This window comes from Pholcus phalangioides, unplaced genomic scaffold (assembly GCF_987345545.1).
Source record: "Pholcus phalangioides strain wild (caught in Gottingen) unplaced genomic scaffold, Ppha-v1.0 ptg000018l_1, whole genome shotgun sequence".
NCBI classification, from domain to species: Eukaryota; Metazoa; Arthropoda; class Arachnida; order Araneae; family Pholcidae; genus Pholcus; species Pholcus phalangioides.
Window position 1 is genome coordinate 21,223,330 of NW_028301611.1, and position 144,179 is coordinate 21,367,508.

Below are 144,179 nucleotides of genomic sequence, written 5' to 3' on the forward strand. Positions count from 1 at the left end.
AGCAGTCGTTTCGAGTGATTGCAAAGTCACTTTTCCGATCCCGAGCAGTAGTTTGTAATTATTTGAAATTAAAGGGACTGTATGGTATCAAAAACACTAAAAGTCATTTTTACACTTAGTACACGTATTTTCTTCCGATTTACTTTGTTCACATAATACATTTTATTCTATTTATATTTGTCAATCTTTTTTTATTTTCACACATTTCAACACAATAATGCTAATTGTATTAATGACTACATGGGTAGCAACGTTACCCTCCGTAAACTTATATTCAACTCATAATTTGTCAATACTTAGGTCAGTTCATATGTTACACGTTTCTTGTTCTCTTTTGTATATTTTTCTTGCATAAGTGAATATAAATTTCTTCAAATAAAATAAAATAAAAAATAAATGCATCTTTTCTGATGTCATGCACAACAGTGGAAAGTTTTGCCTCCAATTCTTTCCATTGGCTTATCACACCCACTGGTGCCAACGGTTTTTGAAAACTCCCGCTAACCTTTCTCTCAAAAAGATCAAAGTTGGTTCTCCGAAAACAAGGAGCTGCTCATCTGTTACCAGCTTCACCCGGAGAAAAGTTACAGACAAAAGTAACGACATGATCATCAATAGAAGAAAACTCGTTCTCCTCCGAAACATGTTTTCTAGAGTGAACATGTTCATCTGCCAACCTTGATTCAACTTCCCTTTCACTTTCCCTAATCACCTTCTTTTTTTTCAGTAAATGATGACAGGTTACCTGTTCCAATTTTATACTCTCTAATACAGTTCGAGCCCCACCGTCGCTACTGTGGTGGTCGGCTGAAGTTGGTTTTCTGTGGTTTCCAACTTCGAGGCGCAAATGCGAGCCGATCTCCCCGTTAAAAAGTCTCGCCACAGAGAGCAACAGGCCTACAAACAGTACAAATATTCAGTCAGTACACATCACTCACTTCGCTTCTGAGATATAGATGACAGCACTGAAAAATCATACACAACACTAGATACGCACTCAGACTGTTAGGTACACTCACACTTAAAATTCCGGCACAACTCACTAGATAGTAAATTGCCTATGGCAATAGACCTGAGTTGTGCTCGGTTTGGAAAAAGAGAAAAAGAAACTCTCTAATACCAGGGCCGCAACTAGATGCTTGGTCAGCCGGGGCAAGCTTGCGCCCCCTCTAGTCCGGCGTTCGGGGCACCAGATCCGCCTGCATCCCCCTAGTTGCGGCCCTGTCTAATACTAATACTAATACAAATGTCACAACAGCGATAAAATCATATATCTCGAAAATTATTTTATTCAAGTTTATCGGAGGGCAAGCATCCTGAGTCTGCAGGTTCCGGTGTCCTTACTCAACATAGTCCATGTAAAATGAACTTCTACCGATATACGTACGTATACAATCTCGAAAGAGTGAAAAATGAACATTTTTGTGAAAACAAGAGGACAGCCGAACAATAAATGCATTGTATTTACAGAAACGGAGGAAATTATCGTGTCCCGTAAAACGATACGTATCGTCTTCGTATTAAATTTCGTAAGGTTGAAAAGGGTTGACTCCCCACCTTGGGCCCTGAATGCCTTTTTCTTTTCAAGTTAAAGATTACACACTTTATTTCTAAAACTTTCTAAAATACCACAAATAGCTGTTTTTTTTTTTTTTTTTTTTTTTTTTTTGTGTGTGTGTCTCATTAATTGATTCAAATTTATTTTTTCCATTCCCCCAATAACCTTTTCTAGTGAAGGAAAAATATTGAATATTTTTCAATATATTCATCTATGTGGAGATATACTATCTATACTACTCTATTCATCATGGTAGAGATATACTCGAATCGAAAAATATGTTATGGGAGGGAGAACGGTCTGGGCCAGCACCTCCTAGAGAGATAGAGATACCTCTATCTCTAAGAGGTGCTGTCTGGGCCCGCCTCTAAAACATTACGATTTTTCCCAAAAAAATAAGTAAAGTTTACTTATAGCTCAGTGGCAAAAAATAAGCAAAGTTGCCAAACACAAAAACGACGCCAATCGCGGGAAATGATGAGCCACTTCAAATTGCAGTGAATTAAAATAAAAAACATGGCAAATATGTGATGAATATTTTTATTTGTAGTCCTAATTGTCATAATATAATTTCTGAGCTGAGAACAAAGGTGACTTAAGCGAGGATGCAAGGGGTGCGGTGCACCCGGGTGGTAGCCTAAGCTTTTGTTTAGATACACAAATTATTGAAAGTTTGGAATAATGAAAATTAAAAGACACCACGCGCTGTCATTCTTTCAAGGCATATCTTGACAGCGGAAATGTTGAGAAAACTTGGGGGAACAGACAGATCCTGGGGCCGTAATACCAGAAACAAGAATGGACTCTATGCATTACTTTTCCCGAACATGGTGCAGGAAAGTCTGCATTTTGGTCAGCCATGGCCCCCACATCCCACAGTAGGATCCCCCTAGGCTGGGATCTTTGATGAGCCCCCAGGTAGGACTTTTCACGGGGCTTTTGATAATATAAAAATATAGATGATAATTGTCCCGGCCTGGAGCCCTGTCACAGCCCCACCCAGTAATTTTTCAGGAACGGTCAAATAAAGGCAAAGGAAAAAATTAATTAAATTAATATCACTTGTCCAGTGTCTGAGGCATCAGAAACCTCCACTTCCTTTATTTCCACCTTATTAGGAAGCTTGAAGTAAGTATACATATTTTGGCGTTAATAAGGTTCACTGTATGAAAAAAAAAATTAGAATAATTGAAAAATTCAATCCTAAAAGGAACGAAAATATCAGGGTTCATCAACAAGAGCTGAATGTGGAAAAAGTTATCTGGCATAATTAAGAACAGTAAAATCATTCTAGACCAAAGAAAACCCAAGGCCGTTTCTTGGAAAGCGGGACGTATGGTCAATCAGAGTTTTAGTTAAACATCGGTGTGCGGCTTCGAACGAGTAAAAAATCAGGTTTAACACTCAGAGTTCCCTTGGCTAAAGCCCTTTCAGCCTTCCACCACGGATATCTTCAGGGGGCGGCACACGAGGTTTTCGACCCGGACGGCAGGTAAGCTTGAGCCGCCCCGGTTGAGAAGATAATTTTATTCATTTATTTGATGATTTAAATGAAGAATAAAAAGACAAGTAGGCATGGATGAAAATGCGTGAAAAACCGGGACATATTTGAAAAAAAAAAGTCAGGACAACCAGAAAAAAAGGGATAACAGGAACAATCCCGGGATTAAGATGGGACGTATGGTCATACGAATGCTATGAAATCATGTTCCTAAAAATATGGAACGTATGGTCATTAGTACCGTGAACCACCCTTTCCCCAACAGGGAAAAAAAGTGATCATAAAAGAAAAGAGGCACCAGTGCTATGATGAGTAGCCATTGCAAAGGCCTTCTTAAAATACCATAGACAGCTCTGTCCGGCCTGGTTTAAAAATGATGATTAATTACAATATCACAGTGCCTTTTTATCATTTATCAATGGACAGTAAAACAGGTTTAAATAATTTTTGGAAGAACTTAAATTTATGTTTTGTTTATTTCGAAAATGTATGTATTTGTACTTTGTGGCAGTGTTTACCAAACTTTTGGGTGTAATGGACCCCCTTTAGTGAAAGTCAAGGCACCACGGACTCCCTGTAGGGAAGGTTCATTTCCATGATATCCAAAATGTATTTTATAATTTGCTTATAAAAAAATTGAAGCAATAAATTACAATTTCACAACGCTAAGTGCGTCCTTTGAAAATTATCCCACGGGCAGGGCCGTCGTAAGAGTATCATGGGACCCCGGGCCAAGTGGTTTTTCGGAGGCCCTATCTGGTAAATCCTAGAAAATTTCAACTGGATTTCATTTTTGTGAGGCCCCTCTTCTCTTGAGGCCCCTGGGCCGTGCCCGGGTGGGCCCATGCGTTAAGACGGCACTGCCCACGGGAATCCTTAGGAAAACGCTGCTATACAGTGCACATGATTTTATGTTTGGGGTGATTCAAGTATGACGTCAGCATCGATTGGGAGGGGTTCCGATTTGTTGACTTTTGATGACAAGGGGAATTTGGATGATGTTTACGTCATCAACCACCCTTTATAAACATGAAATATTCTTAATGGCATTTTACTCTGTACGCCAAAAACGAGTAAACCCTTTTGCTAGTTTGTGGGCACCTGAACTAACAATCTTCCTGTTGATAAGTCCCCTACAGAGTCACTTTAGTGATCTCTAAATGTTTCACGCATCCAAGTGATCTGGAAATGTGTTGCTGGCTGCTTAAGTGCTCTGGATCTGTGCCATGCGTCATACAAATGATCCGTGATTATGTCGCAGATCAGTTAAGTAATTTGGGAATGTGCCATGGGTAACATGAGTGATGTAGCACCGCACTGAAGGAGCACCAGTGCTCTAAAACTGTGTCACATGTCACTCAAGGGATCTCTAAATATGCCATGGGTCGCTTAAGTATTCTGGAACTGTGCCGTGGGTCACTTAAGTGATCTGTGAATATGCCTTTTAGTTTATTTTTATAAAATTACATTTGATGGGTACAGGCGGCAACATAACCTCGAGGGCCACATTTGGTCCGTGAACCAAAGGGTTTACCATATATAACTCAGAGGGTGAGTTGCAATGAATTTGTTAAAAAGAAATTGTGAGTTCTTAGCCTTCAAATAGCATTGAATTTAACAGAAATTGGTTTTAATAACATAAATTTATTTTCTTCCAAAATTTTAGTTTTGCTTACAAGGAGGGGTTGAAAAATGGCTTAAAAATTTGACGTAATTCAATGGCCCCTACACTATTCAGTAAGGTTTATTGCACGTAAGTCTATTTTAATGAGTAATATTCTTCATCTTTTTTGTCTTTTAAGCTATTATATTGTGACATTAAAATTTAAATAATTATATTTTGTACAAAATAGTTTTCATTATATAACTCAAAGCATAGAGTTAGCTGAGTAATTAGTTGAAAGTATATCGTGGAACTTTCAATGTACTACAGAGAATTATGGTTTCCTCAAATTTCTCTATAGACTCATTAATGTCAAGAATTCATTGCTTATAATTTATTATGTTTTTGTTTATATCTGATGGGAAAAAAATTTCTTCAAAAGGATCCCAATTAGGCCTATCTTCTTTTCCAAGGCTTTCCACTGGAGTATGCCATAATGTTTTGGAGACCATATCTACAGAAGGACATAAACATGGTTAAAGGAGTACAGAGAAGACCTATGCATATACCATGAAGTATTAATGCACCATCAAGCGACTGCTTTGAGACGGGGCCACCAGTATCGATTGGTAAGGGACAATTTTAGGTTGTTGTGTCACGGGGTGAACTATCTCTGCAGTCCTTAGTAACTACTAGTCCTAATGAACCACCGGTCGGAGGACTGCAGCTAAGGACCGCTTCAACTACTAGTAGTTAAGAGGTACTATGAACTACCAGTCCTTAAGGTCATGTGACGTGAAACAGTAGTTAGAGGGAGAGAAAATTTTTGGTTTCGAGAGTAACAGATCGCTAACCAATCGGGATGCCGTTTGAAGCCTACAACTACTATTAATTATTTAACAATCGTTTTTCCGCAGTGGGTGGTGGCAGCGATTTCATGTTTACAACTGATTGTAAACAAACTTTTTTTTCCGAGGGACTCGCCACACATTTTTGTCACCCGTGCTTTGCAATTTTTTTTACTCTAACATCGCCAGCTAGTTTAATTATTTTGTAAACGTATGAGACGTTGCATTTTTCATCTTGCGACTTATTTTAGAATAAGATTCGGTATTTTTCTTGTCCGAGCTCATGGATCCCACTTTTGGATATTTGAAAAAGGGAGTATCTGGGACCCCAGCTGCATATAAGCGGGTCGCATACTGATGAAATCAAAATTTGAAAAAAAGAAAATTCTTACAACAAAATGCAAAATTTTAAATTAAGGTTACCGGCACTAGTTGAGCCTATGGTCGTAGTGTGCCTTTCCGGGGCAGACTTTCCCTTTTTTTTTGGGGGGGGGGGCTTTTCTTGAAAGGGTTATTATGCAAAATAATTGTAGACTTTTGGGCCCCCTATTCGCCTCGGGGGCCCTACTTGAGGCCCCAGCTGAATACTATTTTTAATATTGAGTGCCACTTTTTTTTAAGACCAATTTGTTAAAAATGATTTTTTATTATCCATTTTTATTCCCTTTAAATTCATTGAAACAATGAATTGCAAATTATTTTCGGAGCAACTAAAATATTAAATTATTGATAATTTATAATTAAAAGAATTAACTGCCTTGCTGCGTATTGTAGTTCTATATTTTAAACTATAGGTTTCTCCTCGGTATTAAAAATTATCAGAACATTTTCTATGAATGAGCACTTACCTGTTAATGGAAGTGAATACTTCAATATTTAAAATATATATATACGTCTATATTAAAGATCTTTCATCAATTTATCTGTTTCATATTTAGCTTCCAACAAATAATTTCACCTGATAACTTTCATTTTGACAATATATTTCATTTGAGTTGATTAGAAGATGAATGATTGATTGAAATTGATTAATAGAAACATGAATTAAATAACTTGCACATATGATTTGTCATACAAAAAAAATTTTATTTCAAACATATGTTCATAGAGAGTTATCATAATCACAATTTATTGGTTGTACTTTTCTTAGAAATCGCATCTTTCAAGAATATAATTTTTTAAGATTCATAAATTTTCATCTGCATCTTCAAATGTTGATTTACCTGAAATTAAAAAGAGGAAGAAAAAAAACCACTTTTATTATGCTTATCAATATTTAAATGTACTGTATATTTTATTTCAAATTATAACACAGTCTTTAGTTGTATAAGTAGAGATAATTCGTGCACAATAGCACTTAGTCGACATTGAGTCGACTCGCCACCATTTTATCACAGTAGGATCCCAAATGTATAAACTGTGTTTTGCAAGGGAGGCCTGGCGTTCCACATAGATGCACATGTTCATGTCTAGATGTATTTACCTAGGGCTTGGCAAATCTTAAGAGCCAACATTGCAAAAAAAAATTCATACTGACACCTAAAATTTTCTATGCAGATCATAAAATATTTGGAGTTTGTCTGAATCTTCCAACATGTGAAGATCATCACTAAGTGCTAAAAAAGTTGAATATAATTTTTTTTTACTTCGGATTATTTCTTCTAAAAATATGCTTGGCTGCCAAAAAATTTGGCCCGCGCCTTTTTCAATTTTTCGAGCCATGTTTCTACCATAAAATTTTGGTCAGACAGATGAAGTGCAAAAACCTATTGGCACGCAGCTTACTATATATTTTCACTCTACTCTTTCAGCTTTGCTCTAAAACACACCCTTAGCAACCTCTTGTGGATCGGGGAACCCCTATTTAAATTAACATAGAAATTTTGCAGTGTTGTATGGTCTCACTAGTTAAAAAGTATGATATTATTTGTCGTCAAGTATATTGTTTTAATATTTCCATTCATAAAATTTGCTCATCAGTAAATATAACACGTTTTTCAAAGAATTAATATTGCTTTTCAGTTAGTAAAGCTTCTAAGTTTTTTTTTAATGTCCTCCCTCTCATTTATATAGCGAAGACAAGTTTTTCAACAGTACATGTTTTTACTTGCACTGGTCAAATTTTGAGTGGTATAGGTAGCCATTAAGAAATCGTCTATCTTAATTTCCTCAATTCAATTATTTCAAAAACAGTTGTTCTTTCAATAGTATCTGAAAAAATTATTATAAAGATAATTACTCATAGCAAGATATTTCTCGAGAGAAACCAATATGGTATGGACTTGTGGTGAGATTCGATTTGTATTTTATCTCACAGATGGCGGCACTTGTAAAGCCGACGCCATTGGATTGTCACGCGGGAAATCGCAATAGAAGCGATCTAACCATCAAGAGCTTAACATGTCGCTCCGTAGATTTTTTATTTCATCTTATGTTTCGTGTTGTAAATAAATAATTATTTTAAGAAATTAATCAATTATCCTGATCCATCATTTTATTCAAATCACGCAACCTCATAACCCAAAGTATGGTGGCCGCGGACTTCAAACAAGTTCCAGTTTCTTCACTGCAGCACGAGGCAATCTACTGGCGTTTCCCGTGAGTGAACTTTTGCTTTCCGGAACTTGACATCACTTTTCCTGGATTTTCATCATGGAAGTAAGTGCCGTTCAGGTACCACTTTTTAACCACCATGATCCAGCGCTGTGGTTTATCATGTGTGAAAGCACTTTTGCTCTCGCTGTTCCGAAACCGATAACCGAATCTGTCACAAAGTACAACTATGTTGTCGCGAATCTGCCTCCGGAAAGTGCGGCTCTTGTCCGGGACATACTCGTTAATCCGCCGGCCACGGATCCGTATGAAAGGCTGAAATCGGAACTGATTAAACAGTCGAGCGAGTCGTCGTCCACTCAACTTCGAAAGCTCTTAACATGCGGGTCATTGGGAGATCGGAAACCATCCGACATGCTCCGCGAATTGCGACGACGAGCAGAATCGCATTCTGTCTCCGACGAATTGCTGATGGAGCTTTTTCTCCAACACCTACCGGCATCAACTCAGTCCATTCTCGCTGCTGTCACTCCACTCGTTCTCGAGAAAGCTGCTCAACTCACCGACAAAATTCATGAAGTGAACCCTCAGCATGTTGACGCAGTTGAGAAACCGCAACAGCCGGATTCCGTCGCGCAACTTCGGGACGAAGTGGCTCAGTTACGCCGCGAGTTGAAAAACGTCCTGCGTTCGCGTAGCAACTCTCGCCAACATACCTCATGTGCGCGCAGTCCGCATCCACGATCGGAAAACTGCTGGTATCACAACAAATTCGGCAACAACGCCAAAAAGTGCGTGTCGCCGTGCAAGTTTCAAAAAAACGGGGCGGGCGAGGAGTAATCGCGACATGCTCCTTGCCACAGGCATCTCGTCGCCTTTTTACCATGGACAGAAATTCCAAAATTCGATTCCTGATTGACACTGGATCCGATGTTTCTATCCTTCCAGCATCACCATCACAACGACGCTGCGACGCCACTATGAAGCTCTCTGCTGCTAATGCTTCATCCATTAGTGTTTATGGTCAAAAGAGGGTGACATTAGATTTCAATCTCCGTCGTAATTTCACTTGGACTTTCCTACTGGCTAATGTTTCCACACCCATCATTGGGGCAGACTTTCTGTTCAACTTTGATCTTGTTCCGGATCTCCGACAACGATGTTTACTGGATAGGACAACAAAACTCAATGCTGGCTGTGATCTTCACATTGCAGAAGTTCACTCAATCAAACTCATCGAAGGTGACACCATCTACCACAGCCTTCTCAGCAAGTTTCCCGACATCATCAAACCACCACAACCAGGACAACCTGTGAAGCACTCTGTCGTGCATCATATCGAGACTGTTGGTCCACCTGTGCATGCCAAACCAAGACGTCTAGCTCCTGATCGATTGAAAATCGTAAAGCAAGAATTTCAGCAGATGCTTGACCTCTGCCATTTACGACCATCTAACAGCTGCTATGCATCACCTCTGCACTTGGTCCCAAAAAAGGACAGTGATGAATGGCGTCCAGTTGGTGATTACCGAGCTTTAAATGCACAGACTGTGAAAGACCGGTACAGTGTTCCAAATGTTCTGGACTTTACATCTGAATTGCATGGTAGTAAAATCTTTTCCCACATAGATCTCATTAGGGCCTATCATCAGATTCCTATACATCCAGAAGATGTCCATAAAAGTGCTATTATCACACCGTTTGGGTTATTCGAGAGCACTCGAATGCAATTTGGCCTTTGCAACGCTGCAGCCACATTCCAAAGGTTTATTGACGAGGTCACTCGAGGACTTCCATTTGTATATGCCTTTGTTGATGACATACTGGTAGCCTCGAAATCACCAGAAGAGCACATAGAACATCTAAGGTTGTTATTCGAACGTCTGCAAATATATGGCCTCAGCATCAAGCCCTCTAAATGTGTATTTGGTGTTTCATCAATTGAATTTTTGGGTTACCAAGTTTCTGGATCTGGCATCGAGCCTTTAACAGATCGTGTTGATTGCATCCTGAACTTTCCTAAGCCAAACACCATCACTCAATTACGACGTTTTCTTGGTCTCTTCAACTTTTATCGTCGTTTTGTGCCCAGAGCTGCACACATCTTAACACCTCTACACAAGTTTTTGGAGGGAATAAAAAACAAAAAGAAATCCAAAAGAGCTACTCAAACCAAGCCAGCTGATATCCTTCAGTGGACTGATCCAGCCGAGCAAGCATTCATCGATGCGAAGCAAGCTTTAGCGGGTGCAACATTACTTCACCATCCAATTCCTGGTGCCAAGCTAAGTCTTTGGGTCGACGTCAGTGATTTAGCAGTCGGTGGTTCGCTAATGCAATCAAATGGAAAAGGATGGGAACCCATTGCATTCCTGTCCATGAAACTGACAAAGAGTCAACAGAAGTTCTCCACTTACGACCGAGAACTGTTAGCAATGTACACTGCTGTCAAAAGATTCCGGCACATGCTAGACGGCCGTGAGTTCATAATTTTCACCGATCAGAAACCTCTTGTCTTCGCCTTCAAGCAAAATCCTGATAAATGCAGCCCACGTCAATGGCGACACCTTGACTTCATCTCGCAATTCAGCACTGATGTTCGTCATACTAAAGGTGCAGATAATGTGGTAGCTGACGCTCTTTCAAGAATAGAAATCAACTCTTTCCAAATCACCATTCCTGGATTTTGACCTTTTTGCAACTGCTCAACGAGAGGATCCTGAATTAAAACAGTTACAGCAAGACAACTCTAATTCACTGACTTTCAAGTCAATGCCAAGTCCATTTACCGCAACAGAACTGGTATGTGATGTGTCTACAGGCTCACCAAGACCATTTGTTCCAGCGAGCTTCCGCAAGACTATTTTTCATCATTTCCACAATCTTGCTCATGCAGGTGTAACATCATCTACTCAGCTGATATCTACAAGATACGTTTGGCCTAACATGAGAAGGAACATCAAAGATTGGGTAAAGTGTTGCAATGAGTGCCAATGCTCAAAGGTTCATAAGCATACCAAAACACCTTTAGGCACCTTTGCAACACCCGATGCAAGATTTTCTCATATTCATATCGATCTGGTTGGACCCCTGCCTCCTTCAGAAGGAAAGACATACTGCTTAACAGTAATTGATCGCTACACCAGATGGCCGGAAGTCATACCTGTAGCAGACATCACAGCAGATACAGTTTGTCGTGCCTTGTTCGATGGTTGGATTTGCCGTTATGGATGTCCATCAACCATAACAACCGATCAAGGACGGCAGTTCGAATCATCGCTCTTCAGAGAACTGATCAACCTGCTTGGCACTAGCAGGATTCGTACCACTGCTTACCATCCACAGGCCAATGGCGTGGTCGAACGGTTTCACCGTGTCTTAAAAAGCTCATTGAAGGCACATGAGAATCCAAAGTGGACCGTCACATTGCCAGCCATCTTACTTGGTCTCAGGGCAGCCGTCAAGCCGGATATCAAAGCCTCTAGTCAGGGTTCGCACATCCTTACAAACTCCTTAAAAACTCCTTACTTTTCATTTCCCTCTGGAAGGGCCCTTATAACTCCTTACTTTTTGCAGCCACACCTGAAAAAGTCTTCTTTTTTTTTTTTTTTTTCTCTGAAGGGATGATCTTTTTTAGAATAGGCGTTCCCCACGGTGATGAATAGCATTGCCTAAAAAAATAAGAGGAAGCTTCCCCCCAATATAAAGAGGAAGAAAAGATTTAAAAAAAACGCGCTCTCCCTTTATAATAGGAAATGTGAAAGCAGGGGATGGGATTGGAACATCCAATGGTTGTGCATACCTGCCAACCGTTACGATTTTGTCGTATTTAGTAAATTAATACGATTATACGCTTTTGCTTCTAAAAATGCGATTTTTTACCGAATCGCTAGTTTTGACGTGTTTTCCTGCCTATGTCGCAAACTGGTCAGCGTTGGAAATCGATGGTCCGTAGAACGACATCACTCCGCTGAACCAGTAGCCGAAAATTCCCCCATGCCCAGTGGTGAGAAAGTTTTTACTTATGTGGCGAAACGATGTCTCGAACCTCCTATATTACGCAGTATACTGAGTGCAGACCTCGCAGCTTTCCTATTTATCCTGCTATTTTCCTACTTTCGCCGCAATCGTCTTCTTTTTTACCACAGTTCTCTCCTACTGTTCCTATTTTATCCCTCCTTCCTATTTGCTTACAGCCAATATCTCACTACGAAAATTCCGAGAAACCGCAAAATGTCACTGCTTTCCGCAGTTTTTTTGACGTGTTTTATTCACATTACAACTCGCTACTGAAAAAGAAAGGAAAAAAAATTTCGAGTAAGGGACGACGACAAGCGTATCTTTTCGCCGCCGCGCCTTAAAATGCTAAAAACTGAAGTCCAGTGGGGAAAGCGAATCTGTTTCGCAGATTGGTTGCCGTAAATAAAAAGGCAAAAAAAAAAAAAGAGGTACAGGCTCTATCCACACACAAGATTCCATGAGAGAGAATGGGTTTATCTCTCCTGGGATCCCGTAACGAGCGTTCATCCCTGAAGCCAGGTTTTCCTAGGAGTAGGCTTTTTGCGCCGCGTGAACCTAACTGGATCATTTCGTGTCGGCAGAAATGAGTTACATAATGGCGTTACGCATTTGCGTTTTCCAAGCGTGGCGCATCGGCTCAGGATGGCTATATAGTATATGACCCTGGCGTCATCTACTCTATCGGCTGCATGCTCTGGTTTAAAGGGAAGAGACACAACACGAAAATGAAGGGAAGATCGCTGAAACGCGCGGCACACGACGCTTAACTCACTAGAAGCAGTCTGCCAATCACGCCCGATGTAAAGCGCTGTCGTGAGCCGTATTGCGCTCTATAGGAAAACAGTCGTACTGCTTTTCATATTGATGAATAGACGGCGTGTAGCGCTGGGTGATTCACGTTGCGCGTGGCATAGAAAACCTGCTAGTAAAACCCGGCTTTTAAAAGTGACAGCCCGAGCCACGTCTGGTTTTACAGGAGGGGAGGGGGGAGGACGAGCCGATCAGCCGCTATAGCTGAACCCACTTTTTTTAACCTTTTAACCTTAACCTTCTGAAAATAACTTTCGGGTATCTTTATTTTAGGGGTCATTCAAATATTACGTCAGCATGGATGGGGGATTTTCGATTTGCTGACTTGATGACGTGGAGGGGGGGTTGGATGATTCTTACGTCATCAACCACCCTTTATAAAAAATATGAAATATTCTTAATGGTGCCTTACTCGGTGCGCGAATAACGAGTAAAACTTTTCACTAGTTTGTGGGCACCTGAACTAACATTCTCCCTATTGAGTCCCCTACAGAGCCACTCTAGTGATCTTCAAATACTTAGCGGATCCAAATGCTCTGGAGCTGTGCCGCGCGTCATATAAGTGATCCGTGATTATGCCGCAGATCATTGCATTTTTAATTGGGTTGCTGTATTTTTGAAATGTGACATCCATATTTTTATGGGCATCTTTTTCTTAGCCACCTCGTTGGACATTTTGCCTGTTGTGGCGTTGTATTTGTATCTCTCTCTGGCAGAAGTGGCCACAACTCAAGCAAGATAAAAACAAAATTTATTGCAAACTCAATACATCACTTCCGATTTATTTAAATCATTTTAATACTATATACTCTCTCTTCTTTCTTACTACATTTCTCAATACCTAATCTTGATCATCATGCTCTGTTACTGTTCAAATTTGTGTTCTCTTGTCGCTTGTTACTCGTGCGTACAGTCACGGCATATCTCTTTCTTTTCAGCTGAAATTGCTACCCATCATACCCTTTATTCTGAAAGTTGAAGTCTTGGAAACATTGAAAAAGATATTAAATGAAAATCAATTCACATGTGGGCTTCTTTTGTTTTTCTGTGGGCTTCTTTTATTGTCTAGTGGTGCAATTTTTTTTTCGGAGGGGGCGTGGCCCCATGACACCTTAAAAACTCCTTACTTTTCATTTTGAAAATTTTATATGAGCCCTGAAGAGTTGCTGCAAATATAAATAATTTTGTAAGAAAAATCTTTGTTGGCTGTGGTTTTTATTTTGAATAATTGGAGGGGGAATGAATATCACTTTTAGAATTTTTATAATTTATGTGATGCTATTATGAGTTATATTTTTGACTAACACTTGAAGGTTTTAGAACACTTTGGTGATGACAAAAAGCATGTACGTGGATTGATTATTTTATGAATTCTTATGATGTCGGGTAACAAATCAAAACTTGTAATTTTTGAACCACTTCTACATCTATATTTTTGAGAAGAGGGAAAGTTTGTTTGCAAATTCAAAATAAATTTGCATATGTGCCCCGCCCCTTTTTTTGCTGTAAAACTTGTAAGTTATGAAGTTTGTCATGACTCCTTAAAAACTGCTTGAAACTCCTTAAAAAGTCCTTAAAAACTGCTTGAAACTCCTTAAAAAGTCCTTAAAAACTCCTTACTTTTCATTTTGAAATTTTTGTATGAACCCTGCTAGTGCAGAGTTAGTTTTTGGTACATCTTTGAGATTACCTGCAGATCTCTGCACGGATACACCCGGTCAGCTCTCATCAACATACACATATGTACAACAGCTCAGAGAGCGTATGAATAGCATCAAACCATGCAAAACATCAGCTCATGGTCAATCCAAAATTTATGTGCATCCTCAACTGCAAACTTGCTCACATGTGTTTCTTCGAATTGACAAGATCACACCACCTTTGACACAACCATATACTGGACCCCATGAAGTGATTTCTCGTAATGAAAAAAATATCACTTTAAATGTAAATGGGAGAAAGACCTGTGTTTCACTTGATAGAGTGAAACCCGCATTTATTTTTAACGATGTCTGTGTGGAACTTGATAAAAACAAGCTCGAAGAAAAGAAAAATGACACTGTGCCAGTACAACCATATGTCACTAGGTCTGGCAGAAAAGTCAAATTCAGTCCTAGGCTGATAACCGAAATTAATTTTGTTTCGAATTGTGCATCATAATATTTTTTTTTGCATCTTGTATTTCATGCATCTCATTTATATTATGCATCCGATATATATTTTGTACAGCTTATTGAATTTTCTGCATTTAATTGTACATTTTGCATCATATTTTTTTTTAAGTGTATACTTATTGCACATGATTTCCTGCATCATTGTACATCTATTATTCTGCATCTTATGATTAATTTTTTGTATCAGATTTTCATTTTGTATCTCATTTATCGTTCTCTCACCATGTTCCTTCACTGGGGGGAAACTCATGTGGTGAGATTCGATTTGTATTTTATCTCACAGATGGCGGCACTTGTAAAGCCGACGCCATTGGATTGTCACGCGGGAAATCGCAATAGAAGCGATCTAACCATCAAGAGCTTAACATGTCGCTCCGTAGATTTTTTATTTCATCTTATGTTTCGTGTTGTAAATAAATAATTATTTTAAGAAATTAATCAATTATCCTGATCCATCATTTTATTCAAATCACGCAACCTCATAACCCAAAGACTTAAACAATGCCACCTTTCCCCCTTGCTTATTTTGTTTTTGCACATATAAAATGTGTCGCTGAAATTACAATAATTTCAGAGGGAAGTATGTTTCTGTTGAGTTTTATATTGAGAAATATTCAAGTGATTGTACAGTTTACAATTTTTATGAATTTTCTCAACTTAAAATTGAATGTGTATAAATAGGTTATTTTATTCATGGTGCAATATAAATAAGACACTGAAATACAACATTTCTTAATAAACATGTGAATTTATGTAATACAGCCTCTCCAAAACGCTATTATGATTATGATCTGATACAACGTCAAAATTCTGTGGGTGGGATGGTGGTGTTAAATCGGGTTCGACTGTATTTGTTCCACTAGGGTTGTTGATACAAATGAAATCAGTGTAAATGATGATTGTTAAAATTTATGTCATTAAATCATGCATGGAAATATTTCATTTTACATGAAAATAATAATGGAAACTGTTGCTCAAAGTCAAATACAAAGAATTAAAATTACCTTTGTTTGCTCTGGGAGAATTGTTTGGTAACCTTGAAAACCTTCACATAACTTCGTAGCTACCTACAGCCAAGTTCCTGGGAAACAAAATTTTTCGGAGTTAGAGAAGTCTCACAAATGTATATACACTAATATATATATAATCTCTCAGCTGTTTACTTACAACATTGTTAAAAAATAAATGCTTGTTAAAAGTTTCACTTCCATAACATCTCAAAATGTTATATTTTGAAGTTCTTAAATATTTGACATGGAAATTTGTTTTCTGTGTTTACCCATACACACAAAATCAAAAACAATTTTTGACAAAAAATTAAATTTGAACACACACAGCAAGGCCATAACCCAAATACTGAAGTAGTAATACGTTTCGAACACTAATCTGCTTCCTCTAGTTATAATGTATATACCTCAATAAAAACTGTGCCTGAAATTCCAACTTTGTTTTTTAGTCCCATTGTACAAATTTCATTTTTCATATCAAGAAAACAATATAATGATTCCTTATTAAATATTCCTCATCTCAGAGCGAGTTACAGAGTGCAATTTTTCAGGAAGTGGCACATGATTTTTTTCTCAAAATTTAACTTCCACTAAGTATTACAATATTGTTCATTTGAACAGTTCAAAATATCAAATCTATATTTTAATCCTTTAGTGCACAAGTTTTACAAAAATTAATATTTAACATTACTGCTAATTTTTACCATGCTTTATTTCAATTTCACCATTACTCATCACAAAAAAATAATTAAATTTTTTGTCATTTAGGTGCTGTAATTTATTATCAATGAATTGTAGCTTATTAGTTACTTTGTGCATTGAAGGGAGGTTGATCTAAAACACAAATTTTCAATTTCCTTATTTATAGGCGATTATTCATAGCATAGTCATCCAAGCACAATTTTTATTGTGCCAACAATATTCAAATTATTTATTTACACACATGCTCAATTTATTTAGACATAATTTTTCATTGAAAAAAAATAATACGGCAAAAAACATAGAATGTAAAATTTCAATCTGATATTATCATAATTGCAGATTTATGTTTCATTTGCCATGTAAATATTTTCAATACAATCCAAAGTATACATGGGCTATTAGATATTTTTCAGCATTACCAAGTGGGATCCACTGCCCTATTGATTGCGTGACATTGCCCATTTATATTTTTAAACAACGCATTTACCAAGCAAAAAAATATTAAGAATATTTCTAAACACTCTTCTTATATAGTTTGATAACAATAAAATAATTCTTACCTCAGTAATGAACATGCTAGCACTTCGTCGTGGCTTCGATCGCCGATGTCAACATCTGGTTTTGCAGGATATAACGATGAATCATTTCAACTTTGATGACATCGAAGATATAATCTAAGTTATGTCTGTCATTATTATCGTAAAAAATTGTTTAATTCGAAAAAAAACAGCATATTTCATCACTAAATATCACAGCGAGAACTCGCGGCCAGAGACGAAATTTCCTCTTTTCCAAGATGGCAGCCGTGAACTACTTTTCTTGCTGCTTTAGGACTGGTGCTAGGCAGTCCTTAGCAGCGGCCTTAAGTAACTATTAAAAAAAAGTCCTTAGCTTAGAGATAGTACCGAAAAGTCGAACTACTGGCCATCTAAGGACAAATCGGGGCTTAACTACTTTTTTTTGGCTAAGGACCGCAGAGATAGTTCACCCCCAGGGTTGTTAATAAATGGAATAGCTTACCCCAGTTGTAGTAAATTCTAACAGGATTGACACGTTTTAAAAGAAATACGGTGAATATGTTGAGGTAAATCTAGAAGCTATCCATATTTAGATAAGGCAACCATAAAAATTTTTTTATGAGCAGCATATTACAATTGAGTCCCATTTTAACGAATACCGTTATAGCGAAAATCTTGTTTTAACAGTAAATTTTCTCATCCCCCCCCCCAGATAATTTTGCATAGATACCTGGAATTCCTTTATACTAAAATTTTGTTGTAAGGGATTTCTCCAGTCTCTTGGAGTTTGTTATAATGGGATTCGACTTTATATTATATATGTATCATTGGAACAGGTGCTGTATAACCCAGAGATTGGCGATTTATGGCAACTTTTTTTTTTGGCGCCAAACATGTCAGACGACCCGATCAAAAGTCACCAAGGCTGTTAGACACTGCTGACGCCAAAAAAAAATTGCCAGCATGGAAAACAATAATAAAAACCCATTCAAATATGAAAAATATCATGAAACATAAAATATAATAGTATATTTAAATAAACAACGGTCCTGCATGTTGTATAAATAAGTATATTCTAGCTATAAAAAAATTGAAACCCGGACTTTTTCCGGGTATCCAGATTCTTTTAAATAAATAACAAATATTACTAAGAAAAATAAATAAAAAGGATAAAGCCATACTGGTCGATGGAAATGTAATCCGGTTTGTGTAATCCTAACGCTCGGAACGAAAAAAACTAAATTGCTGTTCAAACGTTTGAAAAGACACGCTAAAAACAACTAGCGAAAGGTAATCAGGAATAATCCAAGACAACGATGCTACTGCACAAAGGGAAAAAACTCAATCATCTGTTAGAATCGCCTGCGCTGTAAGCGCCATCAGTAATGGATGGGTAATGGAAAATTCTAGAAAGAACGACAACCCGGCAAAATAAGTGAGAGCGCCGGCCTTGGCGATCTGGATTATATTGGGTTTGGCGGTATGGATTATACAGCACCTGTACCGTATCATCATCATCCATTTTCAATCCACTGGTGGATGAAGGTCTCTTAATTTTTCCATTTTGCTCTGTCTGATGCTTTAGCAGTCCAGTTGACTCCAGCCACTTTTCTGATCTTGTCGATCCATCTTGTGGGGGACGCCTTCTTGGGCGTTGGCATTAGTAACACCATGAGGGTACCAATCTAGAATACTTTTAGTCCATCTGTTGTCCTGTCTTCTTGCAATATGTCCAGCCTATTTCAGATGTGTAATTCTTTCCATGATATCATATACTTTTGTTTGGTTCCTTAACCAAGTGATTCATTGTCTGTGTCTCCTTCTGATGCCTAGCATACATCTTTCCATGCTCCATGTTATCTGTAGCCCTTGTATCACGAGTTGCTTGTGAGTGTCCATGTTTCAGATCCATAAGTCATTGCTAATAGCACACACTGGCGTATCTGCCAAGTCTCTTGAATTTTCCGGTAGTCTCCCGAATTTTAGCTTCATCTCTCGACCTCCCGAAAAATTCTTGAATCTCCCGAATTTTTACGAAAATTACAAAAATCTCTAATTGTCCCTAAAAATTTCCTACTTCATTCAAAAAGAATCCGCTTACGTACTGCCTTACAAGATTCTGTATATTTCACTTTTGATTTAGGGCCATTCTTAATCTGAAATTCTCTCTGATCTTTCATCAGTTTCTTTGTTTCTTATGCTATTTCCTACTTCATTCAAAAAGAATCGCCGCTTCTGAAAAAAATCCCTAAAGAGTCAAAAAGTCTGTTTTCCCCCCTTCCCCTTTCAAAATGATGACGTGCAGGATGTTTGTTCAGTATGCAATGCATTCCACATATCTCTGCCACATTTGCAGGTAAGAATATGCTACTTTGACTCACCACAAATACTCGACCTGATGATATATTGTGCAATAGCATCAGCCTCTTCGAAAGCTTTGACATCAGCGGCAAACTTTGTTTGCTCAGGCTCAGTTGCTTTTTCATCCAATGAAGCAGGATACGTGACTTCTCCCAAAATTACTGCCGTTACTTTTTGGATAGTCAGCTGTAGTTCCACATTGAATTTCCAGCTTGTCCATTTCTGCATACTTTCTAACTTTTGATGAAATGAAGCTTCTCCATTTTCTCACTTGAATTGAAAACTTAGGCTCGAAAAGTAAATAGATGCTAAACTTCATTTCAGAAGTCAAGATTCCATAACCGTAGATGTGACCATTAAACAATCAAATTCATTACAAAGGGGGTAACCGGGCACCATAACCTATTCAAATAATTAACGTACGAGGGTGCAGAGACATGAATTAAAGTTTAATGGACAAAAACAAGCCGTCCGATCTGAATGAATGTAAAACAACGAATGTAAACAAAACATGTGTTGCCACAAATAAAGCACTTAAGTATATCATGGTTAACAGTTAGCAGGTGATTTTCTAATATTCACTACTTTCTCATCCCAATCCATTTTTCTGAATACTTCTAAAACAGTGGTAAAGAGTTTTGGTGAGATAGTATCACCCTGTCTGACTCCTTTTCCTAGTTTAATCTTTGCTTTTTCTTTATCCAAACGAATTGTTGCAGTTGCTTTGTCATATTTCCTTTTTAGTGCAAAAATTTCCTTTCTCCCAACAGTTTTCATTTTGCTGATTTTAAGCTCCTATTATCTTCCAGTGCTTTATTTACAATATCACAATTAAACTTCCTGACATCTGTAATCCGCTTACGTTTAATGCCTTACAAGATTCTGTATATTTCACTTTTGATTTTAGAGCCATTTTTAATCTGAAATTCTCTCTGATCTTTCATCAGTTTCTTTGTTTCTTATGTTATTTTTTTCACCGGTTTGATTTCTTTTTCTCCAGTGACTTCTTTTGCTATTTCTTGTAGGGTAGTGGTTAAAGTTCTGTTCATCGTGGTGACATCTTGTCCATCTTCAGCTCTAACTGAAGTTTAAATTGATGTTCTTGAAACTTTGCCATATTGATGAGGTTTAAGCATTACTCTACATCTCACCAGTCGATCACTTCCTGTATCAAATTTGTTGAGAACACCGCAGTTTTGGATCATATGCTTCTTATTAGATATGATGTAGTTGATCTCACTAGTTGTTCCAGTTGGGCTTCTCCAAGTCCAATTTCTTTGGGGTTTCTTCTTAAAAAATTAATTCATGATGCATAACTGTTCGCTCTCTGCAAATTTGACAAGTCTGTTTCCTATGTCATTTCATACACCGTAACCATGACTTCCAACTGAGCTTTCACCTTTTCTTCTCAAATTCCGGCATTGAAGTCACCCATTACTATTTTCATATGATGGTTTCCTTTACTATGCATCTCATATAATTCTTCATAAGTCTTCGACTTCCTCCTCAGAATAGCTTATTGTTGGTGCATAGACTTGTATAATCTTTATCCGATATCTGCTTGATATTTGCATAACCAGCTTTGCAACTCTATCAGATGAACTATCTAACTCGACGATGTGATTTTTCCACTTTTTATGAATGAGAAATTCTACTCCACTAGTTCTATTATCTGTTCCTCTGTAGTAAAATACATGTTCACTGGCAAGTTTAATTGTCTCCTCTCATTTTCTTCTTATTTCACACATGCCTAAGAATGTCCCAATTTATTCTTTCCAGTTCTTCCAACTCATGCAAATGATTTTCTGTAGAAAGAGATTGTCTGTTATACGTAGCCAAGTTCATCTTATGGCAGCCTGTAGTCTGGTCCAATCCAGAGATTCTTGTATTATATTATTATGTATGTTTAATATATATAGTTTTTATTGTTGCATTTTTAATTGGGTCACTGTATTTTAGAAATATGACATCCATATTTATTATGGGCATCTTTTTTTCAGCCACCTCATTGGGCATTTTGCTTGTTGCAACCTTGTTATTTGTAATTATACAGGCTAATTTTAGATGCATTGTTTAATACAAATGACATAAATTATAATGTTATATTGAATCATTGACTACATGAAAAAGATTTAATACAGAACTTATAATGGACATTTTGTAATCTGTCTTCTGCAATCACCCTATTACTTAGAGAGCTGCAATAATTTAATGACAGATGAAAAGAAAATCAAAATGATTGATATTGTTAGAATTGTATTAAAAACATCTTTAATCTGCGGAGGTCACAATAACGTGCTGAAGAATTGGATTATGATTTATGAAACGTGAAAAATGGCTGACCTGTTCATTTAATGCATGCTTCTCAAATAAAATACATATTTCATGAACTAAATTATACTTAACTTTGTAATATTATTTCCTATGTGAGTTCAATGTTATAAAATGATCAGAGATATAGGAAAATTTCAAATAAAATGTAGAAAAATTAAACTTGACTTTAAAGAAACTTGCAAAAATCCTACATAATCTGCTGGTCATCTCCTTCAGAATACATGACTTTCACAATGTTCTGTAGTACAAAATATTAACATTAATACCAATCCAACTGAAGTTTTACTCATAGAAATATATTACTCATGGGTTATATTAATAGATCAAATGCTTAATAAGCTATGTAAAACATACATCCATTCAAAATCATGACACGTAGAACCTGCAGCAATTAAGGAAAAAATTTCAAATTTGTCACCCATTTTACATTGAATTAAAGAAATATGCAGTGGGGTCTGAATGTGTGGCATGTAGTTTTTTTAGGATGCATTATATTTTTATGCTGATATTTTTAAGCATTTCTGCACATTGCAAGTGTGTGTATCATGTTTGCATGTCAACTTTTACCCCCAAAATATACCCTTGGCATTTTCAGAATAAGGCTTAGAGAGATTCAAGCTCCTTTACGTCATTAAGATGGCTTGAAAATAAGCACTAATAAGAAAGAAATGTAAGATGTGGCATTATCAATAAGCCTAACGTAATATATTGTTATTGTAATACATGTTATTCATATTTATGAATGATTTTATTATTTATGAATATAGCTTATACAGCCCTGTATATGCGACTATCTTATGATCAGCAAATATTTTACGACAAGGTTAGTCAGTAGTATTTTTTTCTCTCAAAAACTTTGAGTATTTAATGTAGTCCTATATTAACATTCAAAGTGAGTGAAATGTCATGTTAAGAAAAATGAAAAAAAAAAATGATTTCATCACGTTAACTTACCTTACACTCAATAGTAGCCCTGTTCACATGTGCAAATATTGCGGGAGCATTAAGGGTTCTAGAACCCACTTGATGACTTTTTTCCTTCATAAGGAAAGAAATGGGGAGCAGTCATAGGTGAAAATTCTTGAAGTGGGTTTAAAACCCGCTTTTTGTATTTCCCATGTGAACAGGGCTAGTAAGTCTTGTCTGTTCCAATTCCTTGCTCCAACTCCTCGCATGGGGCCTTACTGTATTTTTCGTTAACTTAAATTCCTTGTATCATCTTATATTCATATATCAAGCATTAATAAAATCGAGAAACACGAAAGTAATTTTTTGAATCGAAGACCACACATTACCGCCACCATTATGGAAAATGTAGTTATCCTTGAACTTAACGAAAGGGTCACCCTACTCCTTTACTAAAGCTATCTTTGTCAACTAGCAAAGCAAAGTGTTCTTTAGTTAAGGCAAGGTGAGCAGAAAGTACAGAAATTTTCTCTTTAACTAAGGACAAACAGCGAACTTAAGGAGAAGACCTTGCTGAGGACATGGAAGTTCAAGCCCAGGTGTCTGGGCATATGATTGAAGTATTTAAAATTTTCAACAGGATAGATAGGATAAAGCATGATTTATTAATACACACTGCTTTGACAATAGGACACCAGTATAATTTAGTAAAGGCCAACTTGAGGTTGTGGTGTTACAAGGAGTTTTTCTCTAATACTAATAGGGTTGTTAATAACCCTAATCTTTTTTAACCGTAATCTTTTTTTATGGGAAGTGTTATATATTATTAATTGTTTTCGAGATATATGCTTTTATATTAGGTTGCTGTATTTTGGATATATTTGACATCCATATTTTTTATGGGTATCTTTTCAGTCACCTAATTAGGCAACTTGCAGGGTTGGTCTGATTTTGCGAAACCTGAAAAAATCCAGATGGGTATTTTAAAAAACCCCACAAGAAAATACACCTTAGAACTGCACTTACTTGAAAACATTATGCAGGGCTCCCACTTGTCCTACTTTTCCCACTTTTGGGTAAAATGTCCTACTTTTATCCTACTTTTTTGGTTTTGTCATACTTTTCCACCAAATCCTATCAATAAAATTCATGTAATTGAGGAAGGAATCATTGATATATTGCCAAATATTACAAATATGTTGTAGATTACAATTAATGATTCTGCCAAAACCAGGGTTGGGAAAAACCCAACCCACTGGATTTTTTTGGGTTTTTAGTGTTTTTTCAGGACTTTTGATATTGAAGCATAAGGAAAGAAAGTTATATATGCTGTAAATAAATATAATAGACTGGGTAATTTATGACAATTATCATGTATATAAGTATATTAATAATAATCAGAATAGAACATTAAATCAATATTAATAAAAATTTTAGCTGGTTTCATGTGTGCTTAAAGCCAGAGTAAAATGTAACCAGAGTTCAAACACTTTTAGTGGAGAAACACTGTTCCCAAATGATAAGAAGGAGCATAGCATTTATTAGAACTGTGATAAAAAAACAAAAACCCTAACAAATATTTGTAAGCAACTAAATTCTGAAACAGATCAATCCGACTGGACTGGGTAATGAATGTTTTCCCTCCTGAATACAGCATTTCACCATTACTTTCTGCTGCTTAGCTAAACAAGTTATGTGTATAAACTGTAAACTGTCCAAGTTCTAAAATTTTACTTTGAGAGAAATGTAAGTTTCGGTGGTAAAATTTAGTCAGCGAAATGCCAAGAACTGAAGGTTCTGGAAGAAAACAGTCCATTGAATGGACTAAGGTGAATAAAACTGATAACAAATGGCACATGACTTATGCAAGTTTTGCAATACCATAGTTAGTGCAAAAGGGGAAAGAATTTGTGCTCATGTGAATAAATGCAAGAAATCTGAAGCTCATTCCTTGTTTTCGTTTTCATCAAACACTGATGATAATGAACCTTCATGCAGTGAAGAGATATCTACTTCATTGAAAAGAAAGCAACCTCTTGAAGATGATGTTTCTACATGCAGAAGTTCAAATATTATTGTGGATGCGGGAACATATCAAAAACCAATGTTACAATTTATTGTTAAAATAAGTGACCGCCAGAGGTTAGTTCTTGAAAAGTATCCAAATTTTTTTATGCTTTAATAATATATCTTTTAACATAGCCGACAGTGATGCATTTAGAGAAATGGTTAATGCTTTGCATCCAGGTTATATCTCTCCTAATAGGAAGAAATGGATAGGAAGCTGGATCATTATTAGATGAGGCAGATAAAACTGTTGATATGCAGAGAAATTGAAAAATTCAACTGTCACTCTGATGCTGGATGGTTGGTCAAATGCAAATGCTGACTCCATCGCAGTGAGTATCCACACTGGTTAGAGCACCCACTTAATATATATTGTAGAATGTGGTTCACACAAGAAAACAGCAGAATTCTTTGCGGAAATAGCTGAAAAGGCTATGAATACTATATTATAATAAAAGTGTTTTTGCTGATTTTTGCGATAACGAGAACAAAATAAAAAACTTTTGTGACATAATTGTCCAAAACCAGCCACATGTCCTTGCTTTTGGCGGTTCAGCCCATTTTATGAATCTTCATCCATAATTACCAAAAATACATAGAAATATCCATTGAACATAAAGAAATTTAAAAAAGTATTGTGATGCTTTTAGATAACAAAGAATTATATAAAGAATGTGTCAACTTGCAAGTGCAGTTATCGAGTATTGATAAAGCCCTAGAGATAGCTGTACTCTTGGACAGACAGTAGAAATATGGCTAGATGTATTGGAAAGTAAAGAATTATCTTTGTATAAGGAGTGTGTTGCACATCGCTTTGAAAAAGCACTAACTCCATTTCATTTCGTTGCAAATATGACTGATCTTGCTTTGAGAAGAAAAAGATTAACTAAGGAACAAGAAGCTTCTCTCTCCTGAACAATGGATCAAAAAACTGAATACAGAATTTGCTATTGCACTATATGTGTTCCAAATAGAAGACAGATTTCTATCCAGGAACAATGTTTTTGCAAACCGTGATCAGTTGAAGTAAAAAAGTGATGGAAAATCATGCATTACAAGGCAAAAAGAAATAAGATTTTAAATGCAGACTTTTGAAAATTTTTGGATGACCTGCATTCAATTGCATCCACATCTGCATCAATTCAGCACTTGCACAGCATCAGTGTGTGGATAGCACTTCTATCAAGATGCACATTGCAGTACCAGCAAAGCAGCTGCTGAAAACCCATTTTGGCAGGATGCACCTTACCCCCCACAGCCAGAAGTTATAATAATAATAATAACGTGATCCTCACGTATTCCCAAGGGATCAGTATGGTCCCTTCCAGGGAATTAAGTTGCAAAAGTTATCTCAAAATGTTATAAACAGTGGTCAGATTGCAAACTTAGGTGAATTGCAATCTCCAGCAATACCCTATATGTTAGAAGTTCCTCAGGAATACTAATATGGGGTCGCATTTGGTTTAATAAAACTTAATTGCAAGTACATCCACATAATGACCATGGTATACTCATACATCTGTTGTTGAACAAGAACTTTTGTACTTTCAACCTCATAGCCAGAACACGGTGGACAACATATTTAACATTTCTTAAGTAAGTTGTAGTTATTTGTTCAATTACTTCGTTTTTGTGATGTTTCCATGAATTATGAAATCGTGCAATGCTATAATTAGGTTATCATTTTGCCATGACTGGCTATCGTTTCCATTCTGCGAGCAAATTTCCCACATGTTGGATGATTTTATTTAAAATGCAAAGTATTTTTCCCCTTTACCACATAAAATTGTATTTTTCAGGAATATTCATGTCAATTTTCAAGTCATTCTGACAATCGTTCTTTTTTTACAGTGTTTTGAAATCACCCAGTGTATCGTAAATCATTGCTAATTAATCTGCATTATTTATGATTCATTAAATACATTATATCTACCTAATTTTTATTAGTTTTTGCAAAATAGCTTCCTAATTAGGTGTACTGAAAGTAACTGGAGGAAAAACCTTTATCTATATATAAAATTGGTTTTGTGTGTGTGTATGTTCTCTATACAACTCTAAAATTTTTGATAGATCGTTGCCAAATTTTGCATATATACCAAATGGAACCTGACTTGAACGATAGGCTACTTTAAAATTTTGTCAGAGCAGGGTAAGTGCCCCAAATGGGCAAAAAACTGTCGGGCAACAATGGTTTTTGGGCCTCAACAATCACTTTCCGAATGTTCACTTTATCATGATTCCTTAGCAATGCAATTCAGACGTGTTTTATGCCTTTACAATGGTTTGTCACTTCTCCAATCCTGTTAGCATATGTATATGTATAATAGTTTATGCCTTTCTAATGGTTTACCACATTTTCAATACTCCCAGTAATTAGGCGTTTTGAATAGACGTCATAATCATCATCAGCATCGCTTTGAGGGTCAGGGAAAGGGTGACCCTCATAGAAATCAGTGTTAAAATTGCCAATTTTACTTTAGAAATGCGAAAATTTGATGTTTTCTATCTCATCAATAATTTAAAAAATTGTATTGAATTCTCAATTTTTGAAATATTGACTTCACTTAGGGATATACGAAGCCCAGGAGATTAAATATTAAGTAATTATCAGAACCTATATATACTTTTGAATTGGATATCCAGGCAATAACATTGATTTCAACTTTTTATTTATATCTTCTCAAGCATGAAAATTAAGTTCTCCGTATTGTCTTTTGACATTCAACTGCATAAATTGATATAGTTTAGGTTGTTTTAAAATCAATTATGGGTCCGTAAAGTACATTGAAGAAATTCCACAGCTTTAATTAAGCATTTTTGGAAGCAGAAACAGGCAGAAATAGATAATTTGAAGTTTGGGAGGGAAATCAAAATACCTAGTGCCCCTTGAAAAAGGGAAAAAAATATTTGTTTCTTTAAATCTAGATTTGTTTATTTCATGAAGTCACGCTGGAAGTCGCCATATTGGTTAACTTAGACATGGTTTGCATGTCCCTCAAAGAAAGAGAGATATCACATGATCCAAACAGCCTCATTGAAGAAAAACAGGGACAGCTCCGGGTATTATAGCTAGTATATTATATGCTTAATAATAACATTAAAAGAATTTTCAAACACACAGTAATTCATTGAGTTAAGCAAAAAATAATTAAATTGCAAAAGTTGGTTTTTGTTAAAATGTAAGAAATATTTATTGATTAATTAATATGGGAACAGTGTTAATTAATTACATTAATAAACATTTTATTTTAATTATTAGAAGTTTGAATGATTTTCAAAAATTTTATTGTTTTTAATGTTAATACTATTTAAAACAAAAAAAACCGGTTTAAACCAAAAAACCCGCAGGGGTGGGAACTCTGCGTCAATTGCGCAGCTCTGCACCAAAATTAACATTTTGCGCCATCCTGCTCCAATAGTGTAATTTCGTATTTTTCTGTGCCAAATAACGAATTTTTCTTCAGTATACCTGGAATTTCGGAAGGGACATCGAAAACTTTTTGGTCCTGCTTGCCGTAAAACGATTCTTTCTGAGAAGAGCGTGTTTTATTCCACTGTACTTGAACTATCGCCTTATTTAAACTATAGGCCCCTGCATCGGGCTTTCCATCGAGAAACCCCGATACTATCTGTGATCATGGAACTGAAGATGGTTTGCAATGGTCCTAAATTTTGCTGCTCCTAAATGGACTTTGTCACTTCCCACCCCTGAACCCGGTTTTTTGGTTTTTTTCCAACCCTGGTTCTAATATTGAACTATTAGTACACTGTCAATCGACTGCTTTTGCAATGGGATACCAGTATCGATTGGTAAGGGACAATGTGAGGTTATGGTGTCACAGGCAGTTTTTCTCTAATAGGGTTGTTAATAAATGGAATAGCTTACCCATAGAAGTTGTCAATTCTAACACAACTGACACATTTGAAAAGAAATACAATAACATGTTAGGGTAAATCAAGAAGCTATCCATACTTAGAATTAGACGACCATAAGTATTCTTTATGGGCATTGTATAATATTTAATAATGTATACATATATTGTTTGTACTTGCATTTTTAATTGGGTTGCTGTATTTTTGAAATATGACATCCATATTTGTTATGGGCATCTTTTTCTCAGCCACCTCATTGGGCATTTTGCCAGTTGTGGCGCTGTATTTGTATTGTCAGCAATACTGTAAGTTATTAAATTGAGGTTAGTTGAGTCCTTCAGTATACTTAATAACCATATTTATCCACTAATGAACATTTTCTTCTATGAAGAGATTTATAACTTGGGCGTGGGGAGGGGATTGGTCAGGTAAATTTAAATGTCAGCCATTTATTTTGAAATTGACAATATTGATTTTTGCAGCTTAGACAAGATTAGACAAGATTTTACTTTGTCACTCATGTGTTATGAGCTTCAATCATGCACAGAATTTTCCACATCATAAATAACAAAAGTTAGTTTGGATGAAAAAAAGTTCTCCATAGTATTGAAGTCATCAAGCTCATGGATAAAAATTAGGGTGTGCGGTGACCATAACATTAATGTAATTTAATTTAAATGGAAGTTTCTATTATTTTCCACTTCTAAACTGATAAATTATTATTTCAGCTATATATATATGCTCCATTACCAGAGGCTGCTCTTGCTGAAGATGTAGAAAGTTATCAAGCAGAAAGTGTATCATCTACGGATAATGTGAAATTTCAGAGGACTTGGCAATGTACCAAGTTTCTCAGACCAAAATGAGGTACGTTTGTTTGTTTGGATATATTGTGAATGGGAAATAGAAATAGTTTATTAAGAGAAGAAGAAAAAAAAAACAATATAATACAATATAGGTAAAGGCATTTTCATTCACTAATCGTTAATGATAGACACTCAAATGTAACTAATGTGCATTTCATGATTATGGGGCTGTATACAAATTTTAGTCTTTATGGTCCCCTTCTATTATTTTACATGTTGCTGTTTTCTGCATTTGATTGGACGCAGTCATTTCCCAATTGCATAGCTATCACTTATTCCATTTGCAAGTTATTTCAGGTAAAGAAAAACTTTCCAGTGTCATTGACAGGACGCACTATCTCTTATTTGCTTGTATCATATCATACAAGTTGAAAAAATTATATTCTTCAAAATTGCTTAAAATATCAAAATAAATCTGATTTAAATAGGTGATTTAAAAAAATGAGAGTTAAATCAAGCTGATTTAAATTGAGATACGTTGTTCACAGTTGATTTCCTTTGAAGAAACAGGGAAATTTTCTTCCATAAGGTTTGTTGGGCAATAATTCAAATTCTATATGGAGAAATGAGATAAAAGAATCTCTTTATTTCGTGGTCAGTATAATAGTGGTGCTATCTACTGTCAGTGCTTTAACTAGCCATTTTTGTGGTGTGTGCAAGAATTTGCATTTAGAACCCTTTCTGGCCCATTCTAGGCCCTGTGCGGGTGGAGGAAAGTTTTTTACTGTTGGCAACACTGCCCATCCATCCCATTAAAAATTTTAAACACTTTGATTATTTCCCCTTGACACCTGCGATCTTCCAATATAAACATTCAAAAAAACCCGTCTTTCTTCATAGCTCAAGCCTTGTGTGCCAGAGAGAGCATGAATAGGACTTCTCTGTGCCCCTCTGTTGGTATGGTCTTGTGCAGGATGAACTAAGCCTCGGAAGAAATACTTTAGGAGACTGCAAAGAGATCATGAAATTAAGAATTCGATACACTATTTTGATCACCACTGCATAATGTTCAGAAAACGTAAGCCACTCGTTAATGAATGAGAGTTCCCAAATCGGTGACCCCAGTTGCATTCAGGATAGTAATACTATTCAACTCTTAAGTGAAAAGTGGATTGTTCAAACCAAAATGAGCAACCATGCACTTATCAACACTAAAGGTCATGCTCCATTCATTAGCTCATGTTGCAATCATATATTCATCTTCCTATCGTTCGGATTCCCTACTACCCCCCATTAGCTTCACATCTACAAATTTGCTAACAATCCCATCAATACCATGATCAAGTGTATTGATAAAAAGTAAAAGTATGGGGCCCAAGGACACTTCCATCAAATGCTTCAGCCAAAAAATAATTCTGCTGCTTTAGAAAGAGCAAAATGGCTTTTATGACATCAACAAATAAGGGCGGAGATATGATCACGTGCTCCTACCATTCATGTATCAGTAGGTGAATAATTAAATTTGTGCACTTTGTAGATATTGTTTATTCAATGAATTACAGTTTAATGATTTTTTCATTACCGTGACAATTCTTGAATCTGGGCTCAACTTTTTTTCACTCCCTCACAGTAAATATAGAAAACTTTGGTGTATTATGCATGATCACAGGTACTCCATATCAGTCAACATTTTTTTCTTGATCTGCCATCTAATTGTTACTGGTAGAAGAGATCACAGCTAGCAGAACAAGCCAGTGAAGGCCCACAAATCAAAAAATAGTGGTTCTAAACTAGCTGTTCTGCTGGCGAGAATCAAAAATCTAATATTACTCGTCCATAATTGAAACTGATATTACCAATCACTGCCCAATTGTTTGCAAGTTACAATTAGATTCTCCTAAATTAAATAAATCTAATACAGTCGTGCAAGCAATGAAAAGGAAAGTTATTAACTACACTGCTATGACATATCTTCAAAATTACAAATTTAAAACTGATAATTTGCATAGTGGACTTGTTTTCAATCACTTTTTTTTCTACTTTACACACTATTGTTCAGAATCATTCCAGATATGTGAGTAATGCTTCTATAAGAAATTATGGGAAACCGTGGGTTACCAACAAAATTCGTTGTTTAATAAAATTAACAAAAACTGTATCTGAAGACTAAAAAATACCCTTATGACATCTCAGTTTAGTCAGCTTACAGAAATGTAACATCACTAACTAAATCAAAAATTAGAATTGCCAAGAAAAACTAATACTCAACCGAATTTACCAAGTGTCAAAGTAATGCTGAACGCTGGATATTTGTTAATAACATACTGGGTGCAAAACAAAAAACAAATATTCTCCCTGATAATCTTGAACCTCAAAACCTGGTTAATCAATTCAATTTACATTTTATAAATGTCTCATCAAATAGAGGAGTTTCGAATGATGCTCATGAACAATATATTCAAAACATCAATAACTCCATTTTTCTCTTTCCCTCAGATATTGCTGAAGTAAAAATCATAAATAATTTAAAAACTTCAGTTACATCTTCTGATTCAATTAATGCAAAAGTTTGGAAACATATTCCAGATAATGTTATACATATATTTTTCCAGGCTTATCAATGATAGTTTGGAAAATGGAAGTTTTCCGGATTCATTAAAACATGCCGTCATAACCCCAATCTACAAAGCAGGCGACAAAAATGACGAACAATTATAGACTCATTTCAGTTCTTTGTACAGCATTAAAAATTGTGGAAACAATTATGAGACACAGACTTTTTCATATTTAAATGTGCATAATTTCTTTTCAAACAACCAACATGGGTTTTTTCCAAATAGAAATGCAGAAATTGCACTTGTTGATAATATAGACAAAGAAAACAATAGCTATCTTCCTGAATATATGAAAATGTTTTGACAGCATTGACCATAACATTTTACTTAATAAACTCAACTGTATGGAATTAGAGGTAATGCACATAGCCTATTTAAATCATACTTTAAGAACAAGATCCAAAGAGTTAAAATGTGGCAAATACATTAGTACTCCAATGTCCATGAAAAAAAGAATTCCTCAAGGATCTACTTCAGGGCCATTTCTTTTTACTATTTTTATCAATGATTTCTGTATAAACTATTACAACAATTGCTGATGATACTGCATTACTTTATTCAGCAACAGATCATCAATCTTTAACGAACATCATGACTTAAAGTTCGCAATTGGTTTCCTGCAAATCTTGAAATTAATATATCGAAAACAAAATTTATGAGCTTTTCTTTGCATAATAATACAGAAATTACACTCATGTCCATAAATTAAGGATAATTTAGAATCGCACTGAAATCGAAATCTAAAGTAAAAATTTCACCTGTAGAATTATCTCACACATCTGCAAGAATGATATGCAAATTTCAGGAAGCCACCAGATGATGCGATAGTACGTCACAATGACGAAAGCGTAAGAGGGGAATATAAGGAATGGTGGCAAAAAAGTCAAATTGTTCACAAGAGTTCTGTAAGGCGCTGAGTGCCATAAGTGAATAGTTATGACACAGAGGACGCATGTGGATGATTTTTTACGTGGTAGAATTATCGGCCGTACTCAGATGGAAGTATCCGAGGAACTTGGAATTGCCCAAAGTGTCATCTCTAGGCTTTGGCAACGATTCCAAGATAACGGAAATGTCAGTAGACGTTACAGTACAGGTCGCCCCCGAGTTACAACGCCGAATGAAGACCGGTATTTGGCAGTAACTGCCAAAAGAAGCAGATGGAGCACAGCATCCGACCTGTCTCGTCAGCTATCTGCAGCCACGGGTACCACAGCTTCAAGGCAAACCGTGTACAGACATTTGGGAGATATTGGTCTATATGCTCGCAGACCTGTCAGATGTGTTCCGCTCACGGCAACTCACTGTCGGCAGCGATTAGCCTGGAGTAGAGAACATGCAAGGATGGGGTGACAAACACCAACTAACATTTTCCACGGAAAAAACCAGAATTGTGATTTTCACATGGAACAGAAAATGGGAAATTGGAAACTTAACCCTCAAGGGACAAGAATTAACCATATGTGACAGAGTGAAATACCTTGGATGTCACTTGGATTCTAAGCTCTCCTGGAAATCCCATATTCATGAACGAGCTAAACGGGCCACTAATATACTTATGCTGTGCAAAAGAATTATTGGTAAAGCCTGGGGTTTAAACCCTAAAACCACTCAGTGGATTTATACTGCCATTGCACGCCCAATGCTGAGCTATGGTTGTGTGGTATGGCACCAGGTGTTATCAAAGACCTCTTATGAAACTGTCTTGCAAAAAGTGCAAAGACTAGCTTGCATTCTTATCACGGGAGCCTTACCCAGCTCTCCCTCCATCGCCCTTGAAACTACTCTTAAGATACCACCTCTGAGATGGTACCTACAAGGAGAAGCATTTAAAACTATGTATAGGATGGAAAGAAATGGTACATGGTGCAATCGACCATATATGGGATACAAACCTTCTTTCAAGAATCATCTTGACAGCTGTCTACTGGGAAAAGCGGAGATACCCTCTCTACTAATGCCAAAAGACTCCTGTTCCAAAACAAAAAATTTTACTAAATGCTTCACTATCCACATACTCAGGAGAAATGAAGTTGCCCACATAATTGATAGCATCTCAACAGGAGTTATTGAATGTTACACCGATGGCTCTAGGATTACTGATACTGGGGCTGGAGCAATTTTCCGCATCTTTGGAGTGGATCACGACTACCATAAGATACATTTGTATCTAGGCAAAACGTCGACGGTCTTTCAAGCTGAAGTATTAGCAATAGCCATACTGGCTGAAAGTCTGATTACCAAAGGGTATCATGGAAAACAAATTGTTATCTTCTCTGACAGCCAAGCAGCACTATTGGCTCTTGACAACTTCCTCAAGTTTCAACTGTGTGTAAAATACTGCACTGACATGCTGAATAACTTGGCCGCATTGAGCAACAACATCAACCTTTACTGGGTTCCTGGTCACGTAAATTTCCAGGGAAATGAACTCGCAGACCAGATAGCCAAAGAGGCAGCGAACATGAAGCTATCTGGTCCTGAACCTTTCTATCCTGTTTCGATGTCAACCATCAAAGGAGATGTCAAACAATGGATAGAAGACAAACACATGCGGCAATGGAACTCAAGGCAGGACTGCAGACAGGCCAAGCTGGCCTTGGGAACCCATCCGAATATTGCTAAAAAACTTATCTCATTGAACAGGAAACAAATTCGACAGGTTATACAGATCATCACTGGTCATGCTAACCTAGCGAAACACCTACACAACTGTAGTTATACAGATTCACCTATTTGTCCTGCGTGTGGAGAAGAAGACGAAACTCCACTCCACTATGTGGGACGATGTCCCGCCTTCTCCATCCCGAGAAGGAACTACTTCGGTGATCATCAGGTGACTCTAAGTGAAGTTGTGAATGCTCCCAGCATTTACAACTTGGTAAATTTTCTAAATTACACTAAACACCTAAATTCATGGTGAGTTTCAATTCTGCTTTAACTTGAACTTTCATGCATTACTATTTAATAACCTCATGTTGAGTTCTCAGCCATATCCCTGAGACCTTCTCTGCTCCTTTTCTAAAAGGGCACCGCAGACAGGAGCAGCCTCAAATTCTCTGACATGGCTTTACTGGTTGCGGTTCTCCTTAATGTCCCATACAGAGACCCAATACAATGTGGTAATAGACACCATAACTCTCGTCCCCGGAGCAGTCACCAAACTCTGGGTATTTCCACAGAATAATATCTTTCTTCATTCTTACATGACCTACAACTCATGTTGAACCACTTGGTGCTAGAGCAATGGGCAAAATTTGCCTAAGCTCTTCCCCTATGGGACGCCAAATGATGATGATGATGATGAGAGAACATGCAATGTGGACATCACCACAGTGGGCTTGTGTGATGTTTTCCGATGAGTCCAGGTTTAGCTTGCAGTCTGATTCACGTCAGACTTTCATATGGAGAACGCCAGGTACCCGTTACCTCCAAGACAACATCATTGAACGACACCGTTACGGTGATGCAGCATTGCTCGTTTGGGGTGGAATTATACTGGGTTCCAGAACAGATTTGCATGATCAAACCGGAACCATGAAAGCCCAAATTTATCGGGACATCATTCTGGAACAACATGTACATTTGTTTAGGGGTGACAACGCCCGTCCTCACCGAGCAAACATCTTAAATAAATGCCTTGAATCTGAGGATATAACCTGTATGGAATGGCCAGCATTCTCACCTGACTTGAATCCGATAGAGCATGTGTGGGACATGCTTGACAGACGAGTTGCAGCCCGTCAACCACCTCCTACATGTGTACCGGAACTTCGGAGAGCATTGCTTGCTGAGTGGAGTGATCTTCCCCAAGATCAGATAGATAATTTGATACTCAGCATGCCTAGGCGTTGTACGGACTTTATTTCATCGCATGGGAGACATACAATGTATTAACCATCATACCAACCATGTAATAGTAAGTTTTTGTAAAGGAGATATTTTTTTTTACAATTGCTCTGAATGGTATCATACAGAAACCATCGTTTTTGTTCTTTATGAATAAGTAACGTTTGTTTTGTTTCTGAACCTTTATTTGGAGCTGGCATTAGTGTAATTTAAAATATCAAAGGTCTTTAACAGAAATAAGTCGAAAACTTATTTGGTTACTATAAGAAGAAAAAAGTTGCAGGCTTTGTTTTTCTGAATTTCAATGATGAATTAGTACTACATGTTTGTTTAGAGTCTGAACAATTAGTGTGGAATGTAGATCTTGATAATAATTCGGGACACTATTCATCTCTATACTTATATGGGAAACGCTCAACTATACAAAATATGTATATCATTATATGTGTGTGTAGTACGTCAAAATTCATAACATAAACGTTGAGGCCCTGAAATACTGAATGGCGTTTGTCATAGCAATCTTCATTCCATTATGTATCCTTCAATATTTAAACAAACACATGTTTGCTTGTTAGCAAACTACTGTATTACGACTACTTAATGCAGTGTAACTTCGTTTAAGATTGACACCACCAGCAACTCTTTAAAGGTTTTTTAACCGATATTGTGTGTACATTCTATTAACACAGGTCTGCAGAATCCCAAATAATTTTAATGTTCTTTTCATACTCTACAAGAACAATGCTGTGAACATTAGAAAAAAATTTAAAAGGGCGTAGGCCACGTTTCAAACTATTTTACCCTTACAGTGGCAATCCCGTGATATCTTGTCAAACTTGATGCTTTATTTTGGTCACCCCAAAATATCTCGGGTTCTTAACACACTTTATTTTAATGCGGCAGTTATAATGCGGGTCAAAAAAATTTGAAAAAAAATGCTAAATCCATTTATTTGAAATTCACTACGTCTGCTGATTTCTCAGAAAATTGCAATAAATTCTCACATAAGTGGTCACTTTGAAATGTCCATAATCGGCTCGATGCGTCTCTTCATATCTGTCAAATTAAAGTTTATGGTTTTTGTGTTGATAATACGCATGCAAAACTAGTTCAGTAACATGTTTTCACAATCTTCAAAATTGCATGGATTTGATAGTTAGAAATGATGTCCATAGATTCAAAAATTTGGAGTTCGAGTTGAAGTGAATTTGTCAAATAATTGGAACTGTGCTTTGTTAAATGAAATATTTTAACGTTGAAAGGTATAGGGATGAATCGTGACCGAAGTCAAACGTCTCATAAATGCGAAAGTCATATAACTGGGAGACATAAATGGGGATCTCACTGAGGATACTCTTGCGCACAAGTGGAATTTGCAGGCATTTACACACAACCGGGCCCCTCTTGGCCATTCTTTTTCCCCCCTTACTCCCCTTTCATTTAATTCCTAAAGTTATAAGAGGGACTGCTTTTGCATTTAATTTTTGAAATTCACGATTTCTAAAAAATTTCAATTTTTTTTTGGAATATTTCATCTCATTTTTTTTTTTTTTTGTGTATATACAAAGTACATTGGTAACAAGGCGCATGAACCCAGTTCAAGAACCCAGTCACAAAGTTGTTGCCCTGTCTCTTTTGATGCCAACAAAAAAAAAAATTCCATGTTTCTAAAGTGCTATATTCACTGTGATATTCAAATTCGAAAAAATGCAGGAAAGTTGGTAAAAAACAGTGTTAATGCAGGTAAAGCATGAAATATGAGTAAAAAAGTTTACTCATATTTAATGCTATATTTGAATAACTATACAATCATTGCAACATGAAATGACATATCTGAGTACTAAACGTTATTTGGATACTTTTCTAACTGAAAGTATGCCTATATGATCAACAGTTTACCAGTAAAATACCATACGCCCTGTTACCTATGCACCCTGTATATTAAATGTAGTACGAACTGTTATGTGTCATGTGAAACATTTTCTTGTGTTTAAGCCAACTCACACATTGCTTCGTTTGCCACTTGGACGTAGCTTGTTATCCAACGAGCAATCAGATTTTAACGATGAATACAAATCTCACCGTGTTGAAATAAAAACCAATATTATAATTTGAAAATTGATGATTTATAATTTCTTATGGGTTTGAAATTCTGGTAATGAATGATTATTTGAACTTGTTTTTTTTCCCAAATGAACAGTTTTGTCACTGTGTGCATGATTTCTCTGGAATGAATGGTTCAAATATTTTATAAAAAATTTCTCTAACTTATTTTTCTTTTAATCCAGAGTATGACTACAATATGAATGTATAATCCTTGATATGTGTATTATCATTGGCCTATGCAAAAGAGGGGGTTTTAGTTATAACCCCCTTGAACCAAGATAATAGTGTTATTTTGCTGGAAAAAACGTAACTCCCCCCCCCCCCCCAGAATAAAAAAAAATTAGAAACAGCAACAACTTGATAATGTTGTGCCGTCTTCAAGTGCAAAGTTTCCATTAAGTGAAAATAATTCAATATTTAATTGTATTGTGTTATGTTTATTTTGCTTTTTCATTATTTGCATAAATCAAAAATTAATTAAATTTTCAAACATATTTATACTTCAAACAGTATTTGAATAATATTCTTCTAATGAGAAAACGAGGGGGGGGGTAAGGGGTAGGAAATAATCATGGTCACAAAGGAGGGCCACAGGAATGAGAAATGGTTGAATTGAAGGCCATGGACAAAAAGATTGAGAACCACTGGTCTAGACAAAGTAATTTTAATTAATGCACAACTGGAAACCATTTTCCATTGAACACTAAACATGTCAGTGAATGGCGTAAAAGGAAATGGCATATTAAAAGAATGAATAGTAGAAAATGAATAATAGAAAACTTCGAAGCAAAACGAGAGAAAGGGAATTTTTTAGATGCTAGAAAATAAAATACATGGAGCAATCACAAATCAGTTAAAGATAAGGAGTGAAAACAGATGTACTCTGATTGAATATTTTGTGAAAATAAATTGAAAGAGCTTTTCTTTTTGGAAAAAAATAGCTGAAAACAGTGATTGAAGGGTTTTTTTGTTCTCTGGATGAGCTGCAATTCGCGCAGTTTGACCAAATTTTATACGTTGTCTGAAGCCTAGCCACTGAATCCTGGGGAGGGGGGCCTCAAGCTAATTCCATTTGCAGCCCAAAGAAATAGGATTGCAGGGAAGAGAAATCATGTCATGGAAAAGTAAGTTTTTATTGTGACATTGGGAAATTTCGTTTATGGTGCAGAATTGAAGAATTTCGGCATTTTTGTAGCAGAATGTAGCAAACGAGGGAAAATTGTCAAAATTGTAGCAGACGAGGGAAAATTGTCAAAATTGTAGCAGACGTCTGAAATTGTAGCAGTTTGTAGCAATTGTAGCAGATTTTCCACTTCCTGCCCTATAATAAAGATTATAATTACTTTAGTGACCCTAGTTACTTTCAATATGCTTAATTAAGAAGCTATTTTGAAAAAACTATGATAAAAACCTAGGCAAATATAATGTGTTTAGTGAAGCATAATTGATGCAGATTAATTAGCAATGATTAACGATATACAGGGTGATTATAACTAAGGTTCCGATTTCATAACACTGTAAAATAAAACCACTGATCAGAATGACATGAAAATTTGCATGAATATTCCTGAAGCAATGGAATTTTGAATAGCAAAGGGGGAAAAAATACTTAAAAATATAAAATAAATGATGGTATACTAGTCTAGCATATGGGGAAGTTGCTCGCAGAATGGAAACAATAGCCAGTAGAGGCAAAAATGCTAATGCAATTAGTATAGCACAATTTCATAATTTATGGTAACATAACAAAAATGAAGTCATTTAAAGAAACTACAACTTACACAAGAAATGTTAAACATGTTGCCCCCATATTGTGGCTGTGAGATTGAGTGCAAAAATGCTTGTTCAACAACAGACCAGAGTATGCCATGGTAATGATGTGGATGGGCTGTTCACTAAAGTTTACAATTCGACCACTACACATAACAGTTTAGGATATCGCCAAAAGTTGCAAGGGTTATAGTAGTGTTCACCTGTCAGGTTAACATGGCAGCCAGTTGTTGTGGCATCTTATTATTGCAAAATAGTTCTTCAGCAGCTGCTTCACTGGTGTTACAATGTGCATCTTGATAAAAGTTGTGATATCCATCAGGGTTGGCCAAATCAAAAAAAACTTACAAACCAGCCTTATTTGTTAGGAGCAAAGCATGTTTTCCCCCTAAGAAAAACAATCCTGAATAATTTTTTCTTCTACTTACTTTAATTCTTTACCAACCCTTGAAGGATACTGGTTCCTTGAAGGTTCATTAAAATAACCATTTTTGCTTTCTGAAATGGACGCATCCAAATTTCTACCCCTCACGTAATCCCCTTCCTTCTTTACCATTCCGTTCCTATTCATACGGGCCACAGCATTGGTGTTCATTTTTTCGTTTCAAGATACCCTGTGAAGACAAATTATAAACAGAAATCACTCTTCTTTATATAGCACTTTTCTTTTATATAAATAAGACACCTAAGTCTTTTTTCTCTATGAAAAATACGGATATATGCATACAAGTTATCTTTTCCTTGCACGAGTGTATGGGTCCAGCTGAGTACAGTTAGTTATTCATTCGTGGATGGAGGTATATCACTCTTTCTCTTCAAGATATTTTTGCCAACTTCGCCAATTTTTTTTTTCTTTTCTCGAATATTTTATTTTGTAGAAGTGAACTATTGATATCAATTTTTAATTCAAAAGGCGACATCAAAAATCAGAAACGAAAAGTTCTCCCAGATATAAATTTTGTGTATAATATCTCAGCAATTTTTTCTGCGGTCATGTCGCCGTTTTTGTTGTACCCCTGTGTCAGGAAAGTTTTCTGACAAGGATGAACCCGGTATCAAGCTCGCGACACCTCTAAACATCCTTCTGTACTTTAGGCGAGCATCTTATCGACCTGGGCTACCACGCCCCAAAAGCAGAATCTGATTTATTTTTGGTTCCGTCAGAGAAATTAAGAATAACTCTGATGTCCTTACTCTTCATTAGAAAACAAAAAGATGTAACATAGTATTTTCGAATGCTTGTTGCTGATAATCTGTTGAAACTCACAGGAGTGCAACTAGGAACAAAATCGGAACTATCTGAAAGGGGAGATAAACAATTTTTCTGCTTTCAAAGTTGCAAAAAGAGATTTTGCGCAGTATAACTCCTTCAAAATTTCCATGTATACAAAAGCGACATATCCATCCACAAATATAGGAACGTGATCATTCAACCCCCACACTCCTGTTCAAACTGTAGCCTTCCTGAATTTTCAGTAAATCTTCGTCCGTGCTTGTGATCAAAAGTAATAGTCAAATTTAGTTATAATGACCTCGGTTGTAATGGCACTTCGGCTGTAACATCAATAATTGGCAATCTGAACTGATTGCTTAGAAAATAATGCTGATGAACGTTGCTTATCACATCAATAAAAAAGCAACCCACTTTGATATAACAACAAATTTTTAGTCACTTTTGTTTTTGTTTCAATGACGTTTTTCCAAAAATTCCTACGATTAGAGCAGTGTACATTCCTTAAATGCTCATCCTTTTTATACCTGATGTTCATGTTTGAGGTTTCCACTTGCTAATTGACGTTACCACTGTATAAAACATTTCTGTATTTTTTGTAAAAATGTCCCGGTTTTTTTCCAACGCAGCTCACTAATTCATTTCTAATCTTTACTAGAATCAGAAATGAGGGTAATTTGCATAATTTATAAATTGTTATAATGAATATGACTTAATATTCATCTCACATATTTGGGAAGTCTATTTTTTGTTTCGAGAAATATATTTGCAGCAGACTTGCCGTAGTATTTATTTTTCTTGGCAGAGGTTATTCATATAAACAAAATTTGACATTTGGCAACAACCGAAGGAGTAACATCAAAATTTCATGGAATCTTCTATGTTATTATAACCGAGTTTGACTATATTTGGATCGTCCTTTGATATCATTTGTGTTTTCCCCCATCACTTATGAAATTATCAGCGAATTCGCAATTTGGGACATTTCACTGTTGAGAATTTGAGTTTATCAGCTCTTTGTAAATAGCTTTGTATGATTATCCGCTTCAAAAGCATTGTTTTCCGTCTCTCTCCATAAAATGGTTTTTTTTCACTTGAATACTCATCAAACAAAATACAACAAATTTCTTCATCCACATGACTTTCTTTGGGCATTTTCAAATCGAAAGTGATACCTCAAATCGAGAATTTACAATTTAAAAATAGAAATGGTAAATATTAAAAATTCTCAAGAGTAGGAAAAAAATAGGAATCCAAAAATAGGAAAACTTATACACGTTTGGATAGAAACAGAATGCGAGTTTTGAAGAAAAATATTTGTTAGTAAACCAACACTAACCTTTCGATGAGATCTTATCTATGGAGAAGAAGTGGTGGTAGTTTTCTGAATGCACTACCTAGAAGCAATGGAAAACTTGGTTTGGGGGCAATAGAAAAAACTATACAATGGATTTTGTTGTATGTATTCAGGTACTAATCTGGTACCAAATGTACTTTATTTGGAACTCTCATGGAAAGAGCCCACTTATAAGGTATTATCTGCTTTGTAAAAAAAATGAGAAATCACTGCATGAAAGTGAATGTGAAAATGAGTTCTTCAAACTTGTCAATTAAAGCAAACAGATCCCCTGAACAAATTACAGCCGTGCCTTTTATGTCTCATGCTAAGATACTCCCATAATCAGGCAACAATCAGAGGCGTACTTACTGTTTTGACGCCTGTGGTCTAAACAAATTCTGCTACCTTCTCCCATTCTATACTAATATTATTGACCACTTTGCCTAGAATTCACCGCCCTGGACAATATATCTGGCTTAGACTCTCGCTATCATGAAAACGCCTGTGTCTGTAAATCAGCCAATCACTCTTTAGGTCACTCACATACTGTTTTGGCGACTCACATGCTCACACAATCTCTATGTCCCCCTTTTGGTCACTCACATGATTGCATACGCTTTACGCTACAATTTTGATCACTCACTGATCAGTTCTTTTCACGAGAGTATCTACATAATTTAAAATGAAAAGAATAAAAAACTCACACGACTGCACACACTTTAGGCCAGATTTTGATCGCTCGCTGACCAGTTCTTTTCAGAGTATCTACATAATTGTAAAATAAAAGAGTAAAAAGTTTTGTGAAAATTTTTAAAGATGGAGGCTTTTACAAGTTCAGTACGGATAACATTACACAAATGACACCAAACTTTCGGAAATCTAGCAATGTACCAATAAATAAAGTGCCAGGATTTGGTTCAGATAGAGCATCTGTTATAACAGACTCAATAAATTATGTTGATGTACAACTAGTGAAACAAAATTATTTGATATTGCCTCTTTTTTTTTTTTTTTTTTTGCACATAAGCTTACTCTAGCTGTAAATCAAATTCCAGGAAAAACGCAACAATCGCAAAAACACAAGATACCATAAATTCTAAATATCTAAACAATATAATCTATTCTAAGCAATAAAATTTAATAATAATAATATCTTGATAATTTTCATTTTTTTCTCAAAATTATTTCGCCAACATCATGGACAACATTGGTAGTGTAACCTTGTATTGTTGCAAACAGTGAGCTTTATTGAAGTGGAGCTTCTGAAATTCAATTGATGGGGCGTATACACTTGTCTTCCTTCTCAGTTCTGACGACAGCTGTCAATCATCCCTGCCCTTTCACAAAAATGTCTCATACACCCATACCTGGCTGGCTCTAGACAGTTTTGCTGTTTGCATGTAGAGCAGTCTACAGCCGCAACGGTTTTTATAAAGTTAATTTACTTTCCTGGGACTTTGTGACCCATTCCCATGTTAGAAGACACATTACTACGAAATCAAAAAAAAAGTTGTCATACTTACACTTCATTTTAGCAATGATGCATATAAGAGTTTAGGCACCAAAACAGATTTTCTAGTCGCCCTGGCATCTGGGATTTGTCCAGCCCAGCTATTCGCACACTGATGCTCTTGAAGTGCCGAAACGATTTGGTTGCACAAAATAGATTACACTGTTGGCAAAGTACATCATCATCTACTTGTACATTTTAAAATATTCTTTTTCCTTTGGCCAAAGAAAATTCCATTGCTTCCTTAGTTTTCTGACGAGTAGTTCTTATTAGGAATATGGACGAGGTGCATGACTGGTTTAGTAATTCTTATTGTATAGGTTTTTAGAATCAGAACTTTAATTATAATTACCCTGTATATAGCTTATTTTTCCCAAATCACTTACTATTGCACAGTAGAATCTAGATTAACTGGTAGTAATGCTGAAAATATTTTTTTAAAAATTCAATATATTAAGCCTGGTAGTGATATCATGGTTCGTACTCTTCCAACGAAAAAAAATTCAAGGACTATTCAAGCACTTTTCAAGGTAAAACTTCAAGGACTTTTTTTACAAACGCATATTTTTCACATGAATAGGCGCATATTTAATTTTGATTAAAATGTTCAGAGATTACATTTCTACCTACTTTATTTCACATTATCCGTAATGAATAAAGGAGGCCACATACACATATATATCATACAAAACACATGACACATTGAATAACACAGTTCGTGCCTTCAATCAATAAAGAAATTCTTTCATTATTGATTCTAAAATTATTTCATTAATTCTGGAATTATTGCTTTATCAATTTTGGAATTATCTCTTTTATCAATGCTCAAGTTGTCTTTCATTAATTTTGGAATTATCTTTCATTCATTTTGGAATTATCTTTCATTCATTTTGGAATTATCTTTCATTCATTTTGGAATTATCTTTCATTAATTCTGTAATTTTTTCTTTCATTAATTCTGTAATTTTTTCTTTCATTAATTCTGTAATTTTTTCTTTCATTAATTCTGTAATTTTTTCTTTCATTAATTCTGGAACTATCTCATTAATTTTGGAATTCTCTCATTAATTTTGGAATTCTCTCATTAATTTTGTAATCATATCATCAATACTGAAATTATTTCTTTCATTTATTGTTTTAAACAACTATGGATTCCATTAGAAAATAACGGAGATGCGCCGACATTCAACACAGCACGTGATCTTCCAAGGAATGTAGGCCACTGACGTCATACCAGCACCGGTACTACAGGGTAAGACAACATCAACGTGTATTAAGGAGTTCTACTACAGGGCGCGGGGGGGGGGGGGGGGGGCAACTGCCCCGGGTGGCAATTTTTAGGTGAACACTGTTATAAATTATCGAATTCCGAATTGGTGGGAGCGGCAAGACAATACAAAAATCCTAGTTATGGCCCTGCGTCATACTTCCTCCAGTAATATAAGCTCAATGGATTTCAGCGCCGATTCACCCATTGAAGAACAGCTCACATTTAGCGGCATTTTTGTCTGGCACACTCAGCAACCAATCTTGATAGAAGGGATTTTTCAGCCACAAGTAATTAAAAGTACACACACTTGCTACTCATTTTTTGCTTTCTTTCTTTAAAGAACCTTGTACAAGCGCTTCACATTACTCCGAAATAAATATTTTCTTGACAGCATGGGGGGGGGGGGCTAGCGTGAAAGGTGAAGTTGACTGATCTAATGTATATATGCATATATGAATTGACATCATCATCATCGTGGCCCCCCCCCCAGACTTCCAAGTCAATCTCCGCCTATGACAGACAGTAATCAGAGGAAGCTTCGCTCACTTACGTACCGAAAGGCTGAAATTATTTCGGCAAAAATTTGGAAACTTTTTTTTCTAAGATATTGATTTCTCAAGTCCTCCAGAAAAAATACCTAGTACAAAAGTTTAATGACTTCCAACGACTCCAAAAACGTCTACATACGATCGCAGGATACATGCTACCATAAAGCCGGGTTTTCCTAGAAGTGGGTTGGGGGCCACAGCGTGCCAACTGAGCTGAAGAAAAAAAACAACGATCGGAAGTTCATTTTGAACAGATAGCTTTTATTCCATAAAAGTTGCAAGATCATTTACGATCATAAAAAAAATAAATAAAACGGCCGACAAATAACAACCGGCAATCTCAGGGAGAAAAAAAACAATCCCAACATACACGCAGAAAAAAACCAGCCTACAGTATAAAGCCGAGCTCCCGTGAGGGTGAGAGTACACCGCCCGCGATTTACATATTGTGTCGGGCCCAACGGTTCCACGTGCACAGAGAATAAAAAGGGAAAAACATTCCAACATAGGTTTTTGGCACCGCATAAACCGAACTGGATCATTCCACGTCGACAGAAACGTGTTACATAATCACACTACGCGTTTGTGTATTTCTACCGTGGCGCAACAGCTACTCTGTCATTCGCATACTCCGGCTTGAAGGGAAGCATCGAGCTCGATGAAGGGAAGATCGGTAAAACGAGTGGCGCACAATGCATTTGACTCCTCCAGAAGCAGTCGGCCAATCACACCCGACGTAAAACACTGCCGTGAGGCTTGTTGCGCTCTCTAGGAAAATAGTCGAACTTGTATTATTGGTAAGTGGATGGCGTGTCACGCTAGGCGATTTTAGAATACTTGCTTTAAACTTGCTTTAAATCCAATTATCCAGGGTTATTGGCTGCTAAGGCTTTTTCCCTGTGCTTATAGGACGTCACTTACGGAGTAAAAAAAAAAAAAGTGGCGAAAACTATTTCGGAAAAAACAAATTTTTCAAGGACTCTTATCGATTTTCAAGTACTTTCAAGGCCTTGAAAATGAACTTTTTTTTTTCAAGGACTTTTCAAGGTTTTCAAGGACCGTACGAACCATGGATATACAGTATTGAAATGTGCTGCTTCTTATGGCAAGACAATGAAAATTCCTGTAAGGTCATGCAACTAATAGTACTCTGGTCTTTGTCCTTTAGCGGCAGCTGGTGTCTTTTTGAATTATAAGACCACCTGTCCTTAGCATGACATTGAAGTCACTACTGTTGTTGCTTCTTTGTGAAGGGAAAAAAAAAAGAGCCTGAGAGATAATGCATCCCCACCACATATGTGTGATGCAATCTTCATTCATGAATTTGCTTAGGATAGGTGAAGTGCCAGAGGTGAAGGGCACTAGATCTAATTTCATCAATATTGGTATAATGCTATTAAATTGAAGTACTTTCCTAACACTAAGTTCTATTTCAATAGACAACAGAGATATCAAGTTCTATAAACAAGTGAACTCCATAGAAAGCCACACTTAAAAAAAATCTTTAAACAGCTTTTTTGTAAACTTTTCCTTTTTGGCACATGGATGAATAAACTAATCACCCTATTACCAAAGCAATAACTGATTTGAAGTGAGAAGCTCATGATGAGACAAAACCAAATCACATGCACTCACATTATAGGTTGAAAGAGGCACTCCTCACCCAACAGTTAAAAAAGATACATGTTTGGAGCCTTTCATAATCATTTGTTAGTTTTTTAATGCTTGAATCTCTATGAATTCCAACACTCAACAGCATTGGACACCATGAAGACATATCCCTCATCAAAGAAAAAAGTCAATGACTGTGGGCAGTAAAACATCACTTTTTCACACAAAGGACACTGGTCTATTTTTTTATGAAATTTAATTTTAGATACTTTCCAATGTAAGTTTATTGTTTGTACTAAAGATAATTATTCTGAATTACAGGGTAATTTTCCTTTTGAAGTTTTTCTCAAAAAACAAAAGTAGAAAAAGTTATGGTTACATAAATAACTTATACATTAAAGTTTATCTTCAAAGGCTACATTGTTAATAAAAATTATGTTTGCAAATGTCACATAACGTGAGTTGGATTATTTTTTACGTACCGTCTTTGTAATCAGCTTGACAAATAGAAAAAAAACAGAAATGCAGCTACTGTTGTAGTTCACAAGTAGAACATATGATGAGGCACGAACAAACTTTGAAAGCTATGAGAAAAATATACATATGAACATTCATAATCGAAAGATTTCTGAAGAATCAGTCATTTTTACAGGGAACTCTCATGACAACTTTGATTGAAAAACATAATGAGATCCATTCTAAATATTACTTTTCCATTCTATTATTAATTAATAAAACAGATTTTGAAAGATGCAACACTGCTTAAGTAATGTATTGTTTAAGAGCCAAAGTTGCTTATTCTTAAAGTGCTTGAATAACCAAAAGCTTGAAGAAATTTCTGATAAAAATACATAATCAGGAAGCTTAATCATCTATAACAATTACAAAATGATACAAAGAGACTGCATTTTATGTCTAATGCCAGCTGGCATAGTCATTTAGAACCTTTTTTTATAAGTTTTGAAAAATATTAAAAAAACATATCTTTTGTATCTGATAATTATTTCATTCTTTGTGATTTGATGCCTCATATTCTGGCTTTTTATCAGCAATTTTAAATTATTTTTTGTGAAAAATCTATAGGCTTGTATTAAATATTATAATGTAGAATTTTTTTTCACACAAGTATAACCATTTCATATTTATCATATATATTAAATATGTTTATTAAAATATATGCTGTAAAAATCAAAGTAATTCAAAAAAAATTAAATGCTGCTTTTGTAAAATACCTTTACAATTAAGCATGTTAAAAAAAAACTTCGAAATGCATATATATATATATATATATATATGATTAATAATATTATCTGGATTTATCAAATACAAAATAATTCTTTATGCAAAAATATACCAGACTGCAAAAGTTTGCCTTTGTTGCATCATAAGAAATATTTATAGATCAATTAGAAGTGAAATTAATTATTCTTTTAATTATTTGGCATTTGAACACTTTTCGAAGAATCTTAACATGAAGGTTTAATTTAAAAAATTATTTTATTCAACAATAAATGAATTTATTTTAAGTATAATTATATTGCGTACAGTAAACTTTGATGCATTCTGGTTGATCAAATCCACATATTGGTCCACTGTGTATAATCTCACATTCTTCTAGATAAGTATTTTTATCAGGGCGAAATCCCTATCACGGTAAAAAAGAATGCCCTCTGATGGGGAAATGAAATTTAATTTCCTCAAAACGTTCAGACTCTACTAAGAACATCAAAAACCTCATCAATGTGATATTATTCTGCCCTCCACAGTTGTCCATAAAAAGTTACACGATCTTTCCATCTTCAGCTCCATCAATATATTTTTTCAAACAGAACATAACTTTATTATAGGCCCTTTGCCTCCATTTGTTTCGTCATAAACAAAACATTTCATTTTACCATCTCTTAGGTTATGAATACCGAAGGTATTAACACACAGCTGCCTAAAATAGTAGATATCTTGCACTGGAATCCGAGGTAAGGATACAGTAGCCATATAGTCAATACACAGACAGAAAATATCACTGTTTTCTTGGCAAAGCTCTTTAGCTTCTACGATTGCATCATAAAATTTTTTTGCTCCTTTTCTGTACTAATAATTACAACATAATTACATAATAACTACTACGTTTTAAACAAAAAACAATAAATAACAAATAACAACAAAACAAAAACAATGTAAACGAAGAAAACCTTCTTATGAAGGTAACTCAACAGGAAAACCCTGCTGCCACCTGCTAGCGGTCTTCAGAACTAAATGTAAAAAAGGGCTCATGTCCTGGACTTGACACCTTTTTACTTTTAACATCTGTTTTTTCTCAGCATCTAGAAGCGAGACTTGACCCATTTTACCATAAAACGATGCGTTGGCGTCTCTATTACATGAATCCATGAAAACATAAAAATTGAAAAAATGTGACATGACCCCCTTTTTACATTTAGCAATTCACATATAAAAGACAGAACAAAAACCACATAGAAAGAACAAGACATGAACTCAATAATCATATTAGGCCCCAAGGGACATAACGTCATTCCATGCAGCCCTATGAATTAAATGATTATATTTTGCCGCCGTTTTCCAAGCACCACATGTTATGTTAATGAATGTTATATAATGAGATATGAATATTTCAAAAATGTATGTGCTGTAAAAATTTGAATTATCAGATTTGATATTAATTATACAAGGCAAAACTTATGAGGAATGCACAAAGCACTTGCTGAACGTTCTAGATAAATTATGAAAATATAATTTCCATGTTAATATCAACAAATGTAAATTTTTTGAAAAAGTGTAGAATACCTTGGACATGTCATAACTTCTAAAGGACTGAACAAATGTCTAGACAAGGTTCAAGCTATTCAAGAAGCACCCACAACGAAAAGTGTTGATGAATTGAGACAATTTTTGGACTTAGTTATGTATTACTCAAAATTCATCAAGAGTGCATCAAGGCTACTTCATCCACTAAACAACCTCAAAGGAAAGATATACCGTTCAACTGCACAGCTGATTGTGAAGCAGCATGGATAAAAATCAAGTCCAAAATTGCTAGTGACCACGTCCACATACCATGCACCCAGAACTTTCAGTGACTTTGGCTACTGATGCATCTATATGGAATATTATCACAAATTATGCCTGACAGAAGTGAACATCCAATTGCATTTGCCTCAAGATCACTAACAGCCACCAAGAAAAATTACAGTCAGCTCAATCAAGAAGCTACAGCTGTATATTGGGTGTGCAGAAAGTTCTATGATTACATCTTTGGTCGAAAATTCACATTGGTAGTGGACAATAAACCAATGATAACTCTCTTGCATCCAGAGAAAAACTTCCAGTATTATCAGCTACAAGAATGTTGTGGTATGCACATTTTCTTTCCAACTTTGACTATGACATCAAGCATTGAAAATCATCTGAACATGCAAACGTAGACTATTTGTCGAGAAGTCCCTTACCACTGACAGATGTACAAGTCAACACTGTTGATGATGAATTAGTTAATTATTTGAGTGGCAACAGCGAAACGGCATAGGTTGTGTTTACTTGTAGTTCCATATATAATTTTTCTTAATTTTTAGTAATTTTTATGAAGTTTGGTGGCTAATTTTTTATTAATAGGTTCAAGTAATTGTTGATGAGTTAATTTATGTAAGTGTTTAAGCTCATCTAATTACATCATTTAATCATGCCGAAGTGTGACACGTGCTCGGATTCAGTTGGGTTTCCGATTCACTCAAATGCAGCGGGTGGCAACGAAGTTTCTATTTCATGTGTAGCAGGGTTTAAGCTGGATAAAAAATTCCTTTCGCAAAAAAGCTTTAGCAAAATGCTACAATGCTAATGTAATGACTGATGGTTGGATGTCTACTCGTTGCATACATCCTGTACACTTTTTTGCGAAAGTGGTTACTACTTTTTTCGCCTTCTGCGATTTTATTTCACATTTTGCAAAAAATGTGACCGTAGTTTAAACCCTGACGTGTGGCGGTTTCAGCGGTAAGGCTATACGTAAATTCTCACAGGATAAACAGAGGAAATGGACTTGTGTAGCGTGTACGTCCTCTCCTAAGGATACTTTTGCGGGCGGTAGTGATTGCATGAATATTTCAGATTTCTGGGAGAGGATTATGCAACAAAACACCGATCTCAAGGACTTCGTAACAAACAAGTGATCGATTTCAATAATGCTGTCATAAAAGATCTGAAGGACTCTTTAGTTCAGCTACAGAACAAAAATGCGGAATTGCAATCAAGGAATGAGGCTCTCGCAACTGAAAATATGGAGATTAAATCCGAAATGAGGAAACTGCAATATAGCATCACAGAGTTGAAGCAATATTCAAGGCGTACTAAAATGGAGATTACTAATGTCCTGGAATCAGAAAATGAGAATCTGTCCCAGATCTTATTTGGGTGAATGATGAACAACATAATGGTTGCTCACCGTGTGCCTAGTATGAATATAAAGACAAACCTAAACCGATTATCATTCAGTTCTCGTCCAAGCTGGTGCGTGATCAGGTGTTGAAGAAACTGAAAGATAAAAAAGTATGTGCATCACAAATCAATTCACGATTCTCTACTATGCCGGTATATTTCAATGAACATTTAACTCCTGAGCTGAAGAAGTTGTTTTTCCTTGTACAAAAATTCAAAGCTGAGCATGACTATAAGTTTGGTTGGGTACGTGGTGGCAAATTTTTTTTGCGAAAGAATGAATCATCCTTTCGTAAAAAAAAGTGAGTCGTACGAACGTGAGTCGTACGAATAAACTCTGAAAAGGATTTACCTTCACTTTCTTAACTGATATAACTGAACCTGGATAACTGATATAACTGAACTTATGATTGTAAAATTATTACAGGTCTGGATGATATAAGTGAATTTTTTACATCTTTACCCACCAAGTATACTTTAAATATATTTCATACAAATATTCAGAGTTTGTGAGCTAACTATGATAACTTTTAACCGGATTTTCAGGTTGTTTAAACAAAATATCTTTATTAATTTTTTCTGAAATCTGGATTTATGGTAATGAAGTGAACTTGTATAATAAGTTGGATGATTTCAACTCGTTTTTCTGTTGCAGAGAAAATTGCAGTCTTTGTATGGTGTGTTGTGATATTCATTTTACTATACGGCTGAATGTATCCTATTATTCAGTAGGGAATTTAGTATTGCACTCTTATCTATCTATTGTTCTCACCAATTTACAATAGCTGAATTTTATAATGAGCTCCAATCGGTTTTATCAAACCTTAATTTCGATAATATTATAATTATTGGGGATTTAAATATAGACATTTTTACAAACAGTATTGACGTCCATGTATTGAACTGTCTAAGCCAATATGGTTTTCAGTGTCTGATAAATAAACCTACTAGAGTCAGAGATACATCCACTTGCATCTATCATATTTTTTTAAAATCACAAAATAACTCATCCACTATTTCTTCTGGAATAGTTATTAATAATCTAACTGATCATTTTCCCATAGTTATGAAATTGAGCCATGATACAAATCCAAGCTCAAAAATTTCTGATTGCAGGTACTTTACAGTAATCGAAAAAAATATGCTTTCTAATTTTCTAAATAATTCTAAATACAATTGGAAGGATAATGTTGATATCGATGAGCAATATAAAATTTTTGCATTTGTATTGAATTCTATTAAAAATAATTTCAAATATCGCACTAGGAGAACACATAAATTTAATAATAACTGGATGACAAACAAAGTGCTACGTATGGTTCGTAGAAAAGAAAAACTGTATAAAAAATGCGGAAATATCCATTTGACAGAATCTACAGGAACAGCATATCAATGCACAGCCAATGAGCTTAAAATGTGTATTGAATTAGTTAAAAATGAACATTATAAGCAACAGGTTATGAAATGCGATACAAATAAAAAGAAATGGGAATTTATTAACAGTATTGTGAAAAACCAAAATAAAACTATTGTGTTGCCAGATTCTGCTAATACTCTAGAACTTGCAAATCGATTCAACACCCACTTTGATCATATAAGCCACAATACATCTTTATTTGGTAACTATGATGATTTTAAAAAATACCTTGCGCCTACCATAAATTCCTTTGCTTTTTTTGATGTAGTGGATCTTGAGGTACATAATAGTTTAAATTCTTTTTCTAAAACTAATTCCTCTGATTACGATGGAATTAATATATATTTGATTAAAGAGTTTGCTGCAAATGATGTCGTATTGATCACAAAGTTCATAAATACCTCATTTCAACTTGCTATATTTCCTGAGTCACTAAAACGAGCCACTATTACTCCTGTTTTTACAGCTGGTGATAAAAATTCTCTGCTGAATTATAGGCCTATCTCAATTGTACCGGTTTTTTCTAAACTTATTGAAAAACTTCTTTCAATTAGAATATATAATTTTTTGTATTGTGTGAAAAACCAATTTGGTTTTATAAAAGGACGAGGCGCTGAAAATGCTCTTTTGGCCTTCTCGAAATTTATTTATGTCAAATGGCATTGACAAGAACAAATTTACTGTTGCAATATTTTTAGATATTTCAAAGGCTTTCGACAATGTGAACCATTATATTCTCATTCCAAAACTCAATGCAGCTGGTATTTGGGGTCATATTTTAAATTGGTTCACTTCATATTTATATAATAGAGAACGAGTCAAAATACAAGATAATTTGAGTAATTATGCCCATATAAATAGAGGAGTCCCACAAGGATCTATATTGGGTTCTTTGCTTTTTCTGATTTTCATTAATGATCTTTGTAATTTAGAATTTGACGGTTCCATGATCACTTATGCCGATGATTCTGTATTAATGCATTCATGTGATGATCTTGACAGCCTTAAGAATCATATTAACATCGATTTAATATTAATTCAAAAATGGTTCTATGCTAATGATTTAAAATTAAATTTACAGAAGACAAAATATGTTAATTTCAGTCTTACGCAATCTGATTTACATCTTAATCTTAAATTTCACACCCTCGCTTGTGATTTTCAACATCATTGTCATTGCGATGCAATTCAAGAAGTAAATAGTATTAAATACTTGGGTTTAAAGGTAGACAGCAATTTAAAATTTTTGTTAATTTATAACTTGTGTTAATTGCATTTTTATTTAATTGGGTTGCTGTATTTTTGAATTATATGACATCCATATTTTTATGGGCATCTTTTTATCAGCCACCTCGTTGAGCATTTTGCCTGTTGTGGCGTTGTATTTGTATAAAATGGAAATCTCATGTTCATGAACTACTCAAAAAACTTAGTTTTGTTTCAAATAATTTTTGTTATATAAGAAAGTTTCTGCTAATTTCTTGAAAGACGTATACTACGCTTGGTTTTATTAACTTATAAATTATGGTACAATTATATGGGGTGGTGATCCGAGCAAAGGCCTCATATGATTTACCGTATTCCTACTTTTAGGAAAAAACTTTTTCATAAAAATTTTTATTATTTAGCTCCGAAATTATATAATTAACAACCACTAGAAATACAAAATATACCCACACACGCGACATTTAAAAAATCATTATTCAAATTATTAATTTCAATAGACGATGTAGACTCTTTTATTTATTCAATTTAGCTTTGCCACTTGAATTACGTATATTTTTTCAATTAAAAAAAATTGTTTTTGTTTGTCTATGTATGTGCGAGTTTCATTTTTTTTTTTCATATATATTTTTATCTAATGTTTGGTTTTATTTTACATTTCTTGCCATGCATTAAGAACTTTGTCTGTTTTGTGTTGTGCATGTTTTTTCGTTCTTGATTTTTTATCTTCACATATTTTTTTATTTGACAGTGATAATTTTGTCTCTTTTATGTTGTATATATGCCTTTTTTTATGTTTCTGTTTATGTCGTATGCTTTATATATTTTATTCATTAATTATCGTGTAAATTTTCAATCATCCGTACAGGCATCACAGTCTCTGGATGATAAATATGTTTTTTTAAACTAATCTAAATCTCTGCACGTTGGAAATGAATAAATGTGATTTGATTTGAATACTGTATTAAATGTATAAGCGTACATGAAAAATAAAATATAATTTTTTTTTATTAAGCACGAATCATTATATTAAGTCAAAATGTACAAATATAATTAATGTAGTCATATAAGTACAATTGTGTTTTGTTACTCAAATGTATTACCTGTCAAAATAATGTTTACTCTTCCATATTTTTCTTCTTAATATATTAAAAAGATTAAATTTGAAAAAAAATTTTTAAATTTTAAATTTAAATGACTTTTTTTCATCTAAGATTTAAATTTTCTTTCCTATTCATAATCTGCATTTTTTTGTGAGCATTTTAAAGAAAATTTCTTATGAATGCTTTGAAAATCTGCAAAATTATGATATATTTTTGTGAATAATATTGCTATAATGGGGTTAGCCTTAGAGGCATCATTCGTGGGATGAGGAAACATTTTTTTTCAAAAAGTTCTTGGGATATGTGCATGAAATTTTGCATGATCAACAAAGGATGGTAGAAGCAATAAACAAAAGATAATAATTGGAATATGGGATGATGGGTCGCATTTCAGTATCTAGTTGAATGATTCAAAATCGGCGATATCTAGTTTTATTTCGGTGAATTTATTGTTGTGAGCCAGAATAAATATATTAACTGTCAAAAAACCATTATTTTTTTCTCTAATCTTTTACTTGATATATTTAGGAGAAATTTAGAATAAAAGTTGTTTTGGTAACTGCTGAGCCTCTGGTCTAAAAATACGTTAGAAATTTTTTTTTTTTCTCAAGAAAAATTCCATGAAAACAAAGTTTACATAATTTTTTTGCATGTAAATTTCAAATGTAAGTGTATGAATTATTTTTATTCATATTCTGTATGTTTTTGTAAACACTTTAATGAAAACTTCACTTGAATATATTGAAAATTGAAAAGTTATGATTTATTTTCTCAAACAATGATGCTTAAAAATTCAGCCTCGGAAAAGTCATCTGCACCATTTTTTGATAAATTTCAACATTTTTTTCTCAAAAAGTTTTAGAAATATGCAAATAATATTTTCCATGGTTAATAAGGATGGTGAAAGCAACAAATAAAAAAAAATCAAAATCTGTGACTATGGGTTTCATGGCTGGGTGATTTGACATGGAAAATGACCCCCCCCCCCCTCATTTCTTCTTACACTATCAATAACTCTTTGATCAAAGTTTCTAATTATAAATATCTGGGTGTAATTATTTCTGCCGACCTTCGTTGGAATCTCCATGTTGATTACGTCTTTCATAAGTGTCTCCAAAAACTCTTTTTTTATTCGTCGGAACCTCAAAAACTCCACCCGTCACCTCAGATATCTCTGCTTCCAAACCTACATCCTTTCTGTACTCCCATGTATGTGAAATTCGGGACCTCCATATTCTCTCCAATACAGACAAATTTGAATCGTTTCAAAATAAATCCGCCCGCTTCATTCCTAACTGTTGGTCATCCTCTGCCTCCGTCACTGAACTCAAGCGCCAACTCAATATCCAACTGCTTTTTATCTGTAGATATATCTCTTGATTATCTTTCCTTTTTAAAATCCTTCACGGCCATATTCATATCGACACCTCAAATTTTCTAACCCCAGGTTCATACTTTTCAAAAAGAATTAACCATTCACAAAAATTAAAACCCATCTTTGCATCCAACAGATTGTTTCAAATTCAGTTTCTTTCCTCGAACAATAACCGACCAACCTCCCGTCAAACATTATTGATTGTACAACAATTTCAAATTTTCTTTGTAACATCGTTTCTGTCTAACTTTACCTCCGCATTCCCTTGTATAGGCCTCGGCCAACCAATATTGAATAAATAAATATTTAAAACAAAATATTGATTAAAATTTGAAATTTTTTTGACATACAAAAGAGTCTAGAGCAGATTATATGTAATTTTGTGGTCCATTTTATTTAAACAACTGATTACTGCGTTCAATGAAATAAAGCTGTTTATTCAGAATATGTGTGTATATTTGTATGTATATTTGACAAAAAAAAATCCAAAATTTAACAAAATGCTTTTTTAAAAATCATAAAATTTTGCATTTATTTGCAAAAAAAATTTTTAAATCATAAATTTTGCATTTATTCACAAAAAAAAAATTCAGGTCGGAAATTTCATATTTGTTCACAAAAAAAAATTATTTTTTCACAAGAAATAAAAATTTAAAAATAAATAAAACATTTTAAAAAAATAGCATATCAAAGGCCCTTCGGCTAAAATGATTTTTCTGAGGCCTCTGCCTTGCTAGAAATGCTTACTATCAATAAATTGAACCATATCTCATTTTCATGAGGCCCCTCTGCATTTAAGGTTTCTGGGCTGTGCTCAGTCCAACCCATGCGTTAAGACGACACTCTGGTTGGATGTCTTGTGTGAAGTAAATTTATTTTAACTCTTCTCTGCTGCTGCTGTGTCTTCAGCAGAATACTATGTCATTCATCAATTCCAACATACAGTAGAATCTCGTTTATCTGACCTTCCGTATCATCGGACGTCCCATCGCAAAAAACATTATCAAACACCAATTGTTGAGGTTTCAGAATTTCACATAACGACGGAGTTAAGGCTCTAGACACTGCAATTACATTGAGCAACAAGAAGCTACAGGAATCAAGATAATGATGCTGCAAAGATGGCAAGATTTGGCAGCAAAGAAATGGCACTCATCAGGAAAGCAAACTATGATCAAAATTTTCTTTAAATCATCAGAGGACTGAACTTTAAGTACTGTGTATTTAACTTCAAAATATTCTGTAACTGTAAGTTCATTTTCTCACTTCATTTTCTCTGTTGTTTTGCTGTAAGCATGATTATTATGTTCGTAATTTGCAAAATTATAACATAGTTTGACATTTAATAGGCTTTTCCTTAACACCTCCGTATCATCCGACGTTCTGCCGACCCGTTTATGTCAGATAAGCAAGACTCTGCTGTACTCATTTGTAAATTTTTTTTTTGTAAAAATACCCTTGAAATCTGAGCGTAAAAAATTTTAAATCTATTAACTTACTCCACAAAACATGTGTGAATGGGGAGTTTGATCCTTTCAAATTGTCGATTAGCATAACTTTCCTACTGAACTCAGAAACGAAAGTCAACTGAACCCGTATTTTAAGAGTTAGAATTTCATTGTCAAAACTTATTTTTAAGAAACTTATGCTGGAGTAATCGTCCTCATATTTATTGAGAAAAGCAGCAATATATGATATTCACTCAGATGAATGACCTTTGTACCACGACACCTTTTTTTTTGGTAGCTTAAATATGCCCTCCATTTTTCTTGAGTGCAAAAAAACCATTATTTTGAAAAATGAAGCATGCAAAAAAGCATGTCACAACAGAATTAAATTCTTTGAATTCTTTGATGAATGTGTCACCCACAAAATCCACTTTACGTGCCCAGAATTGATAGTGCAAAATGTTGTCACCAAAAAGAGTTTTTAATCATTTGAAGCACACAGTCATGTAACGTGCAGAGTCTTATACTAGATCCTTTATAAGTATAATCCTTTATAAGGATAAATATAAATAAGCAAGAGAGAGAGAGACCCACAATGGTTTAGGCTTGCAGTGTATTTTTTCCTTCTGTGACAGTTGTGTCTTTTCACCAGAGATAGAAACACGCTAAAACGTTCTCCGTTCTTTTTGGCAATAATGCATAAAGCACGTTATTGAAAAAGAAGAGGAATTTTGGATTGCAGGTGGCTTGATGGAGCAACAACAATTAATAAGTAATAGAGAATCAGATAGTTCTACAACGTCAAGTGAGGATTCCATAGAATGGGAATCCGTAAAAAATGACAAACTGTAGTGATAACAAGTGGCATCAACGTATATGCGTTCGGGTGGGTGAGCGACGGAAATTTCGGCAAGAAAAGTGAGTAAAAGAATTCTAAATTTTTCCTTATCATTTTTATTATTATTATTTGGGGCTATTCCCAAATTCAAACTACGTGAAAACTGGGTTAATAGGAGTTACTAAGATGCTTTTCAATAAAAAAAATGATTTCAAAAACCGCACTTTAATTTCGGAAAGTATCGACGATGGGTTTTTTTTTTTCATTAGCTAATTGTTACTAACTGACTGCAATTTTTTTTTCTACAAGCATTACGTTATACGTAAAAAATATTTTTTCTGCGAGATTGGCGAGAATCAGCCATACCTTACCGAGGCTGCGCATCGATACATAGGTTAAGAGGCTTTCGTTGTCATAGCAACGAGTGATGCGGTTCCCTCGTAGCTTCCTCTTCACTGCAAAGTTAACCTGAAACGAACTATAGATGGAGTTGGCAATTATATTTCAAGGTCTGAGATTATTATTACTATTATCTTTGTCATGCTTTGCAAAGCTGCATCCCCATCGTTTTTGTTTCAATTTCCAACTCCCTTGCGAAGATGCATTTGTTTTATTACTCATATATCTTTTAGCAATGGTTCAACTACTATGGTTCCACATAAATCCATCAATAGCATTTCTTTTAGTCACAGGACATCATGACCACCCCTCTCCACTTTTGGGGTGTCATATTATGTCTCGAAACATTCAAACTATAAAAAAAATATTTTAATATTTCAAACTTCCAAGAAAAGGGAAAAAGCGCGCGCATCTTCAAAAAAAAGTGGGCACTGCGGGTAACGCTCGGAGAAATTAATTGGACAGTTGACTGGTTAAAAGTTGTGCAATTCAGCCCTGTTAGTTTAATTTTCTTTATTTCAAACTTTAATATTGTGGTCTACAAACTTAAATATTCCCATCATCTTAACGGGAAGAGAAACGGAAACAAAGAATATTCTGTCAAAGGACTACTATTATAAATTACTAGACAATATTCTTATCAAAAATAATTATTATTCTCTAGTTATTTATCAAGATCATTTATTATAATACATATTATTACATATATTCTTGATAATACTCTCTGGAAAGATTTCGGTAACTGAAAAATATTCTCATCGAGGAGAATATTCGAGAATATTCTCTAGAAGGACTATTATTAACAACTTCAGAATAATTCTTATTATTTTCTATAAGAATATTTCCCAGTAATTTATGGAAGTTGTCCTTCCAGAGAATATTCTCAAGGATATTATATGCCCCAAAGAAGAATGTGCCAAAATTTGCGACGTACGTCGCAGAACAATTAGCGCTACTGCAGAACAATTCGGAAGAATTTTAAGAAAAAGTGCAAAAAACACTATTACATGTATGGGGATTTTTACTGTTTCCAGTCAGCCGAGGGCTCGTCGCAGAACAGTGCTAAACATTCTGCTTTGGGGATTATATGTAACTATATTATAAATAATAGGAGAATATCCTCATCAAGAACTTATAAGAATATTCTCAAGTTATTTATAAAGGTAGTCCTACCAGAGAATATTCTCCAATATTCTCCTTGATGAGAATATTCTCAAGAATATACTCCGAAAGATTATTCTCCAGAATTTTACATCTCTAGGTTTTTGGCTTCAGAAACAAACAAAAACTTATTTACTTACATATTAAAAGTCGAAAATTTGTTGTCAAATGGTTCTTTTTAAATAACAAAAAAATAACTTAATTTTATACAGATTAAAGTGTTTTATATTTTTAAGTACCATATATAACTACCAAATAATAAAATATTTATTTTGTTATTTTAAATTTTCTGATCTGCTCAAAATTTAATTTTATATTGAAAGTTGGATTATTTTTTACATACCGTCTTTATAATCAGCTTGACAAATAGAAAAAACACGGAAATGCAGCTACTGTTGTAGTTCACAAGTAGAACATATGATGAGGCACCAACAAACTTTGAAAGCTATGAGAAAAATATACATATGAACATTCATAATCGAAAGATCTCTGAAGAATCAGTCATTTTTATAGGGAACTCTCATGACAACTCTGATTGAAAAACATAAATATCAGATCCATTCTAAATGTTACTTTTCCATTCTATTGTTAATTAATAAAACAGATTTTGAAAGATGCAACACTGTTTAAGTAATGTATTGTTCAAGGGACAAAGTTCCTTATTCTAAAAATGCTTGAATAACCAAAAGTAAGGCTCCCACTTAAAAAATTATAAAAAGTGAGAAAAAGCAGGACTTAAAAGTAGAATGTGGGAGGGTACCCCCTTAGACAACATAATTATAGCATCAGAAAAACAATTCTTAAAATGATTATTATTAAAAAAAAAATTTCCATTAACTTTTTTCAAAGCAAAATGACAGAAATGACTTGGTTACAAAAACAATTTTTGGCCAAAACAATGCACTAACAACCACAGATAATTCTTTTCTTTTCTCACAATATATATATATTTTAGGGTGGCCCTTATTTTTTTATGTTTGAATTTCAGTTCGCCCACTCCCAATTTTTTTCCTTTTATTCCAAGAAACAATTATAGAACTCTCTTGTTCAAATCTTAGGTTGGGAACCCGTGCCTCATCGCGGTAGAAGTGGGAAGCCAGTGAGTGCCAATATGCTTGAAGGTAAAGGATTGTCACTTCAATGGCGAAGCAGGTGGTGAGCAAGTACCAAAGTGGGAAGGGTGAAAACTACTATAACTTACTAACACCAGTGCCATCTTAAAGCATGAACCCACCCGGGCATGACCCAGGGGCCTCAAAAGAAGAGGGCTTCACAAAAATGAGATCTGGTTGAAATTTTCGAAAATTTGTCTTGTAGGGTCTCAGAAAAATCAATCACTTGGCCCGGGGACCCATGATGCTTTTAAGACGGCTCTAACTAAAACTACTATAACATACTAAAGATTTAGTGCACTTGTGCAACAGCCCTTTTTTTTCTTTCTTGTGGGGCATCCATTATTTTATTTTACCCTTCCCACGTGGTTGCTTTTCCCCCGTCTCATTTCATCTTTAATCTTACCGTTTTTTAAAAAATTAATTTATTAACCTTCTAAACGGTGAAGAATATTCTGAAAGTTCAGCGGAGATTTCTTTTGAGAATTGTTAGAGGATATCGTTCAGTTAGCTACGAGGCACTATTTGCTATTTCTGGGCAAACACCTATTGACATCCTTATCCTCTACAATAACGAGGCCAAGAACATATTTTCAAGAAATTGTGATGACAATTCCCTTTCGGGTATAGTACCTTTTTCATCTCTTCCGCACCCAGCGACACGAGCTGCTATCGCACTTGTAAATTACAATGAAGAGTCTTTTCCTAAGTACGATCTCATCTGTTACACTGATGGCAGTAAAATTGATGGCAAAGTGGGTCTCGCTTACGTTGCTTATAAGCAAGAGAATGAGCTCCTGTTTCGCCAATTCAGATTAGAAAATAACTGTTCTGTTTTTCAAGCCGAGCTCCTCTGCTTGAATCTTGCCACCAAGTGGATTTCATTTTGTGTTGGAAACGATAATAATAGCGCGCTGATATGTTCAGATTCTCTCTCTTCTTTGCAAAGTCTACAAGATATAAATTCTACAGAAAAACTTGTGGTGGAGACACAATGTCTTATAAATGATCTTAAAAAGAAAAAATATATAATCGATTTCACACATGTTCGAAGTCACTGTGGCATCACTGGGAATGAGAGGGCAGATGATCTCGCACGGTCTGCTACACTTCTTAATGTCATAGAAAATGTGAAAGTCCCAAAATCTCACTATAAATATGTGTATCGACACAAATCAATCCATCAGTGGAACACAGAGTATGTCAGTTCCAAAAATGCCAGGCCGGTAAAGAAATTCTTCCCTTCGATTCCGGCGAGAAGGAAGTGTTACCATTTCTCCACAAATTTCCATCTGACCCAATTTATTACTGGGCATGGGAATTTTCAAAGTTATCTCGCGAGAATGAAACTTGCCAGTAGTTCGCTGTGTATATGTGGAACCAATGAAGAAGATCCTATGCATCTTCTTCTGTCGTGCAAAAATCTAACGAAGGAGAGGGTTCATTTCAGAAAAGAACTTAAGAAACTGTCTATTTCTTGGCCGCCTGCATTGTCCGATTTGGTCAAATCAAAGGAAGTCCTTCGCATTCTAAAAATATATGTACAAAATATCTTTGCGAAAAAATAATTGGTTTCTATTTTATTTTTTGTATATACAATGTGTACATTCTCATTTTCCTTGCAAGTGCTGTTTTCGATTCTTGAATAATTAATCAAAATTTCCATTTAAGTACTAATTATTATTATTATTATTGTTATTATTATTATTATTTATTTTTTTTTTCTCACTATCTTTGTATGTATGTATTGGTGTGTGTATATATATGTGTATGTGTGGATATATATATATACTTATGTGTGGTCGTATATTTTTCTATTCATGTGTGTGTATTGAATTTTTTTTTTTTTTTTTTTTTTTTCATTGATACCATATGGCATTCACTGGTGCAATATTGCGCTTTGAAGTGCATTCGTATATTGTTATTGTACATACTGATCTGATTTTTCCTTTCTTTTGTATTACGCTGTATTGCAAATTTTGAGTTTCTTGAACCGTATATGTTTGTTGTTGTTACTTACGTTTGTAAGCCTCGTGGTATACTCTGTGGAACACGGGGAGTTGTTTCTGAAGGACCCAAATAAAAAAAAAAAAAAAAAAAAAAAAAAAACGGTGAAGACTCATATATGAGTTCGAAGACAACTACCGTCATTTCGGCCTGAACTCATGTATGAGTCCAAAAACAACTACCGTCATTTCGGCTCGAACTCATAAATGCGTTCGCCAGGAACCAGTTCCTTCCCCCATCTCATTGTACGGTTAGTGACAGGTACACAGTGTCGTTAAACTGCCCCTTCCTGCAACAATACAGTCCTCTCCTCCCCAAACTTATCAATGTTTGAAAAGAATAGCTTATGGAGAAAATAAGGATTACTTGGTTTGAAAATGGCATAAATACCCACGTTGTAGTTGAGAAAAAGAAAGAAAAGGAAAGTTTTTACCAGTAAATTAGAGATTGTTAATTTATTTGACAAAAATATTTAGTATTCGTATCTGTGAATATATATTCAAACCTATGAAATTTAACCACTGTTCTGAGGTTTATTCCGAATCCAATAATTCATTCATCATCCACACAAAAAACTACAGCTTGTGCTAAGAGAACTAGTTATTAGTTCTTCCTCCAGTTATTACTTCAGTTATATTTGTGCTAATTCACTCGTTAGTTACTTGGTTAGGGCAACGGCTCTCAACTGGTACTCCGTATGCATTTTCCAGGGCTCTGCGACTGGTTGAGGAAAATGAAATGAATAAACAAAATATGATAAATCAATTAAAATAAAAGGCCCATGGGGCTCCGTGAGTGAAAAAAAAATTTACGAACCGCTGGGTTAGGGTATCTTCGTGCATATTTTTTAACGAATGTTCTATATACCATTTGTTTTATGTACTATGATTTTTGTGTAATTTAATGTTCTACTGAAATTGTCACCAAATTATTGAAGCATCTCATGGAAAAAAAATCTCCAGCGTAACTTCGTTAACCTCTTGGGCAAGCCCGTCATTTGGGGTGTGGGGGGGGGCGTTGCCCCTCCCAGCTTTTGAAAATACACTAAAAATGGTATATATATATATATGCACACACACACACACACACACACATTGAGTACATATGCTTTGTCCCCCCCCCCGTCGTTCTTGTTAGTACGTTATGTCGTTTTAAAAGACATCCGTTGAACAACGTTCTAAAGGGGTTTCGATCTTTTTTGCTTTGAATTAATTATTATCTACTCTATAATATAAAATCCCAAACTCGAAAAGGGCCTGTTTCTAAGCAACCAAAATTAGTGATGATTTTATGTAACGAAAATCTGTTACGTTTTTGGGTTACGGAAGTCGGTTACATTTTTGGGTTACGGAAGTCGGTTACAATTTTGGTTCAAGTTTTCATTTAACTCTTGCATATCCTCCATCGGGACTAAGTTACGTGTAAGTACAGAGTCCTACTTCCTACAGTAGGGGCCCCTAGGATGGGAGAGATAGTGGGCCCCTCTGTGGTTAATTTATAGTATGAAAAATCAAGAAGTGATAAGACTCGTTCCAGCCCCTATCAGCCCTGCCCTTGTGGGGGTCATGCCGACATTGTATAATATACATAAATCACCGGTGCTCCCAACACACGGGATCTTGGTACCTGGGGGTGGCATTGCACATATACCTTCATGGGGAAGTTAAAAAGTTTAATTTCCAGAGGCCCTTGATGGACCTCATTGTTTTCTTGCTGCTTTAAAACTGAAAAATTTCCGATAGCGGAAGCCCAAGATATTTCCAGTCCAGCTGCCCCCCCCCCCCCATAAAAATCAGCGGATTCGGCCCGGAGTAATTGCGTGGGGCGCTGGATTTTATTCGTTGGTAAAATGAATATTTGCCATGACCAGGGCCGTCATTTCAACTTTTTCCAGGGGGGGGGGGGGGGACAAAGAACATGTACTCAATGTATGTGTATATATAACTCCCCCCCCCCCCCACAATGATGAGCCTGTTGGGGGCCGATGTGGAAATTGATAGTTTTCATTTTGGGGGCCCTGGATGAATCTCATTGTTGTCTTTCGTTTAACATTGTGGAACTTACAACAGCTGAAGCCCGAAATAAATGTATTTTGTAAACATATTTTGTTTGGGGCGATGGGTTTTATTCGTTGGTAAAGTGAATACAAATGAAAATATTTCATAGCACTCGCAGCGGGGGAATGACCAACAAGCTTCCAGGTCGGGGGGTCCATGTGGAAATTGACAGGATTAATTTTGGGGGCCATGGATTAATATCATTATTTTCCGTAATTTTGCAACAGCGGAAGCCCGAGATGAATCCAATCTGGGTCCCTCACTAAAATTCGGTGAATTGGAGTCTGGGGACCCTCGTGGAGAAGTTTTGTGGGGTTACTTGATGAAGGGAAGGGGAGATTGGCTGCCAAAAGTGGAAGGGGGGGCAGAGCTCTCCCCCCCCCTTAGTATTATGACATTCTTATACAGAGTGCATGTCATTTTACTTGCGAACCAGTAAATTCAGACTCGTAAATACATCAAAATAACAGGTGCTTGAGTTTAAAAAAATCTCATCTCTGTTGTACTTTCAATTGTCTATTGTGTGCCAATACAACAGCTGTTTTATCGGATTTCTTAAAACTGGCTATTCTTCTAGTACCCACAGTAGGTACAACAGATAAGTGTGCACAAAATGACCATGGTGCAACAAAAATAAATCCAAAATGAAAGAGAGAGAGAGAACTAGTGAACGGTTTTTCTCAGAAAATGAACTTGTATTGTATCAAATAAATGCCGAGCCAAGTTGGCAAACCCCCTTTTCTTTGTCAAAATGGTTGATGCAAAGATGGAATGTCCTGTTTTTTCTCCATTATTGTGATGTTACTAATAGTTTTCTTTGTAAAGATTCGCGATCCCCAAAAAAACTCGCACGTGGTATTACCGCTCAAATTTCACTTTTTGAGTGAAAAAAATTAGACAATTTTTGAAGCAATTTCGGTCCCCAAATTGAGCAGTCAGAGGGTTAAGGCACATATTTTTATATTTTATGCATATTTCGGCATTATAATATGAGTATTTTTGCTTCTTTTTTTTGATTTGTTGGAACATTCCAATTCATTTTTTATCTATTTCAAATGCATATATAATTTTTTTTTTTCAATTTTGCGTGCATTTTTCATTTTTGATGCCATAATTCGGGATTATTCGACGATGGTTTCAATTTTTCGCATATATACATCCTTTAAAAAATATTAGAACACCCAGAAATTTACGAGAGCAGTTCATGAAATATTCAAGTTGGAAAGCGCAATTCAAGGTTTTAGTGCAAGTACAGTTGTAATTTGCATTTTTCTTTTCTATCATGATCATATCATATGAGCTTTCATATCTTGAGCATATCTGTGGCAAAAAATTTTCATAAAGTAGATTAAATGCGTCATAAAATACCAAATTAATTTTTTCCTCTTTGTTTCAAAAAATTGTAACACTCCGAATGCTGTTTGAGAAAATTAGAACATTTGGCTTAAAACCTATTACTGTATTACATGAATTTTTTCATGAAAATTTACATCAACTTGATCGAATAAGAGAGTGTTTCATGTCTTTCCTCGTTATGTATGCAAACCTACAATCATTCAATGTTCGCAATACGGGTAGAAAAACTGGAAATTTCTGAAAAACGCAGAAAATTACACATGTATTTGCTAGGACTGTGTGGGGGGGGGGGACGCGTGCTGATATCGTACGAATACATTGTACTGTCGCCATCTTTGATCTTGGCCATGGATTTTATGCATCAAGACATTCAATTTATGAGTGTCCGGCACAGACCCGAATCGGGCCTCGGCTATAAATCCCATCTAGATGGGATTTATAGCCGAGGCCCGATTATAACTGATCAATTGCAAACCGCTATCGGGGAGCCGATAGCGGTTTGCAATTGATCAGTTTTTATTAATTTATTTATTTTAGCTCGAGTCCGCAATCTCTTGATAAGATTAGTATCAGGCACAATCATCAGATATCACGAAACCATCGAAATATCGATGAGGTTTGCTACACATTGGCGAATTCTTGATACTATCTGCGTTTTTCATCTTCAAACAAAGTCTTCAGTGGAAACAAAAAATAGAGGCCAATGGATAAGAAGACATCTCTGGATGGAGGTGTGAACATTAGGCTCTCTACCTTTTGATTCCAGAAGTTGAATTTTCTATCATGATTTTGACTCTTTCTAAGCTATTACTTAATTGCTGCAGCAAGTCACATAATTGGAAAGATGAAAATGTAAATTACAACCATACCCTTAATTTGAGCTTTCCAACTTGAGCTCTTTATGCACTGCTCTCAAAAATTTCTAGGGCGTTCTAGTTTTTTGAAAAAGATCGGGTGTTTTTATTTCATGGTATATTTTGACATTTTTAAAAATGCAGATTCAACTTTATTTTTAGTGCATGTTTTAACGTCTAATCCGGGCTCCAGTTACAACTTTCTTTCACGTTTTGAATTCCACAGACTTTATTTACTTCGAGTATTCGTGTATTTAAAAATTTTCTCAGTATGTTACTTGTTTTCATGTATTTTTTTTTGTTACATGATTTAATGCACCAAATTTATATATTTCAGAGAGAATTCTTTTATTATATTCCGATGTAAATGATTGTATATCTAATATGCGTATTCAATCTCACTAAACCTACTCACATTTTCGAAATCAACTCCACGATCATAAGATATCATGAAAAAAAGAAATGAATATTCAAAAAGAATGTGAGTAAAGCATTGAGAACCAGTTTTATACCCGAAAGTTTTGATAAATTAATTATTTAATGATGTTCCAAGGTTGGGAAGTAGGTGTAGTTTTGCTCGAATAGATTTGTATCAACTGATAAATATCAGTTGTTACAATGCCTTGCCTCGAATAGTAGTAATTCCAACAACACTGATTTAATCAACGCACATTATTTACAAAAAAGCTTTGCGATTTTCAAAAAAAATTTACATTTTAGGTGAACCTCAAAATCGCGAGAACATACTGCAACACTTGCAAATTTAAAAAATACAATTAAAATATTAAGGGGCATATATATAGAATGATTTTTGAGATTCAGAATACTTAGAGTGTTCAACTTGAAAATATTGGGACATTTTTAAATACCTAGTGGATGGGTTGGTATTTTCTTCTAAGTACGTTCTGACATTTCGTTACTAAGTTAATCATATCAATATTTCACAAGCGAAAGCAAGTAAATTTTATTTCCTGTTAAAGCTAATCTATATTGATAGAGTTATTTACCATAGAATGCTGAGCATCTATAAACACGCTACAATAATTTCCTTCAAAATTTTACGTATATCCCGCCTTTATGTGTTTTTTATTGAGTTCGGAAAATAGAAAAACTTTGGAGAATGAAAGGAGAAAGTACATTTCTGGGAAACAAGGGTCAATCAGCGGGCGTTACCAGCCTGTCACTTCGGTTCAGTCCCCTCTCGACGGCTTATCATACATGCCAATTACCCATTGTCACATATTGGGGGGAAAGCATTCTAGAATCACGTGACCCTGTGGTCATTTTGAAAAGATTTTGTGAAAATAAGTAGCTTTTTTCGAAGAGGTTTTGTGTTTGACCCTGAGCCATCGATAGGGTTAAAAGACCCTTCTCAAGGCTAAAAATTACTTAGAATTATCTTTTACTTATGATATTTTTTTGAAATTTATGCTTATTCTTTCTCCTTTATTTCAACTAGATTCCAATGCATATTGAAGCAGCTTATTCTTCAAGTGCCTTGGTGGGTGCAGGCCAAAGCGTATTTACTCTTTAATAGGCTTTGGTGCAGGCAGTGTCTAGTTTGTTTAAGTGGCACTCCACCGTCTGCCCTCAGTCTGCTCTAGTTGCTGTCCGGGCCACCTACCATGTAATTATGGCTTCAATTTGAGAAGTGGTGATCAAGATATTTATATAATTGGCAGTAAGTGTCATCAAATTACTGGAAGTAAATTTCCATCTAACAGGCAAGTTTTTATAATTTATGGGAAGTTAAACTGTCCCTAAGTGAATGTGCCAATTTAGTAGTGGTCGAATGTGATGTTCTCTTATTGGCATAATCTTCAAAAAAATGCCTGCCATATGTCAGACATACAGAAAAAACATGAACGTAAGTTTATATCAAATTTGAATAATTTGTTTCACATTACTCATGCAACATAGATGAAATGGCAATCAATTGAAATACGATCCAAAGATATCGGGAAGATTTTCGTAAAACGAAGGCTACTAAGATTAAATAATTATTTAAAGAAAATGAACTCAGTTTTGTATCCGTTCATTGGGATGGTAAATTGCTATCTGCTTTAAATGTGAAAGTTTAAAAAGTGAAAGGCTACCTATCATTGTTATATGTAAAGATCAAGAAAAATTACACGAGTTGCCAATATTAGAAAATTCTCCGGGAAGGAACAAGCTATAGCTATATGGAATGTTCCAAAAGATTGGGGGATTGGAAGATAAAGCTCAAGTTCTATGTTCTAATACAACCAGTTTCAACACTGGTCACATCAACGGTACGATTACAATTCTAAAGCATTATGCAGATCGAGAGATGACATATTTTCTATGTCGGCACCATATGTAGAATTAGTGCTACGAAGCATTTTCGAACATGAGTTACCTAAAGTGACTAGTAGTCCAGATGTTTTTTTTCTTCAGAAAAATCAGAGGCGAAGTGGAATAATTTGGAAAAAGAAAATTACATGGACAGTATAAATACTTGAATGAAATATATAGTGAGCGCAAAATACTGAGTAATGTGAATTATCTTTTAATGCACTGAAAAATGTGAAAATGAAGCCCGATTATTGGGAGCTCGTTGAATTATGTATAGTTTTTATTGGAAGGAGCTCAGACTCAACTATCGAAATCAGGCTACGGCACCAGGGGCTTTACATCATGCTCGATGGATGGCAAAGGAAATTTACTCCTTTAAAATGTTTTTATTTAGACAGCGATTGGCTTTAAAAGTGTCTGAAGAATATTTGTTTGTTGTAATGGTGTATGTTTAAGTATGGTTGGAGAGTTCATCGGCAGTCTGTGCTCCATTTGTTATAGGAATTGGATGTCGACATTAGCTTTCTGAATCTCAGTACAGATCTTTGGGATAGGGCCGATTCTTATTTAAAGTCACAAGAAACATTCCGGAATCTCAGTGTTGTAATGACACAGCCGAAAGAGGGGTGAAATTGATGGAAGATTTTAATGGGCTTCTTAACTGTGGATGAACAGCAGTAGCAATTTCTTCTCCAGTGTGTCGAAGACCACATCAGTACAGAAAGAAGTACCCCAGACTGCAAGAAGGCTACTCCTGAACAAAAATTTATTTAAATATATTATTAAAAAGTGAATTTGTTGTTTCATATGCCCTTTTAAAGATGTCATTTCATAATTTTACAGCAAAATCATACAATTTCTTAATATGATTAATAAACAAACATTTTCAAATGCTAAATTTTTAGCAAATTTTTTCTCCTACATCTTCAATCAATCAAGCTCGATGAGGCATGGGTAAATCTTTATATATTGAAAAAATATTTGGTATACTTTCATATTATGGTAAAAGGAAAAAAATTAAGGTGTGGGCAATTAAAAAATGTTAAGTAAATTTTTCACCATTATAATAAGGGCCACCCTAATATATATATATATTTGGAGTCTTCCACAGTTCAATCCATCAAATCTCTCTGCAATGAATGCACAGCAAATTATGAAGCATGTAAGATTTTTAAGAATGATGCTCGTTCGAGACCACTTTTAAAAAGCACAGTGCAAAATGTGTACAAGCTCCCCCCTCAATTACAAGCTCCGATGTTTATTTACTTCGGAGGTCAAGGTGAAGTTAAGATAAACTGGATGGTTTTACTGCGTTGAAATCCCTTTTGTTACAGTGATTTGTTCACATTTTACTGTTCAATACCAGTGTAATACTTTTTAGAAAATGAAGCACTTTCATTTCTAACTCTTTGTTGTATACATTGTTTATGCCTTTGGATGACCTAAAAATACAGAAAAAAAAGTTATCAGAGTCACAAACCTAGAATAGGCCTATGTATCCAATTACTTTGTAATGCAAACTGTTGTTTCACCCACACACAAAATGTGCACCATAATTTTGAATGATGACTGAAAGTTACTATGAAAAGAAATCCATAGATCCGCTCAGAATGTCTTTCTGCCGAGCAACTGTGAATTAGTTTGTTTTGCAAAGTGTGCGAAACTATAGCTGCAGCTGAAAAAAACTTGACTGTTGCACAGCACATTGGAAGGAATAAGCATAAAAAGGGAATTAAGCAGTCAAGTTAAAGTCTCTATTATCTCAACCCCTCTTTAAAGAGTATAAGCAGTCTACATCATCTTCAAAGAAGATAACCTTCAAGGAAATGGCACGTTAGTATCAGCTAACATACCTTTTAAAAAGCTGAACAATTCAAAGTTTAGGAACTTCTTGGAGAAGTACACAGGACATCGCATACCCGATGAATCAATGCTGCAAAAAAAATTCTGTGTGAGTGATTGTTTTATTGAAATAATGAACAAAATAAGATCTACTAAAGCGGGCAGAAAAAACTCTAATTTCAATAAATATAAATTATTGATCATTAAGATGGAAATGGCTTTGTGGAAAACCATCAACTTTGAATAGCATGTTCAGGTCTAACGGATAAGTACTAATCATGACTGAATCTCATGCAAACGTGATATGATCAGTTCTCACAGGCTGCAGTATGAGACAGTAGTTGTGGTTAGAAAATAAGTCCAATACAAGGGCCATTCATTACAGCAGAGCAGCATAGGCGAAGTTAGACTTGAAAGTCTGAAGGTGCACGATGATTATTGCTGGGGGAGATGATGAGGATGTCAGTTCATATATACGCATATACATAAGATCAGTCGGCTCCATCTTTGATGCTATTGGGGGCTGCCCCCCCCCCCATATCTGACCATGCAGAGCAAGCATTAACATTGAAGACATGTGACAATTTTAAAACTCTCATATATTATGAATGCATGTCTACATGTGCGTGCAATGCACTGTCCTAGAGTGATTTGCTGAAATTGCCCATCTATATGTATGGCTGTCACAAAATATTTCGCAGCAAACCAAGCATTGGCAATAGACAAATGATAAACTTTAGATGATCTGCGGATGGTCAACACATCAAAGGGATTCATATTGCATCTCTTGGATTTTGTACAGCGAAGGCTGGATGCCACTGCTGTCCAAACTACACTGATGGTTGGGGAAAAAAGAACAAAAAATAATTGCAAAATAAATTCAAAAAGAGTAAAGCATATACCAAAGGACTTTGAAAATCATGCTTGTTGATCTCCTTGAAAACACATACAATATTATATCAGAAGGGATAATAGATCCCTATGAAAACAATGAAGCACTTCAACCATAATGATGATACAACTTTTCCACAAAAGTGAGCTTTGTAGAGAAGAAAAAATAATACTTGGTGTACTGCTGCATGAACTATTGTTGCAGGCATCAACACTTTACAATGAGTTACACTGATATATCAGAGGCACAAGCTTATACACAATTTGTTCTGAAACCGATGGTCAGCTTCTACTTCTCAGTAGCATTTATCTGCATTTATCTCAGGTTTGCATTTATCTGTGTGCCTTCGGATGGATTATCTTCATCAATGGTAAACGCTTTCACTCCTTACTTCAATTTCTCTGGACTTGTGTGAGTGACTTGGAGGACAGAAGGCTAGCAGGGATTTCTTGACAATGTTGAGTCAAAAACCTTGATGGAGTTGATATTGGCCCTAAATCCAGTCCTCAACCGGTGCGGGTAATTTCGACGAAGTCCAGTGGGCTCTGCTCAGTCGAAGCCATTTATCTTCACCTCCACATTGGGGGCCTTTGGGATCTTGTATGCTAAGGCAGCGAGATTCAAACAAAGAAAGTGGTACCTTCTTCCCTTATGAGATCAGAAGAACTGGAGGAACTCCTTGGGAGATGAAATGGGGTCTCAGAGGATGTCTATAGTAGAGGTACGGGTGAAAAACTGGGTTTAGCGTTTCCTGGGCCACCAGGTAGTACAGGGGCCCGAACCTATCTAGCCAACAGGGAGGCTTCCCTATCAACTGGAGTATAATCCCGCTCTTCCTGTATTTCCAGGTGGCACTTGGGTGGGGTAATGCGGGGAGTCTCACAGTCAAAGGGGGCTATTGCACACAAGCTTGGAAGGGTCCCTGGCGACACACCAGAATCAAATGTCAAGAAGCCTTGCAAGGACTCTTCCTACAGCAAGGCTACCAAGAAAGGCATCACCATCTGGGTCCAGGCTAAGGATCCTGAAAGGAAACTGACTCCAGCTAATGTGTCTTACATTACCAACTCAGTGGAGGGCACTGGGGGGTATTTACTCTCATGTACACCAAATCATCTTTGGGGAGGAAGGTCTTCACATTATATGCAGAGACCAGACCACCCTGGAGGGACTGAAAACAGTGATCAACGGGTTACCGCCTCCACCAAACATTGACAGTCACACCGGGTACCTTGCCCTAGGGCCTGGTGATAGATCACCAATGAAAAAGTTCTTTGTTTGGATTCCTGGAGACAGGGATCCTAACAAATCTCTGAAACTGCTTAGCAAATGTAATGAAGATCCGGTGCCTGGCCAACTCCATCTGCGGGCTGTCATCCCAGGAAACGGGGGTAATAACTTGGTGATCGGGGTGGAGCAAGCGATGGTGGGGTGGCTTGCTACCAGATCTTTTACCGTGCATTGTTGCTTGAATGACGTTCAGGGAGCCATCTCAACAGCATAGGCCAACTATGACTACTCAACGGCCTGAGAAGCCAACAATACCTTCGGCAGAAGAACGGTCAGCACCCACTGATGAAGTGGGGTCCGCCTCCAGAACCTGAGACACAAATAAGGACGACGAACCGGAGATGGAAGTGTTGTTAAACCTCGAGTATAACACTGAATACGACTCTGATCTATCTTAGGACATCTATGCAACCTTCCTGGTTAAACCCACACACAGAGTGGTATTCATTTACCCACGAGTAAGTAAATTCTATAATATACCTTGCCAATGTTATTTAGGCAGATAAATTAACAACACAGCAAAGCTGCATTCTATAATCTTGCAGCTTCCTTTCGCAACCATAATCATTTTGTAGCTCTGATTTAAGAACCATGGGTCAGACGCGGGATGATTATGGACCAACTACACAACTCTCTTCATCAAGAAAGGAATGAGGTTTCATCCAAGAGCATGTGTGTACCTTGCCAAGATTATCCATGCCTGGGCACTGCCACAATTTGCATCAGAAGATGTTGTAGTTCTAATAAAGGGTAATGAACTAAACAAGAATCACCCTATCATGATCTACTCAGTCTGTATGGCTTATGATCTCAAAATTCTGCAAGTGTTATGTAAACTGGTGGAATACTGTGAACATCGCAATATAAGCATGATATTTGGATGCGATGCCAATGCTCACCATACAACGTGGGACAGCTCAGACATAAACCAGAGAGACGAAACACTACTAGAGTTCATGAAAACAAATCTGGTTTGGGCAAACCAAGGGCACACATCAACTTTCCATACATGTAATCGAGAAGAAATTATTGATCTGACCCTGGTCTCAATAGATATTGCAGACCCGATCAAGAGATGGAGGGTCAGCGATGAATCCTCCTTATCTGATCACAGGTTTATAAACTTTTACTACTATTTTAAGAACACAAATGGGGATCTTTTTAAAGAAACCTAAAAAGTTTCTTTTTGAAGGAAACCTGAAAAAACTAAACCTGGAAACAGTATTACACCAACTCAACACTCTTGCCAATCCTGGTGAATAGATCCTAACAGCACAGATCACTTGGACCACCATGTTGTCATTCTGACGGAGGTGATCAGAAACTCTGCAAATCAGGCGTGTCCACTCAAGCCTAACAAATCTAAAGTCTACTCAAAAAATTGGTGGACTAAAGATCTTGAACTCCTCCGTAAGGACACTAGGAAGACACACAGGACTAAACTTGAATCAAATTGGACTTCAAGGAAGTTCAAGAAAGAAATCAGAAAAGTGAAAAATAGTTCTTGGAAGAAGTTCTGTGCAGAGATGAGTTCACTGCCAGAAACTGCCAAGGTTATCAAATTGATCAAAAACAATTCCTATGACGAAATAAATGTCATAGAATGACCAGATGATAACTATACCACCAACCCAGTAAAGACGCTGGAATGTCTTTTGGATTGTCACCTAGGCGGACCAACAGAACCAGACTGTGGTGTAAAGACTAGGCCTATCTTGGAACCAGTAGGCACCTCAATAAAGAAGGGAAAAGTAGAGATCAATTCTCTACTAATGCCAAAAGACTCCTGTTCCAAAACAAAAAATTTTACTAAATACTTCACTATCTACATACCCAGGAGAAATGAAATTGCTAACATAATTGATAACATCTCAACAGGAGTTATTGAGTGTTACACTGATAGCTCTACCAGACCTGCCAACTCTCCGGATTTGGTCCTGCAATGCCGGATTTTTTAAACGTTTCCAGGGTTTTCGGATTTTGATTACATATTGCCGGGTTTGATGCGGAAAAAAATCAAATTATTTTTCGGGTGAAATAATCGAAATTCTTATTAAAATAATCGAAATTCTTATTAAAATAATCGAAATTCTTATTAAAATAATCGAAATTCTTATTAAAATAATCGAAATTCTTATTAAAATAATCAAAATTCTTATTAAATAATCAAAATATTCTTCTGGTATACGGTTACAGTTGAATTAAGCAGGGCTATCGGCTGGTGTGACCATTCCCTGGCTTCCGGTATACGGATCTTCAAACACGATTTTTTTTCTCTACTGGAATCATCTATATTCAAACTAATCGTAATACCAAAATGGGGGCGCGCTTGCGACAACGTCGTACAATGCTGACTCCAGGATAGCTGTGCTCCAGGGTACCTTTATGGGGATATTTTTCTGGATGGTAACAAAATTTTGAAGCGTGGTCAAAGCCGTTCAAACCTGAATATAAACAACATACTTATGGAAGCTTTTCTTCGGATGCGCAGCCGATAGCCCTGCATAAGTCTACCGGAACATATTTTTTGTACGATGTTTTGAGCGCACAATGGCTGGTTGAAAATATCAGAGTGTTTTCAAGAAATGTTTCACAGCAAATTATCCTTACATAATCGAATCAAGGAAGGGCCAGCAGTTTGCCTTCAGCTCCATTTGTAGAGTTGATTTTTCTGTAGCACACAAAGGCAAAGCAGATGTCATAAAACACGTTCACACATAGAAGCATATGGACAATTGTAAAATTACGGAAAGTAACAAAAAATTAAATTTTGCTCAAGGCTGTTTCACTTTTGATGCCGTTATCCATGCCGAGTGTTTATTTACATCGTTCGTCGGGAACATAACTTACCATTGTCTTGTGCGGAGTATGCCAGTATTCCTTTTAAGAAAATGTTTCCAGATAGTGAAATTGCCAAAAAATATGCATGTTCAAGAACGAAAACATCTTGCATTGTTGCTGAAATGGGGAACGCTTCAAAAATGTAATCAATCCATTTCATGCAAAAAGACCCATTTTTGATTTTGACTGATGGCAGCAATAAATCTGAGTACTACCCACTTATTGTGACAGTATTCAGTTCCAAAAGTAGTCGAATTGAAATTTTTTTATTCCAGGTGTCTGTTCTGGTTGGTGATAGTACAGGAGAAAATATACCCAAATTGATAATCAGCTGCTTAGAAGAAAACAATATTCCATTGGGAAATTGTATTGCCTTAAGTGTAGACAATGCACCATCCAATTATTTTAAGAGTTCTAGAATAAATATTTTACCCTTGAATATTTCAAACATTTAAAAAACAGTTTACTGCAATAAATTGCACATTGGCATTTCGTTAATTTGAGGACCAAAAATGACCTGTAATCTACATGAGTAAATTTTTATTCCCCCTTAATGAAATCTTGAGAAATTTGAGGAAAGTATTTGATTTTCAGAGAAAATGTTGCTTCTACTAAATGTTGCATCCATGCACAGTCTGTTACCTTATAAAAATATACCCATATTTTACATTTAATTCTTCATTATTTCGACTTTTACTCTGCGGATTATGCACAGGAAGTTATCGTACGCTTGCAGGATTTTTGCAGGAAATTGCAGGACTTTTGCCTTTTCAAGGTTGGCAGGTCTGCTCTATGATTACTGAAACTGGGGCTGAAGCAATTTTCCACATCTCTAGAGTGGCATCTCTCGACTACCATAAGATACATTTGTATCTAGGCGAAACGACTACAGTCTTTCAAGCTGAAGAATTAGTAATAGCCATACTGGCTGAAAGCCTGATTTCTAAAGGGTATCATGGCAAACAAATTGTTATCTTCTCAGACAGCCAAACAGTACTAATGGCTCTTGACATCTTCAAGTTTCAACTGTGCGTGAAATACTGCACTGACATGCTGAATAACTTGGCAGTATTTGGGCAACAACATCAACCTTTACTGGGTTCCTGGACCAATTACAATACTGCCTGTTTTTAGTATTGAACACATGTTAGTTGACCACAAGACTTACACTGTAGGTACTTAACTTGTACATGTTTCACTGTATTGTAAATCAGACATTGGTGTCTCTAAACTTTGAAAATGGATCATTTCATTTCTCAGAATATGAATATTTGCAAGTGAGAGAAAAAAAACAAGTGATATAATTGAGCCAAGTTCCGACAGTAAGCTGAAACAATCAAAGGAAGAAGCGAGGAATGCAAATTAACAACAGAAAATCAATTTGAAGGGAAAAGCTTAGACCAGTGCTCCTCAACCGCTGGTCGTGGCTCAATGCCAGGTCCAACATCAGTCAAACTGGGCATTGAATGGTTCATTTTTACAAATTTCTTCCCAATTAATTGTGTGTATGGCCAGGACTTGCAATCACAGAAAAGAAATCAACCGGACACCAGGCTCATAAAGGTTGAGAACCACTGGTTGATGCCAAACCTGAAATGCAAATATCAGACACCCACGGAAGTTACTTATGCTTTGTTGGTGTTTCTTTTTTTACCTGAGAATATTATAAAGAGTTCACTAAGATTCTAGATAAATAAAATTCTCAATAACTGATTTGAATATAGCAAGAACATTAGTTTAACTAGATAAAAGTGAAAGCCATTGGATCATGTGATGAGGGAAGGGCAGTCTGGGGATCAGAATAAAAAGTGTGGAGCAAAAACCATGCCATAATCTTTATACTATTGAAGTGTCACAAAAATGATAACCAAAGAGAGCATAAGTAAAATAGATACAATAGAAATTTGTATTACAAGTGATTCACAGATGGGCAAAGATGTTAACAAATTTGAACTTGATAAACAAGCAGTCTCCCATGTGGAATGTGACGGCCACTTAGCATTCAGTAAAAAAGTAAGCCTTTGCAGAAATGACCACTGAATAAAAATTTAATGATGCTAGACAAAAAAAATTCCAGGGTGGGGGGTGGAGCCATATATAGAGTTCTATATCACCAAAAATCTTTTGCTTCATTTACAATGCCCCAAAAAAACAAATAGTCCACGCTCATTATAAGGACCGTCTGTTATAATGACTGTTATTATGATATCTCTCTCTATTATGATATATCGATTATGTAGTTCATCCTTATTATTAGCTGCAAGTGTGTGGCAACACAATGTTTTTGCTTATGTTTGGTAGAGTAAAGATGTTCAGTTGAAAAACGGACGCAGCACGTCTTAAGTCTGTCTCATTGTCCATATATTTAATCATTATTTATTGTTTACAAATCTAAATACACTAAAAAATGACGCAGTCGGGTCTCGCTCTACGTGGCATCGTATAACGAAGCCCGGTTTACAGTCTAAGCAGCGTCGTGATACGGTGGTCGTCTTGGTTTCTTTTTCCTTCCTATCACTATGGCTGACTTGCAGGAGCTTCTTCGTCAGAACTTGGAGGTCCAGACGAGAATTGTACAACTACTGGGAAATTCCACCGCTTCAAGTTCATCGCCGCATTTAGAAAAATACGTGGAGGGAGAGGACATAGAAGATTTCGTGGACAAATTCGAAACTTTGACCACGCTGTACAGCTACTCGGAAGAGAAAAAGGTGGCTAGTTTCGTTACGTTGTTGCCGACAAGTACATTTTCGCTTCTCAAGAATTTGCTGCATCCAGAGACATATCAAACGTCACGATTTGATACGATCAAGGATCGTCTGATAGCCATCTGAAGCCGAAACCTCTCGTGATTCCAAGTCCTCATACGTTTCTAAATAGGCAACAGAGGGAAGGGGAAAGCATCTCCAGTTACATTTCAGCATTACGGCGTCTTGCTATTCCATGTAATTACCCAGAGGCTCAGCTGAAGGTGATGCTCAGAGACGTCTTCGTTAGTGGATTATTAGATAAAATCATGCTCGACCGAATGTTCGAAGAAGATGATCCCGATCTGGATAAGGTTCTCAAACTCGCTTTGGCAATAGAGCAAGCACAGTCAAGTACTCAAGATATTCTTCATTCAAAGAATACTGCTTTCAAGTCCATGAATGAACTCAAGCTATCTATGACGCAAGAGGTAAACAAGAAAGCTAAGGCCAAATTACCAAAGGCTAAAGCTCCTTCTACGATGAAAATACAATGCTACCGTTTGAAAATTACAAGGCTCCTTCTTGCAGGAAAAAAAATCTTCATTGTAAACTGTGTGGAAAAAAAGGTCATGTTCAACAAGTGTGCCGAAGTAAATCCAAGCTACACAAATTAGAGGATGTCGGTGAGACTTTTTCATTGAATCACATCAAAAGTGATCATCCGCTGCTCACTACAGTATTGATCGAAGGTCATCCAGTTGCAATGGAAATCGACACAGGTAGTGCAAAGGCTCTGTTGAGCTATTCTACATTTCGACAAATTTCGGACAAGCCTCTTAGCAAGACCAACGTTTAATTTCACACCTACAGTCAGAATATTATTGTTCCCATGGGAGTTGTCAAAGTCGCTGTTGCATACGAAAATCAGCGAATGGAACTGCCTGTTTATATTGTGGAACAAGACTTTTCTTCAATACTTGGACGCGAATGGATAGGGTCTCTGTCGCTGAAGTGGGACCGCATCCACCAAGTAAAAACACAAAGTGTCAAAGCTACAAAAGAAGCTGTTTTGGATCTAGTTAATGAGTACAGAGATATTTTTGCTGAAACTTCGGGGAAAGCATCTAATTACACTGCTAAATTAGTTCTCAAAGAACATTCACAGCCAGTCTTCCAGAAGGCTCGACCTGTTCCTTATGCATTACAGCCCATGGTGGAAAAAGAATTACAGCGCCTTGAAGTGGAAGGTATTTTGCAAAAAGTAGAAACTTCTGACTTTGCTACACCAGTTGTTCCAGTCAAAAAACCAGATGGTTCTCTTAGACTTTGTGCTGACTATTCTCATACAGTCAATCCTCAATTACAAGTGCCACAGTATCCTGTGCCAAGAGCAGAATATCTATTTGCCAAGTTGTCCAAAGGGAAAATTTTTGCAAAAATGGACATTCGCACTGCATATCACAGCATTCCTGTTGATGAAGCTACATCAAAGCTGCTCACATTAAATACACATAAAGGTCTGTATCAACCAAAAAGATTGATGTTTGGAATAAATGCTGCCCCTGCTATCTAGCAAAAGTACATTGATTCAGTTTTACTCAGCGTCCACATTGAAGGAATATGTATTTTCTTTGATGACATTCTGTTAGCTGCTGAAAATGAGCATGAGTTACTCTGCAAGTTGAGAACTGTTTTCCAACGTTTACGGGAAAATGGGTTACATCTCAATATTAAGAAGTGTGAATTTTTTGCTAAAGAAGTCAACTATCTAGGATTTACTATTTCGTCAGGTGGTGTGAAGAAATCCAGTGCCAAAGTAGAAGCTATTTTGAAAATTCAAAGACCTTCTAACGTGAAAGAATTGAAATCTTTTCTCGGAATGGCTACATTTTATACAAAGTTTTTTCCTCAACTATCTGCAATTGCTGCACCCTTACATGATCTCACAAAGAAGGATACAAAATTTAAATGGTCTCAAGCATGTGAGGGAAGCTTCAGGAAAATCAAAGAAGAAATTGCGTCGGACAAAATTCTGGTACACTATGATCCACAAAAGCCAATTGTGTTAGCTGTGGATGCAGGGCCTCGAGGACTGGGTGCCGTCATCTCGCATATGCTTCCTGATGGATCAGAATGCCCAATTTCTTTTGCATCCCGTACTTTGACTAATAGCGAAAGGAACTATAGCCAAATTGATAAGGAAGCACTAGCCATAAAATGGGGGATCGAAAAATTTCATTATTATTTGATGGGACGTAGATTCACATTGATCACAGATCACCAACCATTGATACACATATTTGGAAAAAAAATCAAAGTTACCAGGATTATGTGCTACACGCTTACTTCACTATGCTCTATTCCTGCAAAATTTTCAATTTGACATTTGTTACAGGAAATCTGAAAATAATGGAAATGCAGATTGTCTGTCACGATTTCCACTTGCTTGTGAAGAACTGTTTTCAATGGACAGTGTTTCATTGCATCACCTGGAACACATGTCAAAACTTCCTATGACTACAAAGAAATAGCTATCGCTTCATCTCAAGACCCTGAATTGAGGCAGACATTGGAAAAATTACGCCAAGGTATCACTTTAGGTGCAAGAGATAGAAACTTTTCCTTACAAGGTGGGTGCATCATGAATGGACTTAGAGTCTACATACCCAAGAAATTTCAAAATTCAATCTTGGAAGAGCTACATGTGGGTCACCTGGGAATTGTGAAAATGAAAGCGTTAGCAAGATCATATGTGTACTGGCCAAAAATTGACACAGATATTGAAAGACTTTGCAGAAATTGTCCTAGCTGTGCTCAGTTCAAAGATTCTCCACCTAAAAATGACATTCATTACTGGGAATATCCTTCAAAACCGTGGGAAAGAATTCATATAGATTATGATATGTATGGGAACAAGACGTACTTACTTATTGTGGATGCTCATTCCAAATGGCCAGAAATTTACATTGTTCCTAACATGAACTCTAAGACATTGATCAGTATTCTGGACTCTTTGTTTACACGTTATGGAATGCCAGGTACCATAGTCTCTGACAATCAAAGTACGTTTGTGGGGGAAGAGATGCAACAGTTTCTGAAGTCATGTGGAATACAACACCTCACTTCACCACCTTATCATGCAGCTTCAAATGGACAGGCGGAACGACATGTTTTCAACTTGAAGCAAGCATTACGATGTCTCAAAAGTAAAAACCTACCGGAACAGAAAGCTCTCAATATCTTTCTTCTAGCCTATAGAAGAGCACCTCAGGTTTCTACTGGATATAGTCCAGCGTCATTATTTTTGAAAAGGGAATTGCACACGAGATTGGACTTATCACGGCCTGACATAGTCAGAGAAGTAGAAGCGAAGACCAGAAAGAGAGTTACATTTCTTGATCATGTTTACGAGGTGGGACAAAAAGTGGCTGTAAGAGACTACAGATCTCCATATAAAAAGTGGGTTTTTGGTGCTATTGTTTCCAGCGACGGGGAACTACAGTATACTATATCGGTACAAAATCAGCTATGGAGAAGACACAGTGACCAGATTCGTCCAGTTGGACCAAGCATAGCGTTAACTCCAGCGATAATACCAACGCCATCACAGGAAGTAACTCCTGAACCAATGCAAGCACCATCACTTCAAGACACTGATGTTCCATCCCCAGAGGTGGAAAGTTCAACCATGACACAACCAACTGCTGTTAAAGGACATGATCCTGTGTTGAAGTCCCCAGACACACCATTAGCTGTGCGACGAACCCGAAGAAATATAAAACCTCCAGAAAGGCTCAATTTGTAAAGGGGGAGGAATATGATATCTCTCTCTCTATTATGATATATCGATTGTATATCGATTATGTAGTTCATCCTTATTATTAGTTGCAAGTGTGTGGCAACACAATGTTTTTGTTTATGTTTGGTAGAGTAAAGATGTTCAGTTGAAAAACGGACGCAGCACGTCTTGAGTCTGTCTCATTGTCCATATATTTAGTCGTTATTTATTGTTTACAAATCTAAATACACTACAGTTATGACAGGTCCCGAAATTTTTTCTATTTATACCATGTCATTTTTTGTCCAATATAATGATGGGCAAGTAACTACAACAACTGATCTCAGCTCAGCCACTTGTTTTTTTACAAAGAAATCAACAAAATCTGTCATCGCATGTGTTTGACTTTGATCTTTGATGCCTGGAGAAGAAAAGGTAAACTGTTGTCACTTCTACAGAAAAACTTGTAGTCAAGTAGCACCCTAACTGGAAACAGGGCGAGTTATAAAAAGGTGCACCACACTCATGCAAGTCTACTGTATGATGTTGATATTTCCTCTGCCTTGCTTACCATTCTGTTTTTTTTAAGACACACTGGTCTTCTTTTTTTTTCATGAAAATTTAATTTTTGATACTTTTTTTAATAAACAAATCACAGAAACACAGACATATATACAAATACAAACATACACATAGGTACAAACATAAAAACACATGAATACAAACACTTTGTGACCCCAAGGGACTTAAAAGTCCTTCCAGCAGGTCTAAAGGGGGTTATAATTACATGTTTCAGACAACAGCTTGTATAAAGATTAGACATATGTTATATTGTATTTTTATTTATATATTTACGATTACGGTATACGTTAAGATGTTAGATTTCTCATTTTGAGAGTCATAATCCCGTTATATTATTAAATTACGTATTATAAATATCAGTTAGTACATTACATGTAACACCATACATACACATGTATCTATGTATACTTATATGCACAATAACAACCATATATGTCCGTTCATCATTTTACAATTTCTTTCTCTTTTCGTACACATTGCACAAAACTACTTTAAATCTGATTATAGCGTATTTGTTAAAATCATTTCATAATCATTATTTTTAACAAAGTCAAATACTATATGATTTATGTTTTTTCTATTGCTAATTTGATTTTCAGTATAAAATAAGCTTAAAACTTTAGGGGCTATGTAGGAAAAGCTCTTTTTATACAGTGTTTTAATAGGCTTCGGTACCTGATATACTCTATTGTATCTACCTGTGGTTCTATTTCGATTTTTTGTTAAATATTTTTCATTTACTTGTGAAAATTTTATCATTCATTCTACATATGTAGTTTTGTCTCAGAGATATAGTGTGGCACTGTATTTTCGTACTATCTGTTATTATTTGAGATCTTATTCTATCATACATGCTATCTAATTTCTGGATACTGTCATAGTATGCTCCACCCCAAACACAAATTGCATAATTAATAATTAAATAAATCCATGCATAAAATAAGTCTTCCAAAATTTTTCATCGATTAATTTTTTATTTTATATATGATTATTGCATATTTTCTAAAATATCACACTGCGAGTTGCATTCAAGGTCATGTTATATTGTTATACCCAGATAATTGTACTCATGAACTTTTTATATTTCTTGGCAATAGCAATCACTATTATCTTGACAGTGACAATGATTATGTATTTTTAGGTGTACGCTTTCATTGATAGTCGTGTTTCTTGTTTTCATATAGATGTATTTTGTTTTTTGAATGTTAAGTTTTAGTTTATATAATACTTTTCATATAAGATCATTGTACTAAAGAGAATTATTTTGTATTATAGGGTACAGGATAATAATAGCCACACATTTACAGTTAATGTTTAAAAGAAAAAACAGAATTTTAACACAACTGCCTGTTTGGCAGTAAGATTATAACAAATATCGTGTATGGCATTGCATTGTTGTGTATTGCTAGTCTAAACTGTTTTTAGCTGATTTCCAATACCTGGTTTCTGGATGATACTGTCATTTTTATCATGGGGATGTTTTTGAAACTTTCATCAAAATCATAGCAGGTTATATATAAAAAGAGTAAGTAGAATAACATTATAGGCAAACCTATAACCTACACATAAAAGTTTATCATGAAGTGTTACATTATCAATAAAAAATGTGTTTGTGAATTTCACATCACATCAGTTGGAATATTTTATACATACCCTCTTTACATTCTGTTTGACAAATGGAAACCAATTTGGAGATGCAGATGTTGCTGTAGTTTCACAAGGAATAGAGCATAACATACATCATTACAAATCATTTCTGCTATCCGACTTCTATAGGCAGAACATGAATGCAGATATGCAGCTGGAAGTTGCTGATGATGCACCAACAAACTTTGAAACCTATGATAAAATAAAAAAACTTTTTTTAATATTCAGAACGAAAGCAATCTCTTGAGATTCAATTTTACAGGAAATACTCTCATGACAGCTGTGATTGAACAATTTTGTTGTATCTTTACTTAATAAAACAGATGTTGAAACCTCAAAGCAGAATCTTTTGCATTTTTCTGCATTGAGCCCTCTCAACTGAAAATGTTCTACTGTAAAAATTTAAATAATAGTGCTTTTACACAGAAGAGTCTTTTTCTTAAAATTCTCAAGACTGTGCTGCAATGTACTTCACAGTTTTCGACATATTCTGCTTCAGGGTGTTGCAAGATGCAACATTGTACAAGTAATGTACTGTTTAGGAAACTGCTTATTCGAAATAAAATATTTCTAATGTATAGCAGTGGATGTCAGTGTTTTGTCACCCGTAGCTACCCGGCCAAATTCATGATCCATCTGTGGTGCCTCAAAATAGTTTAGTACATATTTTTCCCAAAAAAACTGCTTCAAAGAATTAATAGCAACTCAAATGAATATCTTTAGCTTGCCACGACGCTCCTTAGAGCTATGATGCGCACTTTGAGAAGCACTGATCTATAGGCTATATTTGAAGGACCAAAAGCTTCATGTTTTTGATACAAAAACAAGTAGCTTAATGTAAAAATTACATCATTCTGTGGTTAAAAAATTAAGTGATTTTCATCTAAATAAAAATATTACCAACATTAGACAATATATAGCTCTAAAACAGCTATCTTTTTTCCTTCTCGCACCCCCAAAGCAATGCAACTTACCTTCCCACGCATCATTAATACATTTTCTACGTTAGAAAATTCATGTTTTTTTACATTAATTATCCAATAATTAACTTTCATGAATTCTTTCACTTATTTTCTAATGTCTTTTCAGCTATGGCTAATATTTAATTTCGGCTTCACTTTTTTTTTAAATTAATTCTAACACAAAACATTAAAAAAATTGTTTTTTTTTAATATTTTTGAAATTTGGAGAGAAAAGAAGATTCATTGAATAGTTCTACACTTATTGATTCCAGCCGCAACTATAAATTAATGTTTCTTTGACACTTGACTCAATTTTCTGACATTTTTCCTGAGTCATGTGTTCACGACAGTATCAAAACTAAGCACAACATGCTAATAACACGAGGTACCACTGTAAACAAACCACTAAACATTAAGGAAACAGTTATTTTCCGGATATTATGCTGAGGTGAGCTCGGAAAGAAAAGTCATCACGTCTCCGCCGGGACTCGAACCCAGGCCCTCTTGCATACCGGGCAAGCATGCTACCATCTACACCACTGGAGACATATGAATCTGCCTTCCTAATTTCACGCACTGTGTCGTGAGGCGCTGAAGTAGAGGCATTAATAGCTTTTCTTAACTTCAGGAAATGGCCCCCGGGTGGGACGGTTTAGAGAGATATAGATGGCTTCTTTCTCAGCTAGAGATATCAAGGAAGCGCCTCACGACACAGTGCGTAAAATTAGGAAGGCAGATTCATGTGTCTCCAGTGGTGTAGGTGGTAGCATGCTTGCCTGGTATGCAAGAGGGCCTGGGTTCGAGTCCCGGCGGAGACGTGATGACTTTTCTTTCCGAGCTCACCTCAGCATAATATCCGGAAAATAACTGTTTCCTTGATATCTCTAGCTGAGAAAGAAGCCATCTATATCTCTCTAAACCACTAAATAGTTTAATAGTTTAGGTGAATGGTTTATATAAATAACAAAATAAAATCTGTGAAGGAAAAACCATTCAAAATTTGTCTCGGGTGAAGAATTATGTATTGGACTTCCAGATTATGATAGATAGGCTATATTATTGTTATATCGATCACATTCTTATATCTTTCTTCAATGAAGAATTAGAATTGAATATAAAAAACTTGAAAAACAATACATTAGTATACTCTGTTTGTTCTAACTTGGGTCCTGATGTAAATAAAAACATGTATGCGATGCCCAAAATGATTGGTTGAAGAACATTTCACCTTTTCTTACTGTGCAACACCACCAAAAATACAGTCCTTTGTCGTTTGGACTGTAATACATACCATAAAATACCTCATAATTTTTATTTTTTTCAAATATTTATTCCATATTATTTCAAAGTTATCTGGAAGATGGGAAAAAAAAAATTTTAAAGATCGGTCAAAGCATTTTTGCTGCTATGTCTTCAGGGTGGGTGGTGAAAGGATACGCCTTTCTCACTCAAACATTACCCTTTTTAAACAGAAGTTTCATTTTTTTATTATTATTCCTATTCGCAAACAGATTTGATATACGCTTCTTCAAGAGGTCTTGCAAGAAAAAGAGTTTTCTTCTTTATCGTATGATGACATAAATGAAATATGAGTGTCTATCTTTAATTTAATCATTTTAAAATAATTCTCACTTCTGCTTGAGCAGCTTATTTTGTGGTTTATTTATCTAAGCTACTCATTACCTGTGTTCAATTTGCTAATTGGAATAGAACTGCTTATTCAAAATATGTATGATAGGGCATCAGGGTTAGGTTTTTCACCCCAGAAACTAACTCTATTAAAACTATCAAAATCTTACTCAGGGCTCCCACTCAAAAAATAAGAAAAAGTAGGAAAACGCAGGACTAAAAAGTAGGATGGGGGAGGGTAACCCCCCTTAGACAACATAATCATAGCATAATGGAAAAAAAAAATTAAATAATTTAAAAAATAGTAATATATAGTATAAATAATTTAATTTTGAATTAATTTTTTTTCCCCTAGCACTATTTCAGTCAAGCCAAAACAAAATGACAAATAACTTGGTTACAAAACCAATTTTTGGCTAAAACAGTGCACTAGCAACCACAGATAATTCTTTGCTGTCTCTCCTCATATATATATTACATTCTTTTTTTGGAGTCTTCCAAAGTGAAGAGCTTGTCAACTCTCTTTGACAAGGCACAGAAAATTTTGAAGACGTAAGTTTTTTTAAGAATGAGGCAGCACCTTCGAGACCACTTTCGAAAGCACAATGCAAAATGTGTAAATTACAAGATCCAATGTAAATAAGGCAAGGTGAACCAGATAGTTTTACTGCGTTGTTCATCACTTTTAAATTTTACTGTTTTGTTCACATTTCACTGTTCAATGCCAGTGTAATCATTTTTGACAAATGAAGCACTTCCATTTCTAGCTCTTTGCTGAGCATTGTAAATATTTTTTGTGCCTCTTCATGCCTTAAAAATACAGAAGACAACTGCATGCTATTGGGTAGCATCAGAATCACCAAGCCTAGAATACGCCTATGTATCCAACTGCTTTGAAATGCAAACTGTTGTTTCACCTATTTGCACCATAATTTAGAATGATGGAAGTTACTGGCCAAGACTATGAAGTAATAAATACAAAATCATTTTTCCATCTAGACAGGAGTTTTTAATGACTACTATACTTGTTGAACCCTCAAACTAAGCAAATGAAAAATTTATCAATCAAATGGTCCACATAACCCCCCCCCCCCCCTCCAAATTACCTTTAAAATGATACAATTTCTGCTTTGGCCGAATCATTAATTGCATTCTCCAACATTTCTAATATTTGGCAATTTATTAATAGTTTCCTGCTCAATTAAAATCAATTACACAAATTTTGTCGATAGGATTTGGTAAAAAAGTAGGAAAAGTAAGAAAAAACTAGAAAGTAGGACAAAAGTAGGACATTTTACCAAAAAGTAGGAAAAGTAGGACGAGTGGGAGCCCTGCTTACTATCAATGATGTCACATAGTTTTTATTAACTTGATAGATATGTTAAATAACAAAACACTTACTTTTATTTAGATTAATGGGTTTTTATCCAGAATGATAATTACTGAAGGAAAATATCTATTTTGATATTTTAAATTTTCTCATTGCCCAAAATTTTATTCCATATAAAAATTCTCATGCAGCATCTGTTATATAATGCACTAATTAAACTCATTTATTTTCACCTAAAAATTTCTTAGATCAGGTTGTATAAACTCAGAGTTTTAAAAATTATTTTCAACCAAAGCAAAGCTGACAAGACTTGATTTGTTTGCACGTTTTAATACAGCTTCAATTGGAAAACCATTGCATTAAAAATGCTAGTAAGTGTACAATATAGTGCAAAAGTAAGAATAAACTAAGTTTGGCATACAAGCTAGCATTGCCAAATTAAATGACATTTTAGTCCTACAATTTAGTATTTTGATCGCTAGATATATTTCAATGTTATGCGCAATAAGAGTATCGTTTTAAGTATCGGTGGTTATCTAGATAATTTAATAATAACAGAAATCAACATTACATACATGACGTAATAAACTTTTTTAAACACTTATCTGTTGTAAAAAGAGGGCAGCAGACGGTTTATATCAATACAAACATATATAAGGAGTTGAAGAAATTTTGGAAGGTCAAGAATAATCTTGAGTCAAAGAATGTCAAATCGTTCCACAGTTTTCCCTTCAATGGTCATGTTATGCTTTATTAAAATTTTATAAGAAAAAAAACATATATATTGTCCAAAATAATTCTGTAGAGAGTAGAAAATTATTTTAGAATTATATTAAATATTTATTCTTTGTATAACATTAAACATTTATGCAATTTAACGTGCTTTTAACGTGCAATTCATGCTTTTAACGTGTGCATTTCCAATGGGAATTTTTATATCGAAAAGCAATATTTGACGTTTTTGACGTGGAAGTTTAAACTGCAGTTTGAACCGTCAAAAACCTGCCAACCCTGATCAAAACAAACATTTAAATATAATAAATTACAATAAATTTGAAGATTTTATTGCAAATATAAATTTGGTTAGTGTCCTAGAGGAAAGATGTTTAGAAAATAAATACAAACGATTTTCAGATATTATAACATCAAATTCTAATCTCTGGACAAAACAAGTTAAAATGAAACTAAAAAAAGTAAAAACAATTATATCACTAAGGAAATAGTAAGAATAAATTATACAGAAAGATTGTACAAAAAATATAAAAACCACCCAAATATTGTTTCATATGAATTCAAATCAAGAAATATAATCAAAATCTGAAAATGTATATTAAAAAAATAAAACAGGGAATAAATTTAGGGCATGTGAGAATAATAAGAAACAGCAATGGAAATGTATCAATCACAATGTTCTAAATAAAAATGTAAAGCACAATACACTTCTAATCTCTGACAGCAATAAAATACTAGGGAAAAAATTCAACTAGAACTTTAAAGAAACATAAGAGATGGAATTAGGCACAGACTGCGATTGTGAGGAGCAAACAATAGCTAATTCTAACACGATGTATTTTTTCGAAATTAATGATAGTGAGATTGATGAGATAATAAAATTAAGGAATAACAAAGCAAGTGAATATGACCAAATAAACCCTAAGATGTTGAAAATAAAAGCATATTATCACATGGATATATTAAGAAACCTAATCAATTCATTCATACTAAATGGATTCTTTAATAGTGAGTTAAAATATGCCATAGTACATCCCATTTATAAAACAGGAGAGACAGATAACTTATTAAACTACAGGCACATATCAATTGTTCCCATTTTTTCAAAAGTAATAGAAAAGTGTATGAAAAAACAGTTCATAAGACATAAAAACATTTCCTAAATTATCAGAACTTTCTAGCACCTAACCAATATGGGTTTCAAAAAAATAAAAATACAGAAATAGCCATTTTAGAACTTAGTAATTATTTAAATACCAGATTAACCATAAAAGATATTCAATAACAGTTTTTCTCGATTTAAAAAGAGCTTTTGACTATGTGGATTTAAGGATACCAACAGAGAAATTTTCATTAGCTGATATACGAGGTAATACATTAAACTGGTTTAAAACATATTACTTTAATAGAAAACCAGCAGTTAAAATAGATAAAAAAATCAAACATACCTAGAGTTAAACAACCTACACAAAATCAACACCTGGATGAAGGAAAATAAACTTAATTAACTATACAAAACTTAATAACTTAAAATTAAATATACAAAAACCAAATATATTTGCTTAAAAACAAGAAATATAAATAATTTAACAAACATAAAAATCCATGATCACTGCCCATGCCAAAATATTTCGCAATGAAATTGATAGAGTTCATGAATATAACTACATAGGAATAATAATACAAGATAACCTAAAATGGAACACGCAATGTGAAAAAATAATAAAGAAATTAAGAACATATGCAGTCATTTTATATAGATTAAAAAACAATCGACAATAACTTTGTAAACAATTTATTTTATGCTTGAATATACTCAATAGTAACATATGGAATCAATGCTTGGGAAGGTGCTCATGAAACAAACAAATATACAAAAACTAGATAATATATATAATAGAATAAGATCTCAAATAACAAACATTACAGCAAAAAACTCTATAACAGAATGTCACAAACTAAGACAAAGCTATATTTAAAGATCAATAAAATTCTCATTCTTAAACAATAAATGGTTATAAAAACGAACCAAAATAGAACCTGACCTCGATTGATTAACTTATATCAAGTGCCGAAAACAAATAAAACGCTATTTTAAAAGAGTTATAGATATACTGCCCCGAAAGTAATGAACCAATACCATGCAACTAATCATATAAATAATAACATAAGATCCAATCACAATATATTTATATTCTTAAAATAAACAATAGTTTAGAATGCATAATAATAATAATAATTTATCATAAAACAACACAATTAAAATAATTCATACTAAAAACATAAAAACTACAACCATTCATGTAATCAATGTGAAATACATGTGAATACACATTGTACGTGAATTCTGTGTTCGTCAACTGACTAATTTTATATGTTTATATTTAAATATATACATATATATATATGTATATTTTCTTTGCTCAGTTAAAAAATATTAATATATATGTACAGTCAAACCTCGTTAATGAGTCACTCTTGGGAGAGCAAAAACATGACTTAGTAAGGGGAGTAGGCCATAGCTGTGCTTATTCCAATTGGGAGTTCCAAAAAGTGACCCGGTAAGCGGAGTGACGTGTTAACCGGGTGACGCACTAACAAGGTTTGACTGTATATAAATTACTTTATAAAATATTAACCAATTAATACTGTAACAAGACTTGCATAATTCAATTAACTCTTTAATTAAACCGATATTGACTCACTGGAAGGACGATCAGTCAATTGCGATCAGAGTGTCTGTGTCATCGTAATGTTACTTTGCATGGAGTTTTATTGTTTTGTGTATTTTCCCTTTTTGATTGTATGTTTCATGTGTTGTGTTCAGTCTAAAAAAGCATAATGGTATTGTTTTCCTCTACCGAAATGGAAAACAGGTACGATTGCTAATCCAAAAAAAAAAACTTTTACAGCAAAAAAGTAGCATGCCACATTTCGGCATGCAAAAGTCAGAAGATGAGATATGGGAAATAAAATATATTGAGATATTGAAATGATTCACATTTTTTTACGAATTGGAAAATTCAATTTTCATCATCATTTTAATTTTATAATTAAAATTTTAATTATATTTATTTAATTTATTTAATTAATTTATTAATTTTTTAAATCAGTGACAGTTGAATTTTTTTTCTCGTCTTGCACCCCAAAAATGCTCTCCCACACACCTGGTTAGGAAACACTAGTCTAAAACAACAGTTACATAATACAAAAAGACAACCTTTAGGGCCGAATACCCTAAATAATAAAACAAATCTAATCACTACAATATTCAAGGGTGCAACAGCAGTCATACATATTCATTTATGTTGAGATGCGCACACACACCAGCATAGGCGTATGCAGAATTCTCTCAAGGAATGGGGTTTACATTTTTTGTCTTCTTCTCAAGGGGGGTTTAAGTTTTTTCTGGCAAAACAAGACTATGGTCTCAACTTGACGGGGGGGGGGGGGGTTAGAACCCCAAAACCCCCCTTTGTGCATGCTAATGCACACCAGGAACCATAGCAATTGTCGAAATTAAAGTTAGTCCTTCTGCAGTTGTGCAAATAAGGGAAATGTGAGCTTAATATTGAATTATTCATAATGAACTACAGATAACTGTCCAAAAGTCTAAAAAACCAGAGCTTAGGTGGGTTTCGTTGAGCAAAATGGGTAAATTAAATTTCTTTAGTTCAAAATTATCTGACATAAGCTTGTACATGTCTAATACATTCTTTATTATGTCTGACCATGACTAGCCTAGCATGCATTAAAATTATATTTGATTAATGAAATTGAATATACTCAGAGATGCACTGGACTCTAATTTACCTGGGTCCTTCATGAGTGAAAGTGGGTCCCTCTCAAAAAAAATTTATCTTGAAAAAAATTATGCCGCCCCCATAATTCACTGGTATCTCCATGAATTTTCTTCCAGTATGCTCCGGGTCTCTGATCACCTGCTTATATTTCTTGGTTGAGACTGGGTGGTGGGTCATGTTCTGGGTAAGAGAAGAAGGTATCTGTGTGAATCAAGTAAATTCATTTCTAAAAACATGTTCTACCCAAAAAGGTTCATTTACTTTCATTGTCTACTAGTAAACCAAATATCCCTCATCTTATTCTTCAACAACCCGCGTGTAAATCAATACAGTAGTGTACAAAGTAGTAAAACCAGTTTTTCAAGGTCGCACGATCATGATACACGATAAAAAAGAAGAGAAGAAAAAAGTTGGGGAGATTTTTCAATCTACTTTTTTCTTAGAACTAGGAAAGTGAACAAAGTTTTTACGCGTCATTTTCCGAAATTCTGGCTATTTGATGCGTTATAATGTGTCAATGGCATCTCTGTATACTGTTTGGTTTGAAATATTTTTCATACGTATTACGTTAAAATATTGTGACATATTTTCGAAAATATATAAATACAATGTCGAACAGAAGTGGCTGAGAAAAGGATGCCAATAATAAATATGGATGTCACAATTTTTAAAAACTAAAAACTATACATAGGCCTATATGATAAAATATTATACAACACTCATAAAAAATATTTATAGTTGTCTTATTCTAAGCAAGGGTAGCTTCTCAATTTACCCCAATATGTTTATCGAGACATGTCAATTGTGTTAGAATTCACGACACACGAGGGTAAGCTATTCCATTTATTAACAACCCTACTAAATATCTATTGCAACAATTTAAAAATCGATAGGTTTATCTATGAGTTTCAAAATTGAATACAAAGACTACTGCTGAAGAGAATTTTGAAAGACTGGTTTCTGAATTATACTCTCATTTTTTTCTCCTGGGGAGATTTATTGAATTTTTCATCAAAAACCAAGAGTAATTGATCATTGATTAATTTTTGTTGCACCACTGTCATTTTCTGCACACAAATTAGAGCAGGACTAACAACTTATTGCAGATTCCAAGTGGTTTTGTTTTTTACTCTGACAGAGAGGTTACTGCATTAACTCTTCAGTGTGGGACTCCCTGTTGCAGCAATATTTTTCTATGATCATGTTGCTGTTTCTGTTACCTCCGAGCTTCATGAAAGTTTCTGACAAGGATGAACCAGGTATGAAACTAGCGACACCTCTAAACATCCATTGGTATTTTCGGCGAGGCTATATTACCGACCTGGGCTACCACACCCAAAAACCAAGAGAAGGAAGTAAAAAAGAAACAAATGGATAAACATATGGCACATAAAAGTTTATCTTCAGATACTACATTAGACATAAAATAAATGTTAGTTGAATTATTTTTTACATACCCTTTGTATAATCAGCTTGCAAAATGGAAACCAGTTATTGGAAATGTAGCTATTGTTGTAGTTCACAAGTAGAACATATAATGATGCACCAACAAACTCTGAAAGCTATGAGAAAAATATACATATGAACATTCAGGATCAAAGGATATAAAACAAAACATAAATTGTGCATCTTAACTAAATGTTTTTGTAGTGCTTCTGAAAATGTTTCTGAAAGACTTGTTTCTGAAAGGGAAAATTTACAAGGAAAATCTGCAATATTGACTTTAGTTAGCTTGATTGTTGTGGTTGCCCCTTATTACTGCATTAATGAATTTACAATCAGATACATTGTAAAAAAAACTCAAAATGTTATTGCCGTTGTTATAGCTACACCTTCCAAAGTTTCACATCATGCGATCTACACGTGTCTTGTTTAAACAACTATTTTTCTGTGGTTGCGATTAAAAAGGTATGCAACTGATATATTGCATACCACAACCATCATTTTTAAAAGTCTGAAGTCACAGTTACATTAAAAGTTCTTTGAATACCAGACAATGGCCCTGAACAACATGCCTCCTAACTTAATATCTAGCATTCAGCAGATTCCTTGGTAGTTGTATGAACATTTATAACTTGATATCCCTTTAAGACCGGGAAACTTTCGAAAACATGAATGTTTATTTCACCTGCATGATCGTTCGAGCTCGGGCTTAAAGGACTATACACTAAGCATTACTCTATGATGATTGTGCAAGCTATCAAAGAAAATGTAAATGCATTGATGTAATGTCATTGATAGAACTGTGGAATCCAATAAAGATGGAAACTGTCAACTCATGTTGAAAGAACTTTCGACGAAAACATATGTCAGATGCATTTATATGGAGCTATTAGTGAAGCTAACAGATCAATAGAAAAGGGTTCAATAACATGGACATAGATGAAATTAGAGCATTAACCCAGGACGACTCACTGTGTGAGGAGATTTTACTGTCATGCCGTAAAATATTTCACTTCACGCTCAAAACTGAAAAAGATCAGAGTTTCCGCTCTTGTCTAATCAGTGCGCTTTAAATGGCGGTAAGGATCAGTTTATCACATACAGTCAATAAGTGCGAGTTTTTCTCCAAACCCGAGTTCTCAGCACAAGCAAACCTAGCGAGTTCTCTTGGGTAAATGAACAGTTCAGAAATTGAGAGGAAGAAACTGGCTACACCTGAAATGATACCAACATAATGATCAAGATGTAGAAAACAACATCATTATAAGCAACGTAGACCAAAAGCTTCTGCAATTCGAGTTGGAACAGTTTTTCCACGATAAACCCATCAATGACACGTTCGGCACATGTAGAATTTGCAGGGGAAGCACTGAAATTTATACGGAAATAAAGAAGAAACAGACATTATGGAGTTGATTTAGAAAATTACGCCAGGAATCTCTCAGTGGACGAGACACCCCCCCCCCACACACACACACACTGAGTTGACTAGAATACAACTGTTTATGGTTATTTTCTGTCACTCCCGCTGAACGTAACCAGCCCAAACACCGAGGGTATAAGTCCAATTAATGTGCACTACATAAGGGAGGGGAAAATAAGTAAACACATGTTACCATGATTATTACTCATGAAAACAGTCACCAAATGTTGACGATCGCATCGTTGAACGGAACAGACCCGTTTGTCTCATGAGAAAGGAGATATTAGTACCGAAACAGCACTAGCACCATTTTGTTCGCTCCCACAACAGCAGCGGCCATCTTGGATCGTAAAAAGTGGCGGGATCGCGCTAAAAGACAAACACCGTCAATATACAAATATATATTTTGCGGACGAGCAGATGGCGCTAAAAATATATGAACAATGTCTGACACGACCTGTTATAATCGATGGCGCTAAGATATTTGATATATCATGGGTGAAATTTATATTCTCTACTACTCCTAAAAAACAGATGGCGCAGTACAAATTTGATAAGTTGGAAATATGATAGGCACATTAGGTGGCGCTAAAACATTTGATATAAAAAACTTCTAACCTATTGAACTGAAATGAATAGATGGCGCTGAAACTCTATTTCTAAAAGTAATTTTGGGTATATACTTCTACCTGTACAGAGTACTAGATGGCGCTAACACATATGATAAAAACACAATGATATGCCCCTTTATGATTCAACAATAGATGGCAGTGTGAAATATTAATATATTCTATTCACATATATGGCCGTTAAGGGACGCGTTGGTCAACTTTGCTTAGTAAACGGAGTTGATTTCCTCCTTGATTCCTTACTTAAAAAAAGATAGGGACGCAGGGTCTTAGCAAACTTTTTTTTCATTCATTTGGTGTTTCCTGGCAAAATTCGTCCTTTACCGAAAGCATGTGAAAAATTAATTGATGCAGAATTGTTATGAAAGTCCGGTTTAGCTCAATCATACGCGACAGATGGCGCTTCTGTCGAGTTGGCGCAGATGGACACCTATGTGTTTACAAACACTACTCCCAAGCAACCAAGGGCGTAGCGAGGGGGGGGGGGACTTGTGGGTCTGGTCCCCCCCCCGAAATGTGAGAAAATGACCGAAAAAAGGGAAAAAGATGGCCAAATCCATTGTTCTGTCACTTTGGTCCCCCCCCCCGAACGAAATTTCTGGCTACGCCCCTGCAAGCAACAGATATTATGTTTAGAGATCCCCTGGATTTTTATCATTCTGAACTGAAATAAAACGTTTAGGAGGCGAAAAATAAAAATTTCCAAGCATCCAACTAATATTATTTTTTTGCCAACAGAAGAAACAACCAGTTTCTCCAAACTGTATCCATCCAATACTTCCATGAAAATACATAAAAAAAAAATCTTTGCTCAAGTAAATACTTCTTGTGTAGAGAGTTTTTAAGAAGCAACGTGTTCCTAGGTTATCTGCCTGATTAACAATAACCAACACATAGAACAAAAAGTAATAGATCCGCCTCCTCAAAAAACCATCCCAACATAACTTGATGCATAAACTGGTCAATGAAATGAAAGCAACAGGATTTGAATGAAATACCATTTTATGGAGGTATACACTAATCTTTAGTATGATTTGAATATAATGGCTTAGATAATGTTTTATCATTAAAATTTAGTGTATCATTTATACTCACACTTACATAATTCCATCAAGAATTTCATACAAGAAACTGTCTGTTCGATGTATTTGTCTTGTATCTATGCAATACACTATTGAAAATTTATAAACACACGATTGCTTAAAGATATTCAATGAAATTCCACTATGAAAGGAAAAGATAACAATATTGTGTACCATTAAGATATGTTTAATCATTAAAATGTTTCTACGATAAGAATATATTAAAGAACTTAATCTGAAAGGAAAAAGAAATCGTACAAACTTATTCCAGCAATTATGTAATCACTGACTGTTTCGGCCAATATCAGGCCTCATCAGCCACACTAGGCCTTTCAGCCAGTGTGGGACAGTCATAATAGAAATTCCCAACAGTCTTGCTACAAAGCCTATAAAAAAATCAAAACATTAATATCTCAAGAATATCAACATTATTAATTCCAGTATCATAAATGCCAAACTCTCTGAAATACCAATAGCGACAGATTAGATCAAATTCCTGCCCAAATACATTTTCTTCCTCTGAAACAGAATTATATAACTAGGTATGTATGTCACAGAATTTTTTCCCCCAGGAGTGCAACACCTGTTTTCATACACAAATAGAAATCATTCGATAGCACTATTTCAGTGGTATCCTGTAAGATTGACTCAAAACAAAGCAAAATGACAGAAATTACTTGGTTACAAAAATAATTTTGAGCCACAACCGCGTACTAGTAACCAGATAATTCTTTTATCTCTCCTCACAATATAAATTACATTCTTTTTTGGAGGCTTTCGCAGTCCAGTCTGTGAACTCTCTTCAACAACAAAATACACTTATTCGAATAGCGCAGTGCAAAATGTTTAAACTACAAGGTCTGGTATAAATAAGTCAAGCAAGGTGGACCAGATGGCTGCATTGCCCTTCTTTTTTTTTTTAAAGAGATTTGTTTAAATTTTAGTGTTCAATGCCAGAATAATTGTTTTTGACAAATAAAACACTTTCATTTCTAGCTCTTTGCTGAGCATTGTAAATATTGTTTATGCCTCTGCATGCCTTAAAAATACAGAAGGCAATTGAATACTATTGGGTAGCATCAGAAAGCCTAAAATAGGCCTATGTGCCTAATTGCATTATTATGCACACTGTTGTTTCACCTAAACCCCTAAAATGTGCACCATAATTTTGAATGATTAATATCAGTTACTGTACAAGACCCACAAAGCAGTAAATACAAAATTGTTTTTTCCATCCAGACAGAAGTTCTCAATGACTACTCTACCTGTTGAACCCTCAAACTAAGCTAACAAAAAAATTAATAAAATAAATGATCCACATACCACCACCCCCCCCCCCCAAAATAAATTTTTAAAACAATACAATTTCTGATTTGGCAGAATCGTTAATTGCAATCTACTACATTTGTATTATTTGACAATATATCAATGATTCCCTCCTGAATTAAAATCAATTACACAAATTTCGTTGATAGGATTTGATAAAAAAAATATGAGAAGTAGGAAAAAACCCAACAAAGTAGGACATTTTATGCAAAAATTAGAAAAAGCAGGACGAGTGGGAGACCTGCAGGCATCATCTATCGATTGTTGTCAGGCTGTAGATAAAGAACTTGTTTTTGATGTTCTTACCCTGGATTTGTATCATGACGACAACCTGCATAGCGGAACACGAGCATCTTACCATAAAGCCACTTAGGCGCTGTGTCATTGGCTACTAGCAACCAGGGCATGAAAAATCTCATGAGTGTAGTTAGCCCAATCGCCAGCAACTGAAATTGCTTTCTTCGAATATTGTGAGTGAGATCAATGGTGAAAGCGAGTTCAGGCTTGAAATGGCTAAATGGACAGTGATACAGAGTGAAGAATAACTATTGTGAAAAGAAGAGTTTAAAAATAACAACGGTCGCAGCTAAACCTTTGAACGACAGAAAATAAACTGGGGAAGACTCAGATAAAAGGTAGGGGGGTTTTCTCTGTGTTACAATGGCACCTAATATGTCATGTATTTTTGGAAGGTAACCTCCTGGTCTCCTGCGTAGTAATATAAATCAAATGGAGTTGTTAGGGCAATTATGCTCAAATCTGGAGAAAGGAAAAAATCATTGGGATTTGTTTAGCGAAATTGCATGTCTAACTAATGCTAAATATGCAAATGGGATTCAAAGTAATGTAAACTGTAGTAGTGCAGATGTTTGCTGATCTAATTAGAAGAATAACAGATTGTAGTGAAATGGCAAATGAAAAATAGTATTTGACGACAAAAGATATTATTTTGGATTGTAAAAAAATTTTTGCGGAAGGGTGTAATCATAATTCTGATAATGGGAAGCAAAAGAGGAATAGGAAGTAAGAGACACCTATTTAAGTAAAAGAACTAGATTGCAAAAAGGAAATATGAGTGAAATAATGTCAAGTAGGTGTATAGAATCAGATGTGTTAAATACTGATAGAGAAACAGAGACTGTAAACAAGAGTGTTGATATTTACTGTGATGTGTACAGGAAAAGGATACAATTTATACTATAGAGTGAACACATGAAAATGGTACGGAATACAGAAAATGACAATGATAATTTTAATACTGTAGTTAATAAGAGAGTTGTCAGGGAAGTAAAACAAAATATGGTAAGCCTAGGCCAATACTTATAGAAGTAAATGACTAGATAAATTTGGAAACATGTATAAAAAAATATGCGTGTTCAAAAGTTAAGGCTGAGCCCATGGGTAAGGATGTTAAAATCTTTGTTGATTGCCCACAAGAGAGAGATCATAGTAAAATAACTGGATATCTGAAGGCTAACAAAATTCAATATCATACATTCAGGAAACCTAATGAGGATACAATGAGAGTGGTTTTAAAGTGGTTATAAAGGGGACTTCACATAACTTGTGAAAAAAAAAAAGTTCAAGAGACATGGGAAGAAATGGGTCATGATATTATTCAGGTAACTAGACTTACTAGTTATAAGACAAAAAAAACCTTTGCCATATTTATTAGTGGAGATTAACAAAAATGAAGACTTTAATAATATATATAATGTTAAAACTTTGTTTAGTTTTGATGTAGTCATTGAAGCATATAGAAGACCTGGAAAACCAATTATGTGCTACAAATGTCAGTGCTTCAATCATGGGCAAAGTCAGTGTAGTAATAATGAACGCTGTATGAAATATGGGGACACTGGACATACAGGTGTAGTAAAATGAAAATATGGAAAGACCTGGAAAATGCTGCAACTGTCTGTCAGGGATTACACATATCAATCTGGTCTGGGTGTCCAGCTCATCCAAAACATTTACATAAAGATAACGCTAGATCTTATAGCATGACAGTAAATAGCATTACAGAGTAAATAATATACCAAATGTACCTATTTCGGCAAATACTGATAAAAATAAAATAAACCAAAAAAACTAATAATGAAATGAAAGCCTTTCCAAAAAATAACACAAATATATTCACAAATAGACGTACATATGTACAAGCTGTCAGATCAGACAGAGAAAATAATGTTGATTTCTCTCAAGTATCTGAAAGTGAACTGTCTATTGATGATGTTGATACAAATGAACCAAGGCAAATTAAAAAGCAGAAGTTAGTACAAATGCAAATAATTAAGATACTTGTTACACTGATGAGATGTATGAATAAACTATCAGAAATAGCACCAAATACAGATATAAGTAAAATTCAGGAATTTATAATTAATGCTATGATTGATTCCTGATACTGAAAAAATCTAAAAGAAAAAAAAATTTTTTTTGGAAAATTACATACAAGGATTAATTTTTAAAAAAGCTATTTGCACATTAAATGGCACAATATAGAGATAAACCTTCAACCATAGTACAATGGACTGCTAATGGCATTTTTAATGACTTACCAGAGTTGAGAGAACTGGTAATAGACAGAGCCATAGACATATTGTGTATTTCGGAAACATTCCTTAAACCTGGAAAAAATTCAAAAATTGCAAATTTTAATTGTATTAGATTGGATAGACCAGATGGGAAGGTGGAGTTGCCATATATTTAAATCGTAAATTTTACTGTTTTCTCAAATTAATTTGCCCAGTGGAACTATGGAAGCAATAGTAATGGAAGTTGCTATAAACAGGAATGTTAAAATTAGAATTTCTTCTGTTTATAGACTGCCAGGTAATGAAATTGATGAAAAACATGATTAAAAAGATTTTTGAGACTGATTTACCTATATATATATTATATTGGGCTGTTGAATAGTCTTTAATTGTTAACAAGGAGAAGACCCTTTAATTGCCTCTCATTATAAGGACTTGAAGGAATCGACTAGGAGTAGAGGCTTAAAGTCCAATCCGCACCTTCTCGTGGTGCAGCCTGTAAGTAGCCATGTTTAACATGTGGTGAAAGGACACAGATGAGCTTCCTTCAACCCGCACTGACCAGCGTGGAGGATTATGGACAAAAACCCTCTAAAAAAGAAATATGAACTCTGCCAATAAACTAAGGCCCTCAGTTCCCATATATAGAACAAAAAATTACACCAACTTAATAGCCATCGCTTATAATGGAATAAAATTAGATCAAGAATACTAAAATTTGAATGAATTCTAGAATGGTTTTATTGCTGTATATACAAGACCTTTAATCACTACCCTAAAAGAAGTTGCTGGAGAAAAAGAAATCAAACCGGTGAAGAAAATAACAGAAGAAACAAAGAAACTTATGAAAGACCAGAGAGAATTTCAGATTAAGAAGAATGATCCTCAATCAAAAGTTGAATATGCAGAACTTTGCAAGACAGTATGAAAGCGGATTACAGAAGATGTCAGGAAGTTCAATTGCAATATTGTAAAGAAAGCATTGGAAGATAATAGGAGCTTAAAATCAGCGAAACGAAAGTTGTGTGTTGGGAGAAAGGAAATTTTTGCACTAAAAAGAGAAGATGGAACCATCATAAAAGATGGAAATGAAATAATTAGTATTGTTGAGGAATTTTATAATACTCTATACAAACACGAAGAACAGGATCGAGACAGAGGAAAGGGAGCAGAAAGAAAAGAAAATGAAGCCGAATTTGTACAAGTAACACCTGTGCTGAAAGAAGAAGTCTACAAGGCTATAAGATGTATGAAAAAAGGCAATTGCCCAGGTGAAGATGGGATTTCAATAGACATTATTAAAGAAGCATGAGAAGAATTTGCCAGTATGCTAGCTGCCTTGTTCACAAATTGTCTCACAAAATCGGATGTGCCTGAAGATTGGAATAACGCAACGATGGTTCTTCTTTACAAAAAGGGTGAAAAAGAGGATATCAATAACTATTGACCAATCAGTCTCCAAAGTCATCATTTATAAAATCTTCACCAAAGTGCTGACATATAGGCTTGAATCCATATTGGACGAAAAAAAAAACTAAAAGAACAACAGGCAGGATTTCGAAGTGGATTTAGTACAATGGATCACATCCAAACAATCAGGGAACTTATAGAGAGACATAAGGAATACGAATTATCATTGTGTATGGCCTTCATTGATTTTGAGAAAGCGTTTGACTCTGTCCTCACATCTGCTGTTGTTAAAGCTCTAGATGTAATTGGGGTAGAGAAGACTTACATCACACAATATCATCAAGAAAAATATATGACAAAGCAATTGCAACGATCCGTTTGGATAGGAAAAGCAAAAATTAAACTTGGAAAAGGAGTCAGACAGGGTGATACTATCTCACCAAAACGCTGTTTTAGAAGAAGTATTCAGAAAACTGGATTGGGATAAATAAGGAATTAAAATAAATGGAGAGTTTCTCAACCATTTGCATTTTGCAGACGACATTGTTGTTATCAGCAGTAATCCAGACGAACTAGAAGAAATGATACAAGAATTGATGAAGGCAAATCTTCAGGTGGGCTTGAAAATGAATCTGCAAAAGACTAAAGTTATATTCAACCCGTTTGCGTTGAAGAGGACAATCTTGCTCAACAACACACAGACAGAAGAAGTAGAAAGCTATGTATACCTGGGACAAGAAATCACCATGGATAACGGAATCATTAATGAAATAAACAGAAGGATCAGGATCGGATGGAGCACTTTTGGCAAAAACTGCGTAATTCTGAAGAGTCACTTGCCATTATGTCTGAGAAGAAAAGTTTTTAACCAGCAAGATGATACAAAGGCTACAGACAATGCAAGGGAGCATGGAAAGATGTATGTTAGGCATCACAAGAAGAGACAGAAAACGAATCACTTGGATAAGGAACCACACAAAGGTATATGATATCATGGAAAGAATGAAACGTTTGAAATGGAAATGGGCTGGATATATTGCAAGAAGACAGGACAACAGATGAACCATAAGTATTCTAGAGTGGTACCCCCGTCCGAGAAGGCGTCCCCACGCAAGATGGATTGACGAGATCAGGAAAGTGGCAGGAGTCAACTGGATGGCTAACGCATCAGACAGAGCAGAATGGAAAAATTTTGAGACCTTCATCTAACAATGGATTGAAAATGGTTGTTGATGATGATGATATTATGGTAGGGATTTAAACTGTAAAAACAACTACTGGGGATCAAGGATCACTAATAAAAATGGTAAAAAAATTACAGAAATTTTGTGATAGAAATGGTATCGACATGTTGGGTACTAGTGAACCCACTCATGTACCATATAATACCATATTGACATGTTGATAGTTAAGCTGGGCAAAAATGCAGAAATCAAATTTTTCAGTTTACATTTTAATGTGTCAATTAACATAGGATAAGCACCTCAAAGCAGAATATGTAGAAAACTGTGTTGTACCTCGCAGAGCAATCTCAAGACGGAAGAAAAGTTTAAGGAAAGTTTAGAAAACGTGATTATGAAAATTTATGCTGAAGAACATTTCTCGTCAGCTGAGGACTAATTGCAAAACAATAGAAAATATTCTGCTTTAAGGGATCAGGGCTTGACAAATCACAAAAGAAATCTAAGCACAGACCAATTTTTTATGAGACCAATTTTTTGGTCTCATAATTGAAATTTTTGAGAATTTTCCAGGTAAAGGGGCTCAGAAAAAATCAATTGACCCGAGGCCCATGATGCTAAGACGGCCATGTAGGGTGCTCTTATTTTGATGATGGGTACAGGAAGTGATCGCGACTAGAAAAAGGGTGAAGACCTTTGAGTTAAATTTTTTGGTAAGATTACATTAATCTAAGTTACAAACTCTGGAAGGACTACATTCTGGCGGTGGATTATACTGCACCTGTTCCCGAGGTGATTACCAGGGCCGCAACTAGATGCTTGCTCACCCGGTGCAAGCGCGCATTTTGACGCCCCCTTGTAATGTTGAAGGAGAGGTTTCTGAATGAAATTTACACCCCCCCCCCCTCGGGTCCGGGGCACCAAACCTGCTTGCTCCCCCTAGTTGCGAGCCTGGTGATTCACAATGCCACCGATTGTTTTGTTTTAAATGTTTCCGGCAATGAAAACTGAAAAATATTTCTACCATAAACGAAATTAATAAAAAAAAAAAATTATTTAAAAGACAAATGAATGTTATCGATTATTCTCCGATATTCACATCCAGTGGAATATTCTCGCAGAAAGAAAAATATTTTCTCATGTCTCTTACTTTCTAGTATGACCCAAGAACTCACCTTCATAGGGAAGCGGCGCCATTTTCAGAGAGAACAAAAGGAAGCATATCAGCAATAAATGAAGAACATATCCACGAGAATAGAAGATGAACATAAACACCCCTCACAAATTCCACTTCGATTGCAGTTCTTGGGCTGAAATTCATTCCGACAGTTTAAGTTGATATTGAAAATGATTTTTAGTGGACTAAATTTAATGTCTGAGAGGAAAGAGGTACCCAGTATGGTATGAATTTGAAAAGACGGAGGACAAAGCTGCATTAAGAGTTGCAAGCTAACTTACAAGCGGCTTTGACGGAGGATGTCATTCTTTCTGTAACAGAGAAGAGATGGAGGCAAAGCTGCATTAAGAGTAAACTTACAAGCGGCTTTGGATGGAGGTGAAGAAAATGCTATAATACTTGATTGACAACGTAGGCGGTCAGTTTGTCCATAGGGAGAGAGTCACAAACTAATTATATATTCCAGAAACCTTGAGTCACAGAGACGCCCACGCTCCACTATTGGCTTATACGACGCATAAGAAATGAGGTTCCTTAGGGGAAGAAAAATCCCTGAACTTTTTTCGGATGTTCCCCCCCCCCCCTTCATTCCTCTACCCAACGCTCGAGGGACGAGGTGGAGAATAGAAGGAGGAGTGGGGCACATATCCAGAGGCACGTGGAGGTGGAATGAGGGCTTGTTCAAAATTTCGCGTCTTGGGGCAACGTGAATTTTTGGGCCCCTTTATATTTATACGTAGCAAAGCTGGGATGAAGCTTCTATTCCGTATTCGGCCCTTTTGCCGAATATTCGGTTGTGAATTGGGAATTCGTGGGGTTCTGGGTACGTGTCCTGCTTGCCCATGCGAGAAGCAGACCCTGATTATAATCAGAGCCGTCTTAAATAGAAAATTTGAATTTTCTTTGCCCTTGATAGTTAGAGATGGGCTAATAGTGGAGAATGTGAATGATGAATTTTAAGGAAATTGATATCCGAATGTCGAATATTCGGTACTAGGCCAAAACATTAGCCGAATATTCGGTTTTTTGGCCAAATCACTATTATCAGTCCATTCTAATTTGTAATGTTCTTTGAGGCAGAGGCGTATGCACTAGAAAAGGGAGGGGGGTCATGTGGGACCACGCCTAAAATACAAAAGCAGCCAATATTGGGGGTCCCGAAAACTTGTTGGCTCTGGGCACGTGTCCTGTTTGTCCATGCTAGAAACAGACCCCGTAATTGTAATCAGGGTAGTCTTAAATGCATTATGCTTCCCCATCCCCACCCGTTTTACATGAATAGAAACGATTGCTCGCATATTTACATGCTTCATCACGTGGCCCCCTCTACACTTGAGACCACAAGCCGTGCCAATACCTTCTAGATACATAGAACAAGTACATACAGGGCCGCCCTTATGAGACGCGAGGCCCGGTGCGAAAATAATTTGATTTTATATATTTAGTGGGGTTGAGGAATCACCACCCAAAGATTCGTGCATTACAGAATATACAGGAATGCTGAAAAATACCTACTCATCAATGAAAACTCAGAATTAATGAGCGAAAAAAAATCCGAAAATTGATGAAAATTAAGAATTAAGAGAGAAAAATCTCTCAGAATTGTTGAAAATTCAAAATAAACGAGGGAGAAAATTCCATATTTGAAGAAAATCTAAACTTAATGACAGAAAAATTTCAGAATTGAGAGAAAAATTCCGCAATTGCAGAATAGAATATCATCAATGAAATTCAGAATTGAGAAAAAATCCGAGAATTGATGAAAATTCAGAATTAATGAGAGAAAAAATTCCGTAATTGAAGACAATTCAAACTTACTGAGAGAAAAATGAAACATGTTGACTGATTATTCAGGAAAATTAAAATGATGATAAAAATAGAATTTTCTTATAAAAAATATGAATTATTCTAATATTTTGACGCCTCATCTTTGGACTTCTGCTCGCAGAAATGTGTCATACCAATTTTTCGCTGCAGAAATTCCTTTTTCGATTAGCGAATTTATTATTTATTTCCCATTTATATATAGGTTAAGAAAAAATAATGTGCTTTGATTTGATACTGTCGCGTGAACACGCATGACTCAGGAAAAAAAGTCAAAAAATTCAGTCAAGTGTCAAAGAAACATTAATTTATAGTTGTTGCGGCTGGAATTAATAAGTGAAGATCTATTCAATGAATATTTTTTTCCAAACGTTAAAAAATTGTAGCGTCTTTTAATAGTTTAGTTTTAAATTGATTCTAAAAAATGAAGCCAAAATTAAATATTAGCCATAACCGAACAGACAGTAAACAATAAGTAAAAGAATTCATAGATAAATTCATTGGACAAATAATGTAATAATTGCAATGTAATGTAATGTAATTGTAATGTAATAATTGTAATGTAATAATTGCAATGTAATGTAATTGTAATGTAATAATTGCAATGTAATGTAATTGTAATGTAATGTAATTGTAATGTAATAATTGTAATGTAATAATTGCAATGTAATGTTATAATTGTAATGTAATAATTGTAATGTAATAATTGCAATGTAATGTTATAATTGCAATGTATTGTAATGTAATGAATTGCAGAAAAAAAACCCGAATTTTTTAGCCGATAAAAAACATTTTTCAAGGGGGTGCGGGAAGGAAAAAAGAATTTACGTTATATATTAATTATGGTTTTTTTTTTCAAATCTTCAGAAGAACAATATAAGAATACTCAGGATTTAAGGAACAATGATGAAATGCGAATTAGTTATCTAAGTAATTTATAATATTGTTTTGAAAAATTTAATATTGTGGGTAATTTTTCTCAAGAATTATTATTATATAACAAACAAAATGCAATTGAAACCATTGAATTTTTGTGATATTTTATGTGACGTCTATGGGATGGGGGGTGATTTTCAAAGAAGTTTCAATTGTACGATTTTCACCCTTATACGACGTTTTGACTTGGCCTCTTGCACGTTGTGTAAATGAGGTTCGAACTGTGAGCGAATCTGTATGTAGCATGGGAGAATATAACCTCAAGCAAAAGCTTTCCCTTTTCTCTGTCTTAGGATAGCTATTTAGGATTTGCTAGTCAGAAAAGTGATAAGAATCCGACATCATGAATTTAAATTGGCGATTCCAAGGTAGAGAGGCAGGCTGGGAGGGTGGAGCACGGAATGCAAAGGAACAATTTAATACTTCCAAATCTTTGAAGGGGGACCCTCATAAAAATCCTCTTGAGAGTTTTGTTAATACCAATTCCCAGGAAGTCATCTTAACTGTTGTCATCTGAAGCAATGGTTCTCAACCGGGGGCCATATGGCCCCCTAGTGGTACTGGGATGCTTCAAGGGGGCCACGGAAGAAAATGGATAAAGGGGCCATGACAGGTAGTTTAGAGGGCTACAGAGAACTGAGAAGAAAAATTAAAAGGTGTGAAGAAATAAAGCTTTATATATCAGTGACGGAATCCAACAAAACTACCCATAAAACAAGGGCCATTTTAGGGCATGGACTCACCCGGGCCTCACCGCCTACATTTTGCAGCAGATTCTCTAGGAGGGATAGGGGGGTTTCGCTGGCCCCATCTAGATTTTTCACAGACCCTTTTATATTTAATTTATAGCGTGAAAAAACAAAAAAATGAGGAAAACCATATCAGGCCCCCGGGCTGCAGCTCTGTCAGTCCCACTCTTGTCATGCCCGGGGGTCTCATGTCCATAAGTGACCCCACCTCATGATATTTTGTACAATAAGTTTTGAAAATAAGTAGGAAATATGTAGGCTGTTTATTTCCACCAAAGTGTGGGAGGGTGGAGCACGGAATGCAAAGGAACAATTTAATACTTCCAAATCTTTGAAGGGGGACCATCACTTTACCTGGGGGGGTCTATGATGTTGAGATGGCCCTGAATAAAACTCGGACCAGCGAGGAGCTCAATAAATTCTAGGCTAGTGGTCTGGAGGCCAATCTTTTTTGCAAAATTTTCGTTCAGTATAAATTCACTGGAAAAAAAATCAATTCAATACGTATAAAGGATCTTGCCTCTAGATGAGGGTTGAAGACTCTGGGTAAGACAGGGGAGCCACGTGAAATAGAATATGGTTCAAAGGGGGCCACGGGCAAAAAAAGGTTAAGAAACATTGATCTGAAGGACTTGTGTGCTAGAATAGGAAGAAAGAAAGAAAGGAGCCAACAAGAATATTGTTTGTCTTCTACTGGGCGATTATCCAATAATTTCTCTGAATTATTTTAGAGTACCCGTTCTCAACTGAAATAAAAAATTGCTTCGGGTGAAACAGTAACAAGAAAATTTTTCAAGCTACCAGGGTTCCGGGATTTTTGGGGTTCCGTCCCTTTCGATTCCGCGAAATCCCAAAAAAGCTCTCACGGAACCCTAGGGTTCCCCGGAAAACCCTGGTATAGGTAGGGGAAACTCAGCTAAAAGTTTGTAACAGAAAAAGGGTATCTTGCCTAAGAGCTTTTCCACATCTACCCTCCTCCTTTCAGCTTTATCATCCACGTCAGTACAGCTACAGCATATCAGAAGATGAGGCCACTTTTTAGAAAGGAGAAAGAATGTGTGTGTGTGTGGGTGAGACACATATACTTAGGGTTTCTATGTTTGGCTATTAATCGCTCAAAAAATCAACTTCGCATAGACACATCCAGCACGACCAAAGCTGCCTTCCAGGGAGTATCTTTTCGGAGGATTTTTGGCAGGACCCGACATAGTGCTGAAACTAGCGGGGAAATCTTAGGGGGCGGGAAAGGTTCGAATGAACAAAATGTGCCCCCATTCAATACCTTGAAGCGATTCTTTGTAACACTATCCTGGGGAGCCGCGGATACATATCCACCGGTACATACAGGGCGTCATCTAGGGAAAGGGCAAGGGGGGGGGGGGGGAGTCTGTTTTCAGAGGTGTTGTATCAGAAAGAGCTTTGAATTTGACACTGGCCCGGTTCACCAGAGTAAATTTTCGTTTCTAGTTGCGGCCCTGGTTGCATAGGCGTAAAGTTACTGAATATACTGGGAGGGCTTAAAAGGTTAGGGTGGGGACACGAACCCACCAGTTCTATAGAGCAGAAGTTCTCAAACTTTATCCACCTGCGGCGTCCATTACCCTAAGGGGTCATTGAAATATTACGTTAGCATCGAGGAGGGAGGGGGGTTTCTGATCTGCTGACTATTTATGACAAGGGAGAGGGGGGTTTGAAGGTTACTTGCGTCATCAACCACCCTTTTTTGAAGATATGAAATATTCTAAGCTGCTGACGAAATTTTGCTGATGGGGGGAAGGGGGGAGGGTCAGTGTTTTGTTGACAAGGGGGATCAAAAATGGCTGAAAATCTGCTTACGCAATACTTGAATCGCCCCTAATGAATGTTTATCCGTAGCTCCCCAGAGCAGTTAAACAAAGAATCCCTTCGAAAAAACTTTGTTTGCCCCTGACAAAGGTGGGCGGCTCTGCTATAGGGTATTATAAAAGATAGGGTAAACATTTTGGATCGGGGGGGGGGGGGGCTATAGGCTGAACTTTGCGAAAAATATAATTTCGGGAAGGGGGGAGAGTTTTAAAGCGTGTGCCTACCGGGGGCCTCAGATCCCGATGGGGAGGACCTCATGAAAATGATATGTGATTAAACGTTTCGAGAGTTAAGCATGCCTGCATAGGCAGGCATTTCTGATCATGTATGTGGTATGCATGTTTCTATAATTTAATTATAACATACGTATGGTACTAATTTCTGTATGGTAGTATTGGTAGTGGTCAGGGTCGTAACTATAGGGGAGCAGGCGGGTCTGGTGCCCCGAGCGCAGGACAATTAGGGGAACGCAAATTTAACCCTTCAACCTCTTCTTCAGCATTACGAGGGGACAAATAAATACGTACTTGCCCCGTTTAACCAAGTATCTAGTTACGACCATGGCAGTGGTTCGCACTTTTGTCTTCTGTTGGCTCCCGTTGCTCTAGTGGAGATGTATCCGCGACTCTCCAGAATAGTCTAGCAAAGAACTGCCTAATGGTATTGAATGGCATCCATTAATAAGGAAAGCTCACAGTGACGCCCTTGACAAAGGTTGGCGATGCCCCAAGGTAAAAGAAGGAACAAAATTGAAAAAAAAAAGAGGCAGTTGCTTCCCTTTCAAATTAAAAAGACGGGAAAATCAGCTGAAAGGCGCCATGAAGCACACTTTTAGAACCACCAGTGTATAGGAAGTGAAAGTTTCATCGATAACGTAGGATATATAGAGTTTGCTGGACTTGGGAGCGATGAGAGAGAGAGAGAGAGAGAGAAAATATATATTTTTTCACTTATTATTGATTCTACCCGTAACAACTATAACAGGCATCGTCAATCCGTTGCTCGCGAGCACCACGGTGCACCCTGAAGTTCCCAGATGTACTTGATCAACGTATCCAAGTTCCAAATAAACACCGTGGAGGAATTGTATTCAAGGATTGAAATCATCGTCACTTCATGCGTTCGTATGTCAAATTTGTTGTAAGGATGCTCTTATTTTGATGATCGGTACAGACAGTGCTAACGACTGTTGAGGACTTCTGAACTATAAATTAATGTTTCTTTGATACTTTGCCGAATTTTTCGACGTTTATCCAGAGTCGTGTGTACACGATAGTATCAAATTCAAGCACAACGTGCTGATAACACGAAGCACCAATGTAAACAAACCACGGAACAGTTTAGGTAAATGATGGTAGTATTTTTTTCCTCAACCGAAATGGGAAACAAGTACGGTCGATTATGTAAAAAGAAATCCAAAAATCCACAGCGAAAATTGATGTGACACATTTCTGCGAGCAAATTTTGGAAGGTCAAGAGAGAGAATCATCTTGAGTCAGAGAATGTGTCAAATCATCCCATAGTTTTCCCTTCAGGGTTTATGCTATGCTTTAATCAAATTGTGTATTTTACAAGAAAAAAACCATATATATATTTTTTGTCCAAAATAATTCTGTAGAGAGTAGAAAATGATTTTAGAATCATATTAAGTATTTATTCTTTGTATAACAGTCACTTTAAACATTATATGCAATTAACGTGTGCATTTCCAATGGGAATTTTTTTTATTGGAAAGCAATATTTTTGAGGTTTTTTGACAAAGGTTTTTGACAGAGGTTTTTGACGTGACAGTTTAAAACGTCAAAAACTGCTATGTGTCAAAAACCTGCCAACCCTGCTTAGAACCAACACAATACATCGACCTTTCCAATACATTACCTTGAATCAACGCCTACCCTACGCTACGCTAGGGTTCAGTGAGCTTTCTCCTGGGGGTTTTTATGAATGGCCGTCTCATGGATCACCCATAATTAGCTGAAAAGAACGAATTAAATATTAACATAGTTTCATTCGGAAATCATAGAACCTGATTTCATCCTGCAGGGGCGCGGAAGCCCAGGTCGATAAGATACTCGCCGAAAGTACCAAAGGGTGTTTAGAGGTGTCGTGAGTTCGATACCCGGTTCGTCTTTGTCAGAAAAAAAACTTTCCCGACACAGGGGTACAACAGAAACGGCGACATGACCAACCTCTCGACGAGTATAAAAACAAGCCTGCCTTTCGGAATCGGCAATATATAGTAGGTCCTGGTCTAATTAGCCCTCGTGTGAGAAAATGACCGTGGTGCGACAAAAATGATCAAATGATCATCCCGGAGAGTCCAGGGCCCCCACATCCTGGAGTGGGGCCCCTAGGCTGGGATCTTTTGCGGGCCCCTCAGTCAGACTTTTCACGGGCCCCTTCTGTAGTTAATTTATAGCATAAAAAGCAAAAACAAATGAGAATTGTCCCGGGCCCCAGGGCTAGAGCCCTGCCAGCCCCCCTATGTGAGTTGCCGCCCTGGGCAACCACATCCTGGAGCAGGGATCTTTTGCGGGGCCCCTTTATGATGAATTTATAGCGTGGAAAAGCAAAAAAAATTGTGAAAATCGTCCCGGGCCCCACCCAAGGCTGCAGTCTTGTCAGCCCACTACTTGTGTGGGCCATGGCCCTGGCTTTTGAAAATACATTAAAAATGGTATATACTAATATATATATATATACTAATATATATATACATTCATTGAATACACGTGCTTTCCCCCCCCCCCTCCTGGAAAAAGTTGAAATGACGGCCCTGTGTCGAGGGTATTGTTAATGCAAAGGCCATGGAAATCGTCACAATAAACGCGCCACCAAAAAATGTACATGATTTTTCTAGTAACCTTTTCTGTGGACGGTAGAAGTAGCAGTCACCGGAGATAAGAAAGGCACGTGTAGCTGCTTCCTGTTCCCAACTACCGTTCCCCTCCCTTCTCTATAATCCCAGCACATATGCAACTCCAGCTACAGTAGATATAAATCTATTGGTGTTGACATGTGTTACCCCTTGCTCCCAACCTCGTGCCCCTCTCTCTCCCTTCAGAACCAATACTAGATATTCTTCCCAAGTAGGAAGGAACTGAACATGGGGGAAGATAGAAACCACCAATTCATGCCCCAGGGTCAGGAAGATATTCTCGAAAACGGCCATTTTGCAAACTGGATGGAAATGATCCCTAGTTGGGTGGGGCCTGGAGGGCTCCAGAACACAAACAAGGAACACACCAAAGCCGCTTGAAAGAAAGAACTCTTAATGCAGCTTTGGAACACACACACTCTAGCAGGGGCGGCTCGAGCTTACATGCCGCCCGGATGCGAAGCCTCATGTGCTGCCCCTAATGGCCACACTGGCAGGAGACTGACAGGGCTTCAGTTAAGGGGACCTGGAGATAAACCTGATTTTTTTTTTTCAGCAGAAAGCGGCACATCATTGTTTACCGTGCAAAATGTGCGCGACCGTAAGTCCCGCTTTTGAAGTAGATTTTTGTGGTTTTTTTTCACTCCAGAATTATTTTACCGTTCTTAATAATGCCAAATAACTTAATCATTGAAACAGCACTTTTTTTGTGAGCGATTATCACATATCCTGCAAAGATGATTGGTAACGAGATTATTTTTACTAAGAAATTTTTCAAAGGTGTGAAGCACGATGTAGAAGCTATGGGGGAGGGGCAACAGGCAAGAGACGCAAAAAATAAGTTAGTAATAGGGTACAGATTGTGTGGAGCTGCCAAGATAGCTCATATTGTTGTTTCTGGTATTACTGGCCCTGTCCATTTTCTCAACGTTTCTGTTGTCGAGATATGACTGAAAATCGAGATGGCATGTGATTTTTTACTATGTTAAATTTTGGGGTCTTAACTAAAGTCTACGCAGCCACCCACCCGGGTGCGCTGGAGTCCTTGCACCCTCGCTTAAGCAGGCCTGCTCTCTAGGTCTTTCTTTCGGTCACTTACATGCATGGCCATGCGAATAAAATAATATTTTATGAATTTATCGCTTTAGCCTGTGATTTGGAGGGGCGGGAAGGGGGGGGGGGCAACCGGCTTTAAATACAATAGAAATGGACAACAAGGTGAAATATAAACATATATTGAGTATATGTTCTCCCAGATACTGTACGTATTTCGCACGTTCAGAGATTGAAGAAATATGATTTCGCTATTATAATTAATCTGTATTACAACATCCATCTTCAATTTGTTGCTCGCGAGCACCATGGTGTGCTCCCGGAAGCACTAACAGTGCTCAATGCGCATGGAGGGCCGTCTTAAGAGCATCATGGGCCAGTGATTTTTCTGAGGCCCGCGTTTTCTGATTACCCGGCTAGAAATGCCTGTCTATCAATTTTCTCAAACATTTCCTACAAATTTCATTTCCATAAGGCTCTTTTTTGCACTTGAGGCACCCCAGGCCGTGCCCGTTTGAGTCCACGCGTTAAGATGGCACTGTGCGTATGCATGATTTCGTGCTCGCGGGAACCTGAACAAGTACACCTCAATTAAACACAATGTAGAAATCGCAATGTATTTCAATTATGCAATTGTAATAATTGCAATATAATTGTAAGGATGACAAATATGCAGATTTCAGGCATACGTACACGTCAAAGTTGCGGAAAGGATGCTATTGTTTTGTTGATGGATAGATTAGAGAAATGTTAAAAGACTGTATTATAACATGTTTTGCAGTGCAATTATTTAATTTTTCATTTGCTTATTCCAGTTTGACACACATGGTCCAGAAAAAACATTTTGCGCACAGTCTTAATTTTAAATATTTATGTTTATGTTATTATATTTATATTATTACTGTATTTAATTGATCCAATGCATGCGAACAAATCCAATCCATATACTTAGAATCCTACATATTTAATAAATTTCGGAAGTGTTGTAGCAAGAAAAAAAGCTAGAACTAGAATAGTTCGTAAAACAGAAAGGATCCTAAAATGCAGAGAGGAGACAATGTTCACCAAATTCAATGTTTTACGTACCCGGCTTGACTTGGGGACAGGTGGCCCGTGCCCAAGCCAAGCCAACCGAAAATTAGGGGGGGGGGGAAATAATATTTTTGTAAAAAAAAGTGAAATATAAAAATATCCTTCATATGATATTAACCAATTCCAACGAATTTCATGCTTTTTGAAGAGGGGTTAACTCAAAATTTCCTAAGAAAAAAAAGAACCCTCAAGCGTAGTACTGATGTGGCACTATGATTTCAGTAAATGAGAGTGAAATTCGTAGAATATAGGACTTCTAGCCTGGTAAGGGCCTTCGAACACTTGGCAAAAGGAATAACGTTGATTTTTTGTTGTCACCACATCTAGTCTGAATGAATGGTTGAACACCGAACTTATCCCGTTGCCGAGATATCTTCCAACCCTGCTTCGCGGCAGAGGCTGGAATCAACTGCATTGCAGGCGGATTTCATAAGAAATCGAAACTGGTGGGCCACTTTGAAGAAAGGAAAAAATCCAGGAGTATAACCAACCACCGTTAGAAGAACAGTAAGTCATAGCTGATGAATCAACATTTCTTCTCTTTAATGTTGAAAAAAAAGAGTTTCATTTGAAAGGTGGAGCTCCTAAAATTTAAGGAGCTCAAACTTTAGCCAAGGTGCCCTAATAGATGCGCGGGCTGTAAGAGCTTGAAAGCAATTTTAACCACTTCACGTATAAGTGTTTTGCGAGAAATTTGGATTATCCCTATTTAATTAAATGAGTGCTTTTCGATAATGTTTCGAACACAATAGTTATATAACATGATGAAGAGCTTACCCTTTTGCATATTACAATCCTTTATTTATTAAACAATAATTTATTACAATAATTAAAACAAAATACCAATTATAATTTGGAATTTTGAATTTTTCGACACAATACATAATTTTATGGCTCATTTTACCTAAACTATCAATACTACCTCAGAAACGCAGTTTCGAAACTTAATATCAATGTTGTCAAATAGTTTTTTCAACCAGATAGATGTATTGAATTAAAAAAAACACTTTCAGGTAGATTAAAGTCTATTATACTTTGAATCACAACTACTGTTGTATATAAAATATACATTTCGATATTTTAAATTTACTTTTGCACTAAGATACAGGAGTTTCTTAAGCACCATATACAAGCCAGCACTCCAGATTAAGACATTTTAGTCCTACAATTTAGTATTTTGATTGCTAGATATATTCTAATGGATGCACAATAAGTATGTTCTTTAAAGTATGAGTGATTACCTAGACAATTTAATAATAACAGAAATCAACATAACATACATGACATTTGTAAACACCTATGAACAGAGTGCAGCATGTTGTTTATACCAACACACATATAGAAGCAGTTGAAGAAATTTTACATCTGAAATTCAAGAATATCAAATCATTCCAGTTTTTCCTTCAGCTTTTATGCTATGCTCTATTGAAATTGTATATTTTATAAGAAAGATATATACATTGTACAAAATAATTCTGTAGAAAGTAGAAAATTATTTTGCAATCATATCAAGTATTTATTCTTTGTATAACATAGTCAAGTGATTGTAAGCATTACATGCAATTAATGTGAGTATTTCCAAGGGGAATTTTTGTATTGAAAAGCAATATTTTTAAGCTTTTTGACAAAGGTTTTCGACGTGATGGTTTGAACCGTGGTTTAAACTGTCAAAAACTGCCATGCGTCAAAAACCTGCCAACCCGGGTTAAGACCAGGTTTTAAAAAACCCGGGTTTTTTAAAAAAAACCCAACCCAGTTTTTTGGGGAAAATTGAATTTTCTTTTTCCACAACCACAAAATATCTAATTTAAGCATGTGTACATCTTACACACATTATGCCTAAATATATATTTTTAGTGCATGTTAAACTATGTATTTGATTAAATAAGATAAGAGAAAAATTGTTCACTCACAGCCCAGGCGGGATTTTTGGGCAAAATGGGAGGAAAATTGAATTTTCTTTTTCCACAACTTCAAAATATGTAACTTAAACATGTATGTACAATAGGGTGGGTTGAAAAAAAATGAATTTTCATTTTCAAATTGCTATAGTGCGGAAAAGTTGCCTCTTTTAATAAGAAGAAAAACAACATAAAAAATTTTAAGATCAGTTCATATCTTTCGGTCGCGCATAGTACTTGAAGATTATGAAAATTGACAAAACTGAACATTTTTCTTAATTTTTTAATATTACTTTACGATCGACATGCAAAAGTTTGAGATGCTTATTTTATGGTTCAATAAAGTAAAATAAATTAAAACATCATTGATATTTCAATGTTTATCGGTCGCGCAATGTGTTCGAAAAACTGGAATTAACTAAATTTTTGGGAAGTTATATTGTGCGAAAGTTAGACTTTAAACGTTAACACTTGGAAAAGAAACAGTAGAAGAAACTGTAAACCAGTAAATCCTAGTAAATTTTGATAACTATAATGTAAAGTACATACACTCTCCTACTTTGGATGGTTGATTGGATAGAGTGTAGGTGAAACTCAATGTGCAGCCACCTCTTTATGGTAAATTCTGGGTCATTTTGTTCTGACAAAGCATGAAAAGAGCTGTACAATGAAACTTGCAAAAATTTGGTCAATTCCAGTTTTTCGAACACATTGTGCGACCGATAAACATTGCAATATCAATGATGTTTTAATTTATTTTACTTTATTGAACCATAAAATAAGCATAAGAAACTTTTGCACATCGATCATCAAATTTTAAGTAATATTAAAAAAATTAAGAAAAATGTTCAATTTTGTCAATTTTCATAAACTTCAAGTACGATGCATGACCGGAAGATGTCAATCGATTAAAAAAATTTTTACGTCCTTTTTCTTTTTATTAAAGGAGGCTACTTTTCCGCACTATAAAATATTTTTGCAAATTAAATATTTTTTTCGACCCACTCTAATGCACATTCTTTATGTGTAGGCCTACATCTTATATTGTGTCTAAATATACATTTTTGGTGAATGTTAAGCTATGTATTTGATCAATAAAATTGACCATGATTATAAGTAAGGGAATAATTGTTCACACACAAACACACCCACTTCTGTGTAATTATATCTGAACCTCTAGTTGTATGCAGAACTGCAGCAAGAAAATTGGTTTTTTTTCTCCAAATTTTTCAGACCCCGCAGAAAATGTAACCAAAAGTGTCCTGATAAGTCAAAAATAAAACCTTTCAGCTATGTAACCAGAACCACAGTTTTTTTTTTATAATTGAACCCAAACTTTCAGGAGCTTAAAAGTCTCATGCTTCTCTTTTTCTTAAACTCCTCACTGTTAAAGAATATCCCTACTTACCTACTACCTAGGAGCAGTAATAATTAAAAAATGATCTGGCTAAGAGGAGGAGATAAGTCATTCTGAGGATTCATTACTCTGGAGGTGTTTTCCACTTGTCCAAATTAGCTATTTTTGGGAACTTAAAACCACAGAATAACTTGAATTATCATTAAACATAAATGTCAATAACATTATTATATATTAATTTCACTTTATACAAGAAACCTGTCATGTATAGCAACAGACCTACAGAATGCCTTCATCTGGCTGACGATTCTAACAGGCAAATTTTCTGGGTCGGGCAGCATCTTGACTTATTACCAGCATCTTGAAAAATCAAGCTAAGGCTTATTTTCTGCTTGGGTGTTATTTTCACATAAGAAAAACTATACTTTTTGTTTTGTTTCAATTGAAGATGTTCGTTGCCAATGTTCAATTCAAGAATCCCACAGTTATTTTCTTTTTATTATCAGATAATGTTATTTTTGTCTCTTGATATTTCAGTCATGAAAGTCTGATGTACCTGTATAAAACTTATAAAAAGTATTGCAAAAACATGTAAATATTTTTTGAATGAAAATTCAGTTTAAATACATTGGTTCGCTTCTTCACAGATGCTTCAATTTATTTATACAAATATTTGTGTGTGTGAAAAATTGTGTATTGTATATCAGGTATATATGAGGTATATTTTTTAAACTAAGGTCCATGGTTACAATTTTCTGTTTGTGATTTCTTGTAAAATATTTTAATATGTGGATCTCATACCTAAATGCTTACATAAAAAAGGTATAAGAATTATAAAAAGGGTATTTGTGATTCCAAGAAATTATTTATTATCACATTTTTGTTCCTAAAAAATGATTAAAAAATATTTCAAAATATACTAAACACTGCACTATGCAACAATTTTTGGAATACATAAACTAAGCTCAAACTAAAATTTTAACCTGAAAGTAACACATTTTCTTCGGAAACAAACAATATTCCCTAAAAAACCCATTTTTCCAAAAAAAAAAAAAAAAATCCCGGGTGTTTTAGTGTAAAAAACCCAGCCCGGGGGGGGGAATGGGTATCTACCCGGGGAGCAAATTTGACAACCCTGGTTAAGACGGCACTGCATCTAGTCCAGCACCCGGGGCACCATACTCCTGGGCTGCAACTAAGGGGGTGCAGGCGGTTCTGGTGCCTCGGGCTCCGGACTAGAGGGGGCGCAAATTTCACTTTTAACCTCTCTGTCAGCATTATGAGGGGGCGCCAAAATGCGTGCTTGCCCCGGCTGACCAAGCATCTAGTTGCGGCCCTGACATGCCCGATACCCACCTGGTAGTTGCGGCTCTTGCAGAACCTAAAATTTCATTAAATTTTCAATCGTTTGTTGAAGCGGCCCGGTTTCTTTCGGGCTGATTGCATGTAGCAGGATTATTCAAATTAGTTAAGTTTTAGAACAGCCTGTGCTTTTAATGTAGGAATAATGTTTCAGCTGAAATGTTGATGAAGATATCCTCAGTCCTGAACTTTCCGAGAGGAAGAGAAGTTCCCCTAAAATGCCCTAATTTTTCACTGTGGTTGTTTGGGTTTTAACGTGGCAGAGAGCGACGAAGAGAGGAATACGTACAGTAGTATAGGGTAAATAGTTTAGATACAGGAGATAGGATGGGAAAGGAGAGAGGATGACGCGAAAGAAAGCAGCTGCATGCAAAAAAAAAAAAAAAAAGTGCAAAAAATCACACCAAGAAGAAGAGAGAAACCTGACTCACATTATTATCTCTCATTCAATTCTTAGAAAAGTGTCTGGAACTAAATGTTTACATGGGTCGTTCTCATCCAAACACTTCCAAGGGGTGGTGAGCCTATACTGCTGTGGGATGGAAAACTGCTTGTTAAAAAATGGAAGAAGCAAAATTCATGAGCGGAGTTTTACAACGTGTAATAGGTTAACATACACACTTTTTTCACACAAAATTTCGAACAAGGAATGAAATTATAGAAAATGAAGTTAAAAGTAAGGAAGGGTCGTTAATAAACAGCGATTTTCAGCGTGTATTGCGTATATGTAATATTCATGAAATATTTAGTAGTGTCTTATTCTTTCATTGAAATTTTTTTAATGATAATTAAAATAATTTAAATCAGTGGAAATACCTGGGCTCCATAACCAATTCTCGGGGAGATGAGTCAAAAAATGCTATAAGCCATAGAGCTCCTGAACTTGTTGAGACAACCCTGACACAAATAACACCATAGCAGGGCCGTCTTGAAGCGTGGGCCTACCCGGGGTGAGGGAATAAATGTGTAAAATTAGTAGGAGGGTACTCTGAGCCAGGTAATAGTCCGCTATCTGTCTGCGTTTTTCAATCTGTGGAATAATAATTTTAACTTTATTTTTAATTTTTAATAAGAAACATAATTTTAAAATTTAATTTATTTTTCACTTTCTTCTTCATTTTTTCTTATATGGCTTGCGTAGCGAAAACGTTTGTAATAGATAAAAAGTCTCTAAGAAATGAATGTATTTGTGAGAATATTATTTCCGTTATGAACTATGATTAGATAGAAGAAATCGAAAAAAAAAATTTAAGTTTTTCAGAAAGCATTTTAAATTAATACAGGAATTGCTCTTTTATTAGTTTTGACTTCTAATGAGTTCTCAATTTTCATTCATTTCGGAATTGGCTTCCATCAATCCTGTGAATTTTGATTAATTTTCATCACAAATTTTCATTCATTCATTCAATTAATTATTATTATTATTATTATTATTAATTTAATTAATTATGGTAGATCTTTTGCCACAATTTTTTCTTATTACGGAATAGTTTTGCCATAATTCTGAACTTTAGGTTGATATTTCGCAAATAAAGGAATTATTCTATCTAAATTTTCATATTTTTTTGGATTAATCATTATTATAGTTTGCTCGAAATGGAACATCAATATCGAGCATCCTAGGTCCTGGTAGTATCCTGGTGTTCATAGTGCTCAATGAAGAAGTGAAGATGAAAATGTGAAACGACAGAGTACACAGTTTCGGAACCCTTTTCGGCGAAAAGGGGTTCCTGAAAAATTATAAATGATAAATACTAGTTTCCGCGAGCAGTATGGGATAAGCACCCTGCTCTGAATTGTGTTGACAATAAGATTATTTACGAAAAATCTAAAGAATGAAACCGATTATTGTTGGATAAAAAATGCTTATCAGGTTTCATAACAATTACATCAGACAATAACAATCAGAGCCGCAACTAGGATGGGTCAGGGGCCCTGTGCGCCGAACTACAAGAGGCGCAAAAATGTTTGGTTGCCCCGGCGGAACAGTCATATTGTAGTTCAGGCCCGATAACAATTACATAACAATTGTGCAAGAAAACGAAACGTGCCGCTTATGAGAGTGTTACTTTCTTTTTTTAATTGTTACCTTGATTTTTCGTTGTAGAAACGAAGCATTAGGAATAGAATCGAATCCCATTATAGGAGACCGGAGAAATCACTTCATAATAACGAAATTTTGTGAATTCCACGTTTTAGTTTGTTCTTATGTAAACTTCTTTGGGGGGGGGGGGGTTGGTAAGAAAAGTTTTCGTTAAAACGAGATTTTCAGTATAACGATATTCGTTAAAACGGTAACCGACTGTATTAGAACATTAATATATTAATGACCGTTTCTTCTGTTCGAGAGAGAGCCGTTATTGTAAAATAACGAAAGACTGAATTCACATATAGCATGTATCATTTTTCTGAAAACGAAATTAAATGTTTCCCTTGCTTTCCCAAGTGGAAAAATTGAAAAAGAATACAGATGAATAATTTTGTAAAAATAAACTAACTTTTAATAAAATAAAATAATTATTTTTTAACTAAAATAACTTTTTAAAAAAAATAATTTTGATCAATTATTTTAAAGGAGAATGTTTCCAATTGGGAACATTGGTTTTATTAATCAGAATTTCTTTTTGTATGAAAACACGATTTTTTTTCTGAAGTTGAGATTCGAAACTTAATATACAAACAGAAATTTCAACCATTGAAGTACACATGCTGTGAAATAAATTTTTTTGAATCACCTATTTCTAAGGAATAAATGGAATAAATGTATAAGTATTATTAATTTAATCTTTTCATTGCTATGGGTCCTTAAAACGTACAGGAATTTTTTTTTTCATGAATTTTTTGATAGATGGTCTCAACTGAGGAATCAGAAGGGGAAAATAGAAGGGGGAAAAATTATAAAAATCTATCTAAATCTGAATTCGGCTAAAGGTTAAGGAAAGTAATGTCGGTGATGATACCCTCCTTGTTAATTGATGAATTTTTTATTCTTTGACAGTAATCGTGACTGTCAGCAACATGATTGGCCACCGGGCTGATCGATAATTTTGGGACTTTTGCCGGATTGGGAACTTTCATTTCGGGGGGGGGGGACCAAAATGATAGATCGTGGAACGTAGATAGATCAAAATGATTTGGCCATGTTTTTCCCTTTTTTCGGTCATTTTCTCACATTTTGAGGGGGGGGGCAGACCCCCAAGTTCCCCCCACTACGCCCTTGATACAATGTAAATATCAGCCCCATACAATTTGCATACAGAAATATTGAAAAAAAATTGCACCATATTAGATTGAAATGGAGGCCCCTGGGTCGAAAGAAGCAACTACCCCTAATTTGTATATTTTAGGAAGGAACAAAAACATTAGAAATTAAAATCACCAAAATTCAAAAATTCATCAATTTGAGTTTTCATCAATTTGTTCCCGAATCATTTCCTTTCATTTTATTTAGAATTATTTCTTTCATCATCGATTCCGAAATTATTTTCTCCTAATTAATTTCGTCAATCATTTTAGCCATGTGAGATTCGCAGATCTGGGTTCGAATCTCGGTTCAGGCATGGATGTCGGCCGCGGGCCATGCGTTGAAGACCCATGATTTAGAAACACATTAATACACAAGATGTTCTAAGAATATCTGCATTTAAGGTAAATTGAAAATTTTTATGAAATGGAAAAAGAAAACGAAAGAAAGAATCAATTAATCTATAGTTATCATCATTAAATAGCTCACCATAAAATTAGCATATCCACCGGGCACACCGCTACAGTACCTCCTCCATTTCGGAAACTACCTCCGGTACTACCTCCATTTCGGAAATGAAGAAATGAGCTTATCCAAAGAGTTTCCCGCCAAAAAAAAAAAGAAAAAAAAAAGTAGTCATCAACAGTATGACAGTTTGCGAAAATTCTAACCAATAGCGTTCGGTGAAGCTCCTTGGGTGAACTTGGGAAACCCCGATGCTCGAGTTTTCGCGGGTAAACTTGACATTAAGCAGGCGTTTGCCGAAGAGTTAGGTTGTATGTGTAGTCCACTACTCGACTAACGCTAGCCATTTTCTTTCAAAAAAAGCGTGAATTTAATTGCTAATTTATAAAAATATTCTGAGATAGTATTATGTAAATCGTTTTATCGCTTCAAAAGTCCATTATCGTGTTTTTAACTATTAATTTCTTAGTTTTGTCTTTTGAGCCATCTCCGTCCTGGACCGTTGTGTTAAGTTGGTCAACCATTTTGCTGAAACTGTTTTGCAGTGCCAATTTGTCATCCTTTTCCATGACGAGTGTTGAACATCGGCAACAGTCTAGATTTCTTCCAGCCCAAGATTATGAATTGATGACCTTTTTTGGATTGGGTTAGAACTGCAGCGTCTAATTGCCGTCTAAAAATATACTAGTCGCCTTTGGAAAGTGGGTAAGTTCTATATGTGTATTTTTTTGTGACTGTATATACCTTGAAGAAAGTAATATGTACTTACGTTTTAATTTTGTTCGGCTTGGTTGAAGATTAAATCCGGGTATCTGATGACGTACATAGCCGCCGTTTGCAAACGAAGGAACCATTCCCCTCCCCCACAAGAATGGAATCTTTACCTGTTCATGAAAAAGGATAACAAATTTTAACCAGCTTTCCGAAGTTTAAATTTTTTTGTGAACTGAGGAAAAAATTCTAGCAGAAAATTATTTTTCCGATTTTCCAAATTGTAGAATTCATTTACTCATGTTATTCGTTTAGGTGTCCAGACTGACTTTAGCTGATGTAAAATAATGCAGACGCAGGGAAAAATGATTTTTAAATTGATGATTTTAATGAAACATTACAGTACTGTCTTGTCATTAGAAATATATTCCTCTTTCACGCATTAAATCTGCAGACGGGGCCGCAAATAGATGCTTGGTCACCCTGGGCAAGCACTCATTTTTACTTCCCCTTGTAATGTTGAAGGAGAAGTTTCAGAATAAAATATGCGCCAGTCCAGTTTTTCGGGTCCAGCGCCCGGGGCACGAGACCTGCCTGCTCCCTCACAGTTGCAGCCCTGCCTGCATATATTTAGTAACGAATTGTAGATTATGTTTTTATTCTATAATATAAATGAATTTGTTATGCAGTTTTCCTGCAAGTAATGGGATTCAATAAATTTTACCGTTATCTATCCCCAAGTTGTGATTTTTCTTTGGTTCCATGTTTCTAGATTATTAATGAATAGAGATAATGATTTGGTGGAATAATTATTTGGAAGAATGCCTAACTTGGTAATGTTTCCATATGTATGCATTTTGATGGTAAAATAAGGTTGCTCTGGATATGGGTAAGTTGTGATTGTGATAATGGTTTATTCTAGTAGTCACCATGATGATATATTTTTCTGATAAATATCTTTGACTCTCAGAAGAGCAGAAAATTTCTTGAAACTATGTCACATCCCCCCCCCCCCCCCCGCGCAATGCTGTAGACATGGCAATTCTGGATTTTATTTCCATGATATTGATAATGAAAGTAATTAATGATATCAAATTTACAGGGTGTCTTGTAAGTGCTAACACTGCCTTTATCTGATCAACTATTTATCATAGAGGTGTAGGTTCAAAGTAAAAAATATTCAAAATGCATTGAAAGATTAGTCTGTACCAGTTTTGAGACAGCGTATCCTCACCTCTGTGAAGAATTGTTCCTGTGTTTCTGCTGTTTAATTTTTGAATTATAATTTCTAACTGGTTAAACATTTCTTTTTTATTGGCAAAATATCTGAATATTAGTTTAAAAACTTTTTTTTTTTGCTCAGAAAAGAGAACAACTTTCTGAATGAAAATTAAGGGAATGAAGGACCCATTTAAAAATTTAATCTTTTATTGTGTAGCATAATGTATTCTCATTCGGAAAACTGATACAGAGTAATTTGTGAATGAATAATTTCAGCATTTTATAAATTCCAATTTTGCGTCTTAATTAAGAATATTTTATTAATACTTCTTTATTTACAATTAACTATTAAATCATGAAAAGTAGAACTAGTTTTTTTTCTTGTTTTTATACCTTTAAATGTTCTTTGCTACTCAACTAATGAAGACAATTCGTTAGCCAAAACAGTATTATCCATGTGTTTCTGTACATTAGTTTAATTTGTTCTGGAATGTTAATTATTCATTTCACATGAAATGCCTCAAAATCTTTCTGGAACAGAAGGCTGTATAGGGAGTAGTGTTTCCCACTTTTCCTACTTTTTATAAGTTTTAGTAGTTTCCTACTTTCAATTAATTGCAAATAAATTTGTGCATTAATTTTGATTGGCACAATAATTTGCCTCATGACACAGGTGCTTTATCAACTAAGATGTCTGTTAGCAGAACACTTAGAAAAGGAAAAGCCTTTGTTAGTCGAAAAATTTTGTTTTTTCTGAGTCTTATTACCTGAGGTACCACTGTACTTTGTCTAGATACATCCTTCAGTAGTGAACTTGGCTTGTGTAATTCATGATCACTTCACATTAATGTAAGTGAAAAATTTGAATTAATATAATTGTCTAAAATGAGTTTGTTGTACTTACATATTCGGCTAAACTGAATATTCTTCCCATCTGTAATAGGATTGTGAGGTGCCAACTAAATTTCTTTTTACATCTAATTGCTTGATGTAGAAGTATATTATTCTGGTATAAGTGGTTTCAAGATTTTTTTTATTTTAGTGTTTGATGAACCATTGTGAAGTCAATTGCTGTTATTTTATGTGTTTTATATATAGTGAATTACTTGTGTTTCACCTACTTCACGAATACAGTAATTCCTGTATGTAGTGGTTTCATTTTTACCATTGCAGTGGTTTCAGTGTTGAATTTTTGATTTTATGAAGGTTTTGAACTTATTATGCTCCCAAATTTGTTTATGACCTATGTATGTATGTATATATATATATATATATATATATATATATTATAATTTATTTTATTTATCTTAGAGTTTAAATTCCCCCCCCCCCTACTTTTTCTATAACCAATTTTGAAATTTATACATTTAGTAATGGCAAAACATGGTTTTTGTTTTTTCCTCTATCATATGAAGTTGATTGTGAATGCAGGTGGTTCTGTAATTTATTCATAGTGGAATGAACTGAATACCATAATTTGTTTCATTTGTAATGTTTTTGTTACTGTTTTGCACTGGTTTTTTTTTTGTGCATAGAATTCTGTGTAGTAAGATTACCTATTTTAGGTTTGGTGATTCTCATGCTATCCAATAGCATTCAGTTGTCTTAGTTAGAAATCGAAGTGCTTTATTTGTGAGAAATGATTACACTAGCATTGAACAGTGAAATTTAAACAAGGCCCTTTGAAAAAATAATGGACAGTGCCATCTGGTGCACCTTGATTATTTATATTTACATCACATCTTTTAATTTACACATTCCATTTACTATTGTGCTTTTGAAAGTGGTATTGAAATAGTTATTCTTCAAAAAGTCTTAACAGGACTTCTTAATTTTCTTAACAGACTTCTTACAGGACTTCTTCTGCTTTTCTTTAAATGCCATCAGCCAGTACACATCGTAATTGCAGCACCTGATCTTCATGTCTCATTCTGATTGCTTTGAAGGAAAGTATTCGTTTTGTGAGTTTCTCAAATAACAGCGTTTCTTGAAAAGTGCTGTGTATTATATTATCCATTGGTAAGTTTTGGTAATGAGTGTTTCAAAATGATTTGGTATGAAATTTTATTTTTCTTGGAGATGTTAACATTGATTTATTAAGCTCTGATTCTAGCGATATTCAATACTACATTGATATGCTTTCCAGCCATGGTCTATCACCATTAATTAATGTTGTAACCAGACCATCATCACAATCCTGTTTAGATCACATTTTTATTCCTAATTTAAAAAGCATTACTAATATTTATTGTATATGTTTACTTATTTACTACGGATTTGAGTGATCACTATCCCATTCTTTGCAAGTTTATATTTTTATCTCCTAGATTGACGGCTACATTGAATTCTACTGTGAAATTTATCAATTATACAGCTATTTCTCCCTATCTGTCTAACCATAGTTTTAATTCTCGTTCAAATGACCCGGGCAAGGCATTTGATGATTTTATTCTCTCCCTTGAAACAGTTGTTAATAATCATTCCCGTTGTCATTTGGTTAACTCACGTATGATTCCTAATAAATGGTTTACGAGAGATCTTCATGAAATGATTAAAATCAAGCAAAAGCTATATTTAAAATCCAAAAAATATCTATTTGATAATTTGATCTTATCTGCATATAAAAGTACAGCTTCCCATGTGAAATTAATGGTAAAAATTGCCAAACAAAATTATTATTCTCAAAAATTTCACAGATGCACCTAGATTCGAAATGGAAATTTATCAACAAATTATCAGGTACTAAAGATAAACAATCTAAATTGCCTTCTGTAACTAACCTCTCTCTACTAGCTAATAATTTTAATTCACATTTTTTTCTCTCCTACTAACACCCACGAAATCCTTTAAATTATTCGAAAACTACCTACTTCTACTTCCTCTGGTATTTTAAAAATTCTACCTTTTTGACAGTCTACCTTTTGCACAGTCTCCACTCTGTCTACTCTTATCAAAATTCTTGCATTTCAGAAGGTGTTTTCCCCAGATAGTTTGAAAATTGCATCAGTTATTCCAATTTATAAATCCGGTGATTCTAATGACCTGAATAACTACAGACCTATTTCAATCCTTAACTCTGTTTCCAAGCTGTTTGAAACCATAATAAAATCTTGACTGTTTCCTTTTCTACTTAAATCTAACTTTTTCCCCCCCAAACAACATGGATTCCTACCTAACAAAAACACAGAATCTGCTCTTCTAGATTTTACTTCAACTGTCTATACTAATATTGATAAATCTTACAAAATAGTTGCTATTTTCTTAGATATCTTTCAGGAAAGCTTTCGATAGCGTCTCTCATGAAATCCTGATAGAAAAACTTAGTTTGTGTGGTATAAGAGGTGTTCCTCTTAAACTTTTGTGATCTTACCTTAATAATAGATACCAATTTGTTAAGTGTGGTGATAAATATAACAATATTATGAAAATTATTAACGGAGACCCTCAAGGCTCTGTTCTTGTCCTTCCTTATTATTCGTCATTTTCATTAATGACTTTTGTAACGTTAACATTGTTGGTAACAATAACATTTGCTGATGATAGTCATTATTTATAGCGCTAAAGACGACCAAACGTTGACTAATACGATTAACCAAGACTTAATTAAAGTACGCAACTGGTATTCAGTTAATAAATTAACTATTAATGTATCCAAAACCAAATTCATCTATTTTTCATTACTTAATAACCCTCTACATAATATTAATATTGTTTTCCATGATTCTAACTGCTCCCCTAATGATTGTCCTCTTCAACAAGTACATTCTATCAAATATCTTGGTGTTTATGTTGACTCTAACCTTAAATGGAATTCTCATATCACAAAACTTCGCAACAAACTTTGTTATTTGTTGTACAAATTTTTTTACCTCAAATTTTATGTCAATTCCACTTTTCTTTTAGTTCTGTACTATTCATTTTTTCACTCTCAACTACTTTATGGTCTTTTCGCCTGGGGTAGTGACTACATTACTAACCCATATCCTTTGGTCACTTTGCACAAAAGAATAATTAGACTGATTACCAATGATTATTGTACTCCCTCACTACAACTTCTCCATTCTCTAAACATATTACCTCTTTGACATCTCTATTTCTTCAAATCAATAGTTATTTTATATAAAAATCAACATTCTTTACCTTTGAACACCTTTCGTTCTTCTGCAAGAATCAACTCCACCTATTACTCCCTAGAATCTATAAAACTATTGGTAAGAAACATTTTTCATATCTCATCCCTAAATTCTATAACTTTTTGCCTGATCAATTCCTTAACAATAATACTTCATTATTAGTTTTGAAAAAAAAAATTAAAATGCTACTTGTTTTCAATAAATAATATTGAAGAGTTTTTTTAGGATGAATTTCCCACCTATAAATAACATCTTTCCCTTAAATGGAAGGAAAAAAATGGTAATTTTTTTTCCCCTTTGGACTTACTTTAAATTCTTTTTTTTTTCAAATTAACTTCATCCCTCTTACTTACTTATTTTTCTTTACAATCGAAATATTATCACCTATCACCACATGCCTGCCGCCACCATGACCTTATTATGTTATATTGTGTTTAGTTTATTGTTTTTTTTTTTGTGTGTGTGTTTTGTTTTCTCTTTACTTTCTGTTCACTCATGTTCTGTCAATTATTTTTTATTTATTTATTTTTATGTTTATAAGTTTCATATCAAATTGTAAATTGTGATTGCCAGTTAGGGCCATTTGGCTCCTCCTTGGTAATTTTTTTTCTCTTTTTTTTCTGTATTCCTCATTTCTGACTAATAAAGGAACATTGTGAGTAAGGTTGGCAGGTTTTTGACACATGGCAGTTTTTGATGGTTTAAACCGCAGTTTAAACTATCATGTCAAAAACTGTCAGAAACCATCATCATCAGATCGTAATTGCAGCACCCGATCTTGATGTCTCGTTCTGATCGCTTTGAAGGGAAGGTGTTGGTATTGTTTTTGGTGTGTTTCTGTCAAATAACAGCTTTTCTTGAAAAGTGACTTGTATTACACATTTTTTGTTCTTTCGGTAATTAGTAATGAGTTAATTATGATTTAATGATTTAATTTAATGATGGTAATTTTGGTAATGATTTTCAGATAAAGGAACATTCTGAGGAAGAGGAGCGTCGAACCTAAAGTGGTGATATTGCTGTGTTGTATCCCCTGCTGCGTGTACATGTTTCGATCGATCAAAGAGAAGTCTTGTGCTACTGATTTCATGAGATCGTAATTGCAGCACCTCATCTTGATGTCTCATTCTGATAGCTTTGAAGGGAAGGTGTTGGTATTATTTTTGTTGTGTTTCTCTCAAATAACAGGCTTTACTGAAAAGTGTCTTGTATTACACATTTTTTGTTTTTTTTGGTAATTAGTGTTTCATAATGATTTTTAGTTAAAGGAACATTCTGAGCGTCGAACCTAAAGTGGTGATATTGCTGTTTTGTATCCCCTGCTGGGTGTACATCCATGAAAGAGAAGGCTTGTGCTACTGATTTCATCAGATCGTAATTGCAGCACCCGATCTTGATGTCTCATTCTGATCGCTTTGAAGGGAAGGTGTTGGTATTACTTTTGGTTTGTTTCTGTCGAATAACAGCCTTTCTTGAAAAGTGTCTTGTATTATACATTTTTTGTTTTTTGGTAATTAGTGTTTCATAACGATTTTCAGATAAAGGAACATTCTGAGGGAGAGGAGCATTGAACCTAAAGTGGTGATATTGCTGTTTTGTATTCCCTGCTGCATGTATGTGTTTTGATCCATCAAAGAGAAGGCTTGTGCTACTGATTTCATGAGATCGTAATTGCAGCTTCTGAGCTTGATGTGTCTTTCTGATTGCTTTGAAGGAAAGGTGTTGGTATTATTTTTGGTGTGTTCTGTCAAATAACAGCATTTCTTGAAAAGTGTCTTGTATTAGAAATTCCTTTTTTTTTTTGGTAAAGTGTGTTTCATAATAATGATTTGCAGGCGAAACAGCAGTCTGAGGAAGAGGAGTGTGGAACAAAACAGCTGCCTGTATGTGTTTCGATCGATGAAAGACGAGGCTTGTGCTACTGATTTCATCAGATTGTAATTACAGCACACGATCTTGATGTCTCATTCTGATCGCTTTGAAGGGAAGGTGTTGGTATTATTTTTGGTGTGTTCTGTCAAATAACTGCCTTTCTTGAAAAGTGTCTTGTATTATACATTTTCTGTTTTTTGGTAATTAGTGTTTCATAATGATTTTCAGTTAAAGGAACATTCTGAGCGTCGAACCTAAAGTGGTGATATTGCTGTTTTGTATCCCCTGCTGGGTGTACATCCATGAAAGAGAAGGCTTGTGCTACTGATTTCATCAGATCGTAATTGCAGCACCCGATCTTGATGTCTCATTCTGATCGCTTTGAAGGGAAGGTATTGGTATTACTTTTGGTGTGTTTCTGTCGAATAACAGCCTTTCTTGAAAAGTGTCTTGTATTATACATTTTTTGTTTTTTGGTAATTAGTGTTTCATAACGATTTTCAGATAAAGGAACATTCTGAGGAAGAGGAGCATTGAACTTAAAGTGGTGATATTGCTGTTTTGTATCCCCTGCTGCATGTATGTGTTTTGATCCATGAAAGAGAAGGCTTGTGCTACTGATTTCATCAGATCGTAATTGCAGCACCCGATCTTGATGTCTCATTCTGATCGCTTTGAAGGGAAGGTGTTGGTATTACTTTTGGTTTGTTTCTGTCGAATAACAGCCTTTCTTGAAAAGTGTCTTGTATTATACATTTTTTTTTTTTTTTTGGTAATTAGTGTTTCATAGCGATTTTCAGATAAAGGAACATTCTGAGGGAGAGGAGCATTGAACCTAAAGTGGTAATATTGCTGTTTTGTATCCCCTGCTGCATGTATGTGTTTTGATCCATCTAAGAGAAGGCTTGTGGGTCATTCCATTTCAAATCACCCGGCAAAATGCCAAAATGACACCCATAGTCTCCGATTTCAATGATTTTTTTTTTATTTGTTGCATTTACCATCCTTATTAACCGTATGAAATATTATGTGCATATCTCTAAAACTTTTTGAGAAAAAAAATGTTGAAATTTATCAAAAACTGATGCAGATGACATTTCCGAGGCTCAATTTTTAAGCGGCATTGTTTGAGAAAATAAATCATAACTTTTTCAATTTTCAATATATTCAAATGAACTTTTCACTAAAGTGTTCGCAAAAACATCAGAATATGAATAAAAATAATTCATACACTTACATTTGAAATTTACATGTAAAAAAATTATGTAAACTTTGTTTTTGTGGGATTTTTCGTTAGAAAAAATACAATTTTTCAAACGTATTTTGAGGGCACAGCAGTTACCAAAACAACTTTTATTTTAAATTTCTCCTAAATATATGAAGTAAAATACTGGAGAAAAAAAATACTGGTTTTTTGAATGTTAATATGTTTATTCGGGCTCGCAACACAAAATTCATCGAAATAAGACTGGATCGTTCCGATTTCAAATCATTCAACTAGATACTTAAATGCAAACCATCGTCCCAGATTCGAATTATTATTTTTCATTTATTGCTTCTACCGTGCTTGTTGACCATGCAAAGTTTCATGTACATATCTGAAAAATATTTTGAGAAAAAAAATGTTTTCTAACCTCACGAATGACGTCTCTTAGGCTAACCCCATTCAAGCAATATTATTTGTGAAAATATATCATAACTTTGCAGATTTTCAATATATTCAAATGAAATAATTTCCCCTAAAATGCTCACAAAAAAATGTAGATTATGACTAGGAAAAAGAATTTAAACCTTTGCATTAAAAAATTAGATTGCAAAAAAATCGTTGAAATTTAATTTTTGATTCTTTTTATAATAAAAACACAATGGCTCACCTTTGCTTTTTCATTTACAAAAGCTCTCCTGTTTTTCTCACGGCATATTGAGTGACATTGAACTCTTTTTTTTCCTTGTTCCCATTTCTTAAAGCACTGGCCAGAGTTAAAATTTGCCCCTGTTGTGATGGGTAAATTGAGTCTTATTTCTAATTAACTTTATCAAAATATTAATATTTTCTTTCTGTTTAATATCTTCATTATGGTAAGTGTGCTTTGAGATTCATTTTCTGGTAATTCTTCAAAAACTTCACAAACATTTGATTTTAAAGTGTTGTAAGCAGATGCAACTTTTCTTTTGGCATTGTTTGACTTGCACTGTGGAGCTACCGTATGAAGTTTAATTGGTGACTCTTCTATGTTCTGTAGAGATGAATTTATTTCTTTAATTGCTTCTTGTTTAATAATTGACATTTTTCCAAGTTACTTCTCTACATTACTATCACTGTTCATCTCTTCACAGTATTCAGTTTCTTCATTTAATTTATTGTTGTTTATATTCACTGTCTCTACAGGCATGGCATATTTTTTGCCCTGGAATTGATTTTGTACAACCGTTTATTTCATTTATACATGAAAAATACAAGTTTACTATCCTTAAACCTTTTGTTATTTTTTTTCTTATGACATTTTAAAGGATTAAAGCAAGCTTCCGGATATATTTCATACTTTGAGAAAAAAGCTCTATGATGTTTAAACACACAGTAGATAAATGTTCAGAACTTGCTCCACTCCTCAATATTGATGTCCGATGGGTCCAATGATGTAATGTGTAACAGATTTTACACTTTTGCATAACACTTTTTATGACAGTCAGATCCAGTTTTTTTTCCAACACTATAAATTTCAAGTGTCTTTTCTGACATTTTCCTTTATTTCCAAAATGATATAAAATATTTAGCTCAAATGGAAATTGTGTTATCATAAGAAAAATTTGCTAACCCTGGGGTAGGCTACTTTATGGAGCACATTCTCTGTCTTCAGCAAGATTGTAGTTGAGACTTGCATCATTGGATAGGGGGGGGGGGGGGGGCAGTTTAGTTCCAACACTTTTGTTTTAGTTTTCACAATGAAGCAGCAGCAGTGATTTTATCATCACCTGCTGGGATGATAAAGTCTTATAATTAAATAAGACACCAGCTGCCCTCTGAAGGAAGAGAGCAGTGTGCCATAGTTCATATCTTCACAGATGCTATTATTATTTTTTACAATCATCATCACAACAAGAAACATCACATCTTATATATCACCACCAGGCATTATATACATTAGGTTTTCAGTTCTACTCTCTTCCATCTGCCTCAGCTACAACAATTAGGTTGTAGCTGATAATTTCATTCTTTGTGATTTAATGCCTCATATTCTGGCTTTTTATCAGCAATTTTAAATTATTTCTTGGGAAAAATATATAGAGGCTTGTGTTAAATTTTATAATGTAGATTTTTTTTCACACAAGTATAACCATTTCATATTTATCATATACATTAAATATATGTTTATTAAAATATATGCTGTAAAAATCAAAGTAATTAAAAAAAAATTTAACACTGTTGTGGTAAAATAACTTTATAATTAATCATGTTAAAAAAACTTCAAAAATTAATCAATATATATGATTAATATTATCTGGATTTATCAAATATAAAATAATTATGCAAAAACATATCAGATTGCAAAAGTTTGTCTTTGTTGCATCATAAGAAATATTTATAGATCAATTAAAAGTGAAATTAATTATTTGGAATTTTAACACTTCTAAGAATCTGAGCATGAAGGTTTAATTTGAAAAATTATTTTATTCACCCAAAACCTTTTTTTTTCACCAACTCCCATTTGACACATTACATTAAAATTTCTAATTATTTCATGAATTCATTTAATCCTAGAATTTTAAAATTTATTAATTGTTTTGAATTATTGCATTAACTACTCATGGAACTTAATTTAGTGAATACTGTAATAAATATATAAGCGTACTTGAAAAATAAAACATAAATTTCTTTTTAACAAGCATGAATCATTATATTAAGTCAAAATGTACAAATATAATTAATGTAGTCATATAAGTACAATTGTGTTTTGTTACTCAAATGTATTAACTGTCAAAATAATGTTTACTTTTCTAGTCTTCTTAATATATTAATAGGATTAAATTTAAATAAAATTGAAAATTCATGCTGTGCATCCAAAAAAAAGTGTTTAAAAAATTGTGTCAAACCAAAATTAAAAAAAGAAATAAATAAATGAAATTTAAATGACTTTTTCCCTCTAAGGCTTACATTTTTTTCTATTCATAATCTGCATTTTTTTGTGAGCATTTTAGTGCAAATTTCATTTGTATATATTGAAAATCTGCAAAGTTATGATATATTTTCACAAATAATATTGCTTGAATGGGGTTAGCCTAAGAGACGTCATTCGTGAGGTTAGAAAACATTTTTTTTCTCAAAAAGTTTTAGAGATATGTACATGAAACTTTGCATGGTCAACAAGCATGGTAGAAGCAATAAATAAAAAATAATAATTGGAATCTGGGACGATGGGTTGCATTTGAGTATCTAGTTGAATGATTTGAAATCTGAACGACCCAGTCTTATTTTGATGAATTTTGTGTTGCGAGCCAGAATAAACATATTAACGGTCAAAAAACCATTATTTTTTTTCTCCAGTATTTTACTTCATATACATAGGAGAAATTTAAAATAAAAGTTGTTTTGGTAACTGCTGTGCCTCTGGTCTAAAAATACGTTTGAAAAATTGTATTTTTTCTAACGAAAAATTCCACAAAAACAAAGTTTACATAATTTTTTTGCATGTAAATTTCAAATGTAAGTGTATGAATTATTTTTATTCATATTCTGTATGTTTTTGTGAACACTTTAGTGAAAATTTCACTTGAATATATTGAAAATTGAAAAAGTTATGATTTATTTTCTCAAACAATGCCGCTTAAAAATTGAGCCTCGGAAAAGTCATCTGCATCAGTTTTTGATAAATTTCAACATTTTTTTTCTCAAAAAGTTTTAGAGATATGCAAATAATATTTCACACGGTTAATAAGGATGGTAAATGCAACAAATAAAAAAAAAAATCATTGAAATCTGAGACTATGGGTGTCATGGCTGGGTGATTTGACATGGAATGACCCTTGTGCTACTGATTTCATGAGATCGTAATTGCAGCTTCTGAGCTTGATGTGTCTTTCTGATTGCTTTGAAGGAAAGGTGTTGGTATTATTTTTGGTGTGTTCTGTCAAATAACAGCATTTCTTGAAAAGTGTCTTGTATTAGAAATTCCTTTTTTTTTTTGGTAAAGTGTGTTTCATAATAATGATTTGCAGGCGAAACAGCAGTCTGAGGAAGAGGAGTGTGGAACAAAACAGCTGCCTGTATGTGTTTCGATCGATGAAAGACGAGGCTTGTGCTACTGATTTCATCAGATTGTAATTACAGCACACGATCTTGATGTCTCATTCTGATCGCTTTGAAGGGAAGGTGTTGGTATTATTTTTGGTGTGTTCTGTCAAATAACTGCCTTTCTTGAAAAGTGTCTTGTATTATACATTTTCTGTTTTTTGGTAATTAGTGTTTCATAATGATTTTCAGTTAAAGGAACATTCTGAGCGTCGAACCTAAAGTGGTGATATTGCTGTTTTGTATCCCCTGCTGGGTGTACATCCATGAAAGAGAAGGCTTGTGCTACTGATTTCATCAGATCGTAATTGCAGCACCCGATCTTGATGTCTCATTCTGATCGCTTTGAAGGGAAGGTATTGGTATTACTTTTGGTGTGTTTCTGTCAAATAACAGCCTTTCTTGAAAACTGTCTTGTATTATATTATCCATTGGTAATTTTCGGTAAAGAGTGTTTTATAATAATTTTCAGGTGAAACAGCAGCCTGAGGAAGAAGAGTGTTGAACGAAACTGTTGCCTGTACGTGTTTTGATCCATCAAGGAGAATGCTTGTGCTTCTCATCCGTATTGAAACTTATCATAGTTTGCTGCTGCTGCATAAGTGTTGAAGATGTGTGATGTTGCTCTTTTCTAACCCGTTCTGTTTCTAAATCTTGTACGTTTGATTCATGAAAAGAAAGCAGTTATGCATATAGTGTTGTTCATCTGGTTGGGGAAAGCTGCATATAGTGTCGTTCATCTGGTTGGGGAAAGCTGCATATAGTGTCGTTCATCTGGTTGGGGAAAGCTGCATATAGTGTCGTTCATCTGGTTGGGGAAAGCTGCATATAGTGTTGTTCATCTGGTTGGGGCTGCTGTAACTGCTATCAACTTAATCCTGAAGTGAGTGCCTAGTGAACAGATTACCTTTAATGCAGGAGTTCAGCAAAAGAGATTTGAAGGCAAGTAAGTTCTTTTAATATTGCGTTTGGGAGTATTGTTGTAATGAATGAAATCAAAGTCATTTTTATTTGAAATAAAATATGTGTTATGACATTGATTGAATGGCATAGTTATATGCACATATGTACATATTTAAAGCAGGTAGTTATGGGTAACAATGATTTTCTTAATTGTGGTAGTGCTGGAAATCTTGGTATCATCAGAATCTGCAGCATGAGATTATCCGTCAAGAAAATGGGGGGGGGGGAGGATCTGTGTAAATAAAAAGTAATAATTTAATTAATAATTATTAAATATTAATTCCTAAATATAATTATTGTATTTGTTTGATTTTTTTGTGTTTGGAGCAATTCAGAATTTTTATTTTCTATGCAGCTGTTCTTTTGTTGATAGAGGTTGATAATTTTGAAGTTGTTTGGTTTGTTTTGTTTCATTGGTTGGTGTCTGATTTCAAGATAGCTGTGATTTCCATAGGTTTATTTATTTTTTCAGTCATTCTTTGGTGGCTTGGCTCTTTTACTTTTTTTTGTGATTGAGATTCTTTTATGTCAGCAACATTGATTCCTCTGTCTTTTTATTGAAGTTTCTTTTGTTTCGTTCTGCAAGGTTCTTTTGTTGAATTTATTTTTGTGTGAATTTGAGAAAAGTCTGATTGGCTCCAAACATGTATGCCAAAATTTATTGTAGAGAAGAGAGGGAGAAATGATGTGATGATTTGAGTAGGAGAAGAACTGAGAGTTTTTAAGTTCGTATGAAAGTGCAAGTTAGTAAAATGCAAATTTGTTTAAACAAACTTTATTGCTTGAACTGAGGTTTTCTTACAATTCTTTGTTGAACCTTGATAGGTGGTAGCAGGGTGCAACAGGAAAAATATAAATGAGTGCATAAATGGTTATTAGCACATAATGACATAAGTAACATTGAAATACTTAAATGTCTGTGGCTTAATGAATTATTGAGGAATTGATATTGGATTGAAACAATTATGTGTGTATTTAAATATAAACAATTATTATTATTATTTCTTTAGAAAATGTGAAGTTGGTATTAACATATCTGAATATTTCAAAGTCGGTTAAAAGTACATATTGACTAATGTGGGTTTTTTAGAATCTCTTTGAATATTATTTTTTAAATAAGTTATTATTATTACTTTGTATTTATTTAATTTTTTTTCCTTATGAACTGAAAGCTTTTGTGGTTGGTTGTTTTTTTAATAAATGAAATGAAGTTGTAAATAAACTAAATGTGTGAAATTGTGTTGTTTGTTTTTAATTCTGCAAAAGAAGCCTGCTCGCAAGACAAGGTATGTGCATTATTTTAATTAAATTGATGATTCAGATGATATTAGCTAATTGTTTCAATCCGGTTGTCTTCTGTTGTCCTGATAATTCCTGGAACATCAACATTAGTCTAATTTTAGATGGATTTTTTTTTTGTTTTGAACATGATTTCCAATTCCTTGATTTATTGAAGTTTGACTATGAATTATTGCTTGATGAATTTTTTTTTGTTTTGAAATGATTAGAACATGATTGTCAAGTTAATTTATTTAAATTTGAGAAAGGTGAAACATTTTTGTTCAGAAGTGGTTTGAGAATATATATGATTATGAATTTGTTAATTTATTTAAAGTATGGGAAAAGTAAGTAACTGAAGCATTTCTTGCAGGTGTTCAGTGTACTTGTTAATTTGCTGATCCAATTAAATTTAAATAATTTGTTGTGCCAAATAGTGTCCTCTAATGAGCCTTTTAAAGTGGAATTTGTTTTATGTGTATGTAAATGTTTTAGTGGCGAATTATTGTTTTGCTTGAATTAGTTGAGAGGTTTGCATTTTATCTTTCTCTTCCTGTTGGGAAGTTTTCATGTAGCTAGTTGATTCTGAGGTTACCAACAGGAAGAGAATAAAGTTTTATTCTCAGTGAGATATATGAAGAGGTGTACTGTGTATTTTAAACTTGAGTTTGGTGTATTCATACTTGTGTAGGTTTGTTTTTGTCTCTTTCATAGCACCCCTCTCGCTGATCAACTGCTGTCCGGGTGAAAGCTCTTTGTAATTGGATTATATTTGTTTAGTGCCGAGGCGGACAGCAGTTGAGCCGTTAATTACCTGGCCAGGGCACGCCAGTCGCGAACCCCGCTAGTGCTGGCCTCGTTCCCATTCCATGGGCGGCACGAGTGTTTCGCGGTTGGCGTGCCGCATTTCGTGGGGGGGGGGGGGAGGGAGGGAGGGTGTTTTTTTTTTTTGGGCTTTTTTTTGGGCTTTTTTTTGGGCTTTTTTTGGGCTTTTTTTTGGGCTTTTTTTTGGGCTTTTTTTTGGGCTTTTTTTTGGGCTTTTTTTTGGGCTTTTTTTTGGGCTTTTTTTTGGGCTTTTTTTTGGGCTTTTTTTTGGGCTTTTTTTTGGGCTTTTTTTTGGGCTTTTTTTTGGGCTTTTTTTTGGGCTTTTTTTTGGGCTTTTTTTTGGGCTTTTTTTTGGGCTTTTTTTTGGGCTTTTTTTTGGGCTTCGCGAGCGGTATTCGGAGGCGACGTCGGCACCGTGCCGCAACATCGATTACCGCCCGTCTCTATCGATGGTGCCGCAAAACGGGAGCGATAGCCGGCCGTCGACATCGATGGTGTCGCGCGTTGGAATCGATTGTGCCGCTATAAACAATCGATTGTGCCGCTATAAACAATCGATTGTCCGGGTTGAAGCTCGCGTCCGTTTTTTTTTTTTTCCCCCCCCCCCTTCGGTGCGATCCGATTTCGAGAAAGTTTTCCGACGAGGACGGCGTCGAACTCGCAGCGCCCGATACTCTAGGCGAGCCGGTTATTGACTTGCCTATCGCGCCGACGAGTTGTTTTTTTGTTTGGAGATGAAACGGGTGTTATCGTGTACGTCTTGGCGCAACTAATTTCATGTTTTTAATGCACGAGAGAGAGGCAGGACCGCACTGCGAAACGAATTAAACGTGCTTTATTTACATTCGGAACAGTACGTTGATCTCATTGAGTTAGTGCTGCGATAAGAAGTCGAAATATATCTCAGAATTCAGTGTACTGTTTTGCAGTATTCTTTGAGGGGGAGGGATTGCAATACAAAAAGCGGCCGAATTCTGTAAATGTGCCAAGGGGCTTATTTATCATGTATACGTACTTATTTATTACAGCTGAAAGAGTATCGATAGGTTTTTGCAGCAGAATGAATAGGCATCTTGAAAAACTATTTCGGAGTTAATTTAAGTAGTTAAGCTGTTTGTGGAAAACATCGGAAACCGAGCGTGAATTATAGATTCCGAAACGATCGGGAAAAAAAATCTTTTTTTTTTTGCGAAAGAAAATTTCCATGCAAAATGTAATGATAATTTTGATGACGGGGGGTTATGAAGGTACGAAATATTCTTTTTTGCTGGGGAGGGTGTCAGAAATGGCTAAAAATCTTACGTAATACTTGAAAAATGAACGGAGCGGTACATTTACAGATCACTCGATTTTCATACGTAATTTTAGAAATTGAGTGACAGTTTTAGAGCACTACGCTGCATACCCAGATTACTTTAATTACGGATCGTTGTGAGCGGCACGTCTCTAGATCACTTGAAGTTTTTCGGGATATTTTTATAAAATACTGAAAGGAACATCACTACCTTTCTTGTCACTTTTCTTTAAAATGGTTCTGGAGTGAACTTTAAATACATTTTTTGATAGAAATGGTCAAAACAGTGACAAATTTTTGTCCGTGTATTATAGTTTTTAGGCAAAATTCATGTGAAACTCGATTGCAAAAAAAATTTATTAATGAAATGCTTTGTGATTTTGCTAGTAATGTTATGAACCAAAATTTAAAGGATTGCGTGATATGAATTTTTTGAAATCAAGTTTTGTCTATGAAACACTGCGATTCAAAATATATATGTGATAGACCTTTGATTTTGGTTCGTAATCTCAACAATATAGGATGCAATGAATCAATTTTTACAAATTTCTTCGTAAAACACGTTTACAGTCTTTATTATTACTTGCATGTAACAACAAATGTAAAAAACAAATTTTGTAAAAAATGAAAATCCATATTTTCAACGTAGTACGGATACCTCAACTTTTAATACTTGGGAGTACATTTTTTAATTGAAAATTAAAATTTACGCGTCGTGAGAAGTAGATTTCTGATCGTACGAAATTTTCTTTTTGCTCGTTCGGAGTTATGCTATGAATATTTTTGGACGATGTTGATGAAACGTGGCGATTTATTGTTATGCAACGTGTTTGGATTATGTTTAGGTGCTGGAATTTATGTATGTGTTATTGAAAATAGCGTTATCTGAATAGCGTTCCCATATGTCCCGTTTTTGTAGGTTTTTTATATGATCGTGCCGGAGAAAACTGAAAAGCTCGAATTTGTTATATAATCGTTGCGTGCGTGCGATATCGTATAGGAGAACCTAAAATTAGCGCAATTACGTATATGTGTAATACACATAAAGTTCTGAATCTCT

The 144,179-nt window shown here is 35.1% G+C and overlaps 2 protein-coding genes, 2 long non-coding RNA genes and 1 other non-coding gene across 27 annotated transcripts; 4 read left to right on the forward strand and 1 right to left on the reverse strand.

Moving 5' to 3' along the window:
- The first annotated feature begins 3,368 nt into the window (after positions 1–3,368).
- LOC149072060 (uncharacterized) lies at positions 3,369–5,274 on the forward strand. Its single transcript, XR_016194558.1, has 3 exons — positions 3,369–3,493; positions 4,726–4,812; positions 5,105–5,274. It is a non-coding gene; the product is annotated as an uncharacterized LOC149072060 (long non-coding RNA).
- A 28,624-nt stretch (positions 5,275–33,898) lies between these two features.
- Positions 33,899–50,523, forward strand: LOC149072061 (uncharacterized). Its single transcript, XM_089248021.1, has 3 exons — positions 33,899–35,137; positions 49,396–49,463; positions 50,283–50,523. Exons 1-3 carry the CDS (start codon positions 33,899–33,901, stop codon positions 50,521–50,523), a joined length of 1,548 nt encoding a protein of 515 aa, XP_089104147.1.
- On the reverse strand, positions 38,881–97,995 carry LOC149072062 (uncharacterized). Of its 2 annotated transcripts, XR_016194553.1 has the most exons (10): positions 97,681–97,995; positions 96,079–96,183; positions 92,267–92,298; positions 86,172–86,357; positions 72,457–72,536; positions 61,245–61,346; positions 47,973–48,074; positions 43,256–43,316; positions 40,410–40,595; positions 38,881–39,532 (listed from the first exon to the last, which is right to left on the reverse strand). XR_016194553.1 is itself a non-coding variant. In XM_089247666.1 (4 exons), the coding sequence occupies exons 1-4, from the start codon at positions 97,681–97,683 to the stop codon at positions 86,177–86,179; spliced, it is 321 nt and encodes a 106-aa protein (XP_089103792.1). In that variant the 5' UTR covers positions 97,684–97,995; the 3' UTR covers positions 86,030–86,176. The 2 variants fall into 2 exon arrangements, 1 of the variants encoding a protein (XP_089103792.1); XM_089247666.1 differs by lacking the exons at positions 38,881–39,532; positions 40,410–40,595; positions 43,256–43,316; ... (1 more) ...; positions 61,245–61,346; positions 72,457–72,536 and having other exon boundaries at positions 86,030–86,357.
- On the forward strand, positions 87,872–87,945 carry TRNAT-GGU (transfer RNA threonine (anticodon GGU)). The gene has a single exon. It is a non-coding gene; the product is annotated as a tRNA-Thr (tRNA).
- A 27,807-nt stretch (positions 97,996–125,802) lies between the features above and the next one.
- On the forward strand, positions 125,803–141,633 carry LOC149072064 (uncharacterized). Of its 22 annotated transcripts, none has more exons than XR_016194597.1 (12): positions 125,803–126,240; positions 129,312–129,486; positions 132,568–132,750; positions 132,863–133,028; positions 133,139–133,321; positions 133,436–133,607; positions 133,701–133,864; positions 133,977–134,159; positions 134,273–138,588; positions 138,687–138,858; positions 138,952–139,115; positions 139,232–141,633. It is a non-coding gene; the product is annotated as an uncharacterized LOC149072064 (long non-coding RNA). The 22 variants fall into 22 exon arrangements; XR_016194601.1 differs by having other exon boundaries at positions 134,273–138,572; XR_016194595.1 differs by having other exon boundaries at positions 132,863–133,044; positions 134,273–138,858.
- Positions 141,634–144,179: the final 2,546 nt, after the last annotated feature.

Excerpts from the sequence above, each read along its gene's own strand:
- LOC149072062 (XM_089247666.1), bottom strand. Across the intron at positions 92,299-96,078 it reads GCAAGCTGATTATACAAAGG|GTGTTGATTTTGTGTAGGTT; the intron begins GTATGTAAAAAA and ends TCCTTCATCCAG. Across the intron at positions 86,358-92,266 it reads TGTAGGTTGTTTAACTCTAG|GTTTCAAAGTTTGTTGGTGC; the intron begins GTATGTTTGATT and ends ATTTTATCATAG.
- LOC149072061 (XM_089248021.1), top strand. The coding sequence starts at position 33,899 with ATGCTGAGCTATGGTTGTGTGGTATGGCACCAGGTGTTATCAAAGACC. Across the intron at positions 35,138-49,395 it reads CTCCCAGCATTTACAACTTG|GTTATGAATACCGAAGGTAT; the intron begins GTAAATTTTCTA and ends ACCATCTCTTAG. Across the intron at positions 49,464-50,282 it reads ATCTTGCACTGGAATCCGAG|TGTAGAATACCTTGGACATG; the intron begins GTAAGGATACAG and ends TTTTTGAAAAAG.